A 144179-nucleotide genomic window follows, 5' to 3' on the forward strand; every position below is an offset into this window, starting at 1 on the left:
TGTATACATATGTATATATTAGTATTGCATATAGATAAATATACATACATGTATATCCACATATACATGTGGATATATGCTTACATAGTAAGTATATACATTCATACATATACATATACAAGTATGCATGTATGTATGTGTATAGACACACACACACATATACTCAACTTTGTGCATTCCAGGTAAAGGAGTACTCCTCCCTAAATCTTCTCTTCTTCTGTATAAGCCAGAGGTGTGGAACCTGCAGGCTTGAGGTCACATGTGGCCTTTTATTAAAGGATTTTTTCTGTAAAATTCCAATTCAGTAAAAAGACTGCACTTAAAAATGCAGAAGGCCCCATGTGGCCTCATGCCTACAGGTTCCCCACCTCTGGTACGCATTGCTTCTTCAATGAATGAATCAAATGATATGATTTCAAGTGCTCTCACTATTCTATTTGGCCTCTGAGAAACTGTAGCCACTTCAGCAACATCCTTTCTAAAAGTAGTATTCAAAAAATGAAGATGATACTTCAGATATCATCTGTCTATGGCCGAGAGCAGTTAGGATTATCACCTTCTTTTCCCTCGACCTTTTGCTATGGTTCTTAATCCAGACGTGGCTTCCTTCAAATCTTAGTTAAAATCCTACCTTCAGTAAATAGCTTTTTCTGGGACTCCTTAATGTTCGTGCCCTCGCTCAACTGTAGCGTCTTCCATCTGAGATTGCCTTCTCTCTTTCCTGTATATATCATTTATGTATAATTTAGTCCCAATCACACAGTTAGCACATTAAAAAAATGCCAGTCTGCTGACTGAGTAAAATTATATTCTTTTTTTGGCTGCCACATCATACTATCAACATAAGTTGATAGATATTGAGCTTACAGTTCATTGATACTCATAATCTTTTTTTTATTTTTTAGACAAATTGATATCTAATAACTCCAAATTTGAAATCATTCTTTTTCAAATCCATCTTATTATTAATACACAGACATTGAAATCTGTGCAGAGCCTGACCCCCATCATACTGTGTATTAGCTACTGTTCTTAATTTTTAATCATTTACAAATTTGATAACTTTGGCATTCTTGGTTTGATCCAATTCATTAATAATATTGATCGAACTATGCCTTATTTTGACAGAGGAAGTTGTTTAATGAACCAGATTTTTCTCAAAGCCATCCTTTTAAATTTACATGACTGGAAAAAAAGTGAGGGAATATCAATGAAATTTCAGGTTAAAATCAGTCAAATTTCACTTCTGAGGTCTATGTGTAGATTCCAGGGAACACTTCTTAACCACCAAGTAATTATCTTTATACTTTTCATAGAAGAATATGGTACACTTCTCACAGCAGTCCTGTTTCAGGTTTGTATATTTACAGTGAATAATATATTCTCCCTCTAGAAACTCTATGGAGATTTTATGGAAACGTCAATAGTTTCCATCTCTCTCTGGACTCATTTACCCTGTTTACAAAATACTATCAAATGTCGGCAACTCATCTGTGATTCATTTCCTGACATTTAATTATTACTCACTAAATCATTTACCTAAGGAAAGGGAGAATAGCATAAAGTCATGTTATAATCTTGTAGTGATATCATAATTATTTTACTGTTAGTAGCAGAATCCTTTAATGGTAAAAAGAAAAATACCCTTCAGTAAATGTGTTGTTTGGAGAGGCGTAAGAACATTCGTCACTCTCTTCAAGGCATGATGACATGAATGCTTTTGACGGGGTATCAGTGAGGTAGCCACTGACTGCTAGTATCCTTTGACCTCAGATGCATACACACCTGACAGAGTAGGAAAAGAATCAGACTGTTTTCAAATATGCAGCTGTCATTGGCCTTGTGACATGACCTTGACATTTCATTCAGACTCTCAGAATATTCATCGCTCCCAATTAAGTCCAGACTTTCACTCTATTACCTTTGTTCAGCAATCTCACCTTTTATGAGGTTTATACTGTTAAGATTTATCATCCAAACTGGATCCTGTTGACCTTTATCTACTGTCCTACAGAACATACTCCTTCCTTCCTAAATGAGTTCAGTACCTGAAACAAGGCCTTTCTCTTCTCAACCCTTACCTTCATATTAGTGGGCCACAACATAAATATTAATTCTCCTCCAAATATACTAACTTCTTAGTTCCTCAGTCTATTATATTGCTACATTCAACTTCAACTACACACAAAAAGATGGCTATACCCTTGAACCTGCCAACATTCAAAAGTTTTCCACTTCTATGTTCATGAATTCTGAAAATCCTTAATCTGACCATAACTTTCTATAATTCCATCTTTCCACGTGCCTTTTGCATGAAACCTTATACTTTGTTCTTACATAATCCTCCATATTCCAGTTATAATGATAGTAATATAATAATAACAGTTCTAAAAGAATGAAAGCATAAATATTGTTGATTAAGTGCTTACTGTGAGCCAACCAATATGATAATCAGTGAGAATTCTGAAATAAAAATGAGACAGTTCTTGCATTTTGGGAATTTTTTTTAAAGGAAAAGAGAGTGCATAGAAAAGTCTTGTCTAGGGAAGGATGTTTGGACATGGGAAGCCAAGGGGATGGTGAGAAGAATTTTAGAGTCAGTTGATATATTCTTTCCAAAATAAGGGAACTATTGATTTGATTTCAGTCTCCAGTAAGAAAGTATATTTGGAAGGCTATAACTGCAAAGTAGATGGCAAGAAGATGGACAAAGTGGATTTCAGGAAGCATGTGTAATGGCAACCACCCTGGCATGCCCAAGATGGCTGCTGGTGCAGATTCTTAGATTTGCTTTACTAAGGAGAGCAACTGTTTCAGGGGTCAACAATCTTACTTTAACTATCCATACATCATTCACTTAGTTCAGGGGAAAAAGTCAGCACACTGAACTTCAGAGCAAATACAAACAGAAATTACAAACAGGAAAAAATAACACAAATCAACAGAAGGGCTTCTAACTGTGTGATTATAGCAATACAAACAGTTACCAGAGAGAGAAGCACCAACATCTGGGTTTTTAAAGCTGGGGGAGCTCCTTAATGGCTACCCAGAGTCTCATCTGGCTAAATCACATGAACATTCTTCCAATGAGTGAGCCCCAAAGCAAAATGTTAACATCAGAATATATATATGCATATACGTATATATGCATATATATGTATGTATATATATATATATATATATATATATATATATATATATATTATGTATATATGATATTTCCCATCAAGGACTCTTGATTCAATCAAAGACTCCTGATTCAAACAAAGGCAAGACTCAATTAAAGGCATCTGATTGCCTTAGTGCTGAGAAGCACTCCAAAAGAAAAAAAAAACAGCAAAAAGTCCCACTTTGCTTACCATAACCTTCACCCTAAAGGATTATAAAAGTGATTTATAAAAATGATGAGACATGAAGATTGTCCCACACGTTGATATCTGAAATACCATTCATAGAAATCTTATCTATTTAAGGATAGCTGTCTTCTATATGTCTCCAATATAAGTGACAAGATACCTAAATATATTATTGTTAAGGATATTTTCTATTTCAATCCTTGATCATGTTTTAAACTTAATGTACTCAGTCGTAAACTCAGCCAACTGACTGTTCTATGTCAGAGCCTGCGCTCCTCAGTCAGCAATTGTAGTCATGCCTGCTGATCTCCCTTACCCCCAATAACACCGTGTTAAGAGCAAGATTTATGTCTATGCAGAGGTAGAATAAGGTATCTAGGACTACACAGCATCTTAGAAACAAAGGACAATTTGAAATTCCTAGCTTATATTTCTCCAGCCCAGAACATATATTGTGTCTCCATGTATCCATCATATGTTGAATTGTCACCCTGGTTAGAAATGACCCCAGTTTACATCTCTTCACTCTCCTTTCAATGACAGTCAAGTGACTACAGTTCCCCAATAAAGCCTCAAACTATCTTCCCTAGTGTTTGAATTTCTCTATAAAACTGTAATAAACTGTAGTCTATCTTCTCTGGTTACTTATATAATCACTCCTTAAGAATGAATTTGAACACTATCTCATATATCGTTGATAAAGTTAAACTGGGAAGAAAGGTACTCATTCTGTGTTACTTATTTAGGTGAAGCTTGAATGTCAGTCATATGGGGACTGCTTTCAGTAATACAGATCTTGACCATTCCATACCTTCTCATTCTCTGGTCTCCCTTTGTTTCTTCTGAAAAGATGCAACCTGGAGCTCTTCCTTTTATCTTTTAATATTGTGAGGATACCTATCATGAGAACAGCAATGAAATTAGTATATTTAGATGATGTCAAGAGAGGTCGTGTGGACTGATGGTTTGAAAACTGGCCATAAGTGAGGAAGACTTGGGTCCAAGTCCTATTTCTGATATATACTAGCTCATATCTCTTAACCTCTTAGGGCCAGAGGTATCTTGGAGACTAAATTATAGGGAATTATTATCTGCATTGTTAAAGGGAGTGTCCTCCCTGACAGCTCCCCGCATCCATGAAAGTACAGATCAAAAAACCAACGCTACATATGTGTGTGTGCATGTGTGTAAAACCTGTGATTTCATGGGCAGAAGGAGCTCCTGTAGAAAATCTCTCCTACCAATCAATATTATAGTTTCAACTTATAGTTTCAGAGAATTGCTTAAGAGAATAATAGGTGAAGTGACTTGTCCAAAGTCACACAGTCAATATGTGTTAAATATTGAACTTTAACCCAGATTGCCCTGACTCAGAGGACATTCCTGTGTCAAAGAAACTTGCCCCAGGGGTAGGGTCTTATGGCACAACTCCACAGTTCAAATAGTCTATTAGTTTAGCACAATGGCAGCTGAATTCTCTTGGTTCCTGCGAAGAGATCAGGAAACTCTTCCAGCATTTGGCAGCAATGATCCCAAAGTGAGGATGAAACTGTCTTAGCTTTTTATTTCATCCATATAAATAAATGTCTTCACAGTCAAAATAATTACTGCCCTGTCTTCCTGATTTTGACTTCTGCCCATTCTTCATTGGACACATAAGCCTTGAAGATGGAAGACAGACAAAGATGTCACTTTAGACTATAGGATAACCATTTTTATCCTATCAAAACCCATGTTGCCTTTCACTGTAGATCTCATTAAGGAAAGAGGTAATTTGTATCTTTGACTCTAACAAGGAATTAGAAGAAGGGAGCTTTTATGAGGTAAAAGAACCCTGCATTGTGTCAGGAATTAGTTCTTATATCATATCCCCATCAGTTTCTAAACATGTTCCCTAATATTTCTTATGCCAGATCAACATCACAAAAAAACACTTGAGAGTCCAATGCCTCAAAGCTTGACCATAGCTGAAACATTTTCAGACAAAAATGCCAAATAGAAATCTGATTTTAAAGTGAAAATATCCAGAAAACTCTAATATCTTTTGGTTAGTATTTCAGTCATTTACCAATGTTTGTCATTCCAAGTCATGTCCAGGCTGTGTTTCATTACTCACCACTAGCTGTCTAATCATTCCCTCTAACACCTATTGCTTTCTTTTAATAGCTGACATTTATATGGTGTTTTAAGATTTACAAAGAAATTTATATTCATTATCTCATTTAATACTGACCCTGTTAGGTAGATAATTCAAGTATTCATTTCATTCATCAATTAATTCAAAAGGCATTTACTAAATGCCTACTATTCCCAGAGGATTATGGAAGGTGAGAGGAGAGTTTAAAACAAAATATAAGTTTAGATAAGATGGAACCCATGATCTTACAGTCCATAGCTACATGACTGTGTATGTAATTTCACCTCATTTGTAAAATGAGGATAATAATATTTCAATACATATGTTACAGGATTGTAATAGGGAAATAGTTTTGTAAAGCATAATATGCTTTGTAGTAATCATAATTTTATATTTCTTTTTACCTATGGAAACAAAGCAGTTTGCATACATTATGCCATTTGTTGTTGTCAACAACTCTCCAATTATTCCCATTTTACTGATGGGACATAGTCATATGTAGTTTCCTGCTTGGATACCCTGCTGGTATCTGAGAAAAGACTGGAAGCCAATTCTAGCTGACCAGCATATCTCTATTCACTCTGTTATACTGCCTCTATGAATGTGTAAACACAAGCTACTCCTCTTTTTACATACGCTATGTTAGAAAGTTTCAAAATAGTGGATTTTTCTACAGGAGAGTCCCCCCCCAATTTAGGAATGGATGTGGTTTTATAGATTGGATGGATGGCATGGATCCAATTTTTGAAGGAGGTGGGAATTGAGTTGAGCTTTAGAAAATGAAAAGAATGAACCAAGGTGGCAGAGTACAAGCAGCAATTCAGCTGAACTTTACCTATGTTCCCCTCTAAATAATTTAAAAATAAGACCTCAAAATGATTTCTGGAATCACAGAGTCAACAAAAAAAAAATTAGGATGAGACATTTTTTCCAGTTGAAGACAACTTAGGAGGTCAGTAGGAGAGGGCTACGTCACCACGGTGGAGGTTGGCCCAGAGCATAGCATATGCCCTAGCAAAACCTGTAGCAGGCCTTGCAGGGAGCTACAGCAGGGGCATTTTCAGACAAAGAAAGTAAGGAAGTTCATAAAAGTGGTCAGGAAGATATTACAGTGGGCCCTTTGATGGCACTGATTGTAGAACCCTGTTGCATTCTCTATACAGAGTTCAAGGTCACAGTTCCAGTGTAAAGAGAAATGCTAATGCTTTCAAGGGCAGGAGATCAGGGGGGTCTGGCATAGTTTCAGGGCCAAGACTTATGATAACATTTGGGACTACAAGGCAGCAGGATGGATAAAGGATTTGTAATCTCTCATAAGGGATCAGGGGGTCTGGTTTCAATTCAAAGACAGAAAGAAGCATTAGCACTTGCAACTACAAGAGAGCAGGGGGCCTGGTCACAGCTCCAGAGTCAAGAGAAGAGCTAGAAATAGTCACTGCAGGGGAACAAAGTCCCTTCCATGGTAAAGACTGTAACACAGACCAGGAAAGCAGTAACTACAGTTATCTGATCCTAACATCTTGGAAACACCAAAAACTTACACATCCCGAGACCTAACTAGTTCTGAAAACTGAAGCACCAAAAACCTGAAGATTGAGACAGCGTGCCCCTCCAACCTGGGATGTTAGTGTTGTTGCTGTTCTGTAGTTTCACCACTGACTGAATCCTTAGGGTTTTCTTGATAAAGATATAGGAGTGATTTGACATTTCCTTCTTCAGCTCATTTTACAGATGAGGAAACTGAGACCAACAGGGTTAAGTGACTTGCCCAGGGTCACACAGCTAGTGAGTGTGTGATGCCAGATTTGAACTCAAGCCATCCTGATGCTAGACTTGATACTCCATTTTTGCACTGTCCAGCTGCCGATCTCAAGAGCAGGGCCCAAATGTGACATAAAGTTAAAAGTCAAGAAATAGGCAGGAAAAAAAAATGAACAAAATTCCAACCAAACCAAAAAAGAATCTGACCATAAAAAGCTACGATGGTGGAAGGGAAGATTAAGACACAAACTCAGAAGCAGTTATTGATTGCAAAACAACTAAAATCAAAGTGTTAAAGAAAAAAATGAATTGGACAAAAGCCCAACAAGAATTCATAGAAAAACTCAAAAAGACTTTAAAAATCAAATAAAAGAGGTAAAGGAAAACATCTGAAAATAAAAGAGACTGATGAAAGAAAATTATAAAAAGTTTGTTAAAAAGGGTACAAGATATGAAGAAAATAATAATTTAAAGTAGAATTTAAAAAAAATCACAGAATTGACCAAATGATAAAAGAAGCACAAAAATTCCCTGGAGAGTAGAACTCCTTAAAATGAATAATTGAGCAAATGGAAAAAAAGAGGTATCAAATCTCATTAAATATAATAATTCCTTAAAATTAGAATTGGGCAAATGAATGGCAATAACTTCATGAGACATGAAGAAAAAAATAAAACAAAATCAAAATAAAACCAGAAGAATGTCAGAAAAACTTCTGACCTGGCAAATAGATTGAGACCCAACTATTTAAAACAAAACAAAATAAAACAATTGACTACTTGAAATCCATGATCAATAAAGAGCCTAGACATAGTATTTCAAGAAAATATCAAGGAAAACTGCCCTGATATCTTTGAAACAGGGGTAAAGTAGAAATTTAAGGATTCCACCAATGACCTCTGAAACAAATCCTAAAAGGAAAACTCCCAGGAATATTATAGCCAAATTCCAGAACTCTCAGATCAAGTAAAAAATATTGCAAGCAACCAGACAGAAACAATTCAAACATCTTGGAGCCACAGTGAGGATGACCTAATATTTATCAGCTTCCACACTAAAGGAGGGGAGGGTTTGATATATGCTATCCTAGCAGGCAAAGGAGATAGGATTACAATGAAGAATAACCTACTGAGTATAAACCTTCAGGGGAAATAGACATTTGATGGAATGGAGGACTTTTAAGCATTCCAGATGAAAGTAACAAAGCAGATTAGAAAATGTGGCTTTCAAATACAAGAAAAGCATAAAAAAGTAAACATGAAAGAGATATCATAAGGGACTCAATAAGGTGCCAGGGGTGGGCAACCTCCAAAGAGATGAAAGGAAAAGGAAAAGAACCTACTTGTACAAAAATATTTGTAGTATCTCTTTTTGTGATGGCAAAGAATGGGAAACTGATGAGATGCCTATCAATTGAGGTATGGCTGAACATGTTGTGGTATGTGATTGTGATGGAATACTTTTGTAGCATAATACATAAGCATCAGTTCGTGTAGGTCTTTCCAGGTTTATCTGATGTCTGCCCGCTCATCATTTCTTATGGAACAATAGTATTCCATCACATTCATACACAACAACTTGTTCAGCCATTCCACAATTAATTAACATTTTTTTAAAGAATTGAGTTACAAATTTGATTTCTCCTTCTCTCTCCTTCCCCTTCCTTGAGAAGGCAACCAATTTTATGTAGATTGTATATGTGTAGTCATGCAAAAGCTATTACCATATTAGTCATGTTGCAAAAGAAAACACAAACTGAAAAAAGGAGAAAAATAAAGTAAAATAGTATGCTTTGATGTACTCAGACAACAGAAGTTCCATAGTACTTTTCATATAAGTCCTACGAAATTGTTTTGAATCATTGTATTGCTGAGAATAGCTAAATCATTCAAAGTTGATCATTGTACAATATTGCTGTTGCTGTATACAATGTACTCCTGGATCTGCTCACTTCACTTTGCATCAGTAAGTCTTCCCAGGTTTTTTGAGACCATTCTCCTCATCACTTTTCATAGTGCGAAAGTACCCCATCACAATCATATGCCACAATTTGTTTGGCCATTCTCCATTGGGATATCCCCTCAGTTTCCAATTCTTTGCCACCACAAAAAGAGCTACTATAAATATTTTCATGCATGTAGTCCTTTTTCTTTTTCTTTGATCTATTTGAGGTACAGACCTGGTAGTAAAATTGCTGGGTTAAAGGGGATACGCTATTTTAGAGCACTTTAGGCACAATCCCAAATTACTCTCGAGAATGGCTGGGTCAGTTCACAACTCTGCCAACAGTGTATTAGCGTCCCTTTTTTCCTGATCCCCTCCAAATTCTCATTTTCCTTTTCTGTCATAATAGCCAATTTGATAGGTGTGAAGTGGTACCTAATAGGTGTTCTAATGTGCATTTCTCTATTCAATAGTGAGTCAGAGGGGGTTTTTTTGTTTATCATTTGACTACAGATAGCTTTGATTTCTTCTTCTGAAAACTGCCTGTTCATATCCTTTGACCATTTATCACTTAGGAAATTAATATCCAAATTTTACAGATGAGGAAACAAGCTTAGTGACATGAAGTAACTTGAGGAATTTCCCACAGTGGTAATGCTGTGACATGAACCCACAGGCTCTAGAATCCAAATCAAAATATTTATTTCAATATGCCATGATTCATCTTCTTCAAAAGGAAATGACTCCTGATATATTGGAATAGTAATTAAATTGTATTCTTAGGATTCATAGTGCAATGGAAAGAATTAGATAATGATGACTGAATAGGAGCAATGGAGTTGGGGAAGGAAATAAAGTAGAATGCTACCTGGATATATTTCCAATGTGGTGTGATTGGGAGCACTTTTTCCACATACTCCCTTGTTTGTTTTAGTGCAATGGGGATTGACAAAGTCTGTTCCTCATCACTGGATGTCTTCAAAAGGAGTTAAAATGACCACTCATTAGTAACGGGGTAGAGGATACTGCTGTTCAGGAACAAGAGGAATTAAATTGTTTCTAGGCTACCTTCCAATTCTGAGATAATAGAGTTCTCCATTCCAGAAAAGGCAACACAAGCCAACAAGAAATCAGTTAACAGCTGGGATGAATATACTGCACACATGTGGTTATAGGGAGACTGAGGAGGGAGCAAGCTCAAAAATATCTTCTTCCCTGGTATTTATGGGTATTAGCTTGCCTTTACTAAGTCTCTAAAGAATTAACCTTTCTCTTCAACCTCCTAATTATCCACATTCTAATAGTTAAAGAAACACAGACTGGGCATGCTGGGAAGAAAACATATTTCTTTCCTCCAAGATCAGATCAGCAGGGGAGTGCCCTGCAGTCCAATCCTTGTCTTGCTTACTGCCTTTGAAGTGAAAGAAACTTGTTTCATGTCTCTTCTGCCTTTGGTTTCTGGGGACTCATATAGAATTCTGTGGACTGGATAAGGGACTGTCACTATGCTAAAGTTTCTCTCATCTTTGGTTACCAGTTATCTGGTAAAGAGCAATATAAATGTCACACTAAACATATAACTCTAGTTTCTGGAGCCCACTGCTTCAAGAAGCAAGGAAAAGCCCTAAGACAGATCCAGCACCACTCCCTAACTTACATTAGTTAAAGGAGAAAGGAAGAAAAACAGATCAAGATAACTTCCAGTGGAGTGTGAGATCTCTGCTTTGAGCAATGTATAACTTTGGCCAAGTGAAACATGAAAGGACTGCCTTATTATTCATGCGTAGTGAAGCAGCTTGGTCCCACAGCATGACTGTTGGCCTGAGATTCCACAAATACACGTTCTAGTTTCCACTCATTAAAATGGCTCATTTTTTTTGTTTATTTGCTGGGGGGTGGGGCAGGAATGATGATCTTACTTAACACACAGTCACATGCATAGAATCACATAACAGTCTTAGAAAGTCAGACCTGGAAGGAATCTTAGACTTTATATAGTTCTACCCCTTCATTCCACAGAAGACTAAGCAATAGCTCAAGGGGATAAGTGACTGACAATTTGGTTTGTGATAGAACTAGGGTTAGAATTCAGTTTTTATCTCTGAGTTCATGGGTTTATTCAGTATTGCTCCATTCCTGAGTTGTCTTGAATAGTCAGTTCTTGAATTGTCACCTTTTCTGAGTCAGATGTTCCTGGAATTGTTAAGTAGAGCAAAAGAAAATTCAAATACCCATAACATCTTTAAAAAATCTTGCTCTAAAGGGAGGGCTGACTGGGGAATGGGGCAACCAGAATATATGCCATCTTGGAGTGGAGGGAGGGTAGAAATGGGGAGAAAATTTGTAATTCAAACTCTTGTGAAAATCAATGTTGAAAACTAAAAATATTAAATAAATAAATAATCAAAAAAAAATCTTTCTCTTGCCTGGAGACACGATGGTCACTAGAGCTTCTTTGAATTTCACCTTCCATTTGAAATTGATCAAGGAGCCCTTGGACTTGATCCCAGCCTTTCTTTAACTGCTTATCAGACTCTCGATTCTAATGAATCAAGGGCTGATCCCCCTGACCAGTTTTGGTTTCTAAACTTGTTTGACTCCTTAAATAAAAGCTTGTTTCTAAATATTCTTCTCCTTAATCCATTGTTAATGATTGCTGTGGCCTAATTCTATCACTTAACACCATGTAACAATTCTACCACTCAATAAAAATTTATTAATTAATGAAAAATAATTTACTAAATTATTATACAGGCCACTTCTGTTTTGTGTACGATGACACAAATTATTAACTAACAAAGGTCATAGTTGGGGGGGGGTATGTTTCCATTTTTTAAAAAAATGACAATAGGAAGGGATATGAAGATCAGGGTATACAGTAATCCCAAAACACTTTTGGTTTGTGGAGCTTAGCTATTCAAATAGAAGATTTTTTTACTCACTTTTGATTCCCCTGTGCTTTATTTTAGAACCCCTTTCAATCTTAACACTTCCTTGGTAGAAACTTCCAGCTTCATAACTAATAATTAATAACACTTGGATCTTTTTCCCCCTTTAGCCAGTTGTCCAGTTGAATCAGATAACCCAGTTGTCCAAACCAACCTTGGACAAAGGGAGAGAGTCTGGCATAATCTAAATAATGGATCTAGAGGGAGCTTCTCAATCATGATTGATCCCTTTCACTTCATGGTGTAATTGCAATAGCCTTTCACCAAAAGTCCAAATTTTTTCCACTATTTAAGCCACGGATATATCATGCCCCCCCCCCGAGATAAGATCATAATGACTATAATGTAATGTTCTTCTATCGCACCCTCTTCATGTTTTACAAGGTCTTTCAAATTAAATATTTGATAAAATGCAACTGTAACAAAGGCTTACTGGTTTTAGTGTCTTTAACTTGGTCTATCTCTCACAAAAACAGCTGCTATGGAGTGGGACAGGATTTTAAGTGATTTAAAATGTCCATTCAGCCTAGGTGGAATGGCACTTGGATTTCCTAAGAAATATTTAAAGTTCTCTGAAGCCGATATTGGCCCCATAATGCTAACTATGCTTAGAATCTAAGACTTTAGGTTTACTCTCTTGTGCACCCCAACAAGAATACTGTCTCTTACAAACTCCTTAAAGGCAATGACCTAGTTGTTGATAAGGCCTGGATATTTTAATCCACAACATATAGCAAAATAGTGAACATATAGTAAATGTTTAATAAATAATTGTTTAGTTGAATTGAACATATAAACACCGCTGATAGTTCGAATACAAAATGAAGTCAATCATTGTCTTTCAGTTCCCAAATCTTGCATTCAATCTGGAAGTTGGGTTTCATTTTGATCGTTATATCCAGAGCACAGTGACTAGCACAGGGTAAGTATTTGATTTTTTTCTCAGAAAAAAAAACAATAATTAGTGATATACCTTCTTGTAATAAACTTTCTGCTCAAAGGGTATAATTGAACAGTTTTCTGAAGAAATCAAAGCTATCATCACATGAAAAAAAGATGTTCTAAATCATTATTGATTAGAGAAATGCAAATTAGAAAAACTCCATTACCACCTCATACCTGTTATATTGGCTAACACGAGAGAAAAGGAAAATGACAAATGCTGGAGGCAATGTGGAAAATTAGGGACATTAATGCATCGTTGGTGGAGTTGTGAACTAGTACAATCATTCTGCAGAACAATTTGGAACTACACCCACAGGGCTGTAATACTGCCGTTTGACCCAGCAATACCACTACTAGGTCTGTATTTAAAAAAAAAAAGATTAAAAAAATGAAAAAAGACATATATGTACAAAAATATTTATAGCTGTCCTTTTTTGTGTTGGAAACATATTGAAAATTGGGGAAATGTTCATCAAATGTTGTTGTTCAGTTGTGTTAGTTGTGTTCTATTCTTCATGACTCCATTTGAGGTTTTCTTGGCAAAGATACTGCAGTGATTTGAAATTTTCTTCTCCATTTTATTTTACAGATGAAGAAACTGAGGCAAGCAGGATTAAATGACTTGCCCATGGTCACATAACTAGTAAGTGTCTGAGCCCAGATATAAACAAAGGAAGTCTTCCAGATTTCAGACCTGGCACTCTAATCACGGCACCCAGTTAGCTGCCCGTACATTAGGGGATGGCCGGACAAGTTGTGGTATGATTGTGATGGAATACTATTCTAGTATAGAAATGATGAATAAGCCAGTTTCAGAAAAATCTAGGAACTTCTATATGAATTGATGCAAAGTGAAGGGAGCAGAACCAGAAGAACACTGGACATAGTAACAGCAACATTGTAATAATGATCAACTGTGGAAGATTTAGCTGCTCTGATGAAGACAATGATCCAAGACAATTCCAAAGAACCCATGGTGAAAAATATTTTGCACCTCCAGAGAGAGAACTGATGAACACTGACTGAAGATTAAGGCATATTTTTCCCTTTCATTATTTTTCTTCTTCTCTCTCTGTGCTTTCTTTTGCAATGGGAATAATGTGGAAATATGTTTGGCATTGCCTCACATGTACCATTGACAACATATTGCTTGCATTCTCAAGGGGTAGAGGAGGGGTGAGAGGGATAGGGAGAATTTGGAACTCAAGTCTTTTAAATGGATGTTAAATTTTGTAAAATGGAATTGGGAAATGTTTTAATGAAATAAAAATATATTTTAAAAAATAAACTCTGAAATCAGCAAGAGTAGTCCTCAGAAATATCACAGAATCCATTTTGAAGTTAGAATGGAGTTTACCAGATGTATTCAAAGCTATATGTCACAAACTCCCCTTTACTATACACCCAAGATGCAGTTATATGTTATTGCCCTGAAAACCTCCAACAAGTAGAATTGGGGAAAGACAGCAATGTGTTGTGATGTAGAGGAACATAGATTCTCTATATACATTCCCAGCAAATCTCTGAGGATATATTAGAAGTAAAAAAGAGAAAGAAAAAGAAGAAAGAATTGTAAACATGTCCATCTAGTCTGGGATGGCAAAAACTGATGTCCAGAATTCTTTGGAAACTTTAAGCAGAGAAAAAGAAAGGATATACAGAAATTAATGCATAAATGAACCCAGAGTAAGAAACAGTGCCCAAACACCATAAGGCAGTTTAATACTCTAAGGATAAACTAAGGATACAAGCCAAGACTAAAGCCCATCATAGCACTTAAATCCAAGCAGGGAAGTACCCACCAGTTCAGGACCTTGGCAGCCCATTCCCAAGCCACAGTAATAAAAAAGAAAGATACAGTGAAAATTTATCAGTTAAGACAGAATATTTCACTTCAAATGTAGGTCACTAGTATTAAACAAACAAAATCTTTTGCCACCTTTTTGTAAGCAAAAAGACAAGGGATGGGAGTGGGGGGCTGGGGCGGTGGGGGGTGGAGTACAGGATGATAGAATGGAAGGATATATACAATTAACCATAACCATAAACACGAATGAATGGAATAAATTCACTCAAAAAACAAGATGATGGCATAATCAATTAGAAAGCAGAATCCAACGATATGTTTTTTAAAAGAAAAAACACTCAAAACATAAATACTAACAAAAAATTTAAATAAAGGCTGAAACAGAATTATCATGCTTTACCTGATTTTTTTTTAAATTGGGGTAACCATTATAATTTCAAAAAATGGAATAACAAAAATAGTCAAGATAAAAAGAGGTGACTGGGGAAACTACATTATACTCAAAGGTATATCTATCTAATGAAATAATGAAATTGTGTGTGTGTGTGTGTGTGTGTGTGTGTGTGTGTGTGTGTAGTTAAATGTGGTACAAAGAAGTCAAAACTTTGGAGTCAGTAACCATAGTATTCACTTTTCAGACCTATATATACCTAACAAAAATATTGTAAGAAATAAGGAACTTGAGTAGAACTTTAGAAAAGTTTGAAAGAAGACAATGCTTGGGGGAAAAAAGAGTTTACATATTTCTTCATCTGAATAGGAAAAGAAGAGTTTGCTTATTTCTCAGCTATGCATAGATGAAAATTGGCAATTCATTCATATATAAATCTCACAAATGTAGAAACATGGAAATAATAAATACCCATAATAGAATAAAGTTTATTTTCAACCATCTTTGAAGAATTAAAAATTAATTGGAGATTGATTTAATCCTAAAGAATTGGTGAGTGAAAAAATAAATCATAGAAAATTTCATCCCAAAAAAGTACCACCAATAACATAATGAGCCAAATTTACAGGACACAGCTATATCCATACTAAAGGGGAAATGTATATCTTGAAATCGTTTTTCCTATAAGAGAGAGAAAGAGTAGATAAGTGAAATGGCCAAGCTATTAAAAAAAAGTAGAAAAGGAATCAATCAAAGACTCTGAAGAAAACAACAAATTACAATTTCTGAAAATTCAACAAGAGATTGTCTAAACTCAAAACAAATGACAATAGAATTCATAAAGAAAACTAAAAAAAAGTTTGGAAAAATATCTAGTAAAATAAACAGTTAAGTGGTCTGATATTTTTTAAAAAATGATATTTTTATAAAAAATATGAAAGTCAAGCTCTCAATAGTTAAAGATAATTTCAGAAACTATTTGACCAGTTATGTGCCAACAAAATTGGTAATTTGATTATAGAGAATAAATATTTACAAAAGTGGTATCTAGATTAACAGAAAAAAGAAATGGATTATTTAAATAATGCAATATCAGGAAAAAAATAAATCAAATAAGCCACAAGTGAATGAAATAAATAAAAACAAACAAACAATAACAACAACAACAAAACAATTCACGATTTTAGAGGACTGATGATTGAACATGGCATTCATTACAGAGAGGTGATGTTTACAATTTGTGGTGCCAAATGAGACACACACACACACACACACACACACACACACACACACACTATCTACTACCAGATTAGGAAAGTGGGGAACTCAAGATGCAAAAATGACATAATTCATATATATATATATATATACATATATATAATATATATACATACATACACATATATGTATATATATGTACATATATATGTATACATATATACATATATATTTATATATTTATATATATTTTAAAATGTCCAATATGGGAATTTGTTTTCTTTGATTATGTATATGTGATAAAAACTCTTTGTTGTTTTTTGTTTGTTTATTTTAATTTTGGGTGGTGATAAGAGGGAGGAGTCTAGGGACAGAATAGTCATTAAAAGAAGAAAAAGTTAGTTGTTAGTGTCATTGAAGCATTTTTAATGTACAAAAGATAACAGTAAGAGACAGGAAGAAGTAAATATCATTAGGACAGCTTTCAAAGTTACATGTAGAATTTGATACATGTTTTCAAATAAAAACAAGATCTACATAATAGAGCTCTAAAGTTTCATCTACAATCCTTTTATTTGTTGTTGTTCAGCTTGGTAGGTGAAAATGCCCAGTTTAATTGTTCTTTGATAATGACACAATAAAAATAATAGTAAAGATGTCCAATAAGGAGGAAGCTACCTACCAAAGCAGTTTAAAATACTTCGTGATAGTTCTAACTGTTCAGAAAGTTTTTGTTTTGCTTGTTTGTTTTCTTTGTTTATTTTCAGACCCAGAGCCTAAATTTTCATCTTTACAACTTAAACTCATTTTCTCTAGTTCTGCCCTCTGGAACTAAGTATGCAAAGTCTAATCTCTCTTCCAAATCACATCTTTTCAGACATGTGAAGACAGTCTCATGTCTCTAAGTATTCTCTAAGCACATATTCATTTCAACTTTTTTTTTGGTTGGTTTAGTTTTACTGTACATTTTCCCAGTTTGGTAGGACCAGTTAGCATCTATGCAACACTGACAGTTTGTACCAACTCAAAGTTATGTCTATCTTGCAATCATTTATCAGAGGGAGAATTTATTGGAAGAATTTAACATTGATTTGGAAATAATTGGTTATATCCCACAATTCTTTGGATAAATTGAAGTGAGGAGGGAGCCATCACCAGTAATATTTCCTTTGACTAAATTAGACAACTTTCTGAGATTTAGTAAAATGCAAAATAAGTACTATTGCCCAACCAGTTATCTCTCAGATACAATATGAGGGCTAATGAAAATAATCCTTAGCCAGCTGCAAATTCGCAGCTAGAAAAATTATTAATCCTAAAATTAAAATCATTAGATCCTAGAGATAAGTACTAAAATATATTTATGCCATATTTTCATGGAGCTTTCCTCAGTTAATGTCAGAAAAGTGAGTTGTCTATTTTCAGTCAGTAGATAAACATTCATTAAGCACATACCATGAGTAGTTACTGTACTTGTGGCTGGGAATATAAAGCAAGGCAAAAGCCAATCTCAGCTCTCGAGGAGCACAGTCTAATTGAGAGAGACAACATGAAAAAAAAAACTATATTCAAAAACACTGCATAAGGGATAAATTAGAAATAATCAGTATGATGAAGGCACTAGATAGAGTTAAGAGGGACCAGGAAAGGCTTCCTGTAGATGGTGGAATTTTAGCTGGAGATTGAAAAAAGCCAGGAAATAAATTTGGCAGAGATAAGGAGGTAGACAATTCTATGCATGGGTGGGGGGCAGCCAGAGCGGGGAAAAAGTGAATGGGAAATGAATTGTCTTTTGTGAGGAATAGCAATCAGGCCAGGGCAACTGTATATCAGAGTCCATGGAGGGGAGTGGAGTGTAAAGTGTAAGAAGATGGGAAGGTTGTGGGGGTGTGGCAGGTTGAGAAGGGCTTTGCATGCCAAACAGAGGTTGGTATATTTGATCCAGGAATTGATAGGAAGTCACTAGAATTAATTGAATAGGTGGAATACGTTTATTGCTTCCTTAACATGATAGCTCTTAAAATATTTTTAGATATCTGAGTCTTTTTTTCATCAAGGCTGAACATGAACAGTTCCTTCAACTAATCTTCATATGTCATATAGTCTAAGACACTTAGGTTCCTGGGTAATCTCCTCCTCACATTCTCCAGTTTGTATACTTCTTCCTTAGACTATGACACCTGCATCTATACACCATATTCCTGATAAGGTCTTGTGAGACCAAGATATAGTGGGTACATCACTTCTTTTTTCTTGCAATCTATCCCCTACTTAATGCAGCATAAAATATTAGGGATTTATTTTGCTGTCATACCACTCATTTTGAACTTGCATTCCCCTAAAAACATTAAGATCTTTTTTCAACAACTGCTATCTAACCAAGCCAGCCAGATTCTTTTTGTTCCCAAGACTTGCATTTATCCTTACTGAGTTTATTCTTAAATATGCTTTCACCTATCAAGATCCATTCAGATCTCAACTTTGACATCCATAGTGTTAGCTGTCTCTACAAGCTTTAAGTCGTCTGAATTTGATGAGCATATCATCTTTGTCTTTATCCAAATCATTGATAAAAATGTTAAACAGCACAGAGCCCAGCACAGATTTGGGCAGGGAGGGGCTCCACTGGAGACCTCCTGCTGTGTTAGCACTGAACCATTAATAACCACTCTTTGAGTCTGGCTAGCCAATCAATTCCAAATCCACCTGATTGTATTTCCATCTAATCCACCTCTCTCCATCTTTATCACAGGAATAATATGAAATACTTTAAAAAAAAACTTCGCTAAAATCTAAGTAAACTTTATCCAAAATATTCCCCTCATGTACTTTAGTAAACCTGTCCAAAAAAAAGAAATTAGGTTAGTCTAGCAAGAAGTGTTCTTAATAAAGGCACATTGCCACTTTCTGATCACTGTTGCTCTTTCTGTATGCTTGTCTACCATGTTTTGATTTATCTATTCTGGAATTTCCAGAATTCTAGTCTAGGTGGTTTTGAGCACTGGACCTGGAGTCAGAAAGATGTGAGTTCAAATATGACCTCAGCCACTTAATATCTGTATGACTCTGGTCAAGTCTTTTAGCGTATGTCTGCCTTTATTTGCTTGAGTATAAAATAGCAGTAATAATAATTGGACCTACTTCATAGGATTGCTGAGTGATCAAATGATATAATATTTGTAAGGCACTTAGCACAGTTCCTGGAACATAGCAGGAGCTTAACAAATACCTGTTCCATTCCCCTTATCTATAATTTATAGACCCTATTCTCTTATCCTTTTTGAAAATCAATACATCATGTATCCTTCGCCAATTTTGTTGTACCTCTCCTACTTTCTGTGATGCTTTATACATCACCAACAGAGGCTCAGCAATCACATCTGTCAGTTCTTTTAGGATCCAAGGATGCCATTCATCTGGGCCAACTCAAAGTCAGAAGTGAAGAAGTGACAGTGTCTTCTTACATAACTTGAACCTCAACTCCCTGCTAATCATTTCTGTTCCAACATTTCCAGCAGATAGTTCATTCTCCTTTGCAGAGCAAAAAGAAACAAAGATTTGAGCATCTCTGCCTTCTCTCAGTTCTTAGGTATCACCATTCCATCCACCCCAAGCACAGGGCCTATCATTTCTTTGATGCTCATTTTTCTTCCATCACAAAGGGGCTCTAGTCTAATTCTTCTCTTTAATGACAGCTCTCTCTGCAAGTCTTCCTTGATGTCCCAATGCCACAGTCAGTAACAATCTCAGACATCGAAAAAAACCACCTCTATTTTATAACTGTCTAATGCTGTCTAATGTTATATGTTAGAGATTTATGTGCTTGCTTCTATTTATTTGTTGTTTAGTTATTTTCTAGTCATATCTGACTCTTGGTGACACCATTTGGGGTTCTCTTGGTAAAGATATTGGAGTGGTTTACCATTTCCTCTTCCAGAATATTTTACAGATGAGGAAATTGAAAAAAAAATAGGGTTAAGTGACTTGCCCAAGGTCACACAGCTAGTAAATCTTTGAGACTGGATTTTAATTCAGTTCTTCCTGTCTCCAAGCCCAGTGTTCTATCTACTGCACCACAGCTGCACTTAATCAATCTCTAAACAGGTATTTATTAAACATTTATGTTCCTGATACTGTTTATCTTATCCCTTTTCTAAATTCTAAATTTCTAGGGAGCATGGATAATGTCATGTTTAAAATTCCAATCACTATGCTCATCTCTATGCTTTACACAAAAAGTACTTGATAAATGCTAGTAGTAGGTTAGCCCTACCATTTTAGATTTCATCAAAACTTATCTTACAGTCAAAGAAACAATTTCAAAGGGTCAAAGTTGGATCCAGCATTAGCACAGTTAGTAGTACACAATTATTGGATATATAGTATATTGTTTACGGTATTTTTGAAGTGACTTGCCCAGGCAAATGACTACTTATAGCTAGAACCAGAATACAATTCTCCTCATTTTGAATTCTTTGCTCCCTCCACTATATCAGACAGCCAGTCTAATAGATCCTCCCACAGAGAGTCTTTTTGAGAAGTTAGACTCAGTGCCATTCATAGTATGTTTTTCTAGAGATTCCTTCTGTGGGGAGTGATATTCTCAGTCTCTCATTTTTCTTTGATTTCCTGTCTTTTACTTCCTGTGGGACCTTGGATAAATCAATTAACCATCTGAGACCCCATTTTTCTCATCTATAAAACAAGATGGCTTGATTAGATAACTTCTGAAAGTCCGTCTGGCTCTAAAACTACTATTCCATGATTATTTAAGGCAATCAAAAATGCTCTATTTTTTTAATGTTGTGATTTATCTGTTTTTAAGTGGGAACAATTATTAAAACCATTGCCCCACATATATACATACATTTGCTAGGTTTCTAGAATGGAAACTGAACTAGAGAATTAAGGCATCCCATACAGTGCACTCAGCCTCTTCTTGTCAAGAGGTTTTCTAACAGAAAGGATACATATTCAATTCAATAACACTATACATTAATATCTTAGGTTTACATTAAAAACAAAGAAAAACAGCCATTTGTAGGAAATCAAATATATAGATATTACGATAATACACACAAATACATGATCGGCTCATTAGGCATGTAAATAAGATATTATATTAAGTCTAATAGAACAAAGGTCATTGACAAGAGAGAGAAATGACAAGAAGGGATAAAATAAGGTTTATTAGAAAAGGAAGGAGAACTTGCCTGGGTTTAAATCCCACCTGTAATAATTATTACCTTTGTGAACTTGGGCAAGGCATTTAACTGCCATGGGACTCAGTTACCTCATAAGTAAAATAAGGGGGTTGGAATTGATGGCTTTTGAGTTCACTTCCAGCTTCAGATCCATACATTATGGTTTCATTAGAGTTGAACTTTGAAGGATGGGTAACAACTCAACAGAGATCTATGGAAAAGACAGTTTAGGCAAAGGGAACAGCATAAAGTATAGAAGCAGGAAAGAGAAGGGCAGGTATAGGGAAGAATAAGTAGTTTGATTTGGCTGGAACATAGAATAGGTGAGGGAGAATATGATCAATAAAACTAGAAAGGTAGGGTGGGACCAGATTGTGGAAGGCCTTAATCTCATAGTCTCACCTTTCATAAGCACTAACAGGGATATGAGGAAGAGTTTTGGGCAGAAAAGTAACATGTCATTCATATACAAGTAAAATAAGTTTTGGAGTGGTTATTACTAAGACACATAGATCTTTCCTTGCTCCTCAGTCTAATAAATCATGACTCCTTTCCTCAGGATTTTTAGATGGGTATCTCAGTTCCACTAAGATGAAACTGGTTGGGTTCACACAGCTTGAGAACAAACCTCCCTAAAATAATAATATCTTTTTGCTAATTGGACTCATCATCATCCTTGGACAATGGACAATTGTCTAAGGTTGCTTTTGTAAAAAATAAAATAAATTCCGTTTATCTCTTTTTACTTTTCCTTTGCCTGAAATCATGATTGCTATCCCCAGCCTTTTTACTTCATCTGAAACATACTAGATTCTCTTTTCATAACTGTCTTACATCACTATAATTTATTTTCCCACTTGTTCCTCCACCACTCATGTCTTCATTTAACTCTTCTAGGAATTCTTGTTCGTCTTGTATCCAATTAGCATTTTTCCCTTTGAGGTTTTGCATGTAGCTGTTTTCCCAATGTTGTACTCTCCAGGGTTTCTCCTCTGCCAACACAGTAGCTTTTATAGTCAAGTTTTGTATTTGTTGAGTATTTTTTGACTTTAAACTTTATTTTAAAGGCAGACCCTGGGGCAGCTAGGTGGTACAATGGATAGAGCACTAGCCCTGGAGTCAGGAGGACTTCAGTTCAAATCTAACTTTAGACCTACTAGCTGTGTGACCCTGGGCAAGTCACTTAATCTGATTTTGCCTAAAAAAAAAGCAGGCCCTGCTCACCTCGAGATGGAAATGCACTGTCCCAGACTTAAGGCTTTTCTGTGCTACTGTTTTCAGAACTAATTGTTGGGTTCTGAAAATTGTTAGTGCTTCCAAGGTGCTCTCCTAATTTGCTTAGGTCTTTTGCCAGAGATGGCCCCTACTTCTGTGCACCCTCAAGTACTAGTGCTTCTGTTGGCCCTGGAACTGTGACCAGGGACCCTGCTCATGTGTGGTTACAAGTTCTAGTGCAACTTTCTGCCCTTGAACAGCAAGTAGGGCTCCTGCTCCCTTGTCACTGAGCACAAGAGCTTTTTATCCAGTGAAATTGGCCTTCTTGCAGTTCCCTGAACAAGACATTATCTCTCAGCTCCTGGCATTTTCTCTGATTGATCCCAATGCCTATAAGGTTTTCACTCTTCATCTCTGCCTCCTCATGGCCCTAGATTTCTTCAAGTCTCAACTAAAATCTCAGCCTCTACAAGAAGCCTTTTCCAAACCTTCTTAATGCTAGTACCTTCCCTCTATTGAATATTTCCAGTTTGTTTTGCATATACCTTGGTTCTACATAGTCATTTGCATATTATCTTCCCAATTAAACAGTGAGCTCCTTGACATCAAGGAATCTTTTTTTTTTTTTTGGATCCCTAGCACTTAACACAGTGCCTGGTATATAGTAGATACTTATTAAAGGTTTGTAGACTTGACTTATCTTTTGGACCTAATGATTTTTTTGGTACTAAAATTTTCTTTTACTTTCCTTTCTGAGTTTCCCTAAACCCTAGGTTTTCTGTTCCTTTTCTATTTTCCCACCCACCCCAAATCTGTACACCACCTTTCCTGAAATTTTCTGATACATCTTACAAAACTTTACTAATTTTTTTTTTATTCTATGGGAGAAACAGACAAGATGGGGCCACAAATCAAGAAAGATACAATAACATAAGGAAAAGGTAAAACATATTAACTGGTAGATCTTAATGTCCTGTATACCAAGCCCAAGGAACTAGGTTGATGTTCCTTAGCTCCTTCTTTGCTCCTGACCAACTTCTTTCTGCAAGGTCCTGTTCTTGATGATGGCGAAATTTTAGTTTCTTGCTATATAATTAGCTAATAAGGCTTCCTATCATGAGCTTTCCTTAGCTTCTAGTATTTGAACCTAGAGACTCTGGTTAAACACCTTTCTTTAAATCACTCAGTTTGGCCATTTCACAGTATACTTCACTGTAGACCTAGTGTTCATAAATGTAAATTCATTAATCTGTCCCCCATTACCTCAAATAACATGGTCCTCCTTATCTGGGAATACTCTACCTCCTTCTTGTCCTTCAGCCCTTGCATCTCCTTCAACAGTCCTCTGGATGTCATCATGAATTGAAACTTAGAATTAGTACTGTTCTCTTTTGTCCTCTTACTGCCATCTTTCCTTCTATTCCCAGTTGTGATACTTGAAGTAATCTGATTAGCTAAGTTATCCCAACTAGTTCTTCTCTGGGAGATTAAATCATGTCCTTAACAAACTTCCACACTACATTGGGTTCATTGGCCGCAAGATCATGAAACTGGACTTCCTTGGACCTCTATTTGACCTTTACTTCCCTTTCCTTCAGGTTATTTCTTTGCTTTTAGTTAATGGTATTAACCCTTCTCTGTCTCATGATTCTTAGGCTATTCCTCTACAACGCTGGATTCCATAAATTGTATTAAAAATACTAATCACAAACAGAAATGCATGAGACAAAAAGCAATATCAGCTTGTTTTTCTCCAAAATGGGCAAGGAAGAAAATAAAAATGGAAAATTTTTATCGATGGAATGTGAAGAGGGAAAAAAACAAACAAACAATGGCTAGAATAACCAGATGCACCTTGTCTATAATGATGTAACTGAATAGATAGCAACAAAACTCATTAAATTTCACAGGCTACATTGATAGATCTTGTTCAAATTGCCTTACTGTTATTTTTTAAATGGTAAATTATCAGTCTATGGATGCATCTTAGTCATAAACACATTTTTCTGTTATTTTGCTTAATGTAGTTAGAGGCGTACTTTGTGTTTTCTTTGAGTAGTTTTGTTTGTTAGTTGTGTTAAAACAATGAATCAATTAAGAATATATTCATATCATCCTCCTCCTTCTATGAATAGATGTATTTCAGTTTTTAACTATAGTGGTTAAGTAATATTTTCATTAGTCTTTACCTTGTTTTCTTTTAAAATCTTCATCCATAATAATTAGCTTATCTGAAATAACTTCAGAGGTATCTGCTCTTTGATAGTTGGGACATACACCAGTTGCTTTGAGTAAAGTTGCCCAAGCCCTGGTGTTTACTGAACACACTGTAACCCAGGATAAAATTTAAATTTTCTTGTAAGCTTTAGTTCATCTTCCTGAATTGCATGTCATTCTTTGCATTGTCTGTAGTAGCAATTAGATTTGAGGATTTTTCCCACCCATTAATAGGCCATGTGACCTGCTTATATCACAGGAAGCCTAAATTATATGGTGGGAGAAGCTTCCTGACAGGAAAAGGAAGTTTTGTCACAGGAAATGCTGAGAGAGAGAGAGAGAGATGTTATGGCTGCTAATGGCTGCCCTCGTGATTGTTAGAACTGAACAGGCTGACTTAGCTGGACTGTGAGTCTCTCTTTGGGAAGACCCCAACAGGGGGTCAGAGAGGTTTTGAGATGGTAAGGCTCCAGGCTGTTATATAGTGTTTTAAGTTCCTTGCTGTTATGATAAAGTGGGTTGACTGGCTGTGGGAGCTCAACATTTGGTTATGGAATATAGTTTTCTGGTGTCTGAATAAATGTTATGCTTCTTTTACCTTCTCTATGGAGAGTCTCTTATATTTTGCAATACAGAACTACATAGGCATATTCATGATTGTTGTATTGCCTTACTGATACACTGTCACATAAAGTCTGTTGATTACAGAATGCTTTTCAGGATGTATCCCAGGACTATCTGTCAAAGGGAAAGGGTTCTTGCAGCCAGTTCTTGAGAGAGGGACCCTTTCTCCTCCCATAGAAGTCATTCTCTGTCAACCATTACATTTCTCAAAGCAAAAATCCTGTGAAGTAAGAAATATAATCTTTGGAAGCCTGGCAAGGTTCCAGATAAATAGCTTTTCCTATTTTTAGTTGAACTGCAACAATTTTCCCATTACAAGCCTAGTATCCTATTTGCACAGCCAAATTTGGGCAGACGGAGGCTATTCAGCTGATTAAGATCAACTTATAAATTCCCCCATCACCTACCATTATTTACACCATTGGAAAACAATCCCTAGTTTCTTGTTCACTCCTCTTGTTGTACAAACTGATAGAGATATCATTCTTTGCGTCAATGAGAATTCAATTACACCAGTTTAAAGACTTGTATTAAGAACTTAATGGACTGTTTTCTCTTTCATTCTGGCAATTCAGCTCATTTCCCACAGAATAAATTAGGGTGATTTGTTTTGTTCATATTTTATAAGGGGCCTCTAACTTGACCTTTCAACTTTTAACCCCCTACACACACATATCATACAACCTGAACAGCTTTCTTCATTCAGTCATAGAGACCCTTCCAGGCAAATCCTTTTCCCAGTTCATGGACATATTGCAAGGCCTTTTTGTACTGTGCTGAAAATATAAACTAGAAACAGCTTCATAAATTGTTTATCTGGAGTCCTTGTTGCTTAGGAAACAGGGGGTTGGGGGATGTGGGGAAACTGTATTACCCACAATACCAAAAGCTCCTGTGTGCATATCACCGCGCTATATGGGTAGGCAGCCAGCCAATCCCAATAGGGAAGCCTTGCCGTTGCCGTGCCGACACTCTGTCCCCAGAATGCAAGCTGAAAAGGTGGTGCTGAAAACACTGCCTGCTGTTAGGCACTAAGAGCATCTCTCTCTACTTCTATAGTCACAGCCAAGAAACAGAAGGCATTCAAACAGGTGTGCCTTAAAATCAACTGCATAAGTACAGAATAAGGGAGACATACCTAGGCAATACTTAATGTGAAAATGACCAATTAGAAAGGATTGCAGAGGCTCGTTATGAGCAAACACAGTGGTGTGGTGGCTAAAGAATAAATAATTTGAGAGGTAAATTTTTCTGTGGGCAAAATGAAAGCTATTTTAAGTTCTCTTCAATTGTAAACAAATCCTCTGTTCTCTGTTTGGTCAAGAGCCTCAGACAAAGCACTATAAGAAAATGTCACCTGGTAGGATTGGGGGTGGGGAGGAAGGTGGGCAGGACAGGCAGGCTCTCAGAGAAGGCTTCTTGGAGGAGGTAGCACTTGATACGAGCCTTGAAGGAAGAAAAGAACGGTCACACTGAATTTTTTTTTAGAAGACATTCTAGGCATGAGGAAAGAAACCTGATGGAAAGAGATCAACAGTTCTCAAACTTTACATTTTATTTATATATATATATATATATATATATATATATATATATATATATATATATATATATATATATACATACATTATATATATATTTTTTTTGCTAGACAGACACACTATTCTTTGGTGTGAGGATTCGTGGCCTATTGTCCCTTTAAAGATCATGGCCAAGAAGAGTTTCCAGGCAGTTGGATCCCCAGGCCCATTACAAGAGCTATGAGTTTCTTTTGCCTCACCTCTCCCTGCAATAACTACTCACTCTTTTTGCTCTTTATTTTCACAGGATTTATATTGGAGAGAGTAACTTTGTGACTCCAAGGACAGAGATGCTTTTGTCACCTTCCAGATACCAAGTTAGGAAGAGCAGACAATAAACTGAAGATGGTGGCAGGTACTGGGTATATAGAAGTCTCAGGGGGTGGAGAAGTTTCTTGGCACAGCTAGAGGCAAAATCTTTGAGAGTCACTGAAATAGACAAAGGTGTGAAGAATAAGAGGAAATTGGGAACAGTATTCCACTTTAACTGGTTCATAAAATGTATGATGGGAAATAATATGGAGGAAGACTGCTCAGCTAGAGCCAATATATAGAGGAGCTTGGATACCAGACAAAAAAGATTATATGTGTATTATTATAAGAGCTTAAAGATTTTTGGACTGCTAAGTAATTTGGTTAGGCTGATGCATTAGGAAATGTATTTCATCAGCTGGGTGAAGGATGAACTCGAGCAGAACTGCAGCCCACAACACTCCAAAGGGTGGCCCAAATCAGATTAAAATGTCCTTTGGAAATATTTAACAAAGTAAGTAAAAATATAATAAAACAATAATAATACATTTTAAAACTAAGTTAATAATAGACACACAGGGATCCTCACTATGGTTTAGTGGTCCCCATTTTTATTTGAGTTTGATACCACTACAGAATGGGATTACTAGAGGCAGGAAGACTAGTTACGAGCTATTACAGTAGTACTGATGAGATCATCCATCAATCAGGAAGCATTCATTAAGTGCCTACCATCTTTCAGTCACTGCCCTAGGTTCTGTGGATTTAAAGAGAAAAATGGCACTCTCCAGGTTCAAGGAGTTTAAAATTTATCATGTATCCTGTATATTTATGTGTTTGTACACAATATATGATATATTGTTGTTCAATCATTTCTGTTCTCCTAGACACCATTTGTTTTGTTTGTTTGCTTGTTTGTTTGTTCTTTGGCAAAGATCCTGGAGTGGGTTGCCATTTCCTTCTCCACTTCATTTTACAGACGAAGAATTGAAGCAAACAGGGTTAAGTGACTTGCCCAGGGTTACGCAACTAGGAAGTGTCTGAGGCCAGATTTGAAGTAATGAAAATGAGTCCTCCTGAATTCAGGTCAATCACTCTATCTACCTCACCACCTAGCTGAATAATATTTTAGATAGAGGATAGATTTAAGTATAGATAGATGTAGATATAAATGTAGGTATAGATATAGATACCTAAGGGTCAGCTAGGTGGTGCAGTGGATAGAATGTTGGGCCTATAGTAAGTACACATCTGGCCTTAGACGCTTACTCGCTATGTGACCCTGGGCAAGTCACTTTACACTATTTGCCTCAGTTTCCTCATCTGTAAAGTGAACTGGAGAAGAAAATGGCAAACCACTCCAGGATCTCTGCTAAGAAAACCCCAAATAGGGTCACAGAGAGTCAGACACAACTGGAAGGCAACTTAACAATAGATAGATACCCATCTCTCTCTCTCTGTCTCTTTTGCTGTCTTTCTGTCTCTGTCTCTCTCTCTCTCTGTTCCTCTCTCTCTCTTTGTCTGTCTGTCTCTCTCATCGCTCTCTGTCTTTCATTCTCTGTCTCTCATTCTCTCTCTCATTTTCTCTGTCTCTATCTCTGTCTCTGTCTTTGTCTTTGTCTCTGTCTCTCTGTCTCTGTCTCTCTCTCTCTGTCTCTCTCAACCTCCATTCTTTCCCCTTCAGCCATTTCTAATTTAGTAAACTTAAATATTACAGTGAGAAGTACCATGGTAGAGTAGTTATATCCTTGGAGACGGTTCTGATATATAGCCTGTGTGACAATGGGTAAGTCACTTAACCTCTCAATGTCCTTGGCAATTCTCCATGACTAGACATTACAGACAAATTGCCATTCTACTTTGATGGAGGGAGTTTTCACATTGGCAATTGCCAAGACCAATGAACTAGCAGTTTTTAAATCACAGTCAAAAAACAGATAATAGCCAGCATTTATGTAGTGCTTTTGGGTTTTCAAAGCCCTTTAGATATGTTAAATTTGTTAAATTCATTCATCCTCACCACAACCCTTGAAGGTTTTATATTTTATAGATGAGAAAACTTTGGCAGGCAGAGAGGCTAAGTGAGTTGTCTAAGATCACACAGTTAATAAATTCTTAGGATTCAAACTCGAGTCTTTCTGACTTCAAGTTGAGCACTAAAGCTACTGAATGTAGCTACCAAAACTAGAATTAGAAATTAAGAAAATAAAAATGAACTCTCTATATATCTGTGTATATATATACAGATTAATATGTGTGTGTATATATGTATGTATATATATATATATATATGTATGTGTGTGTGTGTGTGTGTGTGTGTGTGTGTGTGTGTGTAAGCACACCCCATTATTTCATTGTCTAAACTGATCCATTTGTTGGGATTGAGAGAAGGTGAAACCTTTTAAAGACAAATGTCTCTAAATTAATCAGCAATTCCAGGGGTATAAATAAATTTCAAAAAATCATACACTTTCAAAAAAGACATTTGGTAGAAGGAATTTACAAAATACGTTCAATATCTGGTAATATTTTCAAAATGCTATTGTTTTTCCTCTTGGAAGCATCCCTTTCTCCCACTTGATCTCAGAACCCTATAGCAATTGTCTCCTGAAGTCTCTGAGATTGATATCATGAAATGAAAAGGTAGAATATCATTTCCATCCATTTTCTCCCTTGCCTTATCTTGAAATGCCACCCACTGATTAGATAAAGTGATGAAGCTGATCCAGCAGCTTGTGAATTTGGGTGGGCTGCAGGGTTTCAGCAGTGACCTTATCTTTCTCTTCTATCTTACCTCATGAATAATGTACTTACTGTTAACAACTGGTTCATTGCACAAGGACTAGAGTTAATACATTCCCCAAAATGTCTTACTACTTATATCTTAAAGAGTTGTCTTGTCTGGAGTAGCAGACTCCCTTAGGCAGTCAGTCTAAAAACCAACAAAAAAAAATCAGTTTGAATGCAAAAGGATAAAAAATTGTGCAGAAGTTGCTTTGGTGATCATTAAGATGCCTTATTTTTATGCATGATATTGTCTACTCATGCCTTTAAAAAATTTCTTAACTTTATTCAAACCAGAGCAGGACTATGAAATTATTTCCATTATATTTCTCCTGTACAAGTGCTCATGGATATTGATGATTGACCCACACATGGAGTAAATTGACAGGTGTGCTTACACTGAAACCAAGATTATTAATCCCTGTGTTGTTATTAAGCCCACATGAGGCAATTCCTGAATGACAAAGTCTCCTGGCCTCTAACAGAGAACAGAAAGAAGGAATACAAAGCTGTTATTAAAGCTGTAGCTAATGCTGTCCTTATCATACTAATCCTCATCAAAACTCTTCAGCATTCACAAGTTCTTACAATGTTACTGAAAGGGATTTCAAGGACCTTCAAGTCTAACATCTTCATTTTATATATGGGGAAACTAAGGCACAGAGAGGTTAAGTGTCATCCCCAGAGTCACATCTAGTAAGCCCCTGAGGCAGGATTTGAACCTAGATACTGTTGACTCTAATTCAATCATTTTATTCAATAAACCTTGATTCACTAAAGTCCTATTTCAACAGATCATTGTGGTATGAAAATGAACCTGTGTTCTCTAAGGCCATGATAGTGTGACATATGTTTTCTTGGGTCTCAGAAAGTTAGTAAGAATTAGAATAGTGGCTCCCCCAGTGCTGGACTTTCCAATATGTCTTCTCAAGATCAGTCTTACTAAGAGCAGAGAGTTTTATCAACAGAAAGCTGGTCATCGAGTCATTAATTATTCTGGTTGAGAAACTACCTATTATGTCAAGGAAGAGTTGTGATGAGTTTTGGTTCAGTGTTGCCAGATGTCAGCCCAGGTCTTTGAAAGCACTGAAGTATGAATGAATAATTGCAGAGATGACCTTGATCTGATGGAAATTTTCAACCTAGTATGCTGTACTAGTCTTCTATAGACAGAACATCAATGTGAAGAGTTCAGTAGAAAATTTAAGACTCATTCGACTAAACTTCCTTAGCTTTCCATGGGGAATTATTGCAATAAACAATGGAAAATGGAAAAAAAAATCACTTTAATGGGTCTGTATACTACTTACAAGTTTATAAATGAAATGGCAGCAGTGTTTGCAATGTAATGTTATTGAAATCAGATGTTTAATTACTGCTAGGTTGGGATTACAGAGAACATTATTGAAATAAACAGTAATCTTAAACCATTGTTTAAATATTTTATTAACTCTTTAACAGGGTTTTGTTTGTGAATGGAGTGGGGAGGAGATAGGAAGATAAAAATTTCCACTATGTAATTACCAAATAAAACTGGGGATTAAATGTAGAAACAAGCTTATAATATGCTCATTGGGATTTACATTTGCATGATAAAATAATTTAATTATATTTGTTATTATGATTTTTGTCTTTTTAAAATATATTTTTTACATGCACATATTTGCCATTATCTAGTAGAGAATAACAAAAATCGCTTGAGAAAATGGACAAATTCTTTAGTATTTCATCTAATAAATTTTGCTATAAGTTTTTGTGACAATTAATTGAATTGAATTAAAACATATTCACTCCATTGTCTCCCAAGTAAAGAATTTAGAATTGTTTATATTTTTATTCAACAGACACTAATTGTTTACCTACTAAGTTGCACAGTTGACAGAATGCTGGCCCTGGAGTCAGGAAGACCTCAGGTCAAATCTGGCCTCCAACATTTACTAGTCATGTGACATTAGGTAAATGACTAACCTCTGCTTCCATTTCTTCAACTATAAAATTAGAATAATAATAGCACCTCCCACTCACAGTTGTTATCAGGTTCAAATGAGATAGTATTTGCTAAGGGTTTGGCATAGTGCCTGGCACACAGTAAGTGCTATACAAATGCAAGCTATTATTTTTTTAATATAAAATGCACTGTGAAAATTATTGCAAGAGATATAAAAGTCAAACCATGATGTCTACCCTCAAGTTGATTACAATCAACTGAAATCAATATTAAATCATTCATACATACACATACATACGTATTCCAGGTAAAGCAGCATTAGTATACACAAATACTCTCTCATTGCATCTTTGTAGTCTAGACATGATGCTAGGTCCTTAAAGGATATGACAGCTGAGCACAAGCTTCAAGAGGTCCTACCTAACTGGAAAACCTCCATGGGCCCAGTGATGAACCTTATCATGCAAGTGTCAGCCTAGTTAAGTACAAAGAACTTGATCATGAGAGGGTTGGATATCAAGTAATTACTAATTCAGGTAAAGAATGTCCATTAGTGGGGCAGCTAGGTGGCACAGTGAGTAGAGCATTGACCCTGGAGTCAGGAGGACCTGAGTTCAAATCCAGCCTCAGACACTTGACATATCTGCTAGCTGTGTGACCTTGGGCAAGTCACTTAATTCCAATTGCCCTGCCTTCTCCGCTCCAAAAAACAAAAAAGAAGAATGTCCATGAAGGAATGAACAATATCACAATGTGCATTGAAAGATCACAGGATTTAGAGCTGGCAATGAGTTTCCTGGTCATCTAATCTTAATAGTTCACTTTACAGATGAGTAAGTTGAAATCTAAAAAAGTAAAATGATTTACCAAATGTCATGTAGTAGACTTGGATTTCAGCCCTGGTTCTCTGATTCCAAATCATTTCCTCTTTCTACAACATCCTCATTAATGCAGGGAATGTACAAACAGATAAAATCATAGGTTCTGGAAGTATTGTAATAAAGTAATGGACAATGCCTGCCTTATTTATGGGTAAACCGAAACACCAAGTTGTTTGATAACTTCTCAGTATCACAAAGACACAATTATCTGGATTCATATCTTGACCCTGTCTGCCACCTTTACTCTCATGAGTTTTATTCCCTTGCAAGCCTGAGAAGAAGGCTTTTCAAGTCAATCTCCTTCTGATTTGGTTTCTTCTAAGAAAATATCTTGAAAAACTTCTTGACTCCTAGCTTCCCCCTTTTAAGAGAGAAACCTTTACGGTGGTTAAATATTCACTATATCCCTAAGTCCCCTGTCAGAACACATCAAGAACAGGGAGTTCTTAAGAAAGGTTTGCTGCATTAGGTGGAGTAAAATGCACTACCTGCCTTGCCACAGCATTGTACCATAAGACTTAAACATTCTGTACATATAGATTCAATATCAAATCAAACCATTGCCTAAGCAGTGTGATGTTTGATAGAAGACTACATCACAATGAAATTACTGTCGACTGAAAGATGTAAATAATTTAAAATTCCTCTGTATTTTTTATTGATTATTGGAATGATTTGGTAAAGAAAAGAAAGCCCTTAAAGTTCTTTTCCAATTATTTGGCAAAATCATACAATATTTCTCAAAAGATGCAACAACAAGCATCTTAAAAGAATCAACAAGAATGTGTAACCCAGTTACAGACTGACTAATATATTGAGAAGGGGAGTTTTGGGCTGCCAGTGGCTATGCCAGTTGGATGTCTGAACTAAATGCAACTTTAATAGGTTAAGCCCCTGGGATGGGGGTGAGGCACCATTTTGTTTAAGGAGGGGCAAACTGGCACCAATCAGAAATGGAGCAAATCAAAGATCTCATTATGTTTAGTAGTGGAATTAGGCCCATGAATAGCCCCAACAATTCCGGCCTGGGTGAGAAAGGGAGATGCAGTTTTTAAAAAGAAATGCAACAAGAGATAATTTCAAGCATCTTTTGATTATTATTAATGTTATTATTAATAATAACGTATTAGAACATGGAGATCTATGTTCCCCAAAGGTATTTGCTACTGTCAGGGAGGATTTCCAGCAAAAAGTCCAGACTAAGAGAATTCTCTACAGATAGAAAGTTTCTCTAGATACTCTTGTTAGAAGGAAATATTTTTTCTTGTACTATATCAAATCATAGCACACAACTAAGCTGCTTAAATGAGATCAGAAGTCACTGAAAATATTTTGGCTTAACCATCCATTGGCAGCTTTGCAGAGAATTACAATTATCACCGACTTGTTTTTCCCACCATGCAACTCTGTTGCCATCGAAGGATAAGGATCAAGAAAATAGTCCTTGACTTCAATCACCAAGGGAAGAGAGCTGACTTGAATTACACCAAGGATCTGCTGGTGATGATACTCTGAGACATCCCAATGCACAGATGCCTAACGATCACTTTTGCTTCTTTGGGGAGAGAAAATCTCAAGCTTGAAGAACCATACATGATATGGGGGTCAAAATCAATGCTTGCAGTGTTACACCTTATAACTCTCATTGCTATAACACCAAAACACTTTACATTATAATACATTAGATGGCAGTCAGAAATTTCAAAAAGTCTTGAACCATTGAGCTGAATCTAATAGGATTAAATTTAATATGTATGAATGTAAAGTCTTACACCTTACACTTGAGTTCAAGAGATCCACTTCACAAATAAAAGATAGTTGAGTTTGGGGGAAAAAATGGACATTTTAAGAATTGCATGCTCCAAATGAATTATCGTTGTGACAGAGATAAAACCTAAGGCAATCTTGTGCAGTCCTAAGAAGGGGAGAAGGGCTAACAGCCCTTGTATAGCACCTACTATGTGCCAGATACTCTACTAAATGTTTTGTATTTGCTCATTTTATCTAAGAGACATTCTTCAAGGAATACAACAGTGGTAGTCACACTGTGCTCTCCCTTGATCAGACAACTAAAGCACTGACTTTGGCTCTGGGAAATCACCAAAACAAAATTAAAAAATCAAGGGCATTGGCAAAGTGGGTCATCCAGGGGAAGGAAGCCAGAATGGTGAAAGGCAACAAGTGCACATAGGCTGAAGGAATTGTAGGTGTGTATCTCATATCCCCCCCCCAAAAAAATACTAGATTTGGAATTAGGGGAAATGGATTTAAACCAATCTCTTCTGCTGTGTGACCTTGGGAAAAATTCTTACAACATACCAGGAAGGATGATACAGTTACTGTCCATTCAAGCATTTGAAAAGATGCCTGGATAGAGTATGGGACTTGGAGTCAAGAATACCTTAGATCTAATCCTGCCTCAAAGGCTTACAATCAATGTGACCTGGGGCATGTCACTTAAACTCTTTGTGTCTTAGTTTTCTTATCTGAACAAAGGAGTTAACAGGCACACCTACCTCACTGGATTAGTTAAGGACCAAATGAATTAACCTACTATAGCCTTGCAAACCTTAAAATACTGTGTCAATAAATATTGCTGCTGCTGCTATGGAACTTCCTCTGTTTTACCCCAGAGGATAGAACAAAGAGTATTAAATGAACCTTGAAAACAGACAAATTTAGGCTAGAAGTTAGGAAAACAAATAAAACTTCCTAACAGCTCTTACAAATTAAAACAGGCTACCTTCAGAAGCAGTGAGCTCCCTTTTCTTTAAGCAAAGGCTAGATGTTCATTTATTAAGTCTTTCCCTGGGGATTCTTGTTTCTGTATACTTGGGACCAGAGAGCCAGAGATCTCTTCCAGTTCTGAAATTCTCCTATTGTGTGAAATGATTTCTTTCCTCCTAAGTACATTGTGAGATATGTAGTACAAGTCTTACTATAACCATTTCACAGATTAAGTAACTAAGGTTAAATGACATTCCCACAGTCATATAGAAAAGAAGCATCAGAGATGGGACCCAAACTCTTAATTCTGAGGTCATGACTTTTATTATGCCAAGTATAACTATCTCTATTATACAGAAATCTGGAAAGTTGACAGATAAGATTATTTGTTCTCTAGATATTGAATGTACAATCCTCCCTCTTGTTGATTGAATTTATACTACTTAACCACTACTTACCCATCTTCCTAGTGGAAGTATTAGCCAAAGACATTTTCTAGACTATTATTTGGTTAGCCTTTCTCATCTTACAATGTTCTAGATTTGTTAAAGTAGTTTTCTTTCCTCTACCCCTCCCCTCATATAACTGCTCCCTGAAGCCTGCTTACTCAGAAGGTCATCTCTGTCACTGACTGGGGGAAAGCATGGAAATAAACAAGGTGAGATTGAAACTAAGTGATATTGTCAGCCTCCTGTGACTGAAAGGCCAGACTGCGCCCAGGGGCTCCAAATGCCAGCAGGTAAATTTGCTGGTGGGAAAAATCAACCACTGAAAATAGCATTTGTGTGTGTTTGTGGGGGGTGGAGCACAATTGAGACAGGAAGGGGGGGTAAAGGGGATATGGGGAAGCACATCTATTTTTTTTCTGTATGAAACCTTTCAAAATAACTGCAAAGTGCCCAAGATTCAGGGGAACAAGGGAATGGAAAGAATTTTTTTTAGGAGAAACACTTAAAAGGACACTTGGGGAGAAGGAAGTCAACTTCAAGTAAACTGCCAAGAAGAACAGAACATTAAGGTATGATTCATGAAAAATGCTTTGCTGTTCCCTGGGGGTAGCTCCTTCACAAATGCACATGCAGAACGGTATTTGGTAGAAAGGAACTGACCTTGCTGTCAAATGCTATCCAGGTACTGCTCCTATCCCCAAAAGTGACCAGTAGACTTCTCACAGATCACAGCAAAGTGATCTGCCAGTAAAAACATAAGAGCTGAGATGAAATTTAAGAACATTTATTTGATGGTAAAATATTCCTGTGTCTAGAGCTGAGTTCAAGAGTTGGTCTTTTTATGAAGCACAACAGTGGGATATAAACCTTTAGAGAATCACAGTATCACCCAATTCCATAGTGACCACAGTGACCACCCTAACCTATATTAACCATATTAAACTGTATTTAAAAAGAACTCATCCTTTAAGATTCCTGACATGTGGTCGTATAGGTTTTGCTTACCATCCAGGAGAAAATAGAACCTAAATAATGACTAGCTAAAATGACAAGACACTTGTTCTGAAAAAGATGGCCACCAGGTGATGATTATTCTCAGCTGTATTAATTCACTAAAATATTAAACTAAAGAGAGGTTTTAATTTGCAATGCTGGAGGAAATAATTAGACTGATGAAATCACAGATATTTTGAAATACTGAAGTACTAGAGCATTTCATAGCTAAGTGGTCAACCTGAAATTGTCCTTTGGGGTCTCTGCATTTAGAAAATGTCCTTCATCTTGCATATAAAGACCCATTTACTACAATGAATTCACTTGACACTCTTCTGGTACAGTATCATTTTACTTAATATACCAACATGTATTTCATCACAATACTCTAGATGGATGATACCCATATGGATTTGCACATTTTCATAATCCTTGTCTATGATACTGCAGTTGTCACATTTCAGACATTTTTATGATTTATGAAGTTCCTAGATGACTTCCATTTTTCTATCTCTTACAACTTTCCCATGAGTATTCTAAAGAGAAAGGGAAAAAAAAAAAACCTCTGTTGCTATCAACCTGTGAAATAATTCTTATTGGCTCCCTTAAAACTACTTTACAAAGCGTATGAATCCTGTGTAGGACCAAGGGCCTACAATATCCCTCCTGCAAAGTCTCTGATACTCAAGGTATATATTTTTTCAATCTAAACCTCATGAGTCACCCTTTCCCTGGCAGGATCCTCAAATAAGCCAGAATGAAACACATGATATTCATTTATGGTAGAGTGTAAGGTAAACACCAAGGGGTTAAATTAATGAGCAATCATTCTCACTACCCATTCCTCAAAACTACTATCTTCCCATCACCCACTTCACAAAGTTCACATTTTCCCACACCCTTCCAGCAACCACTGATCTAAGTTCTTGTTTTTCCCCTCTGGTATTTTCCTGCCACCTTAACAGATGGCTCTTGTTGTTGGTTTGGTTTGGTTGTTCCTTTCCTTGTATCTGCAGTGTTTAGCACAGTGCCTGGCACATAGTAGGCACTTAATAAATGTGTTTACTTGAATTGATTTGACCCCCAACACACAGAGTGAGCATTCTATCTCTAGTCATTAATGATAATGTGCTAGGTTAGTGTCCATAGCAACAGCCTTTGTTGTACTGTGCATCTTGACACATGGGAGTATTCACAGTTAGATGCAGGAATGAAAATTGGTAACTAGAACTATTATGATGATACCTGCTCACCTCTGTACCTGGGATTGCTAATACTGGCATATTCTAAATCAGAAGTTCTTGGTTTTTTTTTTACATGGACATCTTTGTATGTTTAGTAAAAACTATGGACCCCTTCTCAGAATAATATCTAAACAATTGAAGGAAATGATAAATGTAAGTTAGTGAAAGATGTGATTTTTTTTTATGAACCCACTAAAATCTCTCTATGGACATCATCCTTAGGAGTCCATGAATTCCACCTTAAAATCCCTGCTGTAGATATAGCTGAGGGGGAAAATATCCAATTTGTTTATTGTCTGCTGCTGACTTGACACATGGTTTTTATCCATGCCTTACCTAAGGAGAAATCTCTGTGCTTTCAAATCTGATGTGTTTAAAAATATTCTGCATAGTCTTTTGGAATTGTACTTTTCAAGGAGAAATATACCCCCTTTATAGCTACACTTTTTGTTTGTTGGCATTTTTGGGGAGGGGGCTAAATCATAACATTTGATTTTAGTTGAATCACAGAAAAGCTTTCATTCCTTAGAGAAGAAAATATGAAGTTGATGCCTGAACTAGTAAATACTGAGGACTGTGGACAAGATGAAGTGTTGTGTGGATAAGGGCATAAATAGTGTGTATAGGAAAGTAGGGTCAATTTTTTACCACAAAAGGCACAGCAACAAAACAATGTTGTTGTTTTTTTATTCTGAAGCATGCTCTTCAACTTTTATTTCCTCATCCCCAAATGTTTAGCTCCCTCCTCTCTCACTATTTTTGCCAAAAGAAATGAAATGTGCTCCACCAGTGATGAACTATATGTTATCTTAAAGACACCAACCCCAGTAGGCAGTGAACTACATCGTCTTTGGGAGTGGGATCCTGATGGGAAGTAGAAGGTCTCCTCATGGCAGATATTATTATGTTTTGACAGTGCTTCATGGTGATATAATACTACAACCCATCATCAACTTGTCTAAACATAGTGTTCTGTATCTTAACTTTTAACTTATTACCCATTGCTGTCTAAGGAAAAAAAATATGGTTTATTGAAAGTGTTCTTTGCCTTGTGAATTGAGTAAGTCTTCTCTTGAGCTTCCATAATGTGGTTTCAAAAGTTAACCCTTTCCAATTGCTGTAACTTTGGTGGATTCATTATTTCAGTCCTGTAAGTACTTTTCCTACCAAGCCAGAAAACAAACCCTCCATGACTTCTTAGTTTATGTGATTTGTTTTCCTCACAGATAACCAATAGAGGCTCTACAGAAGGGAAGACCCTGGAGTTCTTCCTCTTATTCTTTGGATACGACCTAAGTACCTTGTAAGATGGACTGTATATTTACTATCTCTTATTCTCCTGATATGATCAGCTGGCCTCTTTTTCCAGTTGTAGTTGTCCTCAATATTGTCTTTTATTCTACTTTTCAGGCACATTGCAATGATGCCTCGCTAGGCTTTTCAATATCCTCCTCTAAAATTAGTTCAGCTTGTTCTACATGCAAATATAGTTTTCAAAGGTTTAGTCCCACTTTAATCACCAAAGCTAAAAGAACTCCATTTCCCTTTCATCTGGCAGCAAATTAATTATAAAAGCTGTATGTTAATATTAATATTGTCTCACTTCTAGATCAATAGTTTTTATTACCTTTGAATCACACATTTCATTTTATGACAAATCTTACTTGTGCATTCCAGAAAACTCATACTGATAGATTTAGGTAAAGATTTAAATGGAACTGTTTCATCTTTTAATCAGGTGACCTCTCAAGAGTTCTATGCAATGCTTGCTTATACGGTAAAATTATCAACTTCCATAAGAATAAAGTAAAAGGAAAGTATCTAACCATTTCTGTCATTACTAATAACTTTTGCCAAAGGATTGTAGGATAATTAAGAAAGATAGGGAGGGATCCTTGCTTGCAATCTATTCATTTAGATTTACAAAGAATTAACACTTTTCTGATATTGACCCTTTATTTGGTGTATGACAGGATCAACTACAATGTTACAACAATAAAAAAGAATCAGATTTAGAGTCTGATGATCTGGATTCAAATTCTGTTTTTAAATTTTATTGCTTGATCTCATTTCTCTCATCTACGGGTAGCATTCAGACTTTCACTCATAAATGGTCACCTAGAAAATTACACTAGGTTGAGGTTACTTTATAACTCAGAATGTAATAAAAATCATATTTCATAAATCCTCAGCAATTTTTAATTAAACCAGTGAACATAGTTCTTTTTAAATGTATAGTGTATTTTTAAACATTTTTCTTTTTAAATTTTGAGCTCCATTTTTTCCTTCCTTCCCAGACCTACTGAGAAGGCAAACAATATAATATAAATTATACATGTGAAATAATGCAAAATATATTTCCAAAGTAACCATATTTCAAAAAAAGAACAAGAAAAAAGTGAGAAAGTTATGCTTTAATTTGCACCCAGAGCTCATCAGTTCTCTCTCTGGAGGCAGATAACATGTTTTCATCATGAGTCCTTTGGAATGGTCTTAGATTGTATTGATCAGAGTTGCCAAGTCTTTCACTTATAATGATTATTTTTACTGTACACAATGATCTCCCAGTTCTTCTCATTTAACTTGGCATCCATTCATATAGGTCTTGCCATGTTTTTTCTACAACCACTTGCCTCATCATTTCCCACAGCACAATAGTAATACATCACAATCATATGACACAACTTGTTGAGCAATTCCCCAATTGACACGCATCTCCTTATAACATCAAAGCAGAATTCATGATTTCAAAGAAAATCATGAATATGCCTGAATGGTTCAGAATTACAGGATATAAGGAATTCTCTAAGTAGAAGGCAGAGGAGTTAAAGCATTTATTCAAGCTCCAAAATAGCAGACCCACAGACCAGGGTCCCTAATTCAATATCCTGGCAAGAACCTTTCAAAACCAATATGCCCATTTCACAATAGTGACCAGGAGGTTACAGAAAAATATTATGGCAGCAAGCCAAGCTATACTGGTGCTTCCCCCCAATGCTAGTGCCCTCCAGTAAGAAGATTACCCACTGGCCTCAAGCCCTTGCTCAGCACTCTCCAGTCTGCACGAGGGTCAGTTGCTTTTAGTAGTGCCTGTTGCCACCGCCACTTCTCCTTCTCCTCCTTCCGCTATGTCTCAATCTCCAAGCTCTGTTCTCTCCTTTTATATAGTCATCAGGCATCATTTTGTCAACTAGAACGTCATCTGAGCAACCCAGAACTCAGGCACCTACCATTGGCTCCGGTCTTAGCCCTAGGAACCTGAAAGCCCCACCTGAAGTCTATTCAAATGGGCAGGAAAGATCTTCTCATTTACTGATTGCCTTTACACTCCTCAATTTTCAATTCTTTGTCACCACAAAAGAGCTGCTCTAAATATTTTTACATATAGGTCCTCTTCCTTTTTCTTTGATTCCTTTGGGTTATAGACGTAGTAGTAGCATTTCTAGGTCAAAGAGTAGCAGTTTTATAGACCTTTGTGCATAGTACCAAATTATTTTCCAGAATTTTTGTACCAGTTCACAACTGCACCAACAATTATTAGTGTATCTATTTTTATTCCACATTCACTCCAGCATTTGTCATTTCTTCTAGGTGTAAGATGGTGCATCAATTGTTTTAATTTGCATTTCTCTAATCAATAATCATCTACAGTATTTTTCACATGACCCTAGATAGATTTCATTTCTTCTTCTGAAAACTTTCTATTTCATTTGACCACCAATCTGGTGGGGAATGGCTTTTATTTTTATGCATTTGACTCAGTTCTATACTAAGCATATATTTAAGAAATGAAATATTTATCAGAGAAAATTACTATATTTTTAAACATTACTTCATTGTCTATGGTACCTTTTAGCAAAATGTATTTTCCCTGATTATCCCTATTATTAGGTCTATTTTTGGTTTGCTTTGTCTGAGATTGTGATTGTGATTGTGAGATTAGATTCTTATATCCAGCCCTTTATTTTAACTCTGTGTGTATCTTTTGGTTTCAAGTGTGTCTCAAGAAAAAAAATATTGCTGGATTTTGGGTTCTAAGCCATTCTGCTATCTGCTTCCATTTTATAGGTGAGTTCATCTCATTACCCTTGACAGTGTATTTTCATTCATCCCATTACTTTCTGCTTCTTCCTTTCTTCTCATCCTATCCCTTTTCAAAAGTATATTAATCATTAAGAGTCATTAATCTGCCCTCCTCTTCATTTCGCCTACCCACATTTCTCTTATCTCCTTCCCCTCCTATTTCTCCATTAGGTAGGTTATATTTCTATACACAGATATGTAATCCTGGCTGTAGCTCCATGATATTTGAATTGTGTCTTTCTGGATGGTTGAAATATTTTCTTTTTGACCTGGGCAGATCTGGAATTTGGCTGTAATGTTACTGGAAATTTTAATTTGGGGAATTTTTTTCAGGAGGTGATAAATAAATTCTTTCAATTTTCATTTTACCCACTGGATATAAGATATTGGGGCCAGTTTTGCTTGATAATTTCTTGAACTATGAAGTCTAGGCTCTATCTTTGATTATGATTTTCTGATAGTCCAATAATTCTTTTTTTTCCAAGGGAAAGGACAAAGTTTATTAAGGTTTGCCATAATGGGTTGTCTTAAGAAATCCTACCCTTTGTGATGCCTGTTTTCACAAGTGGGCCAGATTCAATCTACTGAGCTAGATTGAATCTGAGCCCAATAATTCTTAAATCATCTTTCCTCAATCTATTTTCTATGGCCTAGTTGTCTTTCTGATAAAATATTTTACATTTTTTTCTATTTTTTTTCATTCATTTGACTTTGTTTTATTTTTTTCTGATGTCTCCAGGAGTCATTATTTTCCACTTGACCAATTCTACTTTTTAAGCAGTTATTTTCTTCAGTGATATTTCATAACTCTTTTTTTTCCATTCGATCAATTCTGCTTTTTAAGGAGTTCTTTTCATCAGTGAATTTTTGTGCCTCTTTTACCAAGTGGTTAATTCTCTTTTCAATTTTTTTTTGCATAACTCTAATTTCCTTTTCCAATTTTTCTTCTACTACTCTTATCTCTTTAATTCTTACAGGAATTCTTGTTGAGTTTGGGTCCAATTAGCATTTTTCTTTGAAGCTTTTTTAAAGCTTTTTTTCACATTATTGTCTTCTAGTTTATGTCTCAGTCTTCCCTCCCATTACAGGAGTAATAACATTTTATAGTTAAATTTTTTTGTTATTATTGTTGTTTCCTTATTTTTCCAGCCTATTTTTTAACTTGAAGCTTGGTTCTAGTCACATGGGAGTGAAGAGGAATTATCCCAAGCTTCAGAACTTTTCATGCAGCTGTTTTCATAGCTAGTTCTGAGGGTCTGCAAGTTTTTGTTATTTCCAAGGTGGTATAATCCAGGGAAAGATATGATTATTGGTCTCCTGCTCTGCATTCTGGTCTTTACTCAGAATGGGCCACTAGTCCCCTGCAGCTGCTCATGCTAACAGTTTTCTCTGCTTTGGTATTATGATCAGGTCACCTACTTCCTTGTGACCAACTAACAACACTTCTCTGTTCACTGTAACTGTGATGCAGAACTGTGTTTGGACAATAGATTTGACAATCAATGCCAGCAGTATCCAGTGACAGCAAGGGCTCCCCTATAACACAACGCTGAGAGCTCTGGAAGTTACTACTTCTGTAGCAGCTCTGCCACACCACTGCGTGTGTGGGCTCTGGAGAGACCTTCACCCAACCTCCACCCAAGTCTTACAGACTTCACCTCCTACATTTTCTTGGGCCAGAAACATATCTCAACGCAACTTATTTTTGGCTCTGCTGCTTCAAATTTTAATTTAAGTTGCTATTTTAAAGTTGTTTGGAGGGAAATGTTGGGAGAGTTTAACTTGGTGGCTGCCCCTAATCTGCCATCTTCGCTCCTGTGAACACAGTTTTTTTTTTTTTTGAAAAAGAGTCAAATTGGCTTTGATTTGTCTTAGCTATTTTTTTTAATTTATTTAACATATTTAGTTTTCAGCATTGATGTTCACAATAGTTTGAATTACAAATTTTCTCCCCATTTCTACCCTCCCACCCACTCCAAGATGGCGTATATTCTAGTTGCCCTGTTCCCCAGTCAGCGCTCCCCTCTGTAACCCCACTCCCCTCCTATCCCCTTTTCCCTTCCTTTCTTGTAGGGCAAGATAAATTTCTACACCCTATTTTCTGTGTATCTTATTTTCTAGTTGCATGCAAAAATATTTTTTTTGTTGTTTTTGAACATCTGTTTTTAAAACTTTGAGTTCCAAATTCTCTCCCCTCTTCCCTTCCCACCCACCCTCCCTAAGAAGTCAAGCAATTCAACATAGGCCACATGTGTATCATTATGTATAACCCTTCCACAATACTCATGTTGTGAAAGACTAACTATATTTTGCTCCTTCCCAACCCATCCTCCTTTATTGAATTTTCTCCCTTGACCCTGTCCCCTTTCGAAAGTGTTTGTTTTTGACTACCTCCACCCCCATCAGCCCTTCCCTCTGTCATTCCCCCCCATTTATTTTTATCTTCTTCCCTCTTCTTTCCTGTGGGGTAAGATTCCCAATTGGGTATGTATGGTATTCCCTCCTTAGGCCAAATCTGATGTGGGTAATGTTCACTCATTTCCCCCCTCATCCACCCTCTCCCCCCTCCTCCCACAGAACTGCTTGCTCTTGCCTCCTTTATGTGAGGTAATCCACCCCATTCTATCTCTCCTTATCTCCCTCTCTCATCCCTTAATTTGATTTTATTTCTTTTAGATATCTTCCCTTCATCTTCAACTCACCCTGTGTCCTCTCTCTCTCTCCCTCTGTCTGTCTGTCTGTCTGTCTCTCTCTCTCTCTCTCTCTCTCTATATATATATATATATATATATATATACACACATACACACACACACACACACATATAGATATGTGAACACAGTTCTAAGGGAAAAAAAGAGATAGACAAAAGAACAAAACAAAATAAATAACAAGAAAGCTCCTTTATCCTCATACACACAGGGGATACCCTCTCACAGGATTCTGCACCATAACGAAAGAGTGGATATACAAGGAATACGTTGAGCCAGAGAGCATACATGGCAGAGCATATATGCGGTTAGGGAAAATATATGAAGGGACATGCACATAAAGAAAAAGTAAGTCAAGGAAAATACATGGCAAGGACAATTTCTACCTTTCATGCTTCAGTTGCAAACTTTGTCTGGTGATGCCATCATGCTGTTTTCTGTTGGGCATTGCAGCTTACCTGATCTTGGTTGATACCTTCACTGAGATGCAACTGTTCTCTACTAACTTATGATGGTCTTCAATTTTATGCACTTTTTGCCCCAGAAGAGAAGTCTATCAGCTTTTAGATTATAGCTCCACAGGTTATCATAGTACCTTGGTAAATCTGACACCTCAACCAGCTAGGCTTAAACAGTGTAACTCTATCTTTTGAACTTTCTTCTCCTGATACCCCTTGGGTTCTTACTGTTTAAACTCTTATTTAAGATGGAGTGAGAAACTCCACTCTCACTATGTGAACTAGTGTATGGAATTCACAGGTCTGGGTAGAGAAACATAAAAAAAGCTAGTTACTTTTGTCAATTTCCTTTTTGCTCTGTGTTCCTGACAGCAATATGGAGCTCATGTTGTATTGCCGTGATTTTCTCAATAAAATATATATGTACATCCCCAGCTGAGAAAAATGGGGTAAAGAGAGGTATGGGAACACTTATTGCTGAGAGAAGGTAGTATTTTAAATTGCTTCTAGAGAGAGCAAGCTAGGTAATCAATTAGGATGGAATGAAAGCAATGCCCTCTTGCAGTGAGGACCCAGTTGAAGTTAGGTAACATCAATTCATATTATGCTGAGTTAACAAGGTTGTGTTGCTACCTTGTTAAGTAATAATGATTGTTATTCCTTGTTTTCTAATTCTCCTACTCTCCTCTCGTCTCCATCCTCTGTCCTTATGAATACTTTTTAACTTTAATTGAGAAATTGGTACCAAATATTTATTCTCTTCATAAAAAATGATGTTCAATATGTAGGGTGTTCCAATAGTCTTAGGGCAGTTTTAAGCTATAAAGACTTAAAGCTCACCTAAGACTTTTAGAATGTTCTGTAAGATCAAAGATAGTTGTATGTGAGGTAGAATTCTGAACTTACAGAGAGGAAACATGAGTTCAAATCCTGACCCTGAAACTTTCTAGTTTTATGGGCCCTGGAAGTCATCTGGCTTCTCTGAGGCATTTTTACCTTCAACTATAGAAAATGGCAGTGATAATAGTTGCATTGCCTACCTCACAGGGATTTGTGAATAAACGTACGCAAAACATATTACAAACTTTACAATGGTAAGCAAATGTAAGTTGTTATTAATTTTCTGATTGTTATTTTGATGAAGATGATGATGATGATGATGGTCATTATCTCTCTTGTCCCATTGTTTTCCTGCAAATCACTCTTTGCCAAATCTCAAACCAACTTTCCTTCAACCATTCACCTTCTTTGTTCTCAGGTAAAAAGTCATAAAATAGTGTCAATTGGGTTTAATTTACGTAATTATATTTCTACTGACCTCTCACAAGTGCATGGAAAACCTTTAATCTTCCCTAAATAACTCCTTATCATACTCTCCACAGTTGTTATTCCAAATTTTCCTCATGTCTTCCATGATTTTCTTATTCTACTTCTTCATCTTGATTCAGTAAAGTATCTTATTTCCACTTTATTCTCCTCATTGGCTTTTTGGAGCTCTTTTGCCATTTGAGTTAGTCTGTTTTTTAAGGTGTTGTTTTCTTCAGTGTATTTTTCAGTATTTTTTTGGGTCTCCTTTAGCAAGTCATTGACTTGTTTTTCATGGTTTTCTCGTATCCTTCTCATTTCTCTTCCCAATTTTTCCTCTACTTCTCTAACTTGCTTTTCCAAATCCTTTTTGAGTTCTTCTATGGCCTGGGGCCAGTTCATGTTTTTCTCGGAGGCTTTTGTTGTAGGCTCTATGACTTTGTTGTCTTCTTTAGGCTGTATGTTTTGGTCTTCTTTGTCACCAAAGAAAGAATCCAAAGTCTGAGACTGAATCTGGGCACGTTTTCGCTGCCTGGCCATATTCCCAACCAACTAACTTGACCCTTGAGTTTTTCAGTGGGGTATGACTGCTTGTAGACTTACGAGTTCTATGTTCTACGTTTGGGGGGGGAGGTGCCAGCTCTGTCAGAGCCGCACTCCTCCTTCCCCAAGGACCCCCAGTCCAGACTGGGCTTAGATCTTCAGCAGGCTGTTGCACTCCTGCTCTGATCTGCCACTTAATTCCTCCCACCAGGTGGGCCTGGAGCCGGAAGTAACAACAGCTGTAGCTGCCCCACCTCCGCTGCCCCAGGGGCTGGAAGCCGAACAGCGAACTCCTTCTACTCCTGCAGCTTTTCCCACTAACCTTCTCCGCAGTCTTTGGTATTTGTGGGTCGAGGGGTCTGGTAACTGCCGCAGCTCACATATTTAGGGTGCTAGGGCCCCCTCCGCCGGCTTCTGGTCTGGATCATCCACGCCGCTCAGGCTGGGCTCTGCTCTACTCCCAGCTCCCAGCTCCCAGCTCCGTGTGGAATAGACCTCACCCGGAGACCATCCAGGCTGTCCTGGGCTGGAGCCCTGCTTCCCTCTGCTGTTCTGTGGGTTCTGCCGTTCTAGAATTGGTTCAGAGCCATTTTCATAGGTTTTTGGAGGGACTCCGGTACGGAGCTCACTCTAGTCCGTGCTTACCAGCCGCCATCTTGGCTCCGCCATTTCCACTTTATTAATAAAACAAAGACCATCCTTTATGAGCTTCCTCATATACAACATGTCACACTCAGACTCTCTTCCCTCTATTGTTCCTCTGTCTGGTGAAAAATGGATCTTGTTCTTGCCAGGGCTAACTCCTCTACTTCAGTTTTGACCTCATCCCTTCCTATATCCTCTGAAAAATTTCTCCCTTGATCATTCCTTTTTTCTCTCATCTTCATTTTCTCGAGGATACTACATTATCATCAGTATAAAGTACAAACATCTCATTTTTTAAATGCCCTAAACAATCTAGTTTCCTGCTTTATCACCAGTCCTATTTCAACAAATTACTTCCCTTCTTAACTGGTACTTAATAGCAAACTTGCCTGTTAGCTATTTCCTATACACTATTTTCAATTTCCTACCTCTGTATCTTTGTACTAAGGGTCTCTGTGTCTAGAATGCACCCTTCACTTCTGTTTTATTGAAATACTTGGTTTCCTTTAAAGGAAAATTCAGTTGACCTTTCTTGACTACCCTTACCCCTAAAAAGTTATTAACACAATCATCCTGTTTTTGTTCCTTTTTAAAATTTTTTTTATTTAATATCTTTAGCTCTCAGCATTGATTTTCACAAGAGTTTGGATTACAAATTTTCCCCCCATTTCTACCCTCCCCCCCACTCCAAGATGGCAAATATTCTGGTTGCCCTGTTCCCCAGTCAGCCCTCCCTTCTGTCACCCCACTGCCCTCCCATCCCCTTTTCCCTTCTTTTCTTGTAGGGCAAGATAAATTTCTAGCCCCATTGCGTGTGTATCTTATTTTCTAGTTGCATGCAAAAACTTATTTTTTCTTTTTGAACATCTGTTTTTAAAACTTTGAGTTCCAAATTCTCTCCCCTCTTCCCTTCCCACCCACCCTCCCTAAGAAGTCAAGCAATTCAACATAGGCCACATGCGTATCATTATGCATAACCCTTCCACAATACTCATGTTGTGAAAGACTAACTATATTTTGTTTCTTCCTAACCTATCCCCCTTTATTGAATTTTCTCCCTTGACCCTGTCCCCTTTCAAAAGTGTTTGTTTTTGATTACCTCCACCCCCATCTGTCCTCCCTTCTATCATCTCCCCCTGCCTTTTTTATCTTCTTCCTTCTTCTTTGCTGTGGGATAAGATACCCAATTGAGTATGTATGGTATTCCCTCCTCAGGTCAAATCTGATGAAAGCAAGATTCACTCATTACCCCCTCACCTGCCTTCTCTTCTCTTCCTACAGAACCACTTTTTCTTGCCGCTTTTATGCGAGGCAATTTACCCCATTCTATCTCCTCCTATCTCTCTCTCTCAATATGTTCCTCTCCCCATCCCTTAATTTCATTTTATTTCTTTTAGATATCTTCCCTTCATATTCAACTCACCCTGTGACTGCTCTCTGTCTCTCTGTCTCTCTCTCTCTCTCTCTGTCTCTGTCTCTCTCTCTCTCTCTCTCTCTCTCTCTCTCTCTCTATATATATATATATATATATATATATATATATATACACACACACACACATACATATATACATACACACACATTCACACATATATATATACGTAAACATATATATGCATATTCCCTTCAGCTACCCCAATGCTGAGGTCTCATGAATCATACACATCGTCTTTCCATGTAGGAATGTAAACAAAACAGTTCAACTTTAGTAAGTCCCTTGCAATTTTGCTTTCTTGTTCTTTTTCTTGATTACCTTTCATGCTTCTCTTGATTCTTGTGTTTGAAAGTCAAATTTTCTATTCAGCTCTGGTCTTTTCACTGAGACAGCTTGAAAGTCCTCTATTTTATTGAAAATCCATATTTTGCCTTGGAGCATGATATTCAGTTTTGCTGGGTAGGTGACTCTAGGTTTTAATCCTAGCTCCATTGACTTCCAGAATATGATATTCCAAGCCCTTTGATCTCTTAATGTAGAAGCTGCTAGATCTTGGATTATTCTGATTGTGTTTCCACAATACTCAAATTGTTTCTTTCTGGCTGCTTGCAGTATTTTCTCCTTGATCTGGGAGCTCTGGGATTTGGCAACAATATTCCTAGGAGATTTCTTTTTGGGATCTCCTTGAGGAGGCGATCTGTGGATTCTTTCAATTTCTATTTTGCCCTGTGGCTCTAGAATATCAGGGCAGTTCTCCTTGATAATTTCTTGAAAGATGATATCTAGTCCCTTTTTTTGATCACAGCTTTCAGGTAGTCCAATAATTTTTAAATTATCTCTCTTGGATCTATTTTCCAGGTCAGTGGTTTTTCCAATGAGATATTTCACATTGTCTTCCATTTTTCCATTCTTTTGGTTCTGTTTTATAATATCTTGATTTCTCATAAAGTGACTAGCTTCAACCTGCTCCAATTTAATTTTTAAGGTAGTATTTTCTTCAGTGGTCTTTTGGACCTCCTTTTCCATTTGGCTAATTCTGCCTTTCAAGGCATTCTTCTCCTCATTGGCTTTTTGGAGCTCTTTTGACATTTGAGTTAGTCTATTTTTTAAGGTGTTGTTTTCTTCAGTATATTTTTCAGTATTTTTTGGGTCTCCTTTAGCAAGTCACTGACTTGTTTTTCATGGTTTTCACACATCCTTCTCATTTCTCTTCCCAATTTTTCCTCTACCTCTCTAACTTGCTTTTCCAAATCCTTTTTGAGCTCTTCCATGCCCTGGGACCAGTTCATGTTTTTCTTGGAGGCTTTTGATGTAGTCTCTTTGACTTTGTTGACTTCTTCTGGCTGTATGTTTTGGTCTTCTTTGTCACCAAAGAAAGAATCCCAAGTCTGAGACTGAATCTGGGTGCGTTTTCGCTGCCTGTCCATATTCCCAGCCAACTAACTTGACCCTTGAGTTTTTCAGTGGGGTATGAACGCTTGTAGAGTTAAGAGAACTATGTTCCAAGCTTGGGGGGATGTGCCAGCTCTGCCACACCAGCACTCCTCCTTCCCCAAGAACCCCCAACCCGGACTGGACTTAGATCTTCAACAGGCTCTTCACTCCTGCTCTGATTCGCTGCTTAATTCCTCCCACCAGGTGGGCCTGGGGCCGGAAGCAACTGCAGCTGTACTTCTGTAGCTGCCCCACCTCCGCTGCCCCCAGGGTGGTAGCCCAACTGCGAACTCCTTCCACTTCTGCAGCTTTTCCCACTAGCCTTCTAGGTTGTCTTTGGTGTTTGTGGATTGAGAAGTCTGGTGACTGCTGCAGCTCACTGATTCAGGCCACTAGGGCATGCTCCACTCAGCTCCTGGTCTGGTTGGTCTGCGCCACTCATGCTGGGCTCTGCTCCACTCCGCTCTACTCTGCTCACAGCTCCGTGCAGGATAGACCTCACCCAGAGACCATCCAGGCTGTCCGGGGCTGGAGCCCTGCTTCCCTCTGTTGTCTTTTGGGCTCTGCAGTTCTAGAATTGGTTCAGAGCCATTTTTTATAGGTTTTTGGAGGGACTCGGTGGGGAGCTCATGCTAGTCCCTGCTTTCCAGTTGCCATCTTGGCTCTGCCCTCTCATTTTTGTTCCTTTGTAAAGATGCTGTACTTAACTTGCTTGTGTGCTTCTTTTATTCCCCCAGTCCAGGCATTCTTAACCTTTTTTAATGTCACAGACCTTCTTGACTGTTTAATGAAGCCCATGGAACCTTTTTCAGAATAATAGTTTTTTTTTAATATTAAAGCATGTTATTAAATAAAAATATATGATTACAAAGGAAACCCATTATATTGACATACAGCTGTTAAAATTTAAAAAAAAAAGGTTTGTGGATTTCATGTTATAAATCCCTGCCCTTGTAGAATGTAAGAAAATTAGGAATAAGGGTCACCTTTTTTTTTAAAAAAATCTCTTCTCTATTGTTTCATTGTTTAATTTAATTGAATAGATGATTCTATGACCACCCAGTCCAGACTCTACTAGAAACATGAGCCCCTTGAATCCTTGCATCTCTAAAAAGTATCTATTCTGTAATTATGTGAAGACCTCTAATAAGAGGGAACAAATTTATTCTATCTCCCTAAAAATAACTCTGAACCCAAAAACCTAAAGTATCACATAATATAATCTGACATAAAACTTTACTCAGCCCCAGGGAAATGAAACTTGAGTAAAATAATGCTACAATCTAGGTCACATACTGCTCAGTTTATAAGATTTGTACTTTCATATATAAGGCAAAGACATAGATAGCCTTGTGTGTCACTTTCTATCTTTCCTGAAATGTGGCTGTAAGAGAAGATAAGCAGGCTTCAATTAGGCATCTTTTTTGGATCACCCAGAATTCCATCTCAAATTTAGAAGGGTCCACAGAGCCTATCCATAACTAAACATGAATCCCTGATACACTTTCTCAAATAAGTGACCATTCATTCCCTGCTTGAAGATATGCAATGATTTGGCAGTTCTAATTGGAAGGAAAATTGTCCTTACCTTAAGTATATTTCTGCTTCTCTGAATCTTCTATCCTAAAAATAATACCTCTTCCTACCTTTCCAGTCTTCTTGTACCTTATACCCCACCATGTGCTCTGCAATCCAGTAACTTTCTTGCTGTTCCTTGTATAAGTCACTTGATATCTCTACTTCAAGTATTTTCACTGATTGTTCCTCATGCATTGAATGCTTTCTCTCCTTATCCCCCTCCTCTAGGCTTCCCTGCCTTCCTTCAAGTCCCAGCTAAAATGCCATATTCTACAAGAAGACTTTCCCGATCCTTCATAATTTTAGTGCTAACCTTCTATTGATGATTCCCAATCTATTCCATATAAAGTTTTTCTGTACATAGTTGTTGGCATGTAATCTCCTCCATTAGATTTTGGGGCAAGGACTGTTTGATTTTTTTTTGCATCCCCAGCACCTGATACAGTGCCTGACACATAGTAAACATTTAATGGATGTTTATTTCCTCACTGTTTAGCCCTTCAAATACTTAAAAACATCTGCACTTTTCTAGAGTAAACTTATTGGTTGTGTCAACTAATGCCTATGAGGTCTGGTCCTATCCTTTCATTATCCTGGTAGTTCACTTTTGTTCAACTTTATCAATATTCTTCCAAAAATGTGGTTCCCAGACCTTACTGTGACTCCAGCTCTGACCTGACCAGGGCAGATAGGATGAATATTTCGTAATTTAGATATTTTTCTCATATTAGTGAAGCCTAAGACCACATTAGCTTTTATCAACTGTCAGGTCATGTTGTTGATTCATATTGATCAGGTGATCCATCCAAATGTTAGATCTATGTTTTACTCTATTGTCTAGCCATGCCTTTTCTATACTGTCCTTCATGAGTTGACTATTTGAACATGAGTTTAATACTTTAATTTTTTTATTAAAGTCTCTGTTAATTGGATTTCACCTATAATTCTAGTTACCTGGGAGTTTTATTTCTTAACTTATCCCCAGCACCCTAGCTTGTGACATTTCAAAATTTGATAAGCCTGACTTTTTTTCCTTCATCTAAGCAGTTGATAAAAAATGTTAAACAGAGCAAAGACAGACACAGATCTCTGGGATACTCCATTAAGGACCTTTAATCATTAATTACTATTCTTTTGTTTTAGTGAGGGATTCAATAGGTGCTTGAATCTCCAAAGCCATTCTGAAATTGAGGGCTCTTTTGATTTGATCTTTCCTTCCTCTGGGCTAGCCTCAGCTCATTTTGAGGTTTAATACTCCCAACAATACTATTACAGGGCTCTGAAATTTCTTTTATATTTTTCTTTCATTAATAACATTTTCTCTGTTGTCACTGCCTTTGTCTCTTTCTCAGTTTTTATCTGCATATATAACTATCTATATGTATGTTATAAATACATAAATTATACAAATACATATATGTATGTAGAAAAACACATATAGATACATTTATATAGATAGATATAGATACGACATATATATTGATGCATCTGTACATATATTTTTATCCATATATGTACATGTGTGTACATAATAAACACAAGAAAAATACATGGTTATTAGGGAAAATAATAGGTTGTGAAAATACATCCACACATTGTCTATTTGGCATATAAACGCCTTTGCAGATGGGGTTTCAATATAACTTCCTAGGTTTACTTCATATTGCTGCCCTTCACATACACTATGTTTCAGGCAAACTACAGTTTGTTTGTTTCAACACTACATGCTCTATCTCTGAGTTTCCCCATAGGTTGTCTCCCATTCATGGAACATTATCCCTCAACTATGGCTATTAAAATCCTCAAATTCCTTTCTTTACAGAAGTAGCAGCTAGATGTCACAGTGGATTAAGTGCTGAGACTGGACTTAAGAAGCCCTAACCTCCAATTTGGCCTCAGACACTTACTAGCCATGAGACTATGGACAAGTCACTTAACCTCGGTCTACTTCAGTTTCTTCAACTGTGAAATATGGATAATAACAGCACTTACCTCCTAAATTCATTGTAAAAGTCAAATGTGATGATATTTACAAAATGCTTATACCTGGCACATAGAAGATGTTTAATAGATTTTTGTTTCCTTTCTTCAAGGGTCAGTTCAGATACTATCTTCCACAGGAACCCTTAACATATCTCCTTAGTTTACATAAAAATAATGGCTAGCATTCTTATGGAATTTTAATGTTTACAAAGCACTTTATAAATATAGTCAATCCTCAACTTGTGTGGAGGTATAATTCATAGAAAATGGAAAGCCAAAAATGGGAATATTGATGCATCAAACCTATGGGACATAGGGGAATATATGGGAAATGGGTTCCTGTGACCACCAAAAATTACAATCTTTTGCTAGAGATTGCTTAAAATATGATTTTCTGCATATAATTCTTTATAACAAAACATTAATTCTGAAAATATGCCCTTTTCCTAAAATAGTTACCATGAAATAAGTAACCCATAAAATGCAGTACACAAAATAAAATTGGGAACTTGCAAAACATTTTCTCACTAATAATTCCCTAGAACTCTGTGAGCTTTTGTCCTAACACCTTGAATGAAGAAAATTTATTTCAGAGAACATCCATTGTCATAATACATAAACTCTACAGTACCACAAATACTGTACACAAATAAAATTCTTAAAACCAGATAATTTTTTTAACCTGAATCTCACCTTCCATGTTGGTGTGAGGAAATTGTACGATATATTTTACTGCTGTATGATATATTTTGTATGGTATATACATTATATGATATACTTTCTATGATATATGCCTTCTATGATATACTTACTGCTGTAAACCTCTCTACCTTGACTAATGTCTGAAAACTAAGGGGAAGGTTTCTGATGCTTAGTTGCTTCTGTCAGAAAATGCTGAGACTTTCTCAAAATCAACTGCAACACTTTACCCTTCATGGGTGGTGAATGGTACTGGGTATCATGAAGGACATACCAGCTTGAAATAATGCATCATCAGAGACATATATGCATGCTATTTGAGATCCTTAAGGGTCTTGCAGTATGGGAGCATAGCAGGGATGAGTCAGCATTTAACCTTGAGGCAGGGGTTAACGATAGGATTGGCAGCCTTGATGTCTCTAGTCAGCTGATCCATTATGCCAAATCACCCTAGTAGGATACAAGCCATTCCACAAACTTGTTTATACTGTTCTTCTCATCATTGTCTTTACTAAGCATAGATGCAAATGTGTGTGATTTCCAATGAGAAAGTGAAAATGAAGTTACTAAGAAAATCACCGAATGCTTGAAGTCACAAAAGTTAACTAGGCAAATGTCGAGGTCTGACTTTATTATCTTATTTTATCCTCATAGCGACCTTGCAAGGTAGATGCTATTATCTATTATTATCCTGATTTTATATGTGAGGAAGCTGAGACTGAGAAAGGTTAAACGACTCCCTTAAGGGTGCACCACTAGTAAATATCTGAGGTATGATTTGAAATTAGACCTTCAGGACTCCAAGTACACAACACTGTACTATGGGCATGTAGTTACTTATTCCTGCTCTTTGCCATCTCTAATATCTGATATTTACTAATGTTCTTTCATCTAATATAGATTATCTTTTCGGTGGCAAAGACTGCTTTTCATTAGTTACAGTATTTTTCTGGTTTTTACCTCTCCTACCTGCAGTCCCCAGAACAGTGATTTACTCATAGTAGATGCTCGGTATTTGTTTGTTGGTTTTGCCTTCTTTATAAAGCCTTTATTTGCTCCCTTAATTCTTGGGCCTTCTCTCTGTTGATTATGCCCAATTCATCCCATACACAGCTTGTTTATACATACCTGTTTGTGTGTTCTCTCCCCATTAGTTAGCTACTTTAGAGTAAGGACTGTCTTTTGCTTTTTTTTTTTTCTATCTCCTGCATGTAGAACAGTGCCTGACACACAGTAAGCACTTACTAAATGTTTACTGGGTGACTAACTGACTTATTCCACTATTGTTACATTAAGTGAGCAATGGAGTTTGGGTAATAGAGTAAGCACTTGGGGGAAAGGAGCACAATCCAAATCAAAACTTGAAAAATCAATTATGTTTCCCCCACCAGGGTCAAAGCAAAGAAATACCTAGGACAAAACACTCAGTGGTCAAAGCCAAGAAAGAGAGAGTCTCTGTTCAGCACAGAGACAGTTGAGTAAGACTGAGACAAAAGCAGAAGATGTTGGCAAATGACAAAGTTGCAAAAGAAAAAAAAATCCAACTAGTGATATTTTTAAAATTTTTCTTTAAAAAAGAAAAAAAATCAGCAACATGCTAGCTATGCTAACACAGCTTCCTCATTCAGCTATGTGGAGGTTGTTGTGGACTCAGACAAAGTCCCAGAATATAATATAAAAATGCTTGTTGAATGTCTTTTATGAGGTTTTTAAGAACATGATGCAATGGAATCTCATCTCCCAGCTTTTGTTTTTAATTTTTGTTTATTTATTTACTTTTGTGTGGATGAGTCTAAAGGATGCTGTGAGTCCATCCCTGAATGACACTTGCAGCTTGGTGACTGTAATAATATAATCCTCTTCAACTGTAATTCTATTAGCCTCCATTACTTAGAGTAACATTAAACAGACCTCAGTGTCTTTCCTGGCATAAATCTAAATTCCACCATCCCCCAATCGCTGGTGAATACCTATTATCTGTATTTTCCTGGAATAAATAAATGACCCACATATTACCAAGGCCTTGGATTCTCTATTTGTACAGCACATAACTCACAGAATCCTAATGTCTTGAGATCTATCACTTGCCTTTATTCATGTATTCACAAAATGTTAGAGCTCACAGGGACCTTAGACACTATCTATTTCAATCCTTTCATTTTAAAGATTTAAGTGATAAAAACAGTAAAAAAAAAAAAGAACAAATGTTTATACAGCATTTAAGGTTTACACGAAACCTTTCTCATAAATTTAGGAATTGAAGCTGTGAAATTACTTGCCCAAGGTCAAAAAGCTGAGTAGCGCAAAGATCAGAATTTAAAATGCTTTGCAGAATTTCAGAATGGCAGAGTTGAGAGCTACTTTAGTGACCATCTTATACAAACCTTTTACTATATGAATGAGGAATCAGAGGTCCAGAGAAAGGAAGGGATTGACCTAAGGTCACATAGCTAATTATTTGCAAGACAGGAGCTAGAACCTAAGTTCCCCAAACCAGTACAGAATGTTTTCCACTCCATCACCTTTAATCTGATCACATACTTTAGTTCAGTCTCTGAATTGGGATCACTTCAATTTGAAACATCCTTATCTGTGACAAGAATGCATAATTTAGTGAATGGACAAGATCATCCAATAAACTGTCTATAGCTCTCAATGGATGAAAATTTTATTTCCAAAATTAGACTTTCTAATTTCAAGGAATTATTCTCTTCCAATTATTTTGCATTGTTAAGGCAACCTTCATGTGTTCAATCTCTCCTTTTCTAGTAGCTTACTTCCTGCTCCTTATAAATATGCCCACATTTATCCCATCCCTTGCAAGAAGTGGGGGAGGGGGGATACTTCCCTTAACCCTACAAGTCCTGTTGGCTATTGTCCTATATCTCTCCTTCCCTTCATAGTTAAACTCTTTGAGAAAGCTATGTACATGGAGTACTTCCACTTCATTTCCTCTATTCTAAAACATTTTCAATTTGTCTTCCAACCTAATCATTCGACTGCAAGCATCCTTTCCAAAGTTACAATTATCTAAATTGACAAATCTAATGTTTTTTTTTTTTTTGTTCTCAATCATCATCAACTTTTCTTCCTGGATACTCTTTTGTTATTGGGTTTTCACTACACAACTCTCTCCTGATTTCAACCTATATTTATGTAAATTTCTTCCCAGGCTTCTTCCTGGTCCTTTATCCCTGACATATTCCTTAACTGTGGATGCCCTGCTCTAGATCCCAAAGATCTTTATAGTTATACTTCTCTTTTGATGTCATCAATTCCAATTAATTCAATTATATCTATGCAGAGTGATAAATCAAGTACTATTTTGTCTCCTATATAAATGACTGCCTTCTGGAAATCTCTGACTGGATGTTTCTTAGACATCTCAAAGTCCATGTGTCCAAAACAACAGACACCCTGTTTTTTACTCCCCCCCCCGCTCCAACTCTCTCCTCTTTCACAGTCTCTATTACTGTTGTGGACACTATCTAATAATCTTTATTTTCACTAACTCTATGACATCTGTTGCCAAATCTTGTCATTTCTGCCTTCACAAAATTTCTCATATATATCCTTATCTCTCTGTGAGGCCACTATCTTACTTCAAGTCTTCATCAAATCTTGATTGTTTCTAATGGGAATTTATCTATTCTATCTATCTATTCTAATTGGAATCTATGTTTCATATCTCTCAAAATTCTAGCTGATCCTCAATGGAGCCACCAATATGATTTTCCTAAAAGTCAGACCCAACCATGTCACCTCCCATTTAATAAATAACAATGGCTTCTATTTCCTATAGGAATAAATATAAACCATCTATTTGGCATTTAAGGTCCTTCCTAACCTGGCTTTTTAATAACTTTCCATTCTTACACTCTGCTCTGCCTCCACAAATTCTATGATCCAAGTACATAGGTCTATTTGCCGGTTCTTAATTATGATACTTAATCTCCTGTCTTCCTACCTTTGCCTTTGACTTTGCCCCCTGCCTCAGAAAGGAAGAGAAGGAGAGAGAAAGGAAGGGAGGAAAGGAGGTAGAGAGGAAGGGAAGAAAAGGAAGGGAGGGAGGGAAGAAGGAAGAGAGAAAGGAAAGAAAGGAGAAAGGAGAAAGGAAAAGTTTCCTTGCTTTCAAGCCTTATCTCAAATCTTTCTTTAAGAGGACTTTCCCGGTCCAGCTGGGTACACTATGCCCAGGACATAGTGAGTTCTTAACAAAAATTTTTTTTGACGATTATTTTAACACAAATATGGCACCATATTTTATGTTAAAGTTATTTGTGCTGGTTTCTTATTCTCTTATTATACAATAAGTTATGTGAAGATAATATATTCTACCTGCCCTCACATTTAGCACAATAAGTATTTAAATATTGACTTTGCTTTAAGACTATTGTAAAATAGAGCAAAAAATGTTGGGCCAAACTCCTTAGGTTCAAATCCCCAGATTCTCATCCACTGTATAACCATGGATAGCTCTCAGTACCTCAGTTACTTCATCTGGGAAATGGCAATTCTTGCATTGCTTAACTCCCAAGATTTTGTGAGGAAAGTACTTTGCAAACCATAACTTGCTACAGAAATAGGTTATTATACTCATTCTAGAAGTCTTTGTTTTTGAGCTCTGACAAGCCCTAGCTTCTAATGAGCCAACTATGCATGGTAGAGTTACAAGAAAGTCCAACTTCAGACTTTATGACTCTTGATTTCACCACAGGCTCCCAAGCCTTTTATCTATTTGCAAAAGCCAGATGGTTTCCATTGTGACAATTCACTTTAAGGCTCTACTTCGCTGAGCTTGTTTGTCTGCTCACCAAAAAAAGGTATTTGTTCCTGTGATAAAGAGAAGTCACCATATTGAGGTCACTCTAATTACTCATTGCTATGCAAGAATTGCCCTTCCAAACTCACCTTTTCTCCCCACCCCCCTTAATTACGATTTTGTTCTTCAGTATGGTAGAGATTAAATTGAATGTGCCAGATCAAGGTAAGGAAGATGACAGTTTTAATGTGCCTTGAGCAAGGGCTTTAGTACAACATGATGGTGATAGTGTTTCATCTTCCACACCAATGGAAAATGAGCAGAGCATTTACATAGATATTTTCACTTTCTTTAGGGGAAGCTTAAAATCCCATCCCTTTGCTATGCTGCCAATTCTTCCAAATAGTGAGATGTTTGAACTGCTACTTATTATTTGGGGTAGGCAACATGATGCTATAGGCTTCTTATTCTGAAGGAATACCTTTACATGCTGAGTCTTGCCCAGTGCCTTAGAATGAGGGATGGAAGCTCTGTGAATGTTGTGAAATTAAAGTTATTATGTTAGGGAGAGATAAAACATTGGACTTTCAGCTTCTTCAACATTTAATTTAATATTTCCTTCATGAAAACTTTTTTGATCTGTTCAGCTGTTTGTCTCTGCCTCCATGAAATTATCATTTATTTACTTTATATTTACTGTGTGCATATTTGATATCTATCCATCCATTCATCTATCTATCGATCTATCTGTTTCTTTCTCTTTCTTTCCTTCTTTCTTTCTTTCTTGCTTTCTTTCTTTCTTTCTTTCTTTCTTTCTTTCTTTCTTCCTTTCTTTCTTTCTCTCTCCCTCTCTTTCTTCCTTTCTTTCTTTCTCTCTCCCTCTCTTTCTTTCTTTCTTTCTCTCTTTCTTTCTTTCTTTCCCTTGAGAGAGAATATAAGTTCCTTGAAGGGAGTAGCTGGTTTTTTTGTCTTTCTATAATCGATGTCTAGAATATAGAATGTGCTTAATAAGTACTTTTTGGGTGATTTGCTACTTCAGAATCAGGCAGGTTCAAGTTTGAATTCTGGTCCTTGCTACTTAATAGCTGTGTCGACATTGAGAAAGTCACTTAACTCCCCTTGTCTGGGTCTCAGGTTCCTCTTCTGTGAAATTGAATCATGGAATTAGGTGTTTTCTAAGGACCTTAGTATTTCTGAGTGCTCAGATGCTAATACATTATAACACATGGCAATATGATACCTAAAATCCTTTCTTCCAACTTCAAGATTGTATTTTTTTTCATGCCCAAGTAATTAAGATCTTGTGCTAATTCTACTGCTTAAAAGTCTCTTGCTCTCTCAATAAAGAAAAGGACTGCTAATCGTATGGATAATAAAACAACATTATATAGAGAATAATTAACCTACTTTGGAGAACAAATACTTTTAAATAATCCAAAAATCCACATTCCTCAGGTGTCCACTTGTATAAATAGATGAGAGATACACACACATATGTACATACATGTGCATATATATTTATAATGTATACGCACATATCCACATTTATTGAAATAACATTTCTAGGAACTTCTATGACTCAGTTTTCAATGACTCTAAGTCTTGTCCAGTACCTTTGAGAAATGGTTGAAAGGTCCTCAAATGCTGTGAAATAAAAATCATTATGGTGGAAATAACCAAAATAGTAAGCTCTCTTGCTTCTTCAACATTCACCTAAAGAACCATTTCCTTCATGAAACCTTTCTTGCATCTCTCCATATTTATTAGAACTAGATAAAGGCACTAAGTAACACATCGCCAGATTCATGTTTAGTTAAACTATATTGGGGTCAGGGTTTAGGGTAATGTAAAGGAAAGTATGTTGGACTTGCAGATAAAATGTCTACACTTGAATCTTTGCATTACTTCTGACTAACTCTAGGACCTTGGGAAAGTCATGTAATTTATTGGAGCTCCAGTCATCTCTTCAAAAATAGAGCATGATATCTGTATGTTTCCTACCTAATGAAATTGTTCTAATAATTGAATGAGATGTAGGGGAGTTAATTGGTGCCTGACTAATTGATTTCCCACCCCTTAGCTGATGTGGTCAGAGAAAGCAAGAGGCAGAAAATAGAGGTATTGAGATGTGAGAATATTGTCAAGCAAAGATATATTTATAAATTGCCATCACCTCTTGAAAAATAAATAAAGAGGTTTCTACTTGAAAAAAAAGTGAACAAGAAGTGGAATATTTTGACTTGTTAATAAATAATTGTCCATGCCTAAAATGGAGCTGCATTCACCAGATCTGGACTTCATTTGAGGGAGAACCAAATGATTAAGGAAGAATCAAGACCCTGAGAAGAAATTAATTTTGCCTCTTGGGGAGAGGGGGGATGAAAATGAAATTCTTTCTCCTCTTCATTTCCTGTTAGCTATGGTACTTGGAAGTGCAGCTACAAGACAAGCAGTAGAAACCACATTCAAACACTATCCAGACAGTCATGGACACAGAGACAATTAAATAGGAAACAGCTTCAAGAAGCATTGCTCTTGATGTTCATTTATTCAATCATGTCTGACTCTTCATGACCCTGTAGACCATAGAACACCAATGTTTCCAGTGGAGTTTTCTTGGCAAAGATACTGGAGGGGTTTGCCATTTCCTTCTCCAGTGGGTAATGGCAACCAGAGATTAAGTAACCTGACCAGGATTGCATAGCTAGTACTGTATTTTCCTATGTATAAGATGTACCTTAATTTTGGGGTCCAAAATTTGAAAAAAATGTATTACTACAGTTATTGAACTCAAGTTTTATTCATCTGCTCATGTCTTTCAGGCATCTTTTGGGCAAGTCTAGTGAGTGTATGCAAGCTTAGTCCATTCCATTTTATGAACCTGAAGTATGAATTGTGTCCTCCTTTGAAATCAGTAACTTCTTTTTCATCAGCAATTCTTCTTACCTCATGCTGAACCATCTTTGTGGACACAGGAATTCCAGTTGCCCTTTGCTTTTCAATCCATATCTTCAATTCCTTCTCTAAATCAGGCCATTTTGCTGACTTGCCTCTCATGGCTTTCTTCTGCTGAGGCATTTTCAGTAGGGTTTCTTCTTCCCGTAGCCAGTCTTGGATTGTTTTCTCAGTTGGAGGAGGACCAAACTTATGTTCAGCAGCATGATTTCCATTTGCTTTTATAAACTGGATCACTTTTAACTTGAATTCAGCACTGCACAAAAATCTATTCTGAGCCATTTTTGGGCAGAACATGGTGAAATGTAACCTAATATACTGGTAATAAATGTGAAACAATGAGCGCAAAGACAACAAGCACAAAAAAGCGGGAAATGCAAGTAAAAAAATCTACAGCAATGAGCACAAAAACAAGTGTGGAAAAAGCGTGAAATGCAACTAAAAAAATCTACAACCACTGTATAAGATGCACCCAGTTTTCAGGCCCCAATTTTTTCGAAAAAGGATACGTCTTATACATGGGGAAAATGGTAAGTTTTAAGGCCAGATTTGGACTCAAGTCTTTCTGGCTCCAAGCCCAGTGCCATATCCACTGGGCCACCTAGCTGCCTATTCAATAAGAATTACCACCACACCCCCCGCCCCATCCCCAGAAACAACAGAGAAGAGAGTACAACATGGATTGAAAGGAGAATTAGCCCTGGTAATCAATAGTCAAGGTGAGAAGGGCAGGCCTTAGAAGCCCAAATGAGCAACTCATCCAGGTTGAATCCATATGGAGTGTCATGGGGAGAGAAAAGACCCAAGTACCATGATGTATTGGAGATATGAGTTTCCCTGGCCACATGTGTTCTGCATATCTACATTGCACTACTAGTATACTTTTTATCTACTCTTCCCATTGTAACCTGGTGTATTTGTGAGAGAATGCACTCTGGGATTGTTGGGGGAATACTGTTGTAACTTTTCTTCTTACTGTCATTGTAACAAATGCCTTCGCTTTGAATTAATTGTGTCATATTAACCTCTTCACTTCCTCTCATGTCATTCCCCAATAGTCATTCTATTGCCCAATCCCCAACCCATCTATTTCTTTGTTAGGCCCCAAACTGAAAATCACCCAAAAGAACCGCTCTCCCCACCCCTACTTTAGAAAAATGGAAATCTATCAATGGGTTATATTTTACATTCATTGATTATTAATTAAGTATCTACTACATATATAACCCTATGTCTGGGGTCCAAAGTGATATGTGGTTTAGATAAGACAACACCTATACCCTCATAAAACTTATATCTAATAGTATATGCATGATGCATACTTGTATAAGAATAATGTAAAACATATGATAAAATAAGAGAGGTAAAAGAAAAATACTAAGTTTGAGAGGGCAAAGTTTATTTCTGAATGGGGAAATTAAAAAAAGGCTTCACCGAGCAAGCAGCTTTGTTTGGTTTTTAAGGGATGAGCTGGAATTTAATAGATAGAGGATATTATAGACATAAATAATGGACAAGGGAGTGTTTGTGGAAAGCCATTGGAAGTTTATGAGAGTGAAGTGAGAGGCAACTTGACTGCCCTACCTTTCTAGTCTTCTTACGTATCCTATACACTGCCCTCTGCCCCAGTTACTCTTCAATCCCCTGTCCTTCTTGCTGTTCCTTGATCAAGACACTCCATCTCCCAATATGGGCAGATGTCCCATACTTATAATGCTTTTTTTCCTCATCTGTCTCCTGGCTTCCTTAAAAGTCCTAGCTAAAATTCCACCTTCTCCTGGAAGCCTTTCCTGATCTTTCTCAATGATAGTCCCTTAACTCAATGGATTATTTCCACTTCATCGGGTGTGTTTGTACATAATTATTTGCAAGCCTCTTTCATTTGACTGTGACTTCCTTGGGAGCAGGAATCATCTTTTGCATTTCATTGTAGTCCCACTGCTTAGCACAGTGCCTGGCACACAATAGATACTTAATAAATATTTATTTACTGATAGAGCTGTGGTGGGATAGAGTATGAGATATATCTGGAGAATGAGAAAGGAGCCAGATTATAGAATTGGAAATATCAAACATCACTCCAAGCAACTCATTTTGAGCTGTGAGATTCTTTACTCCATCTTTATAGGCAAAACCATAGTGACTTGTAAAAATAAACAAACAATTCTGCATTACCTATAATCTTATATTCGGCATATAAATAGAATGTTTCTAACCCATGTGCAGCCTGAGCTTCCTATCATTGAGTTCTTTTCATTTGTGTTTTATCATTGTACTGCCTAGAAACTGGTTAAGAGGCATCCGACACGGCTCCAGCAACTTGCCATTCCTCTATTATATATCTTACATTCAAAAGAAGAATTTATATGCCTCGTTTGGCAGAGAGCTGAAACACAAAGCCTTCTGATGGAAATCCAGCACATCATCATCTTTATTTATCTACCAGGCTAACCTTGTATGGTGTGAAGCAGTTTTAATATTAGATTTCCTTGTTTTGTTTTTTGCAAAGCCAGCTATATAGTGCAGCAAAGGATATTGCTGCTTGAATTAAATATAAGCCATAGAAACTAAAGTAGAGCACAATGAATTGTACACCTTTGGAGACTAGATGTTAGCTGCTTTTCACATGCTTAGAAGCATTAAAGTCAATTAATTTCCAATCTCTGTTTACAATGGCAGTAACAGCTCACATTTCTATAACACATTAAGATTTACAAAGCACTCTCCTCAACAACCACCTATAATAAGTGCTACAAATATTATCCCAAATTTACAGATGGAGAAATTGAGGCTTAAAGAATTTAAATAACTTGTTCAAAACACATAGGCATTTTACAGATTTGAGAAATATGAAATCACATGTAAATGAAAGCCAGTGAAGAATAAGGATGCAGACCATTTCTGGATCATATGATTGCAAGAAATGCAATATGATAAAGATATTAGTAAGATCAAATGAGAAATGAAAAGCTTAAGTATCATTTATAAAATGAAGAACAGAACAGTCACATCAAGGGAGTTGACCCCTAGCTTCTTGGCAAAACCGGAAAATGGAAGGGCTAGATAAGACCCATAATTATTGAGTGAAATGCTTCACAATGATACATAATTTACTACAAAGAACTTCAGCAGTATTGTTTTAGGAATAAACCTGACTTTTTCCTGAAAAGAAGGAATCATATGTCTGTTACCAAAAGATGACAACACTAGCAGCCATTTCAAATAATAATAACTAGCATTTTACATAATACTTTAAATTTAATAGAGTGATTTACCTAAGAAGGAACAGCTAGTAAATATCTGATGCTGGATTTGAACTCAGGTCTTCCTGACTCTGGGTCCAGTGCTCTATGTCTTGTGATATCAAGCTGACTCATACATAACTAAGTATGATCTATCTGAAAAAAAAGATCAAAGTCATACAAGGACAGGAAAAAGTCCATATCATTCTTGTCATCCTATCTGCTATTAGAGATATACCAGAGAACCTTTTAGTGAACTTATAGATAATGAGCTTTTATGTCCAAATATTTCTATTCAGTTACAAGAATTAGTTCATTCAACTATTCTATCATTCAGAGAATATTACCTGTAAAGAATAACAGCAAAGTAGAGACTTTTCCCAGAAGAGTTCCCAAATGAGAACAGAATGATTTTTCTTTAACAACTTTAAGAATAAAAACACATTTAGACCCATTAACAGTTACACAACATCAGTCTGAATATATATTCTTGACATTGTGAAATAGATGAAAATTAAGCTAGAAATTATTCAAACAAAAACTTATACGTTGTTAAATGAAGCACAAGGCTCATCACCCTATGGCAGCTATAAAAAGGCTAAAATTTCCTTATCCAAAACGAAAAGGGTTGATAGATGTTTTCATATAACACCATAAACAAGATTTTTAAAAAGCACCGAAATGCTTTTGGAACAAACAGACCTTACTTCACAGAACAATAGTAAAAGCTATTATAGGTGTATATTGTGGATTTATCAAATATAGCCAAAAATATTTTATCTCCACATGGAACCTTTGAAATGGCTAAAAAGCAGTAATAGAATTCAAAGGGGTTCCATGTGACATCCCTAAGGACTTATCCAATTATATGTTGACAAAGAAGTGTTGAACAAATTACGACCTCATGCAGATTTGCTTATTGCAATGGAGGGTTTTATGATAGTGATTCAGGTTCAAATCTTTGCACCCAGAAAGGCTATCCGTAAGGAGTGGACATCTCTTGATTGATGCAGATTAATGCAATGAAGTAGTGGAAACCGTGCAACATAAAACTGAAGATGGCAAAAACTTAGTGTCTACCAGATACATAGAATGGTAAAATCAGATGGCTAGAATGATACTCCAGAAAATTATTATACTTTATAAATTAATACTTAATGAATTCCTATATACAAATATACACCCAGAAACACCCTTGAAAATTCAACAAAATAAATCATACTGTGACGGGAGCATCATTGTAGTTGGAACTGTTACCCACAACTCCCTAAATATCACATCAGCCAAAAAAATAAAACAATGTTTTTAATAGATGTCACTATGCCCAATATTCATAATTTCCAAGTATCATAGAAAGAAAAGCTTCATATAAACTCCTAGTAGAAAAAATTCAAAGTATTTCAGAATAGAGTGAGGCACAACATCCCTATAACATTATATAAGAATTGAATTGTCCTGAAAATGCTAACAGGTGTGTGTGTGTGTGTGTGTGTGTGTGTGTGTGTGTGTGTGTGTGTGTGTGTTCTGAAAGAAGCAGACAAATGAGATGAACTCCAGAGACTGGTTTCAGTAAGTTTCCTTAGGTTGGCAGCTTCCAGTGAGCCTGTTTGCCTCCTTTACCTTACTATCCCTTACCAAACCCTTTTGGTATTGCTCTATGATTGTGCATTTCATAGAGTCTATGAGACATAGACCCTCCCTTCCTTAGAAACAACTCTGCTTCATAGCATACTGGCTCCATCTCATTCTTTGTCACCCATTTTTCTGTAAATTACCCCTAGAAAGCTCTGAGATCAGCAGCAGCAGCTAGTTTCCTTCATTGTTTCTCTTTTCCCTAGCTGCTGCCCAACTTTTGTTAGATAGTCCTTTGGGAGATGTGACAGATCATTTTCCCCAAGGGCAGAATTATCAGTCTGTGTTTGGTGGAAAGAGAGAAAATGGAAAAAAAATATTCAAGCAAAATAACAACTGGAAAGCATTTTATAACTTAGCAGATAGGAGTAGAAAGGGCCATCAGCCTTCCTCAAAGAGATGAAACCTTTAAGCCAGTAGTGAGAGAAACTTCTCAGCTATAACATCAGCACAGATAAAGTTATGACTAGATCATCTTAAAAATATACCTTTTGGGGTCATATAAACAAGAGAGAGGAGTAAACAATTTTCTGATCCTTATGACCTTGCAAACTTTTACAAAACAGAAATTAACAGCCAAAGTAAAGCAAATTCAACACTCTTTTTAGTCTTGGAAACCTGGAATCCAAAAGAAGATTAAAAAAAAAAACCACCACGAAATAATTCCTAACCTGAGATCCCAGAGTATCCTCTAAGGCCACACTAACTAATCCAAGGACAAAGAACAGAACTCAAGTTTGACAACAAAAAACATGTATATTGTTAATGAAACACAGGGCTCATCACTGTAAGGTACCTATAAAGGGATTAAAAGGGGCCCCAAAATGAAATTATTAAGAAAAAATGAATAGCGTTAATTGAAGAGACAGGAGGTGGGATCTACTTCACTAAGATGATAAAAAATAGAGAAAGAATTAAACATGGGGAAAAAGAATGAGCAAATTTCCAATTGAAAAAAAGGATTTAAAAAGAGAAAAGGGATCAGAGAGTAAGAGGAAGCTAGTCAATGGAAAAGGACCACCTTAAAAAAATTAAAATAAGTGAACAGTCATTACTGTGTTTTCACTGGAAGAGGGAAAGATTCCTAACTTGACAAAAATACTATGTTGGAAGCAAATGAAGGAAAATATAGATTATTCTCATAAATTTGCATGCAAATATATTAAGAATTCAAAAAAAGGTAGATATTGGATGAAAATAAAACAAAATCCTGTAGTCTGATACTTATGAGAAATATTTTTTGAATAGATGTACACAAAATAAACCTAAGGAAATGGGAAAAAGTACCATGTATAACATGTAGGAGCTTCAATCATGTGATATGACAAACCTGCATACGTGTCGCTCCAACACACACACCTCAAAAATTGTTCGAGAAAATACCATCAAAGAGATTACAGCAATTCCTTTAACAAATCATTCATTTTGACCCAATGACATTTATATCAGTGATGCAAAGGTATTCAATATTATATATTTATATCTGTAGAAAACTGTAAATATATCTATAGATATATATATATATATATATGAACACACACGCATATGGCTTAAGAATACATTATGCTGAAAGAAAGCACAAACAACAAACCCATACCGCAATAATAAAATTACATGCTCTAAATGCCTTATAATTTAAATTCATAAAGGAACAATTAACTGAGCTATAAGAAGATGTAGACAGTAACACAATGACAAGATACTTCAATTTTCCTCTCTCCATTCTGAATTAGTCTAACAAAAAAGGAAACAAACAGGAAAATATAGAACTGAACAAATTACTAAGAAACTAGAGCTAAAAGATTTATGGCTTCTTCTAAATAAGACTACAAAAATATATTGAGGCACAGATATATTACAAAGAAATGTAAAAAAACATAAATAGTATATATATGTGTGTGTGTATAAATATATATATATACATATATATGTATATATAAATATATATATATACATATATATTCTTTAGAGAGTATAACACCATGGTTCAGGGACCACAAAGAAAAGACACAGACCCAAATGTAGACTTCAAAATGAAATCCTAAATAAAAAGTGGCTCAAAGGGCAAATCAGACACTGTTAACAATTATGTGAAAAAATTAAGAATGGTGAAAAAACATACTAAAATTTCAGGGAATCAGGTAAAGCAGTCCTCAAGAGAAATCCAAATAGGAGAGAGAGAGAGAGAGAGAGAGAGAGAGAGAGAGAGAGAGAGAGAGAGAGAGAGTTGTGAGCTGAATATGCACTTAAAAATTTGGTGGATTGGTTGGTTTCTTCTTGAAGGAAACCAAAATGACAATATTTTTCAATGTGTCTGACTGTGGCTGATCAGTTCAATACAAGCTCAGAATGTTCTACTGCAGGTCAGACACAAATACTCTGTGTGAACATTTGGTGTAGATTCTCGGAATTTGCAACTCTTGCACTTCTTCTGAGCTATTTCAATTCTGCTTTGCTCATAGAGCACAGCACCTACCCTGATGTGGGCATGCCATGCTGAGCAGTCCTGTGCTAGTGTCATCCATATCACACAATCAATTCCAAAGTTCTTAAGAGAGACCTTGAGAGTGTTCTTGTATGGCTTCTTCTACTACCATATGAAGGCTTGCCCTGTGTGATTTCTCCATAAAATAGTCTTTTTGGCAAGCATACATATTGTATTCAAGTAACATGGCCAGTCCATTGGAGTTGCACTCTCTGCAGTAGAGTTTGAATGCTTGGAAGTTTAGTTCAAGAAAGGACTTCTGTATCTGGTACCTTGTCCTGCCAGGTGATCTTCAGTATCTTCCTAAGGCAATTCAAATGGAAACAATTCAGTTTGCTGGCACAGCACCAGGTGTGTCCATAGCACCATATGTCTAGGTTTCACAGGCATAGAAAGTTTCCATAGACTTTCAGTTTGGTAGTCAGTCTAATACCTCTTTTCTCCCATACTTTCCTTCAGAGCCTCCCCAAAACTGAAGCTTTGGCAATGCATGGGTCAACCACATCATCAATGTGTACATCCCTGGAAAGTATGCCACCAAGGTAAATGAACCAATCCACAACATTCAAAACTTTTTCATTTTCTGTAACCAATGGTTCCACATATGGATGTTATGGTGGTGGCTGATGGAGCACCTGTGTTTTCTTGGTGTTAATTGTTAGGTCAAAATTAGCACAAACAACAGAGAATCAATCCATACTTTGTTGCATCTCAGCTTCAGAGGCAGCATGGAGTGCACGATCATCCACAAACAGAAAATCATGCACCGGCACTCCATCTACTTTGGTCTTGGCTTATAAATTTTTCAAATTGTAGAATTTACCATCAGTAAGGTGGCCATAATCCAAAGGACCAAGAAGTTATCAAGGAAAACTGCTCTGCAGTCCTGGAACCAGAAGACAAAATAGGAATTAAAAGAATCTGCCTAACACCTCTAGAAAGAAATCCCAAAATATAAACCCCAAGGAACATTAAAGTCAAATTTCACATCAAGGAAAGAATACTACAAGTGGCCAGAAAGAAACAATTCAAATATAGGAGAGTCACAATCAGGATCACATAGGACTTGTCAGCTACAACACTAAAGGATCAAAAGAATACCGAAGGCAAAGGATCTAGGACTATGACCAAGAATCACTTACCCAGCAAAATAAAGCATAATCCATCGGTGGGGGAATACTCATTCAGTGAAATAGGATTCCAAGCCTTCATAAGGAAAAGACCAAAACTAAACCATAAATGTGACCTCCAACATCAAACTGAAGAGAAGCATAAACAGGCAAAAAGGGAAAAGAAAACATAAGGAATTCAAAAGAGCTAAACTGTTTACTTCCCTACACAGGAAGATGATACTTGTAACTCTTAAAAATTGTATCACTAACAGTGATAACAGAAGGAATACACGCAGAAAGATGGTATGGGTGTAAGGGTGAATTTGAGGGAATGACATAAAAACATTAAGGGATGAGAAAGAGGAGCACAAAGGGTATAGAAGGAAGGGAGAGGTGGGGTGGAGCAAATTATCTCAAATGAATAGTCAAGAAAGACTTTTTGCAGTGGATAAAGATGGGAGAATGGGTGACAAGCATTGCTTGAATTTTACTCTCATCAGTATTGGCTCAAAGAGGGAATCCTATACACAATCAGTTGAATGTAGAAATCTATCTTCCCCAACAGGGAACTAGGAGAGGAGAACATTAAGTAAAATGGAGCTGTGGGGACTGACATAAGGGAAGGCAGATCATGCAAAGTGGTAGACAGAAGCAAAACACTGGTGATGTGGGAATGGATGAAGGGAGAGAGAGGACAAACAGAAGGAAGAGTAGGATGGACAAAAATGCAGTTATTAATCATAACTGACTAGGTGAATGGGAAGAACTCTCTTATAAAATAGAAGCAGATATCAGGACATCAAAAACCAGAATCCTACAATAAATCACTTAAAAGAAACACACTTGAGTAGAGAGACACACACTGAGGAAAGGTAAGGGTGGAGTGGAATCTATTATGTTTCAGATGAAGTAAAAAAAAAGCAGGTGTAGAAATCTTGATCTTAGAGAAAGTGAAAGCAAAAAAAATAATTAAAAGAGATAAGGAAGGAAACTACATCTTGCTAAAAGATACAATAGGCAAAGAAGCAATCAAATTAGAAGACCAAGGAATAGTTTACCTGTCAGATCTCTGGTGGGGGTGGAGGGGGGGGGAGGTGGAAGAATTCATGGCCAAACAAGAGATAGAGAGCATTAAAAAATGTAGAATATATAATTTTTATCACATTGAATTGAAAAGCTTTTCTACAAACAAAACCAATGCAACCAAGATTAGAAGGAAAGCAGAAAGGTGGAAAACAATCTTTACAGCACGTATCTATGATAAAGGCCTCATTTCTCAAATATATGGAGAACTGAGTGAAATTTATGAGAATACAAGTCATTCCCCAATTGATAAACAGTCAAATGATATGAACAGGCAGTTTTGAGATGAAAAAATCAAAGACATCTATAGGCATATGAAGAAATGCTTTAAATAATTTTTGATTAGAGAAATGCAAATTAAAACACTGCTGAGGTACCACCTCACACCAATCAGGTGGGCTAATATGACGAAAAAATAAAATAATTATGTTGGAGAGTACATGGGAAAATTGGGACAATAATACACTGTTGGTGGAGTTGAAAATTGATGCAACCATTCTGGAAGGCAATTTAGAACTATGCCTAAAGGGCAACCAAACTGTGCATATCCTTTGACCCAGCAATACCACTTCTAGATCTGTATCTGAAAGAGATAATAAAAAGGGAAAAGGTCCTACATGTGCAAAAATATTTATATCGGTCCTTTCTGTGGTGGCAAAATAGCTGAAATTGAGTGGATGCCCATCAATTGGGGGACGGCTAAACAAGCTGTGGTATATGAATGTAATGGAATACTATTGTACAAAAAGAAATGATGAATATGCCCATTTCAGAAAAAAAAACTGAAAAGATTTGTACAAAGTGATGCAAAGTGAAATGGACAAAACCAGGAAAACACTGTACACAGGATCAGCAACATCATGTGGTGATCAACTATGACTCACTCAGCTTTTCTCATCAACACAATGATCCAAGACAAGTACAAAGGACTTAGGAAAGAAAATGCTATCCACATCCATATAAAGAATTGATGGACTCTGAATGCAGATTGAGGCATAATGTTTTATAACTTACTTTATTCATCTGTTTTTTTCTTTTGATCTGCTTCTTCTTCCACAACTGTTATGAATATGGAAATATGTTTACATGATGGCATATTTATAAACTATATCAAACTTCCTATCATTTTCAGAAGAGGGGAAAAGAGGGAGGCAGAAAAAATTTAAAACTCAAAATCTTGTAAAAATGAATGCTAAAAATTTTCTTGATATGTAACTGTGTGGGAAAATAAAATACAATTTAAAACAAAAAATACTAAAAAAAAACTGTTGATAAGAATAACATACCCATATACACCAAAATATTTACAGCCATACTTTCTATAAATACAAAAAATTGGAAACATAGTAGATGCCCATAGATTGGAGATGGTACATGAATGTAGTTGAATTTCACTGTGCTATAAGAAATTATATAAGTAATAAATGCAGAGAAGCATGGAAAGATCTATGTGAACAGATGCAGAGTAAAGTGAGTAAAGAAAGCAACATAGCAAAAACTACAACAATGTAAATGTAAAAAGCAACTACACACATACAAAAAATCCCAAACCAAAAATAATTATAACAACCATGACTAGAAAAAAGACTTATGAGTATTAATGGCTTCTGAGTCTGATCCACAAAGTATTTGATACCTGGGTGTTTTAACAACCCAGCTAGCAGCTTCTGTGGGGGCGTAAGATGCACCCAGGACACTGCCGGGACCCAGGATGCTGCCGGGAAGCCGGAAAAGCACAAGTTCTTTTTATCTGCTTAAACAAGGAAAGCATGGTGAAAGGGTTGACCAGCTTACTTTAATCCAACATTCAGTTAGCATACAGACAACATTCATTTAGTTCAGGGGAAAAGGCCAGCATTCAGTTAGCATTCAGTTAGTTCAGGGGAGCATACAGACAAGCATCAAGAGACAGACCAAATACAGATTCACGTACTTCAGGGGAAAAAAGCCAGCACCCTGAGGTTCAAAACATTCATTTAGTTCGGGGGAAAAACAAACCAGCACCCCAAACCTCAAAACCAAAATACAAACAAGTTACAAATATCAACAGACAGACCCAATACAATTCATAGTTACCAACATCTGGGCTCGCCCGAGAGCAAGGGCTGGCCCAGAGTCACGCTTGCTTGCCGCTGCTCCCACACCAACCGGAAAAGGAAAGAGAGAGCTTCAAGCTGTCCTCTCCCCTCTTATAGAGTTTTTGACATCATCAAGTGCCGCCTGAATGACCAGGGCCGATTGGTTCTTGACTTGGCCCCTCCCCCTAGGGTACACATTAACACCTCCCCTCAGCCAGCCCCATGCTCATCACACAGGAAATTGATTCCTGGTATGGTCGCTGGACTTCCTGCCCTGGAAGAGCAAGCCACAGCGTCTAGAGGCTCAATGAGGTAAGCTGAGTCACTCAAAGAAAACAAAGGCCATTCCAGTTACACTGGGTTATATTTTTCAGGGGCCCATATGTGAAAGTGGCTACTCAGAAGCCATATTATTTTTGTAAAAACATGGTACACATCATTTTGTACAATAGACACATTGATTAGGGATCATGAACCATAGTCCAAAAAATTTAAAGTTGAGGAAATAGGCCAGGTAGGACTAAGGGATTTGACCAGATTTACACAGCATATAAATGGAATGGGGGTATGCTACTAGAACTTACATCTTCATACTCACAGTACGATATAATGGACTGGACTAAGAGTCAGGACATCCATGTTTAATCTTGGTTACTTCGCAAATTAACTGTGTGGTCTTGGACACATAACCTAACACTTATTTGAGGGTTTCATTACCTGTGAAATGGTGATAGTAATACCACCCATCCATCCATCCATCCATCCATCCATTCATGTATCTATCTATCTATCTATCTATCTATCTACCTATAGATGTTCTGTTTAATTTCAAGTATAACTCCATAGACATATAGATCTAGAAATGGATCGATAGGTATAGATGGATACCTAGATATATCGATAGATGTACATATACATATGTGTGCACTGGTCCTGCCACCTGCCTATCCCCTACGAATGATAAGATGATATATTCTAGTCATCATCCAGGGAAGCAATTCCTGTGGAGAAAGGGCTAGCCATCTATACCAACTGTTGACCTCTTTCAAACTATGAGATGGGCAAGCTGAAGCAAGAAATCATGCTTAGGGAGAGATGAGAGGTATCATGTGTCAAGCAAGTCAAACCACCACCAACATCTTGTTCATAACCTTTCCTGAAATCCACATGGAGATTGCCCAGAATGTCTTGGGGCGGGGCATAATAGACATATGTATTAGATATATGTAAATGTTTGCTTAATACACATGCAGATCCACCTGCATAGCACACATGGGGAATATATGCATATAGACAGACCTATTCATGCAGAAATGTAATTAGAAGTAAAAAAAAAACCCTAGACCTCCTTTAATTTAAGAGTTCTTAATCGAAGACACATAGGATGCCAAAGAGTCTGTGGAGAGATTTTATAGGGTCTATGAATTTGATTGAGAAAAAAAAATACATTTTTTATTTTCACTAACCTCTAGCTGAAATTTAGTGTTTCCTACAATTATTTAAAACATTATTCTGAGGAGTCTATAGATTTTGCCAAACTGTTAAAGGGGTCTATGAAACACACACACACACACACACACACACACACACACACACACACACACACATCATTCTCCAATCTAGTCAATCCTTCACATTTTCCAGGTAAGAAAACTGAACAATGAAACTTTCTTAAAGTCACACATACTATTAGCAGAGCTGGGACTGGAAACCTCCAAGCCCAATGTCCTTTCTACTTAACTAAATTAGGTTGCAGTGCTTGCTTGGAGAATGGCCTTGATATCAATGGGCAGAGCCAAGGCAGATTTTTCAGGACTAATGGAATCAACACAAGTGAATAACCTGAACAAGAGACTAGAAATGTGGAGTAATGAAAAACTTCTAATCTCTGTGACAATAACAATAGCATTTACATATGTTCTCCCCACCTCCAATAATGCTTCAATGAACCTCAGAATTAAAAAAAAGTAAATAAGTTTGATTGCTCTTACTGGATATCTTGATGCAGTCCTAATGCATGGTGATTATATCTCTATCTTCTTCCTACTCAAAGGGTGTCCACAGCAACATAACCATGATCGAAGTTTGCACTTGTGCAAAAACTGAATTTGGCATTAACTGGTAGTTCTTTCATTATTATTAATTTTAATGAAACTAGTCATTTTCCACCTGACTGGTTTCATAACCGATGCTACTTTTCAGACATATCCATGCTGGGAACAGGCAGGTGGAAATGCTATAGGGTTTTAATTTCTCCCAATTTCTCTCTCTGCCTTTTCCTCCCTGTCCACCTCTATTCACTCCACTACCTCCCAACACACACACACACACACACACACACACACACACACAATCTTTTTTTTCCTTAAATAAAATAAATGTCTCAATTGAACTTTCAAATTAAGCTCACATTTTGTGAATTAGATATTTATTATTTTTATTTTCTTGGGTTTTTTAAAATCTAGTTCATTGGTGCTTATATAGAAACAATTCTAGGATAGGTTATTATTGTTAATAGCCCTTCATATTAAATGTTCTATGGTCTATTGAGCAGGCAGATAAAATGGTTACTTTCTGTAATTACATAAAATTATTTATGTATAAACTCATCTTCCAAAGACTTACCGAAATCATCTTCATTATAACTTGAATAACCCAAAGAATGACAAGGATTATATGTACTTCACCTGGTTTCACTGTGGTTTCAATTTCTTTTTCTAAGGATATATATATATATATATTTCCCAAATTTATGTAACACTTTAAGCTTTACCAAAGGTTGTCCTTATAATAACCTCTGGAATCAGAAAAAGAACATATGGATTCTTAACTTTGGAATTATAGCCAAAGGATGAGGCAGCTGACAATGAGAAACAGAAGAGCAAACTCCAAACCTGTGAAACAATGGCATTTCTAATAGATTTGAAAACTAAAAATAACACCAAACTACACAATTCTCTAATTTCCCTCCAGAGTATTTAGAGGTTGAATTTCCATGTTGTCTTTCCTTAACATATAAGCCTCTGGAGGGAAGGAATGAGCATTGTCATTTTTTGTGTCCCCAGAGCTTAGCATAATAAATGGGATTTAGTAAGTGCTTAATAATTGTCTATTTGATTGACCAACTGATTGAAAGAATTACTGCCTGAAGAGGTGCAGGAAAGCTTAGCCCCTAGAAACAAGTTTCAAGTTTTGGTCAGAATCGATGTTAGGGATGCTTTTTTTTGAAGCCAATTTTCACAAATATTCACTAAAGTGAAAGTAGGTGAGGCAACTATCTTTGCTGAGCAGTTTTCTCCCCCCAACTGCAGTCAGCATGTTCTCCTCACAAGCTTGACAGCAAGCCTACAAGCTGTTGGCATTTTTCACTTTCCAGTTAATTTAAAGGCTTTCTTTGAAATAAAAATTGTGCCTCTCTCATCACTACTTTTCAGCACCATGAAGTGTTTGATAAAATCCCTGTAAGTAAACAGACTTCAGATGGTGGTGGGCTAAGGTGAAGGGAGTATAGGAGAAATAATCAGACAGAAAATGACATTGAGTGCATTTTCAGCTCTGACAAGACTGTGTTAGTTAGAATTTAGTTAGCTGATAGTCCAACACATTTTGCTTTCATGTCATTAGTTGTTTAATTGCTGAACTTTTTTGATTGCAAATGGCAGTGGAATTTGGAAATGGGGAGAGGTATTCTAAAATGGGTAAATTTGAATCCCATTTCCTGAATGCCTATGAAAGGACTTTTTTTTTAAATCCTACTTCCAGTGATCCCATGTCTGTATTATTTTTGAGTTCTGATCCTATGTAACTGTGCGAATGTTAGCCTTAATGATATTTGACTCAAGGTAGTGTGGTGGAAGGAACACTGGACTGGGTCATTCAATCAACAATCATGTATTTAAGCATCTAGTAGGTGGCAATGAGTCAGTCAGTAAGCATTGATTTTTAATGGTATTTTTTTATTTTTTAGATTAATTAATTTATTTTTAGTTTTCTACATTCATTTCCACAAGATTTTGAGTTACAAATTTTCTCCCCGTCTCTCCCCTCTCCCCACACCAAGATGGCATGCATTCTGATTACCCCTTTCCCCAGTCTGCTCTACCTTCTATCATCCCACCCCACCCCCACTTATCCCCTTCCACCTTACCTTTTTGTAGGGCAAGATAGGTTTTTATACTCCATGGCCTGTATATCTTATTTCCCAGTTGCATGTAAAAACAATTTTTAATATTTGTTTTTAAAACTTTGAGTTCAAAATTCTTTCTCTTCTTCCATCCCCACACACCCTCCTTGAGAAGGCAAACAAATAGGTTATACATGTGTTGTTATGCGAAACACTTCCATAATAGTCATATTGTGATAGATTTACTATATTTCCCTTCATCCTATCACACCCCTCATTTGTTCTATTTTCTCCTTTGACCTTGTCCCTTTACAAAAGTGTTTGCTTCTGACTACCCTGACCCCATTCTGCCCCTCCTTCTATAATCTCCCCCCATCCCCCCATCCCTTCCCCTGTACTTTCCTATAGGGTAAGATACCCAATTGAGTATGTATGTTATTCCCTCCTTACGCCAAATACAGTGAGAGTAAGGTTCACTCATTCCCTTTCACCTCCCCCCACTTTCCTTCCATTATAACAGTTTTTTCTTGCCTATTTTATGTGAGATAATTTAACCCATTCTACCTCTCCCTTTCTCCTTCTCTCAATATATTCCTCTTTCACCCCTTAATTTTATTTTTTAGAAATCATCCCTTCATATTCAACTTACCTTGTGCCCTCTGTCTATATACATGCATATGCCCTTCAACCACCCTAATGTTGAGAAAGGTCTCATGAGTTACAAATATCATCTTTCCATGTAGGAATGTAAACAGTTCAATTTTAATAAGTCCTTTATGATTTTTCTTTCCTGTTTACTTTTTCATGCTCCTTTTGAATCTTGTATTTGAAAGTCAAATTTTCTATTCAGCTCTGGTCTTTTCATCAAGAATGCTTGAAAGTCCTCTATTTCATTGAGTGTCTATATTTTCAGTATTAGACTCATTTTTTCTGGGTAGTGTATTAGGAGGGCAGAGTTTATAATCTCAAAGAGGATCATATATATGTCTGAAAGGTTCAGAACAGCCAGATATAAGAAACTCTCAAAGTAGGAGGCAGAAGAATCAAAGCATATATTTAGGCTCCACAGTAACCAACCCATGAACCAGCATCCCCAATTTGACATATTGATCAAAAGCTTCCAGGCCCAATAAGTACGCCTTACAAGAGTAACCAGGAGGCTACAGAGAAGCATGATGGCGTAAAACAAAATCATGCTTCCCCCTCTATGGTAAAAAGATTACCCACTGGCTTCAAGTCCTTGTTCAGCTTCCTCCCATAGGTCAGCTCTGCTACTGGCAGCTCCTGCTTCAGCTTCGGCTGTGGCTGTAGCTGTAGCATCCTCTGGCTCCAACAGAAGCTGTTTTTAACCATCCGGCTTCTGCGGGGGTGTAAGGTACGCCAGGGAAAGCACAGGTTCTTTCAGTCTGCTTAAGCAAGGTGAAGGGGTTGACCAGGAAAGCACAGGTTCTTTCCATCAGCTTAAGCAAGGGAAGCAAGGTTAAGGGGCCGACAAGCTTACTCAAGTCCAACATACAAACAGCATTCAGTTCAGGGGAAAAAGCCAAACTAGTCGAGGGCACTTGTTGACTAAGTGCTAAGGAGCCCATTTTTGGTTGCCAACACACTCCACCCCTTGTTCTAGGATACATGGCTGATTAGAGGTAGGTGATTCTTCATTTTGATCTTACCTCCATTGACCTCCAGAATATCACATTCCAAGCCCTTTGATCCCTTAGTGTAGAAGCTACTAGATCTTGTATTATCCTAATTGTGTTTCCACAATACTCAAATAGTTTCTTTCTGACTGCTTGCAGTATTTTCTCCTTGACCTGGGAATTCTGGAATTTGTCTACAAAATTCCTAGGAGTTTTCCTTTGAAGATCTTTTTCAAGAGGTGATCAGTGTATTCTTTCAATTTCTATTTTACCCTCTGTTTCTAGCATATCAGGGCAGTTTTCCTTAATAATTTCTTGAAAGATGATGCCTAGGCTCTTTTTTTGATCACAGCTTTCAGATAGTCCAATAATTTTTAAATTATCTCTCCTAGATCTATTTTCAATTGTTTTTCCAATAAGGTATTTCTTGTTGTCTTCTATTTTTTCATTCTTGTTTCTGTTTTATAATTTATTGATTTCTCATAGAGTCATTAGCTTCCATTTGCTCCACTCTAATTTTTAAGGAATTATTTTCTTTGGTCAGTTTTTGAACCTCCTCTTTTATTTGGCCAATCCTGATTTTTAAGGTATTCTTCTCCTCATTGGCTTTTTGGACTTCTTTTGCCATTTGGGTTAGACTATTTTTTACGTATTATTTTGTTCTGTATTTTGGGGGTCTTTTAGCAAGCTGTTGACTTGTTTTTCATGATTTTCTTGCATCACTCTCATTTCTTTTCCCAATTTTTCCTCTACTTCTCTTACTTGATTTTAAACAAATACTTTTTTGAGCTCTTCCATGGCCTGAAACCAATTCATATTTTTCTTGGAAGTTTTGGATGTAGGATCTTTGACTTTGTTGTCTTCTTCTGGTTGTATGTTTTGATCTTCTTTGTCACCAAAGTAAGATTCTATAGTCTGAGTTCTTTTAAGCCATCTGCTAATTTTCCCCAGCCAATTATTTGACTTTTGAGGTCTTTGTCAAGGTCTGACTCTGCTTCCAGAGTAGAGAGTGTTCTGTGTCAAGCTTCAGGGGTTTTGTGCAGCCGTTTTCAGAGCTACTTCTAAGTACCTGTAAATTTTCAGTTCTTTCGAGGTGGCATGATCCAAGGAGAGGTGTTTACTCTTCTCCTGGCCTGTGCTCTGGTCTGTGAGAGACCTCAAGCACTCTTCTCTACCCTGGAACTGTGAGAAGGATTCTCTCTCCACAGCCACCACAAGGTCTGCCACATCAGTGCTCCTCCTCACCCCAGGACTGCCACCCAGGACTGTGACTGAGATCCAAGCAGGGCAAAGCAAGAGAATCCTGCTTCAGTGCCAGAAAAGAGATCCCTGCATTCCCATTCTGATCAGATTGATCCCCCCACCATCTGTGGGCCTGCAGCTCTGGAAGCAGGTGCAGCTGTAGCCACCTCCACTGCCCCAGTGCTGGGGCTGCACCGGCTCTTCTCTCACCCAGGTCTGACAGACCTTTGACAATATCTTTGGGGCTTGTGGGTTTAGAAGTCTAGAAACTGCCACAGCTGCCAGTGATTCAGTGATCTGGGGCCAGCTCTGCACAGTCTGCTCAGGCCTGGTCTGTGCTGGCATGGGCCATCCTAGGCTGTGCTCTGCTCCAAGCACAGTGTGATCGACCCCTCCTGTCAATCTTCCAGGCTATCTTGGGCTGGAGACTTGTTTCACTCTGTCATTTTGTGTGTTCTGTGATTCTAGAATTTGTTTAGAGTCATTTTTACAGGTATTTGGGGGGATTTTGTGGAGAGCTCAAGCAAGTCCCTGCTTTTACACCACCAGCATGGCCCTGACCTCAGTAAGCATGTATTAAAAGCCTACTATGTGCCAGGAACTGTACTAAGCACCAAAGATACAAAAAAGGCAAAATATCTCTTACCTTGAAGAACTCACACTTTAATTGAGGAGAGAAATGTGAAAATACCTAAGTAAATGCAAGATACACACACATACACACATAGAGATATCGATCTATTTCTATCTTACTCTGTCTATCTATCTATCTATCTATTTATCTGTCTATCTATCATCTATCTGTCTATCTAAAGGGACTGGGGAAAGTCCTTCCACAGAACCTAGGATTTAAACTCAGTCTTGAAGGAACACAGGGAAACAAAGACATGGAGGTAAGGAGATAGAGTAGTCAGGCATGAAGGACATCTAGTGCAAAGACATTGGTGGGAGATGGAATGCCAAAGGACCCAGGTACTAATCCCACCTCTGGCAATAATTGGTTGTGACCTTGGGTAATAATGAGCTTAAATATGTTTATATTGTGATTTATAAAACACTTTACATATAGTTTCTCTGTACATACATGCAGTAGTCTCAGAGCAGCTCTCCAGTGTAGCTATTATGACCCCAGTTTAACAGGTGAGGAGATAAATTCACAAAATCAACCATTTGTCCAAAGTGAGGACTCAAATTCAAGTCCACGGTCCCTAAATCTATCTGAGTTCAGAAATTTCTTTCATTACATCGTAAAGTTACTACTGCTCAAGAGTGTTGGACTTAGAGACAAGAAGACCTTATTTCAGATTCTGTCTCAGTTACTCACTAGTTTGGAAAAAATTACCAACTCCTCTTGGCCTCAGTTCCACATCATTTAAGTGAGGAGGTTTGACTAGGTAGCCTTTGAGATCACTTCTAGCATTAAATCTGTGCTCCTTTCCTCCTTATTGTAAAGTGAGTAGGTTGCACTGACTGACTGCCAAATTCCCCATTAGATCTGAAATTGTATAATTTTTTAATATTATATTTGAGATATTATATTTGGAGATCCAATATATAAAATAGTAATACATTCTCCATCTCCTGCTCAGATTACATAGAACAAACATAATAGCTTTAGGGCAACATTATATAAAATATTAGTTGCTTTCTCTGGCTATCTATAATTTATCCTCAGACTCAGTCCTTTGCTAGGATAAAGCAGTTATTGTCATCCCTATTTTACAGATGATGTAATGTGCCCAAGGTGACTCAATGACTTTCAGATTCAAGCCATGATAAGAAATAGTTCAGGCTTTGTCCTCCAATTTTAAAATCCTTTGGGTTTTACCACTAGGGCAAACTGAAAAATAATATAAGTTTGTCTTCAGCAACTCTTGTCTCACTTTTCAGTTCTTTAACCCTAGTGTAAAATATGCTTAGGTTACCCCCCCTTTTGAATTTTTGCTCTCATGTGTTATATATCTTTGTGAATATACACATATCTTCTATCCCTAATATAAACATATTGAAAGAAGGAACTGCATCCTTTTTTTACCTTTCTTATAATCTAGAAAGTTGACTATTCATAAAGAACACTATTGTCACAGTGGCAAAACACAATTTCCCAACCTCTTCAACTCTAGCAGCCTCCATCTCCAACCCCCATTAGACATAGAAGAGCCTGACTAAACCTCAGCTATCACAATCTCTTTGAATTATATACTACTTTCAAGATCTTAAACTTTGAAATTCGATTCATTAATTCCAAACTCCTCCTCCCATTCGTATGTGAATTAGTCTCAGACCCAAAAAGAATTCCTGCAAGAGCTCAAAAAAAATTAAAAATTAAATAAAAGAGGTAGAGGAAAAATTAGAAAAAAAGAAATGAGAGTGATGCAAGAAAATCAAGAAAAAAAGTCAATAGCTTGGTAAAGGAGGCATAAAAATACTGAAGAAAATAACAACTTAGAAAAAAAAACAGAATAAGACAAATGTTAAAAGAGGCACAAAATTCCAGTAAAGAGAACTCCTTAAAAAGTATAATTGGCCAAATTGAAAAGAAGATAACAAAGCTTATTGAAGAAAGTAATTCCTTATAAATTAGAATTGGGAAAGTAGAAGCTAATGTCTCCATGAGAAAACAGGAAACAAATAAAGCAAAATCAAAAGAATGGAAAAAATAATAGAAAATTGTGAGCTATCTCATTGGAAAAACAATTGCTCTGGAAAATAAATTGAGGAGAGGTACTTTAAGAATTATCGAACTATCTGAAAGCCATGACCAAAGAAAGCCTAGCCATTATCTTTCTTTTTTTAATTAAATAGTATTTTTTTCAATTACATGTAAAGGCAATTTTCATATTTGTTTTTTAAAAGATTGAGTTTCAAAATTTTCTCCCTCCCTCTTCTTTCTCCTCCCCAAGATATCAAGCAATCTGATGTTATACATGTACAATAGTGTAAAACATATTTCCACATTAGTCATGTTGTGAAAGAAGAAACAGAAAAAAAGAGAAAAAAAAACACTGAAAAAACCTCCCTAAAGTTAAAATACTATGCTTCAATCAGCACTCAGACAACATCAGTTCTTTCTCTGGATGTGAAAAGCATTTTTCAGCATCAACTCAAAATCATTTTGCATGAAATTATCAAGGAATACTGTCCTGATATTGTACAACCAGAGGGTTCTAACCCATATTAGACATAGAAAAGCATGAACAAAGCTCAGCTCTCAGAAAAGACATTGAAAGAATCCACTGATCACCTCCTGAAAGAGCTGCTGAAATGAAAACTGTTGGGAATATTATAGTCAAATTCCAGAAATCCGAAGTCAAGGAGAAAATATTGCATGCATCTAAGAAGAAAAAACAAATCAAATATCATGGAACCACAGGCTGGATCACCCAAGATTTAACAGCTTTTACATTAAAGGACCAGAGGGCTTAAAAAATAATATTCTGGAGGGCAAAGGAGCTAAGATTAAGAATCACTTAGCCAGCAAAACAAAGTATAATCCTCCAGGGGAAAAATAGATATTTAATGAAATTGAAGACTTCTAAGCATACCTGATGAAAAGACCAGAGTTGAAAAGAAAATATGAATTTCATATAAAAGAATCAAGAGGAATATAAAAAAGGGTAAATAAAAAATAATATTAAGGTTCAAACACTTACATTCCTACACGGAGAGATGATTCATGTAACTCCTAAGAACTTTATCAGTGTTAGGGCAGTTAGAAGTATACATAGATGGAGGGAATGGGTGTGAGATGATAATGATGGGATGATACCTAAAAACTAAAATTAAATTAAGTGGTAATAAAGAGCAATGCACTGGCAGAAGGGGAAAGGGAGAAGTAGAATGCAGTAAATTATCTCAAATAAAAGAGGCCTAAAGGAACTTTCACATGGTTGGGGAAGATGGGAGAGTCAAGGGAAGTGCTTGAACCTTACTTTCATTGGAATTGGGAAGGATATATATGGTCAGTTGGGTACAGAAATCTATGTTAACTTGCATATATTAATTTGCAGGTGGGGAAGGAATTAAGTGAAGTATGATAGAAGGAAAGACAGATTGGGGGAGGCAATAGTTACAAGCAAAACATTTTTGAGGGCAAACAGCCTAAAAGGAAAAGGAGAGTAGAATGAATGCGCAGAAAATATAAATTGCCCAGATTAACAGAAGAGGAAAAAGAATACTTAAACAATCCCAATTTGGAAAAAGAAATTGAGCAAGTCATCTATGAACTCCTTAATAAAAAATCCCCAGGGCCAGATGGATTTGCAACTGAATTCTACCAAATAGTCAAAGAACAATTAATTCCAATACTATATAAACTATTTGGGAAAATATGCACAGAAGGAGTCCTACTAAATTCCTTTTATGACATGGTGCTGATACCTCAACCAGGAAAAGCTAAAACAGAGAAAGAAAATTATAGACTGATTTCCCTAATATGGATGCAAAGAAAGTGAAACAAAATACTAGCAAAAGGGTTACAACAATATATCACAAAGATCATACACTACGAGCAGGTGGGATTTATACCAGGAATGCAGGGTTGGTTCAATATTAGGAAAACTATCAGCATAATTGACTATATCAACAACAAAACCAACAGAAATCGTATGATTACCTCAATAGATGCTGAAAAAGACTTGACATACAATACCCATCCCCTTTTTTTCCATTTCATTTTTTAAAATCTTTTTGTTTAGTATTTAATTTCCCCCCAATTGCATGTAAAAACAATTTTTAACATTTGTTTTTAAAACTTTGAATTTCAAATTCTCTCCCTTCCTCCCTCCCTGCTCCCTTCACTGAGAAGGCAAACAATTTGATATAGTTTGCATATGTGTAGTCACGCAAAACTTATTTCCATATTAAAAAATGATTTGCTTCCATCTGTATTCAGACACTATCGGTTCTTTCTCTGGGGATGGATAGCATTTTTCATTTTAAGTCATTCCATGCTTTCTTGGACAATTATATTACTGAGAATAGCTTCGTCATTCACAGGTGATCATCTTATAACATTGCTTTTGCTTTGTATCAACTACATTTCACTTTGTATCAGCCCATGCAAGTCTTTCCAGATTTTTTGGAGAGCATCCTGCTCATCATTTCTTATACCACAATAGTATTCTATCACAGTCACATAGCACAATTTGTTCAGCCATTTCCCTGTTGATGGGCATCCCCTCAATTTCCAATCCTTTGCCACCAGAAAAGAGCTGCTGTTTTTTCTTGCTTGCTCCTTTTTACATATAGGTCCTTTTCCTTTTTTTTAATCTCTTTTGGGATACAGACCTAACAGTGGTATTGCTAGGTAAAAGGGTATGCATGGTTTTATAGCCCTTTGGGCATAGCTACCAAACTGCTCTACAGCATGGTTGAATCAGTTCACAGCTCCAACAACAATGCATTAATGTGTCATTTTCCCCACATTCTTCCCAATATTTGTCATTTTTCTTCTTATGCCCTATTAGCCAATCTAATAGGTATGAGGTGGTACCATAAAATTGTTTTAACTTGCATTTCTCCATTCGTGATTTAGAGCATTTTTTTCATATGGCTATAGATTGATTTATTACTCCATCTGAAAACTGTCATACTGTTTGATAAATTGGGGAATACACCTATTCTTATTTAAAAAAAACCACTTAGAGATGCCCCTCTTCTATCACCCTATCTCCCGGCGGCTTTCGCTGGCTGGCATGCTCACTCTGGGACTGGTGCGGCACAGAAGGGACGGCGGCTGAGGAGTGGCCGGGTGGCCTCGGCCACCTCTAAGACCCTAGAGGCGTTGGTGGCGGCTGTCCCCATTGCCCGGGGTAGGGTAGGGAGTGGGGCGGCTGGTCCCAGCGTGTGGGCCTGCCTCTCTGGCTGCTGGTGCTGGCGGTCAGGGCTCCGCCTATGTGTACCTGAGGAGCCGGCAGCAACCACGTCTGAACCAGCACTACACCAGTGCCCACAAGGAGATAAGCCCTCTTGGTAGAGCCCAAGCAGCAAAGAACAGAGACAACAATTATTTTAAAGCAGGAAAATATGAGCAAGCCATTCAGTGCTACACAGAGGCCGTCAATTTATGCCCTACAGAGAAAAAAAAGCTGACCTTTTTACATTTTATTGGAACAGAGTTGCTGCTTTTGAACAATTGCAGAAGTGGAAAGAAGCGGCACAAGATTGTACAAAGGTTACTGAGCTTAATCCCAGATATGTGAAAGCTCTCTTTAGATGTGGGAAAGCCCATGAGAAACTAGACAAAGAAAGTCTTTAGAAGATGTCACAACAGTTTGTATTTTAGAAGACTTCCAGTATCAGCAAAGCATGCTATTAGCTGATAAAGTTCTTAAACATCTTGGGAAAGAAAAGACCAAAGAGAAATACAAGAATCATGAGCCTCTGATGCCATCTCCACAGTTTATGAAATCTTACTTTAGTTCCTTGATTGACGACATCATCTCAAAGCCTATGCTTAGAGGAGAGAAGTCTGATAAAGGAAGGACAAGGAAGGGGAAGCATTAGAAGTAAGAGAAAACTTGGTATATTTAAAGGCCAAGCATTATATGAAAGAAGAAAACTATGATAAGATCGTAAATGAGTGCACAAAAGACATAGATGCTGGAGGTAAATGTACAACTGAACTGTTGTTGCCAAGAGCCACATTCTACTTGTTTATTCACTATGCCAGTGTGGCTAAGGTAGATTTAGATTAGGTCATCAGCATGGAAGATGCTAATGTGAAGTTTCTTTCAAATGCCCTGAAAAAAAAGAGGCGGCACATATATTCAATAATAGCGGCCTTTTCTCTCTACTGACGATTTTAACATGGCTGCCAATATTGATCCCCAGAATGCAGATGTCTCCCACCACCAAGAACAGTTTAAAAACCCTTCTTGATCAGGCTGAAGAAGAGTGGCAGATTTTGTTGAATGTATTAGAATACAACCTGATTCTACCCTGGCCCAAGTTCAGAAGTATATTTCTTTGTATCATCAAGCTTACACAGGAAATAATTCTACACAAGCCCAGACAGCTCTGAAAGACTTTCAGGATATCATAAAGAAATTTCCTAGATGTGCTGAAGGCTATGCATTGGATGCCCAGGCACTAACGGATCAGCAACAATTTTGAAAAACAGATGAAATGTATTATAAATGTATAGACTTGGAATCAGACAATGCCAGAATGTATGTTCGTAAAGGTTTGCTTCAGCTTCAATGGAAGAAAGATCTAGATGAAGGCTTGAAGCTTATTAGCAAGGCCATTGAAATCAACAAGAAGTGTGATTTTGCATATGAAACAATAGGAAGTACTGAAGTGCAGTGGGGAAACAAGGAGAAAGCCTTTGACGTGTCCAACAAGGCGATTAACCTAGAAAATCTGAAGTGGAGATGGCATACCTCTATCACTTTGTGATGCTGTTATGCTCAGATAGAAGCTGCAAAGAAATACAGATTAAGACATCCTATGTTGTAAAACAGCTGGGAGGGGAAAACCAATGCTCTTTTTAGATATTTGCCCACATTTCAACAGAGCCCTATTGACATGATCGTAGACTGTGGTGAATGGTAGAACAAAGTTTTTCCATTTGTGGTGTTTGTCATTTGTCTGACTGTTTCAAGGCTGTTTCAAGGAAGTTTACAGTGTTGAAGATTATTCCCTAATGCAAGGGAAAGGGATATCTTAAAGCAATGTTGCAAAGGGAACAAAGGATATTCTGGCCATGAAAATTAAAAATTCAGATTTGTTCATGGAAGGTGGTGGAAGGAGAGGGGAGAGTATGTTTTGTATGATTTTGTGTGTGTGTGTGTGTGTGTGTGTGTGTGTGTGTGTGTACATCTCTGCATGTCAGTGCTATAAAATTGTAATGGCAAGCAAAGTGGAAATTTTGCGTTTTCCTCTTTTTTTCTTTTGGAGTTCTAGTGCTTCTCAGCATTAAGGTAATTAAGTGCCTTTGATTGAGACTTGCCTTTGTTTGAATCAAGAGTCTTTGATTAATCAAGAGTCTTTGATTACCTGCTTAAGTCACAAGAAAGCCTAAGTCACATGAGTTCTAGTCACATGGTTGTGACACCCTTTGTGGGCTTACCCTTAAGAAGTGTATATATATACTGATGTTAGCATTTTGCTTTAGAGGCTCACTCATTGGAAGAGTGTTTATGTGATTTGGCCAGCGGAGACTCTGGGTAGCCGTTAAGGAGCACCCAGGCTTTGAAAACCTAGATGTTGGTGCTTCTCTCTCTGGTAATTATGTATACATTGCCGTGGTCAGACAAGCCTGTCTGTTGATTTGTGTTATTTGCTCTGTTTATATAATTCTGGTTGTAATTTCTGCTTGCATTTGCTATGAAGTTCAGGGTGCTGATGTTTTCCCCTGAACTAAGTGAATGATATATGTATGTTTACTTAAAGTAAAATTAAATTTAATTAATTAAATTGAACTAATTAAATTTAAATTTTAATTAAAGTTTAATTAAAATAACCCCCATTAAAGTTGCTTTCCTTGGAAAAGCAGATCAAAGACTTTTGCTAGCAGCCCTCCTATGTGCTGGTGCTGTTGGTCTTACATAGCCACAGTAGCTACAAGTAGCATTGTTACAAAAATACATTTCTTTTCTGTGCAATTCATTCCCATGGGTTGGTTACTTTTAAAAGGAAAAAAAAATATATATGTTTCTGGTTTTTTTTAAGCTAAATTGAGAGAGAACTTTCAATATGACCAGAGGCACCTTTGCCTTCTGCATAACTCAAGGAAGAACCTGGTGGCAGCTATTGATCAATTTGATCATTTCCCAGAGTGACACTAATAAATAATGAGAAATATAAATAGCTTCAAATCTAAAGCAACCACAAATTTGCCATCATAAACTGCAGAAGCAAAAAAAAAAATCTGTTTTGAAGGACTTGTAGAGTAGAATATTTAGAAGATTACTTTAATATATATATATATATATATATATATATATATTATATATATAACTTAATAAAAATGGATTGAGTATAATACATGGAAACATTTGATTTAAAATAGCTAGTAAAGAAAATTTGGTGAAGGAATATACATTTATTAAGCACTTAAATGTTATTTCTAAGAGCCTAGTATTTCCTGAAATAGAAGTGTTTGAATGTTTCACCAAGTTACAGTAAACAGAGTTACAAAAAGTACCTTTTCTGAGGCATTACTTTTTAATGTAAAATTATGTGTGGGGGGTACCTTTAGTTTTTATTCAGTGAACCCTTTGTTCTTAGGTCCTGAGTATAAGTATCTAGGAATTTGTTGATAGTTTAGGAAAACTGACCATCTGGTTACATTTTTATCCTCACTCAGCCTGCAACCCATACTTGAATTGTTTACTTCTAGTCATCATTTGATTCAGACTGTCCTAGGGTAGTGGCCCATTTTGTTTCTTGTGGTTTTTTGAGGGGGGGGTTGGTTTTTCATTTTTTGTTTTTTTGTTTTTAGCAGTGGGCCATCAGACAGTGTCTCAATAAGCTTGAGCCTTAGTGAATACATAAAACAGTATAGAAGGATCTTGTACCATCCCTTTTGGGAACTAAAATTTTGTTAGTTTACAGGATTGGAAGAGAGGACTCTGCTTATCCAAAGCACCAGTGTTCATTGGGTCCTTATACTTCTGAAACCCAATAAACTTTGTCAGTGAAAACACTACTTTTTTACAGCCCATAAGATTAATTCCTCTCTCACAGAAGCCTATTCACTGAATGGGCTTTACCTTACTCTAAGCGAGTACATGAAAAGGCCTTAGCCTAAAAAGGACAGGGTCTCCTGTTGCATCCTGGGTCATCTCTAATCTTCCTTATGAATGTTTGGTTACTGGACCCAGATGGCTCTGGAGGAGAAAGTGAGGTTGGTGACTCTGCACAGCCCTCCCTCACTCAAATCAAAGTCAACTGCAAGTCATGTCATCAGTTCCCTGATGCCATGGTCCTCTTCAAAAACAGACAAACACAAAAATACTTCTGAAACCAAATAAACTTTGTCAGTGAAAACACTACCTTTTTAGCACCTATAAAACTAGTTCCTCTTTCACAGTAGGAGTAACTCCTGGCTTTAAGAGATCCTGGATCTAAAGGTAATAAATTGGGAAGTGAATTTTTTTTTGACAGCCAAAGCTGTGACAATTCAGATCTAAGGGCTCTCTCTCCATTTCTAGTCTCTAAATTTTGCTCTTTCCAGGACAACCACAGCTGTTTTCAGGAGGGTTACTTAATATTCCTCTGATTCTCTAAAAGTGTTTTTATTCATATGGCTTTATTTTCATTGACACTGACATTTTCTTCTACTGTTCTCCCTTCCTTCCCCCTCAGGAGAGGCAGTAAAAAAAACACTCCAAGGAAAATGATGCATGTGCCATTCAGTATTATCATTCCAAATGATTGAAACTGCACTGAAAGCTACATTTGCTGATAACTTTTGTAAATGAACTCACTTAAATTCACCAAATAGATATTATAAATATATGTATGTGTATGTATAAAACACTAGAGAGCATAGTAATAAATAGATCTTTCCTTAAAATGATAAGTAACGTCCATCTGAAAGCATCAGCAAGCATTATCTGTAAGCGGGATGAAGTAGAAGCTTTCCCAATAAGATCAAGGGTGAAAAAGGATACCCATTATCATTATTACTATTCAGTATCATACTAGATATGTTAGCTATCCCAATAAGAGTAGAAAAAGAAATTGAAGGGATTAGAATAGTCAATGAGGAAACAAAACTACTACTCTTTGTAGATTATATGGTGGTATATTTAGAAATCATAGAGAATCAATTAAATTTTTTTAAATAATTAAGAACTTTAGAAAAATTGCAGGATATAAATCCACATAAATCATCAGCATTTCTGTGTATGGCAAACAAAGCCCAGCTGCAATAGATAGAAAGAGAAATTCCATTTAATATAACTGTAAATGATATAAAATACTTGGGAGTCTACCTGCTAAGACAAACCCAGGGACTATATGAACACCATTACAAAACACTTTTCACACAGATAAAATCAGATATAAATAATTTGGCTAATATATTAATTGCTCATGGATAGGCTTAGCCAATATAATTAAAACAACAATTCTGCCTAAACTAAATTATTTATTCAGTGCCATACCAATCAAACTACCAAAACATATTATAGAGAGCTAGAAAAAATAACAAAATTCTTCTAAAAGAATAAAAGGTCAAGAATACCAAGGGAATTAATGAAAAAAAGAAAACAAAGTAAAGTAGCCTAGCAGAACCAGACCTCAAACTATTCTATAAAGAAGTAATCAAGAAAAGCATCTGGTACTGACTGAGAAATAGAGGGGTAATCAGTGGAATAGATTAGACACAAGATAAAGTAATAATGATGACAGTACCTTAGTGTTTGACAAATCCAAAGACTACAGAATCTGGGATGACAGCTTACTATTTGACAAAAACTGCTGGGAAAACTGGAAAACAATATGACTGATACTAGGTATAGACCAACATCTTATACCATATACCAAGATAAGGTCAAATTGTGTATGTGATTTAGACATAAAGGAAAATGTAGCAAATTAGGAGATCAAGGAATAGTCTATCTGTCAGATCTATAGAAAAGGGAAGAATTTATGACCAAACAAGAGAGAGAAAAAAATCATGAAAAGTGAAATAAGTAATTTTGATTATGGTAAATTAAAAAGTTTTTGGACAAATAAAACCAATGCAACCAAGAAGCAGAACAGAAAGCCTAGGAAGCAATCTTTACAACAAATATCTCTGATAAAGGCCTCATTTCTCAAAAACATAAAGAACTGAGTCAAATTTATAATAATACAAGCCATTCCCCAACTGATAAATGGTCAAAGGAAAGAACAGGTAGTTTTCAGATGAAGAAATCAAAGATATTTATACTCACATGAAGAAATGCTCTACATCACTTTTGATTAGAGAAATTGAAATTACAACAATGCTGAGGTACAATCTCACACCTATCAGATTGGCTAATATGACAGTAAAAGAAAATGATAAATGTTGGAGAGAATTTGGGAAAATTGGATACTGAAGCATTGTTGGTGGAGTTGTGAACTGATGCAACCATCCAGGAACTATAACCAAAGGGCAACCAAACTGTGTATACACTTTGATCCAATACCACTACTAAGTCTGTATCTGAAAGAGATCATAAAAAGAGAAAAGGATCTACATGCAAAAAAAGAATATATTTATAGCAGCTCTTTTAATGGTGCCTAAAAGAATGAAAATTGAGGGGGATGACCATTAACTGGTGAATGGCTGAATTAGCTGTGTTATATGAATGTAATGGAATACTACTGTGCAATAAGAATTGATGAGCAAGATGATTTCAGAAAAACCTGATAAGACTTATATGAACTGATGCAAAGTCAAATGAGCAGAACCAGAATATTGTACACAGTAACAGCAATGCTGTGTGATAATCAACTATGAATATCTGTTCTCAACAATGCAATGATCCAAAACAATTAACAAAAGACTCATGATAGAAAATGCTATTCACATCCAGAAAAAGAACTGATAGATTCTGAATATAGATTGAAGCACACTTTTTTCACTATTTTTTCATGTTTTTTTTTTTTCCTCTCTTGGTTTGTTTCTTTCTTCACAGCTATGATTAATATGGAGATAGAGTTTACATGATTGAACATATATAACATATATGAAATTGCTTGCCATGTTAGGACAAGGGAAAGGGAAGGAGGGAGAAAAATTTGGAACTAAAAATTTTGTAAAAATGAATGTTAAAAATTGTCTTTACAAATAATTTTTAAAAAAGAACACAAAAAAGACATCCAGGCAATTTTTCTAAACATGGCTTTCAGGTAGTTCAATAATTCTTAAATTATCTTTTCTCAATCTATTTTACAGGACAGTTGCTTTTCCATTGAGACATTTCATATTTTTTTCATGCTTTTTGTTTTGTTTATTACTTCTTCATGTCTCATAAATTTATTAGCTTCCACTTTCCCAATTCAAATTTTTGAGGAATTATTTTCTGTAGTTATTTTTTACCTCCTTTTCCAATTGTCCAGCTCTACTTCTTAAGGAGTTTTCTTTTCTTTGTGAATTTTTGTACATCTTTTTTTCTGATTGGCCACTTTTATTTTTAAGGAGTTTTTTTCCAGTGAATTTTGTATATCTTTTAAAAAAAATTTTTTTGCTTCCTTTACCAAGCAGTTGATTCTTTTTTTTTTTTTTCATGATTCTCTTGCATTACTCTCATTTCTTTCCCCATTTTTTCTTTTATCTTTATTTGGTTTTTAAAATTTTTTGAGCTCCTTCAGAAGTTCTTTTTTTTTGGGGGGGGGAAGGGTTGGGACCAATACTCTTTTTTATTCCTTTGAAGCTTTGCATGTAGCCATTTTGACGTTTTTGTCCTCTTCTAAGTTTGTGCTTCATTCTCCCTGTTATCATAGTAACTTTCTATGATCAGGTTCTTTCTGTAATTGTTGGACTATGCTCCTGGAGTGGAGAGGACAGTGTTGTAAGCTTCTTGTGCCAGAGCTCAGGGCCTTTGCAGCTAGCTTGCACAGGGTTTTTAGGGCCTAGCTTCTCACTTTCACTGGAATGGGGCTGGCCTCCCTGCTCTCTTGTAATGGGAGCAGTACTTTGCTGGTGGCTAACACTGAGGACAGGGCCTCACTTCTGGCTTGTGGTGAACCTTGAGCCTTGTTACAGGCTTGTACCAAAAGAGAAGCCTCACTGCTGACCCCTTTCGTGGTGGCCTTGTCACTTGACTGTTTGTTTCTTGTCCTCCCTTCCCACCCCAGTTTGACAGACCTTCCTTGCTGACCCTCCAAGCTATTCTGGGCTAAGTTGTTTACTGCTCCAAAGTTGGTTGTAGAGAATTATTGCAAGGTTGTCTGGAGGGAGATTTGGGAGAGTTCAAGTGAGTTCCTGATTCCTTCCTCCATCTTGGCACCAGAAGTTCCATTTGTCTTTCTTTACAACTTTAGGCAATCATTGAAACCTATTTCTCCCAGGATGACATTTTCTAATATAGATTTCAGTCAATCACACCTACCTCTCCAACTCACTGGTAATGGTGATGGAGACAGACTCATCTTGCTTCCAATTCCATATTCATACTTTTCAAACTCTCTGTTTTTTTTCACCCAAAAACATCTCCTCTGTGACTTATCCAATTCAAATTTGTTACCCATTACAGACTATGGTAGCTGTTCTCTACTGAATCTCAGGAAATTCTTCCTCCCTTCTCACTAAGTTTAGTGTCTCACTCACAGTTTTCCCCTCCACCTCAGTTACTTTCCTTATTCTAAGGAGTTTCAATAATACATGCTGATATTAAAATTTATACTGGAACATCACTATAAAATTTTTGAAGAATTTTATAGACTGATGAAAAATGAAATGAGTAGAAACAGGAAAATATTTTATACAATTACATCAATACTGTACAGCCAAGGAATTATGGAAAATATAGAAACTATGACCATCCAGCATTTTAGAAGACTGATTATGAACAATGCTACCCATCTTCTGACAGAGAAGTGAAGGATCCTTTGTGCAGGAGACATGCATGAAAAACATATTTTTGAACATTCTCAATGAGAGTATTTAGGTTTATAAGGAATTTGTTTTTCTTTTACTTTTTTTTTAAATAAATGAGCTACTGGTGGGAAGGATATGGATGTCTGTCAATTTTTAAAAATGTATAATAAACAATGCTGATATTCTCTCAAATATTCTAACTGTCCAAGTACTCAACTATTCAGTTCCCATGTAAGATTCCACACCATCTCAGTTTTCTACAGGGATGGTCATACACAGCGATATGCTTTTAATTTCTTAACAACTATTTCTGTAAGGGAAGAATGTATGCATTACATACTTTGAAATTTAATTTAAGTTTTAAACATTTTTTTCATGAATTTCTATAAATCTAGATAATCAATGAAACAACGAATTAGGCCATTAGTTACAGCATTTTCTCATTTCCATGATGTAAATGCTCACAATAAAAATTTAATAATCAACTCTCTTAAGCTAGTCTGAGCTAGCTCCGGCCCATAATTGGCTATCATTGGTTACAATCACCCACAAGTGTTCCAATTTCATATTTAAAAACACTGGATTATTTTTACTTTCTCCTGTTTTTTATCTTTCCATCTCTACTTATGCTTCATTCTTGTTTAACTCACTTTTCACTCACACAATTGTCTTCAATCCCTTACTGCCTCAGTACTATCCCAGGCCACCACCCCTACTTGGCTTGCACTTTCCTTCCTTCCCAAATTTTATACCTTTGAGAACAAATTCACATATTCATTTTCCTCTCCCTGGAATCCCTTAGTCTCTTGTCTTATTGCTAATAAGACCTTTCAAAATCCAACTCTTGATTACTCCTATTTGCTTAAAAAAAGGAAATCATAAATCCATGCTGAATGAGTCTAGTATAAAATTATGCTAGCTAATCTCAAGTGGTTGCTTTCTACAATAAAGCAATCCTACCACTCCACTACTTAAATAAATCCCTATATCACAGCAGTTATTCCAACCCATTTCTTCTCTCCTCAAGCACCCTGTGCTATTCCTAACCTTCACTTTCATTTGTAACACCTTTCTTCATTCTTCCCTAAATTGAGCCATTTCTAGAGAACTTTGCCTCACAACCTTTCTTTTATTTCACATCCCTCTCACATTATCCCCTAAAATGTTCTCCATTTCATTATCTGATGATATGACAGCCATTTTGCTTGCCATCTTTTATGTGTGTAGTGAGGGGTAAATTCAGTTGGTAACTGTTACCTTGAACACTTGAGGTAGACGTCGCATAACTATCCATTAATATCATCCCGAGGAGAGAAATAAATAACACTCATCCCACAGTGTGCCAATATATCCCACTGATCTTCTTTGAGGGCCCATGGGAGTTGTTAAGGAGACAATGGAGAAGATAATTTTTAATTAGGTAGTGAACTTACTAAGGAGAATTCATAGTTCATAGATAATATTAACACTATTTAGACAGAATGGAGTGAATTACAAATGAGAAGTTACATTTTCTTCTATTAGATTTTAAGCTCCTTGAGGGCAGGGGCTGTCTTTTGTATCTTTTAAAATCATCAGGGCTTAGTACAGTGCCTGACACATAATTAGAAACTTAAATGCTTATTGATTAATTGCCAAGTAAAATCTAGAAGTGTCAGTGAAGCAAAAGGAGTAGAAGAACTTCTCTTCCTTCCCCATGTGGCAAGGGGTATGAGAGATATTGTAGTTAACTTTGGAGAAGGTACAAAGAGATTTTACATTGTCAGGACAAAGCTAGGAATTAGTGAGCACTATAAGAGGTCCTTGGGAGTGAAACAGTTGAGCTATCTTTTGGGGGGTGGGAAGGTAGAACCAAGATGGTATAGTAGAAAAGCACTCAGCTAATTTTTCCCAAATTTCCTTCTAAATAATTCTAAAATAACTCATCCAATTCTAGAGCAATACATACAATAACAAAAATAGTCTGGTGAAATAATTTTCCAGCCCAAGACTACTTGGGAGAACAGCAGAAAAGGTCTGTCTCACGAGAGTGGTGATTGAGCTTGGAATGTAGTGCAGCTGCATTTGTAGCAGTAGCAGCTTCATAGTTTTCAGCCCACCAACAGGTCAGGTGGGGCAGACAACTAATTGGAAGGACATTGCAGGGCATCCTTTGCTGGAACTGGATTCAGGGTTCTATTTGATTGCCCATTTGCGGTTCCTGGTAACAGTCCCTGGGCAAAAATGAGGGATAGCACTTATGGCATTAGAGGAGCAAGGAATCTACTCATGGTTTCAAGAGAGAAGGAAGAATTTGTGGTTACTTCCAGGAGAGTAGGGACCCCAGTCTAAGACGGAGAGGAACACTAGAAATTGTAGCTGCAGGGAAACAGGGGACATGCTATACTTCTTTTTATACTTCCCAGGTAAAAACAAGAACATAGGAAAGGAGAGCAAAGACCACATTTCACCTTGGATCATACCACCTTGAAAGCACAAAAAAATCTACACATCCCCAGAGCTAGTTATGAAAACAGCAGCAGGAAAGGCCTGAAGCTTGAGACAATATCCCTTCAACACAACAGCAGCAGAGCTGAACTTTAACATAAAGTTAAAAGTCAAGAAATAGGCAGGAACACTGAGCATACAATAACAACAACAACAACAACAACAACAACAACAAAACCTGATCATAGAAAATTACCAAGGTAAAAAGGAAATCAAGACAGAAACTCAGAAAATGACAACAAACTTTTGAGCTACATGCAAAGTCTCAGAGAAAAACATGAATTGGCCAAAGACACAATTATGAAAGAGCTCAAAGAAGATTTTTTTAAAAATAAATAAGGCAGGTAGATGAAAAATTGATAAGAAAATCAGAGTGATTAAAGAAAAATTATGAAAAGAGAGTCAGTTTGTCAAAGGAGGGACATAAATTACTGAAAAAAATAACACCTTAAAAATAGAAGTGGCCAAATAGTAAAAGAGGCACAAAAATCAATTGAAGAGAAGAAAAGCTTAAAAAGCAAAATTGATAGTTCTGTAGGACTTATGATGAATTCAGATCAAAGACTCTTTTTCTTTACTTTTATTCCTTTTTTGGTCCTCATTTTCTTTCACAGAATGACTCACATGGAAATGTGTCTTGCATAGTAACTACACATGTATAATCTATGTCAAATTGCTTGCTTTCTCGATGGGAGAGGGCAGATATAGCATTTGGAACTCAAAATTTGAAAATAAAAGAATATTAAAAGTGTTTTTACATGTAATTGGGCAAAATAAAATATTACCCAGGACAAATAAAACCAAATTGGCCAAATGGGAAATGAGGTACAGAAATCTACTCAAGGAAACATTTTAAGAAGGAGAATTGTCCAAATGGAAAAAGAGAAACTCACTGAGGGTCATTGAAGAAAATGATTCCTTAAAAATTAGAATTTGCCAAGTGAATGCTAAGGACTCCAGGAGACATCAAAAACCAATAAAATTAAGTTAAAGGAATGAAAAATAGAATAAAATGTGAAATATCTCATTAAAAAAACAAATAACATGGAAAACAGATCAAGGAAAGATCCTTTAAGAATTGGTTGCTGTCCTTAATTCTGAAAGAGGACCAAAATGAAAACACTATGCCAGAGTTAAGTTACAGTGTGGCTAATCAGATTAATATGAGCTTCCAATGTTCTACCACAGGTCAGGCACAAATAGTCCATGTAAACATTTTGGGTGGATTCCCTAAACTTGTGCATCTCATATTGCTTTTGAGCTACTACAATTCTGTTTTTCAAATAGAGTATAGCACCTGCTGTGATGAGGGCACACCATGCTGAGTTCTGTGCCAGTGTCTCCCACGTCACAAAGCAATTCCACAGTTATTTTTTTTTAAATAATGGACAGCAATTATCTTTATTTTTGGTGAAAAGTTCTACCAAAAATATACATTTTCCTTAACGTTCAGAAAACAACAACAACACAAAATTTGAGTGGCTGTCAAATTCTCCAGCTGTTTTACAATTAGTGATGGATGGTGGAGGCAGAAGTCAGGAACAAAGTACATTCCTTAACCAAGTATGAAAATGTTCATTTCAAAAGTTTTACCTTTTTCCTTTAAGAGCTTAAAGCTAGGGTTCTTGCTGATCTTCTCGTTAAAAATGACTAGAAGCTTCTCTTCAGATTTGTGGTATTTGTTAGTCACTGCATAGTATTGCACTAAAACCTTTCTCCTTAACTTTTTAACTGATATTTTATTGGCAGGGGCTTGTTTCAGAACAGTTTTGATAGTTCCTTTCCAGTTGAATTTCCCTTTTATAGGTATTTCACTATTTTCAGTCTCCACATTAACGTTTTCTGTATGTTTCATTTTTGTCTTTTTAGAATCAGCTTCTTCTTCTGAATGCCAACGTTTCCACCTTTCTTCAGGTGCTTTTATGTCTTCCTCTGTTGTCATTTCAAGATGATTTCCATTTCCACTCACTTCTGATTCTGCTGCGTATTTCTTGTTGTTTTTATTTTTCCTCATTATTTTTCTGTGTTACTAATTTCTGGCATTTCTTCCTTTATGGCATCAAGTTCTTCTGCCAGGCCCATATTGTACTTTTTGGATTTCCGATCATTTGAATTTTCTTGATGGTTTTCTAGCCTCAGTACTTTCTTTTCTTTTTTCCTATTCTTCTTTTATTCTTTATTTCATTCTCTTTTGCTCTTCTTCCCCTCTGGTTGTCCTAGTGTTTTTTCACTGACTTCAATGGGTATTGGGTTAACTTTGTTTCCCGAATGTTGATTCTCCACTTAGTTGAGAGGCTGTTTCTTGTTCTTTTGTATTTGGTCCATTACTGGTAGCTTCAGAAAAAATATCCCACACCCGTTTCTGAAGAAAGTCATTATAAATTTTTAAACTGTTCTTCCTCCAATTCTGAAATTTGGCCATTTTTTCATGGAATGTTGTTAAAACCATTAACTTTTTCTAAAGTTTCCCACAATTTGGGGCAAATTCTGGGTTTCTTCATTATTTCATGAATCTTCCGAATCCATTCTTGCTGTTTAACATCTCCTTTGTTAGTGTTTTTTTTTCAAGATGAAAACAATTTATTTTATTTTTATTTTTTTGAATTCCATACTGTATTATTTAATATTTTTTTAGTTTTCAGCATTGATTTCCAAAAGATTTTGAGTTTTAAATTTTCTCCCTGTTTCTACCCTCCCCCCATTCCAAGAGGGCATGTATTCTGATTGACCCATTCCCCAGTCATCCCTCCCTTCTGTCACCCCACTCCCCCTCCCCACCCCCATCCTTTTCCCCCTTACTTTCTTGTAGGGCAAGATAGATTTCTGTTCCCCATTGCCTGTATATCTTATTTCACAGCTGCATGCAAAACCAACTTTTTTTTGAGCATCTGCTTTTAAAAGTTTGAGTTCCATATTCTCTCCCCTTCCCTCCCCACCCACTCATTCTAAGAAGGAAAGCGATTCAAAATTGCCCACACGTATCATTATGCAAAACACTCCCATAATTAGTCATGTTGTGAAAGACTGACTATATTTTCCTCCCTCCTATCCTGTCCCCCTTTAATCAATTTTCTCCCTTGATCTTTCCCTTTTCAAAAGTGTTTACTTTTGATTACTTCTTCCCCCATCTGCACTCCCTTCTATTGCCCCCCCCCTTTTTCACCCCTTCCCCTTACTTTCCTGTGGAGTAAGATAGCCAATAAAGTGTGTATGTTATTCCCTCCTCAAGTCAAATCTGATGAGAGCAAGATTCACTCATTCCCCCTCACCTGCTTGCTCTTCCCTTCCAATGAACTGCTTTTTCTTGCCACTTTTCTGTGAGATAATTTACCCCATTCTATCTGTCCTTTTCTCCCTCTCTCAATATATTCCTCTCTCATCCCTTAATTTAGTTTTACTTTTTAGATATCATCCCTTCATATTCAACTCACCCTGTGCCTTCTGCCTATATATATATGTATATGTATATATATATATATATATATATATATATATATATATATATATATACGTGTATATATATATATATATATATATATATGCATATTCCCTTCAATTACCCTAATACTAAGAAAGGTTTCATGAATTACACACATCATCTTTCCATGTAGGAATGTAAGAAAAACAGTTCCACTTTAATAAGTCCCTTATGATTTCTCTTTCTTCTTTACCTTTTCATGCTTCTCGTGATTCTTGTGTTTGAAGGGCAAATTTTCTATTCAGCTCTGGTCTTTTCACTGAGAAAGATTGAAAGTCCTCTATTTTATTGAAAATTCATATTTTACCTTGGAGCATTATTCAGTTTTGCTGGTTAGGTGATTCTTGGTTTTAATCCTACTCTATTGACCTCTGGAATATCATATTCCAAGCCCTTTGATCCCTTAAATTGAAGCTGCTAAATCTTGTGTTATCCTAATTATGTTTCCACAATAATCAAATTATTTCTTTCTGGCTACTTGCAGTATTTTCTCCTTTACCTGTGAATTCTGGAATTTGGTGACAATATTCCTAGGAGTTTTCTTTTTGGGATCTTTTCAAGAGGCCATCAGTGGATTCTCTCAATTTCTATGTTACCCTCTGGCTCTAGAATATCAGGGCAGTTTTCCTTGATAATTTCTTGAAAGATGATATCTAGGCTCTTTTTTTGATCATGGCTTTAAGGTAGTCCAATAATTTTTAAATTATCTCTCCTGGATCTGTTTTCCAGGTCACTGGTTTTTCCATTGAGCTATTTCACATTGTCTTGCACTTTTTCATTCCTTTGGTTATATTTTATAATATCTTGATTTCTCATAAAGTCACTACCTTCCACTTGCTCCAATCTGATTTTTAAGGTAGTATTTTCTTCAGTGGTCTTTTAGACCTCCTTTTAGATTTGTCTACTTCTGCCTTTCAAGGCATTCTTCTCCTCATTGGCTTTTTGGAGCTCTTTTTTTTTTTAAATTTAAATTTATTTATTTAACATATTTGGTTTTCAGCATTGATTTTCACAACAGTTTGAATTACAAATTTTCTCCCCATTTCTACCCTCCCCCCTACTCCAAGATGGCTTATATTCTGGTTGCCCTGTTCCCCAGTCAGCCCTCCCTTCTATCGCGCCCCCCCCCCCCCCCCCCCCGCTCTCATCCGCTTTTCCCTTCCTTTCTTGTAGGGCAAGATAAACTTCTACGCCCCATTGCCTGTGTATCTTATTTTTTAGTTGCATGCAAAAACTTTTTTTTGTTTTTGAACATCTGATTTTAAAACTTTGAGTTCCAAATTTTCTTCCCTCTTCCCTTCCCACCCACCCTCCCTAAGAAGTCCAGCAATTCAACCTAGGCCACACATGTATCATTATGTATAACCCTTCCACAATTCTCATATTGTGAAAGGCTAACTACATTTTGCTCCTTCCCAACCCATCCCGCTTTATTGAATTTTCTCCCTTGACCCTGTCCCCTTTCCAAAGTGTTTGTTTTGATTACCTCCACCCCCATCTGCCCTCCCCTCCATCATCCCCCCCCCCTTTTATTTATTTTTTTTTATCTTCCTCCCTCTTCTTTCCTGTGGGGTAAGATACCCAACTGAGTATGTATGGTATTCCCCCTCAGGCCAAATCTGATGAGAGCAAGGTTCACTCATTCCCCACTCAACTGCCCTCTGCCCTCCTCCCACAGAACTGCTTCCTCTTGCTACCTTTATGCGAGATAATCCACCCCATTCTATCTCTCCCTATCTCCCTCTCTCAGTATGTTGCTCTCTCATCCCTTAATTTCATTTTATTTCTTTTAGATATCTTCCCTTCATCTTCAACTCACCCTGTGTCTGCTCTCTCTCTTTTACATATATATAATGTGTATATATATATATATATATATAAAACACACACATATATATATACACATACATACACATACATATACACATAGATATATACATACATACACATTCACATATATATATATATATATATATATATATATATATATGTATATATGCATGTTCCCTTCAACTACCCTAATACTGAGGTCTCATGAATCATACACATCATCTTTCCATGTAGGAATGTAAACAAAACAGTTTAACTTTAGTAAGTCCCTTGCAATTTCCGTTTCTTGATTACCTTTTCATGCTTCTCTTGATTCTTGTGTTTGAAAGTCAAATTTTCAATTCACTTCTGGTCTTTTCACTGAGAAAGCTTGAAAATCCTCTATTTTATTGAAACTCCATATTTTGCCTTTGAACATGATACTCAGTTTTGCTGGGTAGGTGATTCTAGGTTTTAATCCTAGCTCCATTGACCTCCGGAATATTGCATTCCAAGCCCTTCGATCTCTTAATGTAGAAGCTGCCAGATCTTGGGTTATTCTGATTGGGTTTCCACAATACTCAAATTGTTTCTTTCTGGCTGCTTGCAGTATTTTCTCCTTGATCTGGGAGCTCTGGAATTTGGCGACAATATTCCTAGGAGATTTCTTTTTGGGATCTATTTGAGGAGGTGATCGATGGATTCTTTCAATTTCTATTTTGCCCTGTGGCTCTAGAATATCAGGGCAGTTCTCCTTGATAATTTCCTGAAAGATGGCATCTAGGCTGTTTTTTTGATCATGGCTTTCAGGTAGTCCAATAATTTTTAAATTATCTCTCCTGGATCTATTTTCCAGGTCAGTGGTTTTTCCAAGGAGATATTTCACATTGTCTTCCATTTTTTCATTCCTTTGATTCTGTTTTATACTATCCTGATTTCTCATAAAGTCACTAGCTTCCACTTGCTCCAATCTAATTTTTAAAGTAGTATTTTCTTCAGTGGTCTTTTGGACCTCCTTTTCCATTTGGCTAATTCTGCCTTTCAAGGCATTCTTCTCCTCATTGGCTTTTTGGAGCACTTTTGCCATTTGAGTTAGTCTGTTTTTTAAGGTGTTGTTTTCTTCAGTGTATTTTTCAGTATTTTTTTGGGTCTCCTTTAGCAAGTCATTGACTTGTTTTTCATGCTTTTCTTGCATCCTTCTCATTTCTCTTCCCAATTTTTCCTCTACTTCTCTAACTTGCTTTTCCAAATCCTTTTTGAGTCCTTCTATGGCCTGGGGCCAGTTCATGTTTTTCTTGGAGGCTTTTGTTGTAGGCTCTATGACTTTGTTGTCTTCTTTAGGCTGTATGTTTTGGTCTTCTTTGTCACCAAAGAAAGAATCCAAAGTCTGAGACTGAATCTGGGCGCATTTTCGCTGCCTGGCCATATTCCCAACCAACTAACTTGACCCTTGAGTTTTTCAGTGGGGTATGACTGCTTGTAGACTAGAGAGTTCTATGTTCCACGTTTGGGGGGGAGGTGCCAGCTCTGTCAGACCCGCACTACTCCTTCCCCAAGAACCCCCAGTCCAGACTGGGCTTAGATCTTCAGCAGGCTGTCGCACTCCTGCTCTGATCTGCCACTTAATTCCTCCCACCAGGTGGGCCTGGAGCCGGAAGTAACCAGAGCTGTAGCTGCCCCACCTCCGCTGCCCCCGGGGCTGGAAGCCAAACCGCGAACTCCTTCCACTCCCGCAGATTTTCCCACTAACCTTCTTCGCAGTCTTTGGTGTTTGTGGGTTGAGGGGTCTTGTAGCTGCCGCAGTTCACATATTCAGGGTGCTAGGGACCCCATCCGTCCAACTCCAAGTTTGGTTGTTCCACGCTGCTCAGGCTGGGCTCTGCTCCACTCCGTTCCCAGCTCCCAGCTCTCAGCTCCGTGTGGAATAGACCTCACCCAGAGACCATCCAAGCTGTCCTGGGCTGGAGCCCTGCTTCCCTCTGCTGTTCTGTGGGTTCTGCCGTTCTAGAATTGGTTCGGAGCCATTTTTTATAGGTTTTTGGAGGGACTCGGTATGGAGCTCACTCTAGTCCCTGTTTACCAGCCGCCATCTTCTTTTTGGAGCTCTTTTGCCATTTGAGTTAGTCTATTCTTTAAGGTGTTATTTTCTTCAGTATTTTTTGGGTCTCCTTTAGCAAGCCATTGACTTGTTTTTCATGGTTTTCTTGCATCACTCTCATTTCTCTTCCCAATTTTTCTTCTACTTCTCTTACTTGCTTTTCCAAATCCATTTTGAACTCTTCCATGGCCTGAGACCAAATCATGCCTTTTTTCGAGGCTTTTGATGTAGTCTCTTTGACTTTGTTGACTTCTGGCTTTATGTTCAGATTTTCAATGTCACCAAAAAAGATTCCAAAGTCTGAGTCTGAATCCGAGTCCATTTTCGCTGCCTGGCCATGTTTCCAGCCAATCGCTTGACCCTTGAGCTTTTTGTCAGTGTGTGACTCCTTGTAGAATATAGAGTACTTTGTCCCAGGCTTTAGCAGCTGTGCTGCTGTTTTCAGAGCTACTTCTACATGGTAATCTCTGCTACACCAGCACTCTTCTTCCCCCAAGAACCACCAACCCGGGCAGTAACTCAGATCCAACTAGGCTCTTCACTCCCGCTCTGATCCTCTACTTAATTCTTCCCACCAGGTGGGCCTGGGGCCAGAAGGAACTATGGCTGGAGCTCTAGGAGCAGCCCCAAAGCTGCACCACTTCCCCACCCCAGGGCTGGGACCAAATGCACACCCCTTTCACTCCACTCCAGCATGTCCAGCAGTTTTTCCCACTAACCTGCTCTGTTTTCTTTGGTGTTTGTGGGTTGAGAAGTCTGGTAGCTGCCACAGCTCAATGATTCAGGGCCCTACCACCTGAGATGCAACTGAAAGGGATCTGGAGAGATCAAGCCCAGAAGATGATTCAGGAAGCAGCACCTGGAGAGGGTGTCTGGTAAAGTCCAGTCAAACTCTGCTTTTTATTTACCAAACACAGAAAGTACTTTGTCACTCATCCCCATGCCTTTTCCCTGGCTGTCTCTCATCTCTTAATTCTTTCCCTCCTTACCTCATATCTCTGCTTCTTAAAATTAATCCCTGGTTTCCTTTAAAATTTTGCTTAGGTGCTTTTCTCTGGGAGACTTCTCCTATTCTTCTGCTCCCAGACCCCAGGTGCTAGTACCTTTCAAATTCCACCCCACCCCAAGCTCTTGAGATTATCATAGATCTATTTTGTAAGTGTTCAGGTGACTGAGCATATTTTCTTTTCTGTTAGGTTGTAAACTCTTTGAGAGCAAGTACTGAGTCATTTTTTATCCCATAGGTCTTCCCCTCCCAGTTTAATTTTTTTTTTCTAACTAAAGGGGCTATCACTTAACTCACTTCTTAAAGAGTCCTATTCACTGAATGGGCTTTACCTCACTCTAAGTGAGTACATGAAAAGGCCTTAGCCTAGAAGGGCCAGGGTCTTCCATCGCAACCTGGGCAATCTCTAGTCATCCTGATGAATATCTGACTGCTGGACCCAGATGGCTCTGGAGGAGAAAGCGAGGCTGGTGACCTTGCACAGCCCCCCCTCACTCAAATCAAAGTCAACTGCAAGACATGTCATCATTTTCCTGATGTCATGGTCCTCTTCGAAAATGAAGGACAAACACAATCCCCATAGCCTCGTACAGAACCTGAATTATAACAAGTACTTAAAAATGCTTATTGATTGATCCTTAGAATCAGAGGTTTTAGAATTGCAAAAAACCTTAAATATCATATATTTTAATCCCCTAATTTAACAGATTAGCAAACTGAGACCAAGAAAGGATAAGTGATTTTCCCAAGGTGATATGGGTACGAAGTAACAGAGCTGTAATTTGCATCTTAGGTCAATATTATTCGATCTCCAATTTTAGGGCTACTTTAGATCAAGCAATTTCCCCCTTTTTCTAAATATGTCACTTCTATTTTGAATGTACAGAACAGATCATTTTTTCAACAGTGCACTCATTTCCTCTACTATCATCATAGGTTTTCTACACCACAGGCTAAAGTGTAGATTCTCAGGGGCACTGCTTAGTGAGGAAGAAAGGTTATAGAATCAGTCAACAGGCTGTAGGGAAAGGTCAGTGACACAACTACTTTAAAAGACAAAGTTTTCTTTTTGGATCAGAAATGGAAAAAGTCAACGGAGAGTTAACAGGACTCAGGTTTGCTCTTCTCTACTGTTTGCATGTTCCAGGTGGCTGACCTTCATGAAATATTTTGTCTCAGCTCCTTCAGGGAAGTTTTTGTTCCCAGAAACCAGGGTACAACATTATAGGTAATCAAATCTTATGTTCCAGTTACAGTTAGAGGAGACCACTTACAGTAATTATTCACTTTGCAGAGCAAGAAATGGAAACCCAGAAAAAGGAAGTGACTTGTCTAAGGTCACACTGATAGTAACTAGCAGAACTATCATTTGAAACCATATTGTTTGACCTAGGGCTGCCTTCACTTGTACATTTTTTTAAATAAATTATTCACATAAAAAATAGAAAACATTCTTTTCAAATTTGTCAATATGACAAAGCTATGATGAATAACTTACACTTTGTGTGACAGAATTTGAAAAGATCTGTATAGACTAGCACTAGATGTACTGGCTAGGATTGAAATTGATAAACATTTATTAATTGTTTATTTTATACAAAGAACTGTTCTAGATAACAGGAATATAAGCCCAAAAAGCCGTAAATTTCCATAGATCAAGGTTCTTAAACCCAGGGTACATGAACTTTTAAAAAATAGACTTTGATAACTATATTTCAATACAATTTGTTTCCTTTGTAACCCCATGTATTTTATGTATTAAAATATTAGTCTGAGAAGGGTTCCCTAGGTTTCACCAGGTTGCCAAAGGGGCCCATTACACACAAAAAAAGGTTAAGAATACCTGTCCTGGAGGAAATGAAGGAGTTTATCATCCTAGTGCACTCTTTCTATCCTCTTTATACCAGATGTGAAGTACTATGTTAAGTTCCAAGTACATTTTAGGAGTGATATTGCCAGCTTGGAATAAGTCTAGTAGAAGGAATGTGCTGGGTGTGGGGTGGGAGTATATTTTCTGTCTTCATGCATTTGAAAAGTTGTCATGTAAAAGAGGCATTTTGGGAGATTTTTTTTTGTCTGCTTGACCTTAAAGGAAAGAGCAATGGGTGAAATTTATAGGATAGGTGATTTCATTTCAGTCATTGGAAACTCTCCCTAACCATTAGAGTTGTGCAAAAGGTAAAATGTTTCCCTTCACTGGAAGTCTTCAAGTACAGATGTATTACCTCTTCTCAGATACATTGTATATAGATTGTGTTTTCTCTTATAGGTTGGACTAGATGAATGGTCTAGGTTCTTTCCACCTCTGATATCTTTGGACTCCAAATCTAATGTTCTTTCTGCTACACCATACATCTTCCCACTGGGTTTGAACTTCTCTACTGATCTAAAGCATTTGTATCTTTATGAAGTACTCAGAAAACACAGGAAATGAGGTTTCCTGGGATGGCTTCTTAATGTATTAGATAATCTGTAACTAGAGGGGAGCATTGCAAAATGGGGATAGTAACAGATGACTTATCTCTCTTTTCCCAGAGAGAATGACATTTGTTATTTAAACAGAGAGAAGGAGCTGGTCTTCTCTGTTTTTTTCTCTCTCCAAGATTGTCATGACACATAATTTTAGGTGGATTTAGGACATTTCTGTAGGAATTCCTTTCTTCTTCTTTTCAAATGTTTTGGAAACCTCAAAGAAAAGTATCTTGTAAGCAAAGTTCTTTGCTTGTATCTGAACAACAAACTCATGCTGATAGGGAACAAATATATGAGATCTGGGACTGCCTATTATTCCTTCCTTTATCTCTATTTACCATAGTAATTTAGATCAACAAAGCTACCTTTAGAGAAATATAACAAAGAGCTAAGTTCAAATCCTGCCTCAGACACTTAGTTGTTATGTAACCCTGGGGAAGTACCCACTGTTTGCCTCCATTTCTTCATCTTTAAAAAGGAAAAACGACAGTAGCTTCCTTCCAGTTTTGTTTGGTGAGGACCAAATGAGATCACACATGAAAAGCACTTTGCAAACCTTAAAGCTGTAATGTAACCATTAGGTTTTATTATCAATAAAGCTTTCACTACAAAGCCTAGGTGGGGTTCAAAAAGAATCTTCCATGTTTTAAAAGAACTGTAATTTCATAGGAGTCTGTGTGTGTGTGTGTGTGTGTGTGTGTTCATTGCAGTGAAGGTCATACCCATCAATATTTATCTCCTCTCCAAAAAAAAAATCATATGGAGGCCAAGTAAACTTAACCAGGTTGGTATTCAGATGTTAGAGGTATAGTTCACTACCAGTCCCAAAATTGAAACTATTCTGGTCTGATAAGGCCTGTAAAAGCTGATACTCTGTTGGTATAGCCTATGAAGATATAAATTCTATATTATAGGATAATATGGTACCAAGTGAAAAGAAGAATTAGAGAGGAAATGAAGATCCCAGCTCCCAGCAAAGTACCTAACAAAGTAGACCTTCAAAGGATATTTACTGACTGCCAAATATTTATTGACTGAGAGTGGACTGCATGCGTTTGAAGTAGCCAGGCACTGTTTAACTTTCATTTTTGTACTCTCAGCTCCTAGCCTAGTGCTTGGCTCATAGAGGTAGGGGACAGAGATTAGAGACTGGACTTGGGAAACTTTCTCTGTCAATGTTGTTCTTCACCTTTTCTATAACTTATAGCTTCAGAGAATTTCCTAGGAAACTAAGAGAGGTTAAATGTCTTGACTTGGCCTACATAGTCAGTAAGTGTCAGAGGTGAAAGTTGAGCCCAGAATTTCTTGACTTTGAAGGTGGTTCTTTATCACCTGTACTGTACTATTTCTGATGTCTGGCATATAGCAAATATTTAATATAATTTAGCTGACACGTTGATTGAAAATAGCAAATTTTAGAAAGGATATTAATCATTCAGAGTGCATCCAGAAGAAAGTTGTATCCATAGAATGGTAAGGGAACTTGAGACCATGCCAAAGTAGGCTTAGTTGAAGAAATTAATGACACAAAGCCTAAATATTAGAACACATAGGCAGGACATGATTTACTCTCTTTCTGTATTTGAGGGGCTGTCATTTGCAGGAGGAATTGAACTTGTTCTGACTGGCCTTAGAGGACAGAAGTAGGAGTAACGGGGAGGAAGATGTAGAGAAGTAGATTTCCAGTCCATGTCATGAAAATATATCTCACAGTTAGGAAAGTCCAAAAGTGGAATGCATTGCCTCAAGAAGTAGTCAATTCTTCATAACTGAAGGACTTTAAGGGGAGGGTAGATGATAAGTGAGAGATTTCAGTTTCACCTACCAGTAGGACTTGCTGAATTCTGAAGTCTGAGATTCTATGATTTTGTGATTTACCTCACCTAGTTTTAGTCAGAAAAGTCAAAGTGGGTGAGTATAAAATACTTTTGAAAAGTTACTAAATAAGCTGTGAGGACCTAGGTTTCAAACTATGTTGATAGTGATTAGGATTTAAGACTTCCCATATTTTGCCATTTTGCCTGAATGTGTCTCAGATCATGATCAGATCAGATCAGAGCTAGAAAGAAGCTTAAATGTCAACTAATCCAATCCATTCATTTTAAAAATAAGGAAACTGAAGCCCAGAGAAATTAGTTGATTTGCTCAAGGTCATATAGGTAGTAAGTAATAAAACTAGAAATTGAACCCCGATGCTCAGAAAATGCCAAGGTTGGTATCTGCTAGAGTGTACTTCACTATATGTTATAGTAATCTGTGTTTGGGTTTTATTCACTAGCTGTGCTGGGAACTCTATGAGGGCAAGGATTTATTTTATACCAACGTTTAAATTTCCTGTAGTGCCTATCTCAGTACTCTACACATAGTGGGTGTTTAATAAACTGTTACTTGGAAGAATTGAGTTGGATAAATCAAAGATTCTTTATGAATACCTGTAGTTTTTATTCTGGGAGAGTCCCCAATTTCAAGAAGCCATAGAATTGGAGAAACAGGCAAAATGGTAGAGAGAGAAAAGTTCTTGGACGGAATGATCTCAGTTAAAATCATGACTCCTCAGTTTCTATTTGTGTGGCTTTGATAGTCACCAAACCGAATTGGACCTCTTTTTCTGCATTTGTAAACAATGAGAGGCTTTGATTAGATTACCTCTTAAGGCTCTTCCAGCTGTAATGCTACGATCCTATCACTGTTTTAATGAATTGTTTATATTTATTAAGGGATAAAGGTAGGAGATAGCAGTCCGAGCTTTGGGATTTGGGTTATAAAGGTAGTGGTGGACACTTGATTTAAAAAAAAAAGGCTGGAGAAAGGAAAGCTGGAGAGGCACAGGAGATGTAGTATAGCATATGGTTCAGAGAGGATTCTTAAAACCTATTTAATTTGTACCTAAATTATGAATACCTTATTTTGGTCCATATGCTTGCTTCATTTTTTCCACATGTATTATTCAAAATATTTTTACTTCTGTCATGCCTCTAGGAATCTGGATTGAGAAAAGGTAAAAAGAAAGATTTTGGGGGGCCTCAAGTTGGGAAAGCCCCATTACCCTAGAGATTAGAGTCCAAGAAACAGCTAGTAAGAAACTATCTCAATTAATAAGCAGGTCTAGGAAACCAGAGTTTAAAAATGGGCTCCTGGTTGGAGACCAGGCTATAATCTTTTATGCATGTTTATGCCTTCAAACCTGGGCAAAGTTCATGTTGCACTTTCTTTGATCCATCGAACTTTGTTCTCTTACGATGCACACAGGGAGATTAAGATGCCTAGGTTTTTCTCTAACTCTACTCTTCTCCCCCTGAGGAATTTAAAATACTCAGATAGCACATATGGGGAAGAAAAACAGTGTAGTGGAGACAGCACTGAGCTTAGAGTCAGATGACTCAGAAGACCAAGCTTTGAATCACAGACATGTGAAACTAGGCAAGTCATTTCTCTGAGATGCTACGCCTGTACTATCCCCAGTACAAAGAGGATTTAGAATCAGAAAAGCCTGAATTCAGATTCTGCCTCAGACACATGCTTGCTGTGTGATAAGAAGATAACTTAACCTCTCTCTATTTCTCAGTTTCCTGAAAAATGGGAATACAAGTAGCATCTAACTCACAGAGCTGATATAAGGCTCAAATAAAGTAATATTTATTGATAATAAACATTTATTAAGTACCTACTAGCACTTTGAAAATCTTTAAATGATACGTAAATGTTAGTTATTGTTATGGGGTAGGTAGGTGGTACATTGGATAGAGTGCTGGGCCAGAAGTTAGGAAGACTCATCTTCCTGAGTTCAAATCTGGCCTCACACATTTACTAGCTGTGTAACCCTGGGCAAGTCACTTAACCCTGTTTCCCTCAGTTTCCTCATCTATAAAATAAGTTGGAGAAGGAAATGGCAAACGACTCCAGTATCTTTGCCAAGAAAACCACAAATGACCTCATGAAGAATCAGATGCCACTGAACAACAGCAACATTGTTAACTTTTGGGGGGGGGGCTACTTTTATCTTTAAAATTAAATGATCGAGTAAGATGATATCCAAGGTCCCTGCCAGCTCCAACATTCTATAATTCTGTAAATTACCTTATCATAAGGAGCTAGCCAAATGAAGTCCTGTTCTCTCCATCCATCAAGTGAAGGCTTTACATGTGAACTGGTTTTGGGTAATCAAGTTAACAAGATGAAAAATGTTTAAGTGCCTCTTATGTGCCAGACATTGTGATAAATTTCAGGGATACAAAAAAAAATAAAAATGGTCCCTGTTCTCAAGGAGCTCACATTCTAATGGGGAAGGGGAGGGACTAACAAGATGCATGCCACTCTGTACAAACCAAATATATATAGAGTAAATTAGAGATAATCAACAGAGGGAAGACATTAGAATTAAAGGGAACTAGGTAATCCTTCCCACAAAATTTGGGATTATATCTGTGACCTAAGGGAAATTAGGGAAATTGAGAGGAATAGGAGAGGTGGGAGAGAACTCCAGGCAGGAGGCGGGCAGCCAGTGAAAATTCACAGTGTGTAGTGGTGATTTAGGTATAAGGAGAATGGAAAGGTAGGAAGAGCTAGGTTATAAAAAACTTTGACTTCCAAAGGTTTTATATTTTATTCTTGAGGCAACTGGGAGCCACTGGAGTTTATTGAGTCTTGGGGTGGGGTGAGGGGGAATATAGTCAGACCTGCTCTTTAAAGGAATTAATTTGACATATTAGAGGAAGAGAAAATCAAAAAGTTATTTGAGGATCTGAATTTATTCTATGATTGTTTTCTAAATGAAAGAAAAATCTGAGCATAGAAGGCATATGCTGAAGCTGCTCCACTCAGGACATTGATCCTCAACAATCAAATAAGATGAAATTTAATGGATATAAACATGAAGCCACTTATTTATGTTTAAAAAACAAAAATGCCCCACATGATGAGATGGTGGAGATGTGCCTTGACAGTTGACTTATCAAAAATACCCCAGGATTTTAGTGGACTATGAGCTTCATAAGTCAACAATTTGATATTGCCAATAAAAATGCCAATGGAAACTTACATTGCATTAACAAAAAACAAAATGTCCAAAATGCTGACGTTGATATTTTCCTTTTATGCTACCCCAATCAGAAGTTTTCTGATGTTTATTGTGATAAATTCTAGGGTTCCCTTATCAGCTCACCCCCACCTATTCTGTGATCCAATGACATTGGCCTTCTTGTTATTTCTTTTTTTTCTTCATACCTTTATTACATTGGCTATTGAGTATGCTTTTAAACAAACAGTCTTCCCTACCGTTGTCACAAATCCAACCTTAATTATAGCAAATTGGTTTTCCTTATTAAATAATATTTTACTTTTTCCCAATTGCAATTGTAAAATAATTTTAACATTTTTCTAATTTTGAGTCACAAATTCTCTTCCTCCATCCCTTCCTCACCTTCCCCTCCCCAATAGTAAGTAATTTTATATAGGCTAAACACGTGCAATCATGCAAAAGACAATTCCGTATTAGTCATATTGTGAAAGAAGAAACAGAATAAAAGGGGAAAAGCATGAAAAAAATAAAGTGAAAATAGTATGCTTTGATCTGCTTTCCAATTTTAACAGTTCTTTCTCTGGATGTGGATTACATTTTACAGGATCATTGTGTTGCTTAGAAAAAGTCTATCATAGTTGATCATTGCACAATGTTGCTGTTACTGTACACAATGATATGCTGGTTCTGCTCACTTCACATCAGTTCATCTAAGTCTTACTGGGCTTTTTTGAAGTTACCTTGCTCATCATTTCTTATAGCACAATAATATCCCATTAAAATCATATACCATATCTTGTTCAGCCATTCTACAGTGGATGAACATCACTTCAATTTCCACTTCATTGCCACCACGAAAAGAACTATTATAAATATTTTTGTGCTTATACGTCTTTTCCCTTCCTTGCTATTTCTCACACAAAACTTAAGACATTCTATCTCATGCTCTCCTCTCCCCTCCACTTGCCTGGCCTGGAATTCTCTTCTCTTGATTCCTATCTCTTGGCTTCTCTGGCTTCCTTCAAATTACAGCTAAACTGCCACCTTTTGGAGAAGGATTTCCCCATCCCCTCTAATATCTTCTCTCTGTTGATTATCCTCAATCTATCCTCTATCTATCTTGTTCAAACATAGTTGTACTCATTTTGTCACTCCTTCCCCTTCCTCCCCATTAGAATGTGAGTTCCTTGAGACCAAGGACTTTTTCGTTTGTTTGTTTGTTTGCTCTAGAGCTGAAGAAGATTTTAAAATCTTCCAGAAAAGACATTGCCAAATGAAAGTATGTCCAGAGGATGTATGAAGAAGTACATCTACAAAATAATTAGGAGAAAGAAGATCATTCAAAGGAAATGGGAAAGCTTATCCTGGAGAAGAAAAGACCTAGGGGGAATTTAAAAGCTATCTTTAAACATTTGAAGGGTTGTCCTGTGAAAAAAAAAAGATAGGCTTATTTTCATTGATCCTAGAGAGCTGAACTAGGAGCAATGTGTAGAAATCATAGAAAATCAGATTTGGGCCTGATATAAGGAAAACTTTCTAAAAATCATTCTTACCTAAAAGTAGAATGGATTACCTCTGGAAATTGTGAGTTTCTATTCATTGGAGATCACCAATGTATTGCTAAATGACTACTTGGCAGTGATATAGAGGAGATGCCTTTTCAGATATGGGTTGGAGAGTTTCCTCAACTGCAAAATGAAGAGGGGATCTCTAAGGCCCATGCTCTAAATTCTATGATTCTATAACATCAGAGGTCCCCTCTAGAACTAAGATTCTCTGAGCACTAATTCAAACTGAAAGCAACAACTTGGGAAATAGGAATAATGGAAGACCTTTCACCCCACTGTTGGAGGGGAATGAATTCACAGAACCTTATTGTAGCAGATACTCATATGTTGCAGATATATAAATATACTTCCAAGTTACATAGAGTGACAGGAAGCTTTATGCATTTAAGTAATGCAAAACAATCATGATATGATTGCAACCTACTTTGGTACCTCAGTTTCTCTAACATGAAGGTCAGAGTGGTTTAAAAGGCCCTCAGAAAATAAAGTATGTTGAAATAGTGTGTTTCCTTATCCAATTCATATCATTTAGGTAACATGAATTTTGTATCCCTAGGAAATCACAAATTTGTGTTTTTGCTTCTCTCTCTCTGTTTCTCTCTCTCTCTCTCTCTCTCTCTCTCTCTCTCAAATCTAGATGACCCTGGAATTCAAGTTTGACAACATTAATATAACCAGAGCAAGTCATTTCCCTGATAAACCTTAGGTGGGACAGGGGACATAAAAGCCACTGGATACACTTTTTGTCTGTCAGGATCCTTTGTTCTTTGGGTTGAAAATCTTCCCGTCTTAGTAGTCAGTAGCACCTTTCTCAATTCTCCAAACCGAAAAACAAGTCTTAAGAACTCAGTTCAGAAGAAATACAGCTGAGGGTGTATATTTTCCTTTCAACCAGAGGATTTCTGAGCAAGTCACAGAGGGATTTGTTATAATACACTTGTTCCTCTCAGGGAGATCAGTTGTATAAGGAAATATTCCACAGGATAGCTGCAGTAAACAGCTGAGAATACACTTGTAGCAGAGACTCCAGCATTAGAACTGCACCAAACAAACAAGGATTATTTAAAGGAGCACAAAATGACAGGAAAATAAATGACAAAACCTACTGAATTGTCCCATAGGCAAGAGAGATATTATTTAATAAATAAAAACAACTAAAAAGCTAATTCTTTATTAAATTTGTTTTTGAATACAAAGTGTTTTCTGAGTATATATTACTCTCTCTCTACTATCCTCCCCAGAAAACAAAACAAAATAAAACAAATCTTGGTGTTGATGTCATTAGGGGATGTAGAAATTCTATTAAATCTTCCAAGACATAGGAGCAGCTTAGGATGTTTTTGCTTCTCATTTCTGACTCTGTTTGGCAAGGGCCTGGTAATCCACGAGGGGAATGACCCCATGGGCCTTAGGGTGTAAGATAATAGGATCATAGATCTGGAGCTAAAAAAATTCCCTAGGCAAACTATAGCCTGAAGGCCAAATTTGGCCTGACAACTGTTTTTGGGTAGTCTGCAAATTAAGAGTGTTTATGTATACAAATATGTATATACATTCGTATATATACATACCTACATATACATACACACACATATACATATATACATATATATATATATATATATATATATATATATATATATATATATATATATGATTAAATGTGATATACAAAAACAGGCAATGGGTTGGATTTGTCCTAAGTACTATAGTTTGCCAACTCCTAAATTACTGTAAAGAATCTGAAAACCAGAGAATTTAAATAACTTGCCGAAGTCCACACAGGTAGCAGTATTGGAAAGAGGACTTGAGTCCACCTCCTCTTGACTATAAATCCAATAGGCTTAAAACCATACCATAGAAGATCAATACAGGATCAGAAAGATTCAGCTATTCAAATCATTCTGTGATTACACTGATGGGGATATCCTCTCCAGTGATTCAGAGCACAATGCTTCTAATTCATTCCAAATCTGGGCTGCCCTCCCCTAAGATTGCCACAAGGAATCTACTCAATGTGCTGGGAAGGGTGGAGCAGGAGAGAACTTTCTCAATTTTTCTTGCTATCATGAGGATATCAATATTGCAGACAGGCCATTTAAGTTATACCTAACTGTCAACACATGACCAGGCTGTATTCCTTTGTTTTTTCAATTACATATTTCTTTGATGACCTCCATTATTCTGTCTCTAGAAGGTAAGGAATATTCAATATAATGTGACACAACAAGCATTTGTTAAGCATATGCTGTGCTCAGATTCCAACCTGGCCAAAATACCAAGTTTAGATAAGTTATGATTCCTTCCCTCAAGGATTTTACAATATACTAGGTGGGTAAATCACCAGTGCAGATTGCTATAATATACAATATTAGAGATTCAGGCAAGCAGTCAGTAAACAAGTATTTATAAGCATTTGTTATAAGATTACTATGTACTGTGCCCTGTGCTAAGGGTTAAGGTTACAAAGAAAGGCAGAAAGGCACAAAACAAACAACAACACAAAAGGGTCCCTAACTTTCACGAGCTCACCTGGGAGGTGGGGGGAAAGGGGAGAATACATGAGTAATTTGTCATATGCAAGATATATACCAATATATCTTGCAATATAATCTGAAAAAAGAAGGCACTTGAAGCCAGAGGCAAGAAAGGCTTCCTGAAGATGGTAGGATATGAGGTAAACCTTGAAGGAATACAGGGAAACTAAAAGATAAAGTGAAGGAGGCAGAGTATTTCAAGCATGGGAGCAGCCATTGGAAAGGCATAGAAACAGAAAATGGAGTACTGTGTCCAATGAACTACAAGTGGGTCACAAAGGGAGAGCAAGGTATAGATAATCTAGAAGAGTAGGAAGAAGCCAGGTATATGAAAAGTTTTAAATACCAAACAGAGGACTTATATTTGATCTTAGAAGTTCCAGGGAGTCATTAGAGCTCACTAAGCTTGGGTACAGGTAACGAAGAGGTTATATAGTCAGAACTATGCTTTAGAAATATCACTTTGACTGGTATGTGGAGGATGGATTGGAGAGGAAAGAGATTTGTTAGGGAGATTAGTTAAAAGGTCACATAGCATGCTAGAAAAAAAATGATGTATTTTAGTAGCATCAAAGAATTCTGATAGAATTGTAGTATTGCACAAGACCATTTGCTTCAGTGCCTTAGTATCTCCAATATGAAGGTGGGAGTCTTTATGGAAAAAGTAAAATTCAGATGTGGTACAAAAAGAGTTACAAAATGAATTGCTGGCCATATCTGAGGAGCAAGGTAATTACCAATTTACAGGGGGATGGGAAGAGAAATCAAGGAAGATTTCATGAAGGATAAAAATCTTTATGCTGAACTTTAAACAGTAAATGAAGATATTCAGTAGGAGAAAAGAGGGAGGAACATCATGCCGACTGTAAGGAATAGTCTCAAGGAAAGGCATCTGGAGAATGTAGTTCCAGTTTATGAAGGAGAGAGTAGTTGCTGTCTGAAATCAGTGCATTCACTAAACAAGTACATAGTAGGAACTTTCTGTGTCTGAGACATTTTGTGAAATACAAAGATGAATGAGGCCTAGTTCCTGTTCTCCAGGAACTTATAAATTAGTGGGAAATATAAGGTATGTTCACAGATAACTATGAACCAAGGCAGTAAGTACTATGTGAGTCACATGGTTAATAAGCACTATCCGAATTTAGGAGGGAAAGACCATTTCTTGCTATGGTCATAATAGAAGCCTTGAAGGGAGATTTGAGCTGTGTCTTGAAAGACAGCTAGGCAGAAGCAAGGGAGGAGCAGGGAAAGGTTTTATATGTGAAGGGAATGGTCTGAGAAAATGTACTTTGGGGAAATGGTGCCAGAAATGTTCAATAACTGATGATCAGCCAAAATTTGGTTGGATTATAGAGTTCATAGATCAAGGCAAGAATGTAGTGATAGTTTGATGCTAAACTTTGCTGAACCTTTAGTGCCATAATAAAGAGTTTGGACTTAAATTTGGGAAACCATTTGAAGTTTATGACCTGGGAAATGACATGGACAAAATGATTACTTAGTAAAGAATGAATGTATGGATGAATGAATGAAAAATCAATTATTAGACATGCTAATGCTCACAACTGTGTCTTTGCTAAGTACTAGGGATACAAATAGCAAATTTGAAATAGTCCCTACTGTCCTCAAGCTCACATGTTAATGGGGAGGGAGGGGTAGACAGCTACTATAGGAAGTTTTTTCAGCCCACTCCACTTTGCATCTGCTGCTTCACCTAGGTTTCAACTCTAAGGAATAAAATGGCTCTCCCATTGTAAGCTCAGAATTTTCTACCTCATTGCCATGTTGCCAACTCAAACCTTGACCGACACCATCTCCTTCAGCCCTCTCCCCTCTTACTGGAGGGTTGGAGGTCAAAGTACCAAGCTCCTTACAACGCCTTCCTTCATAGAGGGCAGAAACTGGACTTAACAGTTCACTCTGCTTTGCCTAGACTGCTTTGCCTAGTTCCAACTCTACAATAAAGATGTTGCTGCACCAGGTCACCTTGTGTGTGTTTCCCTCACCCCCCCACCACCACTGCTTTTTGTCTCTTTTTCTGTGTTTTTTCACTCTACCAGACAATAAACTCTTTGAGGGCAGAGACTGATTTTCTTTGATATTAATTGTATCCCCAACACAATATAGTTCCCAGAAGATAGGTGCAAAATAAATGTTTATTGAATTAGACTGGATTGGATTGGATTAATTTCAGTTGCAAATCCAATTGAAAGGTCTCATGATCCTTAGATTTCAGTGGCAAAGCAGATGGTAATTCCTTTTCTTAAAAAATATTTTAAATTAAAAATATTTATATATATATGTATACATATACGTATATATATATATACACATATATACATATATATGTATATTGCTGGTGCTGAAACTCTTGACACTTCCAAGGACTTTGATGTTGAGAATTTGTTTTTCTAGATCTTTAATAGCTATGGCTGCTAAAGAATCAGTCTTTGGAGAAACAGTTGCCATGTTGCATCTCCATAAGGGCTGCTTTCCAGTATAATGATTGCAGAACCTGAGCTGGAAGCATCACCGTTGTTCTGGGGGTTGCTGTCATTTCCAGGGCTCTTTGGGGTTACTTCCCTGTTGGTGGCAGTTAATAAGTGGCTGCTCTTGGAAGTAGTTATTAAGGTGATCTCCTGTTCTACAGGAATTGTTTCCCTCAATGATGGCTTTATATTGCTAATGATATGCTTGACGGGTTGCAGAAGACAGAAACTTGTGGCATTGTGGCCATTAATTGCAGGCTTAAAAAAATGGAGAATAAAAGGACAATGTGACATACATGGAATAACACTGAAATAGGAATCAGGAGGTCTGTGCTCTAGTCCTAGTTTTACAAGGCCCTAAATTTGTCTAAATTTTTGTATTAGGAGGGCAGAGTTTATAATCTCAAATAGGATCATAAACATGTCTGAAAGGTTCGGAACCGCCGGATATAAGAAACTCTCAAAGTAGAAGGCAGAAGAATCAAAACATATATTTAGGCTCCACAGTAACCAACCCATGAACCAGCAACCCCATTTTGATATATTGATCAAAAGCTTCCAGGCCCAATAAGTACACCTTGAAAGAGTAACCAGGAGGCTACAGAAAAGCATGATTGCGTAAAGCAAAATCATGCTTCCCCCTCTATGGTAAAAAGATTACCCACTGGCCTGAAGTCCTTGTTCAGCTTCCTCCCGTAGGTCAGCTCTGCTACTGGCAGCTCCCGCTTCAGCTGTAGCTGTAGCTGTAGCTGTAGCTGTGGCTGTGGCTGTGGCTGTGGCTGTGGCTGTGGCTGTGGCTGTAGCAGCCTCTGGCTCCAACGGGAGCAGCTTTTAACCATCTGGCTTCTGCGGGGGTGTAAGGTACGCCGGGGAAAGCACAGGTTCTTTCAATCTGCTTAAGCAAGGTGAAGGGGTTGACCGGGAAAGCACAGGTTCTTTCCATCAGCTTAAGCAAGGGAAGCAAGGTGAAGGGGCCGACAAGCTTACTCCAGTCCAACATACAAACAGCATTCACTTCAGGGGAAAAAGCCAAACTAGTCAAGGGCACTTGTTGACTAAGTGCTAAGGAGCCCATTTTTGGTTGCCAACACAATTTTCTATAAAATGATTGATATGTACTATGCCACAGGGAACCTTCAATGTCTAAAACTCTTCTATAGTTTCTCCTAAATTACATTACAACTCAAGGAGATAGCAGATCCCACCTACCAAAGCCCCCTCAAGGACCACTAGAAACAAGGGAGCCCTGTCTCAGTGTTGTCTGCCTTTGTTAAACTCTTTCATCCCAAGTTCTTTATTTCAGCTTTGGCACACACTAATGACCTGTTGACCCAGATTTTCTTCCTTGGGATTTTCTTGGTTTGCTCATCCATTTCCCAGGAATGACTGCTTTACAGTCTGCCTAAATCAATATCTGGTAATAGGTTATTTTACTGACCTAGTAAATATAACTGCTCCATTTTCCTAAGGGGATCCACCCAAAAAAGAAGTGGGGCAGCATCAGCTTTGGATTCACAAAGATATCATTCATGGAAGTGGCAGCTTGACCATTATAACATATGAGATCCAGCTTTTGCTAGCTCTCTAATTCCTTCCATCCTAGAGTTTCAAGGAAAATCTCTAAATCAAAGCTCAGGAATCAATTGCATCTAGGATTTCCCTTAAGTGGATTAACAGGGTCTCTTCTAGAAAGATACTCTCAATGTACAAAATACTTATCAGGTATGGGATAGTTATTTCCTTGACACATACACACAAAAAATGTTTAATTAAAATTAATTTTTAAAAACTTCTTAAGTTATTGCTGTTGAGTCATTTCAGTTACGTCCAACTTTTTGTGACACCACTGTGGTGTTTTGTTGGCAAAGATACTGGAGTGATTTGCCATTTCCTTCTCCAGCTCATTTTACAGATGAGGACTTGAGGCAAATAGGGTTAAGTGACTTGCCCAGGATCACACAACAAAGTGTTTAAGGCTGTATTTGAATTCATGAAGATGCGTGTTTCTGATTCCATGCCACTGTTGTACCCACTGTTCCACCTAGCTGCATGTGACTGCTTCATAAGCACTCATTAAGAAATGCTTAAAACAAGAAATCCTAACTTATTGCATCTACTCTCCTGGGAAATAGGGGCGATATTGAGGACACTGCTGAACAGACACTTCACTTTCACCTCTGATCTGCACTCTGTGTATCTCACAAGTCCAAGTGCTCCTGCAAGCTAGAAAATGGCTGGCAGTCTCTTAGTCCTTTCACCTGCGTCATCCTGGCAGTGTTCATCTTTTCTGCTCTGCTCAGCAAAAAAGTTCCTTAACTCTGAACTTCTCTCGAGGTCACCAATAGGATTGGAAAGTTCATTTATCAGGATCATTTTCAGTGATCTGGTTTTAAGGAAAGGAGAAGATCCATTTAAAGATCACCTGGGTAAGCAACACATTCTAGCAGCCACGTGTGCAGTACTCATTGCTGCTCTTATCTCCCATTCTGCCTCCATTTTCTCTCTCTAGCTCAAAGCTACCTCAAAATAGAACAAACCATCTCGCTCCCCATTCCTCATAACCCAGAGAGGGGTGCCTCTTTTTGGCTCGGTAGTTCATCAACTTTAACATATTCTTCTACTAACCAACAGAAACATAACTGGGAATTCTGGCACTTGAAACCTATTCAGTTGTGCAGAGAAAGGGTGTACAGAAGTAACACAATTGGATTTGGGAGAGATTGACCATGGCTTCAGCTATGCTGAGAGGGATGACCCATTCTGGCCTCTCTTTTTTCTCCCAACTTCCACTATACAATGATGCTTCTCTATTCTCTCTCACTACCATATATCTTTCCCACTCATAAACCAGTGAAGGTATAGACCAACAGAAGGCTGTGCGATGTGGAGAAAGTGGTCTCTAGATTGCTCTGAGGAGGAAACAATTCACCAACCCCCATCAAATACTAGTATATGGAGTAAAGTCCCAGATTCCCCATCCTTATCGATATGGAACTCACTGTTTATATCAGTAATTTGGATTTCTTGTATATTACCAGGTCTTGATAGGTATTTCATTTCACTTGCATGTGCCATGGCTCTTTCAACAAAATTTTAGACTCAGATACCAAATATATTTTAAATGAATTTTATATGTCTAGCTAGCTGATTTTCTGATATCCAGTTGGTTTGCTCCTCTGCAAAGAAGAGATACTTACACACATGATAATTATACTTCCTTGTCAGGGGTGTTTCAAAGCTCAAATTAGTTAATATATGTAAAATTTTGCAAACTTTCAAATCCTATAAAATTGTACTTTTATGGTTATTAAGCAAATCATATTGAACCTGGGACATCTGTCTGAAGAACTCACCAAGTTTTTGCATTAGCAAGAGAATATTTCCAGCTCAACCTACTAATTAGTAAACAGCCAACATTGCAGTGTTTAGGAATGCCTTAGGACCTCACATTTTTGTCATAATAGATATGCATGGTGAATACAGAATGATGAAAAGACTCTCTATCTTTATGTATGGTGGTTAAAAGGGAAATAACATATTTACCTCTTCGCCTTCACACTTGGTTCTTGCTCAATCCCCTGACCATCATCTGACTCCATCCTTCATCTTCACCTCTTTTTTCCAGCCCACCAACCCCACATCGAAATCGGGATTCTAGCTCTGAAATTAGCCTGGATTCTAATAGGTTGTCTTTTGCCTTATCTTACCTGGATTTCTGCCACCACCCCACTCCATAGCCATATCCAGAGCATTTTACCTATGCCTTATTTTGCCCTCTCACTCTCATATTTTTAGAAACCCTTTTTGTATGGTATCTTTCTCTATGAAATTGTAAACTCTTTGAGGACAGTTCCTCATTGAGGAACCATCTTGCTGATATTTGTAATCCCAATGTTTTGTATAGTGCCTATTAGATAATAAGATCTCAACAAATACTTTGTCTATCAGACACCCTGCCGTCATTTTGTTATCCTCTTTAACCTCTAGGTTTACACTATAAAACTGTATAAACAGGACCAGAGGGCCCAAAAGACAGCAAGAAATGCATATGCTTCATATCAAAGGCATATATTTAAATTCTGGCAATCAGGGACATATTTTTTTTAGCAACGTCCTACTTCATTTCCCCCATAAATAAAATTTTGTGATAGTATTCTATCTTAGTTCTTCTTGTACCTATCTGACCATTTCTTTTCTGTGTCTTTCTTCTGGATTTTCATCCACATCATACCTACTGAAGGTGAGCCTCCATCAGGGCTTGTCTTTTGCTCTCTTCTCTTTTCCCTTTACACTTTTTCACTTGATGACCTCATTAGCTCTCATAGTTTCAACTCATCATACCTAAGCTGTCTTCTAACCTTCAGAGTTCTACCTCAAAGTGTCTGTAGTATGATGTAGTAGACAGAGTGCCAGAATGGGAAAAGGAGTGGGGGTGGGGCAGGAGGTCTAGATTTTAATCCTCACTCTCCTGCTCACTCCCTGTGTAACTCAAGTAAGTCACATACTCAGCTTTAGTTTCCTCAACCATAAAATGAAGGGGTTAGAGTAGATGACCTCAAAGGGTACCTTCCAGCTCTGAATCTATTATCCCATGGTTGTAAAACAATATTTTTTTTAGTTGGTCAGTCAATACGCATACCATATGTAGTATATGATTGTGATGGAATTCTATTGGGTTATAATAAATGATGAGCAGGATCCTTTCAGAAAAACAATCCTGTAATGTGTAAAATTAATTATCTAGAATTGAAAAGTCTGAGGAGGCACAATACTTTTGAGTATAATGATTTAATTAGCAAGGTCAACTATTGTCAAACAAATCAGGTCATCTGACTTCTTGGAAAGTCAAAGACAAAAGAGTGATTTACAAAACTTATTTTTTAATTAATTAATTTATTTTTAGTTTTCAACTTTCCTTTCCATAACATATTCAGTTTTAAATTTTCTCCCTCTCCCTTTTCTACTCCCTTCCCAAGACAGCATGCAATCTGATATAGGCTCTACTAATACATTAATATTAAGCACATGTTCACATTACTTATTATGTAAAGAAGAATTAGAACTAATAGGAGAAACCACAAGAAAGAAGAAACAAAACAACAAAAGGAGAGCAAATAGTATGCTTCCATCTGCATTCAGACTCCAAAGTTCTTTCTCTGGTTGTGGATAACATTTTATATTGTGAATCTTTTGGAGTTGTCTTAGATCCTTGCATTGCTGAGAAGGGCTAAGTCTATCAAAGTTGGTCATCACACAATGTGGCTGTTACTGTGTACAATGTTCTCCTGGTTCCACTAATTTTACTCAGTATCAGCTCGTATAAGTATTTATTGAAGTCCTCTTGTTCATCATTTCTTATAGTATTCCATTATATTCATATATCACAATTTCTTCAACCATTCCCCAACATCAATTGAGGGCTCCCTCTCAATTTCCAATGCTTTGTCACAAAAAAGAACTGATATAAATACTTTAGTACATGTGGGTTCTTTTCTCATTTTTATGATGTCTTTGGGATAGAGACCTAGAGGTAATATTGTTGGGTCAAAAGGGTATGTTCACTTTTATAGCCCTTTGGGCGTAGTTCCAAATTGCTCTTCAGAATGGTTGGATAAGTTCACAACTCCACCAACAATTCATTAATGTTCTAATTTCCCCATAGTTTCTACAACATTTATCTTTTTTCTTGCTTTGTCATGTTAGCCAATCTGATAGGTGTGATGTGGTACCTCAGAGTTGTTTTGATTTGCATTTCTCTAATCAATGGTGATGTAGAGCATTTTTCATGTGACTATAGATAGCTTTAATTTCTTCCTATAAAAACTACCTGTTCATATCCTTTGACCATTTATCAAATGGGGAATAATTTGTATTCTTATAAATTTAACTCAGTTACCTATATTTTTTGAAATGAAGCCTTTTGCAGAGATACTGACTGTAAAAATTGTTTCCCAGTTTTCTGCTTACCTTCTAATCTTGGATGCATTGGCTTCATTTGCATAAAAATTTTCAATTTAATATAACCAAAATCATCCATTTTGCTTTTCATTATGTTCTCTATCTTTTGTTTAGTCATAAATTCTTCTGTTCTCCATAGATCTGACAGGTAAACTATTCCTTGCTCTCACAGTTTGCTTATAGTATCAGCCTTTATATCTAAGTCATATACCCATTTTGACTTTACACTTTATTTTGGTATAGGGTGTAAGATGTTAGTTTACGACTACTTTCTGTCATACTATTTTCCAGTTTTCTTAGCAATTTTTGTCAAATAGTGAGTTCTTATGCCAAAAGCAGGGGTCTTTGGATTTATCAAAAAGTAGATTATTATGCTCATGGACCACTGTGTCTTTTGTTCCTAACCTATTCCTCGGATCCCCTATTATATTTCTTAGCCAGTACCAAGTAGTTTTGTTGTTTGCTGCTTTATAATACAATTTAAGATCTTCTATAGCTAGGCCACCTTCCCTTACATTTCTTTTTAATTAACTCTCTTGATATTCTGGTCCTTTTGTTCTTCCAGATAAATTTTGTTATTGCTTTTTTCTAGTTCTATAAAATAATTTTTGGTAGTTTGATTAGTGTGGCACTGAATAAGTAAATTAATTTAGGTAAAATTGTCATTTTTGTTACATTAGCTAGGCCTACACTTGAGCAACTGATTTTTTCTAATCATTTAGATCTGAATTTATTTGTGTGAAAAGTTTTTTGTAATTGTGTTCATATAATTCCTGGGTTTCTTTTGGCAGGTAAATTCCCAAATATTTTGTAATGTCTATAGTAACTTTAAAATAGTAAAGGGGAGATTAATAAAATTGAAAGATAACTATTGAATTTTATTAATCTCTCCTTTGGTTTTCAGAATTCTAATTTGGTATTTAATTGGGGATTTTAATTTTTTTTCTTTTTCTCAGTATTTTGGTGGCATGCTTCATTCATTGATGTCCTCTTTCTCTACTTTATTCATGTAAGCATTGAGAGATATAAAACTTCACCTAAGAACCACTTTCACCCCATCTCATAAGTTTTGGCATGTTGTCTCATTATTGCAATTCTTTTGAGTGAATTAATTGATTTTTCCTAAGATTTGTTGTTTGACACACTCATTATCTAGGATTAGATTATTTAGTTTCCAATTAATTTTTAGTCTATCTTTCCATGGCCCTTTATTACATGTAATTTTTATTGCATCATGATCTGGAAAGGATGCATTTAGTATATATGCCTTTCTGCATTGGATTGTGAGGTTTTTATGCCCTAGTACATTGTCAGTTTTTGTGTAGGTGCCATGTCCTTTCTATCCCCATACAGAGGACCACCACATCTAACTTTTCTAAAATTCTATTCATCTCCTTAACTTTTTTTGGAATTATTTGGTGGTTAGATTTATCTAGTTCTGAGAAGGAGAGGTTGAGGCCCCCCACTAGTATAGTTCTATTGAAAGACTAAAGGTTTGCCAAATATTCATTTTTTCATTCAAGATAATACTTAAATTTGAAGAATATGGTATTTTTGGCCAGAGGCCCAGGTCTTTTGCTCTTCAATATGTTATGTTCCAAGACCTATGGCCCTTTTAATGTCTCTGCTGCTAGCTCTTGTGTAATTCTAATTGTGGCAGTATCATATTTGAATTGCTTTAATCTTGATGCTTTTAATGCTTTATCCTTGAGCTGGGGGTTTTGGAATTTCACTATGATATTCCTGTGAGTTTTCCTCATAGGATCTCTTTTAAGTGGTGTTTGATGGATGTTTTTCTATTTCTACTTCCCTGCCTTGTTCTAATGCTTCAGGACAATTTTTAAAAAATAATTCTTTTATTATTGTATCAAGAGTCTTTTTTTTTGATCATAACTTTCAGTTACTCTGATTATTTTTATATTTTCTCTTCTTGATCTATCCTCCATATCTGTTGTTTTTCTTATAAGATGTTTCACTTTCTCTTCTATTTTTTCATTGTTTGTGTTTTGTTTAATTTTTTCTTGATCTCTTATAATTTCACTGGGTTCTCTTTGCCCAGTTCTAATTTTCAAGGTGTCATTTTCCTCCTTGAGATTCTGGATCTCCTTTTTTAATTGGTTTACTTTTCTTTCATAACCTTCTTGTTTTTCATGGATTATTTTTATTTTTTTTTAGTTTTTCCTCCATCTCTGTCATTTGATTTTTAGTCTTTTGTAAAGATCTTCTATAAATTCTTTTGGGGCTAGTGACCATTTGATGTTGCTCTTTGGGGGTTTCTTTACTCCAATATCCTTCTCTGAAGATGAACTCCAGTCACTTCCATTTCTGTAATAGGTTTCTATAGTTGGATTCTTTCTCCTTTGCCTGTGCATTTTTATGGTAATAATTTGATTTTTGTAATCACCTCTAGCCCTGGGGTATGGGAAATGGTGCCTCTTACCCTAGATCTTCAGTTCTCCCCTTTAACCTGAAACCAAAGCCAAACCTCCAACCTCCTATAAGTGCCCATAGCCAAGGGCTTTCTGCCCCACTGCTTCTGCACTCACTGGGCATGTGTTGTTTCCTTCTCTCCCACCACTCTTTGCAGCAGAGCTGGGTCTGGCATTCCTTGTCAGCAGAGGTTCCCTCAATCTTCCTGGGCTCAAACACCCAACTCCCCTCAATATCCCAGGGTTTAAAGTTCCTCTGGCTGGGGCTGAGGCAGCCTCTCAAAGCCTTGCAATTAGTTGTTTAAGGGACTTGCTGCTTGTGGTTAAAAGGGAACGTAGCCTGGTGGTGTTTACTCCTCCCAGGGACCAAACCTGATCCTGGAATTTTTCTCCAGATCTTCTAAAACTGTCCTAGGAAGATTCTGGTTGTGCCCCTCTTTGTCTCCACCCACACCTTGTTCACCCCAAGGTGCTATTTTAACTCTTTTATGAGGGGAAATCTTGAGAGCTTAGAATTTTCTGACCTACTTGGCCATCTTCCCAGAATCCTCTCCTGTACCCCATCTTTCTGCTGCTGCCTCAGCTGTTCCAGGGTTTTTCTTGGGGTCATATTTTCTGGGCTCTCAGGAATCAATAAGTGAGAGTGAGAGCAACTTACTTCTTATTCCAGCATCTTGACTCCCAGAAGTTGACTCTTGAATTCCTTGAAGCTTATTTTATTTTGAACAGAAGAGGAAATAAAAATTACATCAATCTTTGTTAACTTGTTTTGAACAAAATTCAATAAAACAAGGCCAATCTGACTACTTTACTCCTCCCAGACTTTCCTAACCCAAATTCATACAGTTAACAACATTTGGAGTGTGAGCAAATGGGGATGGAATGGAGTGTTTCTAGTGTGGGATAAGTATTAAATCTGATATTCTATTGGATCAGAGCCTATGTCTATCAACATATCTATCAAAGTAAGATTTCCTTGGAAATCTTGGCCTTGCAGCCATCAGGAAAAGGAGAATTTAAGACTGGAAAAGAGGAATTTAGCCTTTAGTTAACTTATCCATTAAGACTGGAAAGAGGAACTTGTGCTTTGTGATTGGTGAGCTCTCAGTCAGTCCCCATCCTTCAGCTGCTAGACAAGGCAACTTAACCTTGGAAGATTTTGTAATTTAACTTATAGTTATTCTATTCCTATAAAGATATATTTCTTACTCTATTAAAAGATAAAGTCTTATTAATCTATCTATTCCCCTAAATCTGTAGATATTATCCAGGCTGAAGGAAATGTCTATGTTGGCTTAGGTTCGCTGTTAGGACTAGCTTTTCCTTAAGAAAGGAGCTTAATCCTTCAATCAAACTACAAATGAATCAAAGTAATCAACACTTACTGATTTAAAGGTAATTCCTTTTCAAAAGACTTACATGAACTGATGCAAAGTGAAGCGAGCAGAACCCAGATAACAGTGTACACAGTAGTAGCAATGTTGTATAATGATCAACTGTGAATGATTTTGATAGTCTCAGCAATACAATGATCTAAGATACTTCTAAAGGACGCATGATGAAAAATGCTATCTACCTCTAGAGAAAGAACTAATGGAGTCTGAATGCAGATCAAAGCAAACTTTTTTTTACTTTCTTTTTTTTTGTTGTTGTTTTTTGTTGTTTGGTTATTTGGTCTGTTTCCTTTCACAACATGGCAAAAAATATGGAAATACTTTGTACGACTACACATGTACAACCTGTATCAAACTGCTTGCCTTCTCAATAAGGTGGGTGGGGAGGGAAGAAGGTATATATTTTATCATTTATCATGTAACCATACTTTTATCCCTTCATGCATTAAATATACCTTTGATAAACTTTCCATTTTTCTAGATCAAACTTTAGTTATTTTATGAGGTTTGAATGATGTCTAAATCAGTCAAGCTCCAATGCCACTGAAACAATCTTATCTTCATATTTATGTAAATTTCTAAACCTTTCATGATATATACCATGGCACAAAGCCCTATTGTGATATTTCAACTCACTCTGGGGAATTCTGTAATTCTAGAACAAATGTGCTTCTCTAAACATTCTCCAGGGGCACTGAAAGTAAAAAATCCTCTAAATATTTTGTGGGTTGATGACCATCTGATGAAGATATTCAGATTTTGTAAGTTCATCTGTTTGTTTTTGTTTTGTTTTGTTTTTCAGACAAGAATTTTGTTATAGTTTTGAAGAAAATAAAAGTGACTTTCATTGGTAAAAATTACATTTTTTCAATATCCAGTACTTCAGTAATCAAGTTTTAGCATTGTCTCCCCATGATAAACTCCCTCCCCTCTCCCCCCACAGTGGTTAACAGCTATTATTTTTGTTTGTTTTACATATTTTTAAGTGACCTTCCCACTGTTCTTCCAAATTCTTGAAGCCTTCCCTGCACAGTACAGATATCTCTCTCTACTATCATTTCTTGTAGGATTTGTTTGTTTTCTGAAGACTGATTTGGCTCTTTTGCAGCAATATTTTCTAGTTTCAGTGATTTTTTTAAACCACATTTTTCTTTGTACTTTGATGTAACTGATTCTCTTTCTCATTGTAGGCTGAATGATCATTGAAAGACTTGACTTCCTCATATCATCAGCCAGAGCAATTTCTCCAGTCATTGAAGTGTGCTCTTTGAAGACTACGACTTTTGTACATTCCCTTAGAGCAATGTCCTTTCTGAAAAATAATGATATTGATAATTACAAAAAAACTAAAAAGAGCAATGAAATAGGTATAACATGGAGTCTAGCAATCAACTGACAAAGAACTAAGTGAGGAAACCAGATGACTCCAAATCCAGCTGATCAAAGCCTGACATTTTGAGCCAATTCAGTGTCAGGAAAAGTGCATGTTTACTCACTCCTATCAAAAAATGCAACTAGACCAAAATTATTGCTTGTCTAAAGTAATTCACCCAACACCATGAGTACATGAGGAAGAATTTGAGCACAGGTCTTCCTTCTCCTAGTTACAGCACCCTTATACTATACTTTTTGGAATTAACTCTGTTCCTAGGTCTGAAACTGACTGGTTATATGACCAAAGGCAAGTCATTGAATGTAACTGGACCTCAATTTGCTCCTCTGAAAAATGAAAAGACTAAACTAAATGATCTCCAAGAGTTTTTCCAACTCTAGAATTCTCTGATTCCTGGAGAGCTCACTTTAATTTTGTTGTTATTGTATTGTTGTTTCAGTCGTGTCTGACTCTTTGTGACCCCATCTGAGGTTTTCTTGGCAAAGACACTGGAGTGATTTGCCATTTCCTTCTTCAGCTTACTTTACAGATAAGGAAACTGAGGTTAACAGGGTTAAGTGGCTTGCCCAGGGTCACGCAACTAATAACTATCTGAATCTGGATTTGCACTCATGAAGATGAGTCTTCTTGATTCTAAGCCCAGTGCTCTATCCACTGTATCACCTAGCTAGAGCCTTTCCAACTCCAGCATTCTCTGATTCTGGGAGACAGACACAGAAACAGAGAAAGATTAATAATAATAATAGCTAACATTTAAATAGTGCCTACTATATAGTAGTCACTGCGCTCTACACTTTATAATTATTATCTCATTTGGTCCCTGCAACAACCCTGGGAGGGAGGTGATATTATTATCTCCATTTTACAGATGAGGAATGGAAGCAAAAAAAGGTAAAGTTATTTGACAAGCGCTAGACAACCTATGTGTCTGAGACTGGACTCAAAATCAGAGCTTCCATACTCTAAGCTTGGTTGCTCTACTCCAGCACCTAGCAGACCAAGATTAGGAAATTAAGACACTCCGTTGACTCACAATTAGGGAGCTACTCGAATCACAGGTGAGATTTGACCCTGAGTTTCTTAACAACGAGTTCAGGACTCTTTCCATTGTATAAAATTGCCTTCTGCAATAATTGTTCACACTTATTCACTGCTGTTTAAACTTTGTGAAATCTTTCCCAAAACAAATCTGTGAGGCAATGCAAAAAAAAATTAAGCCCATTTTACAGATGAGGAAATCGAGATTCTATTCCAGAATTACAGATAGAGAGATGGCATGGGGGGAGGGGTTGAGAAAGAGATAGAAACAAAGAGAAAGAAGAAGGAAGATAGAGAGAAGGAAAGGAAGAGAGAGAGAGAGAGAGAGAGAGAGAGAGAGAGAGAGAGAGAGAGAATACATGTGATTTCCTAATTTCATTAGCCATCACTGAGGAACTTCCTCTACCAAAGGACATCAACAATTTCACTGAAATTTACAGTCTTGGAGAGTTGCCTGAGGCACTAAAAGAATAAATGCTTTGCACACCTAGAGCAACACTGCCAGTATGGAACATTACTGTATCCACTTTACTTATGATGAAACTAACTAAAAACACTCACTTGACTCACTTATGATGATTTGTCTACTAGAGTCACAGTTGGGATTTGCTCTCAAGTCTTTTTATTAATTTATATATTATTATTTATATATATTTATATATATATAAATAATATATTTATATTATATATATTTATATATTATATATAATATAATATATATTTATATATTAATTATATATTATATATAATAATATAATTAATTAATAATTATTTAATTAATTTATTAATATTTTAGTTTTCAACATTGATTTCCACAAGATTTTGAGTTACAAATTTTCTCCCCATTTCTACCCTCCCCATTCCAAGATGGCATATATTCTGATTGCCCCATTCCCCTGTCAGCCTTCCCCTCTTTCACCCCATTCCCCGACCCATGCCCTTTCCCCTTACTTTCTTGTAGGGAAGGATAGATTCCTATGCCCCATTCCCTATATACCTTGTTTCCCAGCTGCATAGAAAACAAAACAACTTTTTTTAGCATATGCTTTTAAAACCTCGAGTTCTAAATTATCTCCCCTCTTCCCTTCCTACCCACCCTCCCTAGGAAGGCAAGCAATTCAACATAGATCACATGTGTAACATTATGCAAAACACTTCCACAATGCTCATATTGTGAAAGGCTATATTTCTTTACATCCTATCCTGTCCTCCATCATTCAGTTTTCTCCCCTGACCCTGTCCCTTTTCAAATGTGTTTACTTTTGATTACCTCCTCCCCCCTATCTGCCCTCCCATCTATGGTCCCCCTTTTTTTATCCCCTTCCCTTTACTTTCCTGTGGAGTAAGATACACAATTGCGTGTGTATGTTATTTCCAACTTAAATTGAATCTGATGAGAGTAAGATTCACTCATTCCCCCTCACCTGCCCCCTCTTCCCTTCAAACAGAACTGCTTTTTCTTGCTACTTTTATGTGAGATAATTTACCCCATTCTATCTCTCCCTTTCTCCTTCTCTCAATATATTCCCCTCTCACCCCTTAAATTTATTTCATTTTTTAGATATCATCCCTCATATTCACCTCATCCTGTGCCCTCTGTCTATATTCCCTTCAACTCCTCTAATACTGAAAAAAGGTCTCCTGAATTACACACATCATCTTTCCTTGTAGGAAAGATAACAGTTCAACTTTAATAAGTCCCATATGAATTCTATTTCTTTTTTACCTTTCCATGCTTCTCTTGATTCTTGTATTTGAAAGTCAAATTTTCTATTCAGCTCTGGTCTTTTCATTGAGAAAGCTTGAAAGTCCTCTAGTTATTGAAAGTCCATATTCGGGGGAGGGGGAAGGGGGCAAGCCGAGATGGCGGATGGAAAGCAGGGACTTGGGTGACCTCCCCACCCAGGTCCCTCCAAAAATCTACAAAAATGGCTCTGAACAAATTCTAGAGCTGCAGATCCCACAGAATAGCAGAGGGAAGCACAGCTCCAGCCCAGAACAGCCTAGATGGCCGCTGGAAAAGGTCTATCCCATGGAGCAGGGAGCAGAGGGGAGCAGAGTCCAGCATGGGCTGCACCCAGACCAAACAGACCGGGAGCCAGGTGGAACAGGTCCTAGCACCCTGAATCAGTGAGCCGTGGTAGTTACCAGACTTCTCAACCCACAAACAACAAGTACAGCAGAGAAGATTAGTGGGAAAAGCTGCAGGGACAGAGTGAAAGGAGTTCCTGGTTCCACCACCGCCCTGAGCCAGAAGAGGTGGTGCAGCTCTGAGGACAGAACTATAGCTGCAGTTGTTTCTGGCCCCAGGCCCACCTGGTGGGAGGAATTTTAAGTGGCAGGTCAGAGCAGGAGTGCAGAGCCAGCTCAAGATCTGAGTCTGGTCCGGGTTGGTGGTTCTTGGGGGAGGAGAAGCATGGGTGTGGCAGAGCATGCTGTGTAGAAATAGCTCTGAAAACAACAGTACAACCCTTCGAGCTTGGGAGAAAGTTCTGTCTACAAGCAGTCATAACACAACAAAAAGCTCAAGGGTCAAGTAGTTGGCTGGAAACATGGCCAGGAAGTGAAAATGGACTCAGATTTAGACTCAGACTTTGGAATCTTTCTTTGGTGATGAAGAAGACCAAAACACACAGCCAGAAGAAGTCAACAAAGTCAAAGAGCCTACATCAAAAGCCTCCAAGAAAAACATGAACTGGTCTCAGGCCATAGGAGAGCTCAAGAAGAATTTTGAAAAGCAAGTTACAGAAGTAGAGGAAAAATTGGGAAGAGAAATGAGAGTCATGCGGGAAAACCAAGAAAAACAAGTCAATGACTTGCTAAAGGAGACCCAAAAAAATACTGAAGAAAATATCACCTTAAAGAATACACTAATGCAAATGGCAAAAGAGCTCCAAAAAGCCAATGAGGGGAAGAATGCCTTGAAAGCCAGAATTAGCCAAATGGAAAAGGAGTTCCAAAAGACCACTGAAGAAAATACTACCTTAAAAATAAGAATGGAGCAAGTGGAATTTAGTGACTTTATGAGAAACCAAGATATTATAAAACAGAACCCAAGGAATGAAAAAATGGAAGGCAACTTGAACTATCTCATTGGAAAAACTACTGACCTGGAAAATGAATCCAGAAGAGATACTTTAAAAATAATTGGACTACCTAAAAGTCATGACCAAAAAAAGAGACTAGATATCATCTTTCAAGAAATTATCAAGGAGAACTGTCCTGATATTCTATATCCAGAGGGTAAAGTAGACATTGAAAGAATCCACCGATTAGCTCCTGAAAAAAGATCCAAAAAGGAAAACACCTAGGAATATTGTAGCCAAATTCCAGAGCTCCCAGATCAAGAAGAAAATACTGCAAGCAGCCAGAAGGAAACAAGTTTGCGTATTGTGGAAACACAATCAGAATAACACAAGAGCTAGCACCTTCTACATTAAGAGATCAAAGGGCTTGGAATATGATATTCTGGAGGTCAAAAGAGCTAGGATTAAAACCAAGAATTCCTACCCAGCAAAACTAAGTATAATGCTCCAAGGCAAAATATGGATTTTTAATAAAGTAGGGGACTTTCAATCTTTCTCAGTGAAAAGACAAGAGCTTAACAGAAAATTTGACTTTCAAACACAAGAATCAAGAGAAGCATGAAAAGGTAGTCAAGAAAGAGAAATCACAAGAGACTTATGAAAGTTGAACTGTTTTGTTTACATTCCTACATGGAAAGATGATGTGTATAATTCATGAGACCTCAGTATTGCGGTAGCTGAAGGGAATATGAAGGGATGATATCTAAAAAAAATAAAATCAAATTAAGGGATGAGAGAGGAATATATTGAGAGAGGGACAAAGGGAGAGATAGAATGGGGTAAATTATCTCACAGAAAAGTGGCAAGAAAAAGCAGTTCTGTTGGGAGAGTAGAGGGGTCAGGTGAGGGGAAATGAATGAATCTTGCTCTCATTGGATTTGACCTGAGGAGGGAATAACATACACACTCAGTTGGGTATCTTACCCCACAGGAAAAAGGACGAAGGGGATAAAAAGGGGGGATGATAGAAGGGAGGGCATATGGGGGGGAGGTAATCAAAAGCAAACATTTTTGAAAAGGGACAGGTCAAGAGAGAAAATTAGATAAAGGGCGATAGGATGGGAAGGAGCAAAATATACTCTTTCACAACATGAGTATTGTGGAAGGGTTTTGCATAATGATACACATGTGGTCCATGTTGAATTGCTTGTCTTCTTAGGGAGAGTGGGTGGGGAGGGAAGAGGGGAGAGAATTTGGAACTCAAAATTTTAAAAGCAGATGTTCATAAAAAGGTTTTTGCATGCAACTGGGAAGTAAGATATACAGGTAATGGGGCACAAACATCTGTCTTGCCTTACATGAAAGTAAGGGAAGAGGGGATGGGGGGAGTAGGGTGACAGAAGGGAGGGTTGACTGGGAAACAGAGCAATAAGAATATATACCATCTTGGAGTGGGAGGAGGGTAGAAATGGGGGGAAAATTTGTAATTCAAAGTCTTGTGAAAATTAATGCTTAAAACTAAAAATTTTAAATAAAAAATAAGAAAAAAAGATTCTGCAAAAAAAGGTCCATATTTTGCCTTGGAGCATTATACTCATTTTTGCTGGGTAGATGATTCTTGGTTTTAATCCTTACTCCTTTGACCTCCAGAATGTCATTTTCCATTCCCTTAATGTAGAACCTGTTAGATCTTGTATTATTTTGATTGTGTTTCCACAATATTCAAATTGTTTCTTTCTGATTGCTTGCAATATTTTCTCCTTGACCCGGGAACTCTGGAATTTGGGTACAATATTCCTAGGAGTTTTCTTTTTGGGATCTTTTTCACGAGGTTATTGGTGGATTTTTTGAATTTCTATTTTACCCTCTGGATATAGAATATCAGGGCAGCTTTCCTTGAAAATTTCTTGAAAGATGATATCCAGGCTCTTTTTTATCATGGCTTTCAGGACATCTAATAATATTTAAATTATCTCTCCTGGATCTGTTTTCCAGGTCAGTGGTTTTTCCAATGAGAAATTTCACATTGTCTTACATTTTTTCATTCCTTGGGTTCTGTTTTATAATATCTTGGTTTCTCATAAAGTCACTAGCTTCCACTTGCTCCAATCTTATTTTTAAGGTGGTATTTTCTTCAGTGGTCTTTTGGACCTCCTTTTCCATTTGGCAATCTTCTGCTCATTGGCCTTTTGGAGCTCTTTTGCCATTTGAGTTAGTGTATTCTTTAAGGTGTTGCTTTCTTCAGTATTTTTGAGTCCCCTTTAGCAAGTCATAGACTTGTTTTTCATGGTTTTCTTGCATCACTCTCATTTCTCTTCCCAATTTTTCCTCTACTTCTCTGACTTGCTTTTCCAAATCCTTTTTGAGTTCTTCCATGGCCTGAGCCCAATTCATATTTTTCTTGGAGGCTTTTGATGTAGGCTCTTTGACTTTGTTGACTTCTTCTGGCTGTATGTTTAGATCTTCTTTGTCACCAAAAAAGGAATCTACATTTTGAGTTTGAGTCTGAATTTGAGTCTGAGTTCATTTTTGCTGCCTGTTCATGTTCCCAGCCAACTACTTGACCCTTGAGCTTTTTGTCAGGATATGACTTCTTGTATAGTAGAGATTACTTTGTCCCAAGCTTAATGTCCAAGCACTGCTGTTTTCAGAGCTACTTCTGCTCTACCATCACCTCAGGCTCTGTTACAGCAGCTCTCCTCCTCCCCCAAGAACCACCAACCAGGACCTCAATTCAGATCCAAGCAGGGCACAACAAGAGACTCTGCCTTTGTGTCCACAAAGCATTCCTGCTCTAATCTGCTGCTAGATTTCTCCCACCTTGTGAGCCAGGGACTTGGAAAGCCACTGACGCTGGCACTATGGAGGCAGCTTCTTGAGCTTCCTGCTAATGCCACTGCTGCTCGACCTCCTCCACCCCACAGAGCTGGCAGCCGTACCGCTCTGAACTCGATCCTGCAGTTTCCTTCTAAACTGCTCTTTGGCGTTTGTGGGTCATGAAGTCTGGTAACTGCCACAGCTCACTGTTTCATGGCCCCAAGCCCTGTTCTAGCTGGCTGATTCGGGGTCTGATCTGTTCTGGCATGGCCCACGCTGGGCTGCCCTCTGCTGTCAGCACCATGCAATAGACCCTTCCTGGTGACCATCCAGGCACTCCTCTGCTGGAGACCTGTATCCCTCTGCTATTTCATGGGTTCCACAGCTCTAGAATTTGTTCAGAAACATTTTTACAGGTGTTTGGAGGGATTGTGGAGGGCAGAGCTTAAGCAAGTCCTTGCTTTCCTGCTGCCATCTTGGCTCTCCCCAATCTCAATTCTTTTAACTACAGGTTCAAGACTTTTTGCATTGCCTGAAATTTCCTTTTAGAATAATATTCATACTTATTTAGGGTTGCTTTTCTTTAACATTAATGAAATCTTTTCCCCAAAACAGATCTGTAAGGTAATCCAAAAATTATTGGGCCTATTTAAGATGGGAACATTGAGACTCTGGTTAAATGGCTTCCCCATGGTCAAATGCCTAGGAAGTGTTAGAGCCAAATGAAAACGATATATGAAGCACAATAGATTATGGCTTGGTATTCTTACTTCTGAGTTTAATCATCATTTTATAATTCCAGATCCCTATTTCAAACATTTTAAAGAGCAACCACTCAGGAATGTTATTCGCAATGACTATGTGATATTCCTTTGCTTCCTTTTGAGGTGAATTCTAAAATTTTGGGCAGCTAGAGGCTGGAGTAGAGCAACCAGGCCTACAGTATGGAAAGCCTGAGTTTGAATCTAGCCGAAGACACGTTGGTTGTCTGACTCTGGTCAAGTCACTTTACCTCTGTTTGCTTCTATTTCCTCATCTGTAAAATGGGGATAATAATATCACCTCCTTCCCAGGGTTGTTGTGAGGATCAGATGAGATAATCATTGTAAAATGCATAGCATAGTATTGAATTTGTTATAGGATCTAAGTTTTATATCTTAATGAGAAAGAACTTTCATTAAATTTAACTCAACTCAATAAATATTGATTAGGTGTCTACTATATACAGGGAGTACAAAGTGCCAAGGACAAAAAAATTAGGTCCTTTGAATGTAAAAATGGAAAAGTAGCATAATTCTTGATGCTAAGGACCAGGTAGAATAGGATAATTCCACAGTGTGCTGAGAAAAGCAGAGTTCATCAGTTCACTAGAATTAGATAGTACTTCATGATGGTATATACAAGGTAGCCAAAAAATCTTGGTATAGTTTCAAGCAATCAAAGCTATATGTCATTCTATTAAAGCTTAGAACCCTGTATGAATCCAAGCTTACTGTATCCTACTGGAAATTGGGAGTGGGGAGGAGAGGTGAGAGTCATGATATAACTAATTACATAAACTATAACTATGACCAACTGAAACACTGCTTCAGCTCTACCATCGGAATGAATAGAGTACAATGTTACATTATATGTGTACATATATATGCATGGAAATGTGGAATCTGCACATATTTATATATAAATGCATATGTATACATGTATATATACACATACTTGTACAGTACACATGTGTGCATAAATATAAAACATGCATACACATTTTGTATGTGTCATGCATCTGTGTACATATGCATATGTATATATACTTATGTACATGCATGTGTTTGTGTGTATAGATATATGGCAGCCAGGTTGCGCACTGGGCCTGGAGTCAGGAAGACCCGGGTTCAAATGTGCACTCAGACACCCATTGGCTACGTGATCTTGGGTAAGCAACTTAACCTCTGTTTAGCTTAATCCACTGGAGAAGGAAATAGCAAACCTCTCTATTGTTATTGCAAAGAAAATGCCAGGGATGGTTCACAGGGTCACAAAGAATCAGACATGACTGAACAACACCAACACCTTTCATTCTCTCTCTCTCTCTCTCTCTCTCTCTCTCTCTCTCTCTATATATATATATATATATATATATATATATATATATATATATATATATATATATATATATATATATATATATACACACACACACATATGCTTATATATATTCATACATACATACATACATACATACATATATGTGTACCAGGTAGAGCAGTGGATGGAGAGCCAGGCCTGGAGTCAGGAAGACCTGAGTTCAAATCTGCCTTCAGATGCTTACTAAGCATGTGACCTGTGAACCTGGGCAAGTTTTTTTAAAACCCTATTTGCCTCAGTTTCCCCATCTGTAAAATGAGCTGGAGAAGGAAATGGCAAGCCACTTAGTATCTTTGCCAAGAAAACCTCAAATGTCATCATAAAGAGTTGGGCATGATTGAAAATGACTGAACACACACATGTATATATGTATAGGCATGTATATGTACAGAGAGAGACATATACGCATATACACGTGTGTGTCTATCTACATCTATATATACAAATCTATCAATATTTCAGGTGACCTGAGTTTGAATTTTATTTTGCTACAAACTTGCTGTGTGACCTTGGGTTAATGATTTCCCTCTTGGGAACTCAGTTTCTTCCTCTGGTGTCAGTGTGCTCTTCTATAAAATAAATTGTGTGATTTAGATTACTGCTAAAGCCACTTCTATCACATCATCGTTATTATTTTTCGTTTGTTTATTTCGATTCTGGACATTTATACAAAGGGAAGTTTTTATATTTTCTGATATGAGAACTTTGACTCATGGGCAATTCTGTCTTTAAAATTTTGGGACAAAGATAATGGGGGCTTCATCATCATTAACAAATGTTTAAAACTTTTAGACTGATCTTCATACACCTTTAAAGAAGGTCAATTTCTGGTTAAATAATAATGAATTCTTTCCCTACAATTCATGTTCTATTCACAGGTGGAATATTATTCTGTTCAAGTCAACAAATTAAGTATCCCTGATCCCCTCCATGGGTAGGGACTCTCCATGGCCTGTGCCTGAGTAGGATTCATAGCTCTGATTTATGCCTTATTGACAAAGAGTCAGTCATGACTGAAAAACAACAGCAACAACTTCCTGACTCCACATCTAATACTTTATCCATCATACCACCTGGCTGTTTGTATTCCCCTAAGAAATGTTTATTGAATTAAATTGAATATCCTAGTCATTTTGCCTACCACACACCATGACTTCAGGCAGCATACATGGCATATTTTGACTGTAGTCAAGTATATATGCAGTTGTAAAAGAGAATTGAATCAAGAGAGGGGTAAAAGAAAGTCTATACCCTTTTCACTTCACAACTGAAAATATGTCTCCTCTTTGTTGACACTCCTGTCAATTCACTATTGGTTGCTCCTTCACAACTCATACGCAATTGAAGAACAAGAAAACATGGTAGCTAACTCTCCTCCCCTCCTCATGCCAGTACTTCACGAAATGTCCTATCTGTCCTATTGGTTTATCCTAATTTCAAAAGCAAAATTTTCTTCAAAGCCTTCATACATCATTTACCTATTTCCAGATTGGATTCAGGCTTCCCTCTGAGTTTTCTACCTCTTATCTCCACAAAACAAAAGTCTGCTGGGCCATCTTCCTCAGCACTCAGAATAGCACAGGGCTATAAATAACTATTCTCAGGAGGGATATTACTCAATAAGTATTATCTAAGGCCAGAGTTAATTCTACCCTTTGCCAGTGTGACTTTTTTTTTCACTTTGAAATCAGTGTGGGGTAGAAATAAAAATGTTTCAGCAATAGCAGCTCAGATTTCAAATAGCCCTCCAAGATGTCATTATTTCATGGCTTACGCACCGATGACATCCCTAAGATTTCTCATCTTCTGATTGCATTGACCTTAGATATTAGTATTACCACTATTATTAATAATTTTATAAAATCATAGTATTTAAATGCTATAGATTTATTTAAATGCTCTTCACTGATCAATTTACTAGATCTTAAAATTTAATTTCCCTTCTCAATGGCCGAATGACTCTTTTGCCTTGAGAATTCAGTGAGCTCAGACTTCAGAAGGCCCCTGTTTTCTGGTGAGGTTAGACAACGAGGAAATTAGGTTTTGTGGGACTCAACAGATTTAGAGCCACCAGACGAAACAATGTTGCCGACATCATATTGTGAAAGAGTGGACAACATTTTCAAAGGAAATTTTAGAATGTCTTTCTCTGCATGATTTTGAGAAACAATTATTTCTCTGTATGACAGAAAAGGAGGTGGGCTTGTTCTGTAACAAGAATTAGGGATAATATATGGGCAACATAAGGGCTTCACTGCTACTATAAACATATTGAAAGAATAAGAGGAAGGCCCTAAAAATGTTGAGTGGATCCTCTAAGAGGAATTCATGAGAAGCTTTGGACAAGAATTGTACGAGGTGGGGGCAGAGCCTAGCGGCAGGTGGAAAGCAGGAACTTGCCTAGGGCTCTCCCCTAGGACCCTCCAAACACGCATAAAAATGTCTCTGAACAAATTCTAGAACTGCAGAACCCACAAAATAGCAGAGGGAAGCAGGGCACCAGCCCAGGATAGCCTTTATAGTCACTGGGTAAGGTCTATCATGGAGCTGGGAGTGGAACAGAGCAGAGCCCAGCATGGGCTGCACCCGGACCAATCAGACCTGGAGCTGGGTGGAACAGGCCCTAGCACCCTGAATCAGTGAA

The 144179-nt window shown here is 37.0% G+C and overlaps 2 pseudogenes; one reads left to right on the forward strand and one right to left on the reverse strand.

Annotated features, from left to right (window-relative positions):
- Positions 1-12967: 12967 nt before the first annotated feature.
- Positions 12968-89251, forward strand: LOC118842527 (annotated as a pseudogene).
- Positions 89252-100416: 11165 nt separating this feature from the next.
- Positions 100417-101410, reverse strand: LOC118842529 (annotated as a pseudogene).
- Between the last annotated feature and the right edge of the window lie 42769 nt (positions 101411-144179).

This window comes from Trichosurus vulpecula, chromosome 3, assembly GCF_011100635.1.
Source record: "Trichosurus vulpecula isolate mTriVul1 chromosome 3, mTriVul1.pri, whole genome shotgun sequence".
In the NCBI taxonomy this organism is placed as follows: domain Eukaryota; kingdom Metazoa; phylum Chordata; class Mammalia; order Diprotodontia; family Phalangeridae; genus Trichosurus; species Trichosurus vulpecula.